Source organism: Gorilla gorilla, chromosome X, assembly GCF_029281585.2.
Source record: "Gorilla gorilla gorilla isolate KB3781 chromosome X, NHGRI_mGorGor1-v2.1_pri, whole genome shotgun sequence".
Lineage (NCBI taxonomy): Eukaryota > Metazoa > Chordata > Mammalia > Primates > Hominidae > Gorilla > Gorilla gorilla.
In genome coordinates this window covers 34,941,457-35,085,635 of record NC_073247.2, presented here as the reverse complement: position 1 = coordinate 35,085,635, position 144,179 = coordinate 34,941,457, and the positions used below count along the sequence as shown (strand labels likewise).

General features: G+C 42.4%; 2 protein-coding genes and 1 pseudogene across 4 annotated transcripts in view; 1 reads left to right on the top strand and 2 right to left on the bottom strand.

Moving 5' to 3' along the window:
• Positions 1-21,357, top strand: part of PCYT1B (phosphate cytidylyltransferase 1B, choline) — a 112,886-nt gene extending 91,529 nt beyond the window's left edge. For 2 of the 3 annotated variants that reach the window (XM_004063925.4, XM_004063924.4), the window contains exons 6-8: positions 3,631-3,773; positions 7,770-7,958; positions 20,655-21,357. In XM_004063925.4, the coding sequence (XP_004063973.1) occupies positions 3,631-3,773; positions 7,770-7,958; positions 20,655-20,867 (545 nt within the window). In that variant the 3' untranslated portion in view covers positions 20,868-21,357. The remainder of the gene's footprint in view (positions 1-3,630; positions 3,774-7,769; positions 7,959-20,654) is intronic. The other variant, XM_019019509.3, reaches the window with a different exon arrangement.
• Positions 21,358-32,711: 11,354 nt separating this feature from the next.
• On the bottom strand, positions 32,712-120,960 carry PDK3 (pyruvate dehydrogenase kinase 3). Its single transcript, XM_019019508.4, has 12 exons — positions 120,543-120,960; positions 91,301-91,442; positions 87,297-87,368; positions 82,680-82,864; positions 80,896-80,985; positions 67,166-67,243; positions 56,876-56,952; positions 55,481-55,582; positions 54,970-55,080; positions 51,400-51,513; positions 49,102-49,241; positions 32,712-44,044 (listed from the first exon to the last, which is right to left on the bottom strand). Exons 1-12 carry the CDS (start codon positions 120,646-120,648, stop codon positions 44,014-44,016), a joined length of 1,248 nt encoding a protein of 415 aa, XP_018875053.1. The 5' UTR covers positions 120,649-120,960; the 3' UTR covers positions 32,712-44,013.
• Positions 72,477-72,761, bottom strand: LOC109024632 (small nuclear ribonucleoprotein E-like; annotated as a pseudogene).
• Positions 120,961-144,179: the final 23,219 nt, after the last annotated feature.

The following is a 144,179-nucleotide window of genomic DNA, read 5'->3' as shown; positions in this document are numbered from 1 at the left end:
AAGGGAATTGGGCCATCTTTAATCCACCACAATGCCCTTTCCAAATTGAATAGTCAGGTAGCATTTTACTTGCCCTAGTAGCACAGGCTAAGACTCGATGTAACTTTTCCTATGTGCAAGGACCCTTCCTTGTGCTCCATCAAATCTGCTCTGCTGATTCCTTAGCAGGAGGGAGAATCACAGTAATGATCTATTTGGGACCCAGGTAGAGAAGGCCAGAATTCGTCATGGGAGAAAGATGCTCAGAAATGGCCTCAGCATCCATATTTGGCTTTCATACTCAAATCATGGCTTATTTTGAAAGTCAAAAGTCTCTTTAAATGAAACCAGAGATATCAAGGGCATGACTTAAGCTTTACAACACTCTGCTCTGCTTGTCAGAACTATGTGTCAAAATCCTCTAGCAAAGCTGGATGAAAAGATGGAGCTTAAATTAAATAGACTGTAAGGTCCACATTACTCATCACCATTCTAATATTGCCTACTACTGTTGAAAGTTTCCTTCATTAACATGTGCTTTGCTGCTTCTTAAAATAGCTCCATAACCAAATGCCGCAATTCTGAAAAGCATGATAAAAAAGGTTCTCTGATCATGCTCATTACCGAATATTTTTAGCAGAGCAATAATTAGGATTTGAAGGAAGCCGGGTATCTCATTATGTCAACAGAGGACTTGGCTTCTTTCAGAGACCTACCTCCCAACCAGCCAAAGCAAATCTCTCCCTAAGCCAAATCTACTTTCAGTTACTCAAACACAGAGACTTCACCTTCTGGCTTCAAAGAAAGGGTAAGCTCATGGCATCAATGTCTTACATGACTTGCTAAAATCCATTAGTCACTAGAGAATCGTCTTATTATTTCAGCAGGAGGGGTGTGGGTAAAATATCTGCCTGCTGAAAGATGGGATGGATTTCTCACCAGAATGTTCCCCACTGTTCCCACAAAGGTGGGGATGTTGTCTGAGTGTTCCCCCACCCACCAGAGCCTCCTGCACAGCTGGGTCAATTTGGGTGCTATTTATGTTCGTGTGTTTAGATGGTTACATCTTCTGCCTTCCATTTGGTTTTCCGTGTTAGATTCTTCCCTCCTAGAAAGTGATAAAAGAAGTGTTTGGCCTAGTGGCAAACCCCAACTGTCCTCTGACCATGGAACATAAGAAACTGGATGTTTTGTCTCTAACATCAGCAGTGCCACTCTGCTACTGATACTATAAATGTGCAAATGACATCAAAAGAAAGCTCCAAAGAGACACCCTCATTGGGGCTGCAAGATGGAAACATTCAGAGAGAACTGGGTTTGGAAGGGCACTTAGAGATCAATATTCATCTAGTCATTCATTCAAGAAATATTCCTATGGTGCCTGTTTGTCACCCAGTGCTGAGAATGTAGAAGAGGACGAGAAAGGCGTGATCCCTTCCCTAGTGTAGCTTATAGTCAACAAGACAGTTGTTGAACAAGTTATTTTATAAAGATCTTGCTGTATTTGGAGGGAAGGGGAGTGGTCCATGGGAAGGAACAACACACCAGAAGACCTAGTCTGAGGGTTGAGATATTTGCTTGAGGAAGTGACACTAAAGCTGAAGCCCAGTGGATGCCCAGGAGTTAACCAGGTAAAGATTGTGTCTGTGGCAGAGTGAGGGGAGGGGAACCAACCCTTTCAGGACACTGAAGAAACCCAGCATGGCTGGGCTGAGGCAGGGTCAGCCTACTGCACAGCTCCACAGAATACAACAGCAGTCCCCGCCTGCAGTTGTATAGCAGGGGGGCCTTGGTTTAGGGAGTGAAAGGGAGAGGGTCTGAGATAAAATTGGAGAGAAGCACAGGGAAGAGACATGCAAGCTACTGCACAGCCAAGTTAAGGATTTGACTCTGAATCCAGAGAAGAGCAGAAAGCCAGTGGAGGGTTTTGAGCAGACCTCTGACTTGCATTTAGTAAGAATGCTCTGTAGAACTTGCTCTCTGGGTTGAGGCAGACAAAAATGACATTGCTGGAGACTGGTTTTGAGGTTCTTGCTGTGATCTTTGACCAAGATGGTGTTGAATTGGTTTAGGATGGAGGAAAGTGAGTGAATTAGGGAAACATTTAAGAAGTAGATTGGGAACTTGGTTGGATGTGGGAAGTGAGAGAGAAAGAAATGGCACAGATGAGTCCCAGGTCATCATGTCCAATCACCTTTTTCTCAGCTGAGGAGACTACAGTTAAGTAACTTGCCTTCAGAGGGTTTGAGTGATTTGCCCACGTCTACAAACCAAGAACCCAGTGCCCTTGTCCCCAGGCTTTGTCCATCATACTGTCCCATGCCTGATGCCTCTGACTGAGTTGCTGTAATGATATGGGATAGAAAGATCTCAGTTGCCAACAACATGTCATTTCAGTTCACAACAGAAGTGTAAGCATAAACCTGATTCTTGCCTTTGTTAATATTTGTGACCTCTTTATAGCTCTATATCTGTTGATATACCCACATTTATCTTTGAAGACTTTAAGGAAGTTCTATTAGAACTTGGCATCCTCTGTGCTTGTTTATTTTTACTCAGCCCCACATATTCTAGATGAAAGGGCCTTTGAGTGGTGAAACTACCATGTACAGTAGACTGTTCTTAGGAAGATAAATCATCTAACCATCCCTACAGGCATGCCTTTAGATCAGAGATGACACAAATAGTACACTTTTTCTTCTTTTCCTTTAATATAATGTGAGCAGACTTCCTTGGAGATGAAGCAGAGTTGCTGTGATCTAATTCATTGACTCAGTTGTTAGTCTTCATTTACTTTCTCACTCAATTTGCATTTATTGAGCACCTTCCATGTGCTAGACACAGGGGCTGAGGTGGGTGCTGGGGATGCAAAGACAGTTAAGGCACTATCAGTGCTTTCAAAATGATCATTTTCTACATGGAGACAAATATTTAATTTTTTTTGTTTGTTTGAGACAAGGTCAGGCTGGAGTGCAGTGGCGCAGTCACTGCTCACAGCAGCCTTGATCTTGGACTCAAGTGATCCTCTCACTTTAGTCTCTGAAGTAGCTGGGACCACAGGCGTGCACCACCACACCCAGCTAACTTTTGTATTTTTTGTAAAGACAGGGTTTTGCCATGTTGCCCAGGCTGGTCTCGAACTCCTGGACTCAAATGGTCTGCCTGCCTCGGCCTTCGAAAGTACTGGGATTATAGGCATGAGCCACCATGGCTGGCCCAATATTTTTGTTAATGAAAGATAAGTTAGGTTCTGAATGTTGTGGATTCTACCTGATGATGTCAGAAAAGACTTCCCAGAGGCATAACCTTGAAGCTGGACTTTGCAGGATGAGGAAGAGCTTTGCAGTTAATATGAGCAGGGAGGGGGTATCCAGGGCAGAAAGGAAAGGCTCAGCATGGATAAACAGCAGGGGCCAGGCAAGTACATGGTACGTCCTGGAAACAGGTCTGGGATGATGAACATGTAGCATTTAAGGTAGGGAGGAATTCCACGGAACTGAGGCTGGAAGAGTCACTTGGGACCAGACGTAAAGTCTTCATTGGCATACCCAGGAGCTCCAACTTTGTCCTGTAAAGGGGGACCATTAAAGGAGATGGGTCAACTGAGGTGATCTTAATTTTTCCTCTGTCCGCTCTTTTCTACTTGAACAGGGATGTTCGTTCCAACGCAGAGAACAGAAGGCATCTCAACATCGGACATCATTACCAGAATTGTTCGTGACTATGATGTTTATGCCCGACGTAACCTCCAGAGAGGGTATACAGCCAAGGAACTGAATGTCAGCTTTATAAATGTAAGCATGCCACCTCAAACCCTCTGAAGACCACCATGCCATACCACCACCACCACTGCTGCTGTTTATTGAGCACTTACTAAGTGCTATGCAGTGTTCTCCCTCTCTCTCTCTCTTTTTTTTTTTTTTTTGTAGAGATGGGGTCTCACTATGTATAATATTTTAAGTTTGATTTAACTTTTTTTTTTTTTGAGACAGGGTCTCACTATGTTGTCCAGACTGGTCTTGAACTCCTGGGCTCAAGCGATCCTCCTGCCTCAGCCTCCTGAGTAGCTGGGATTACAGGCATTTGCCGCCATGCCTGTGCAGTGTCCTTAACGCTTTGTATTTATTTTCTCTTTTAACCCACAAAATAACCCATGATGTATTATTATCCCCATTTTACAGATGACAAAACCAGTATCTACAGGGGTAACATAAATTAACCAAAGAACACAGGTAGTGAGCTTCACATTTTATAAAGGTGCTTCCTTGCTTCCCTCCTCTTACCCCAAACTCTCTCTTTAGAGTTTTTAGACTTGATTGAAGGGTTTCTGGGAGATCTGCCCCTTGTAAAAGGCAAGAGTTATCTTCTGCTGAAAGGAAAGGGAGGAGGGAAGAGGCAATGAAAGCTAAACCCAGAGAAACTTTTTTATTCTAACGTTTTAAAATTTTCATTTGATTAAGGCCTTACAGATGCTCATTAGAAACCTTAATGGCCATTTTTCATTGTCCAAAGAAATTACAGCTGCTTAAATAAAGCCTAAAGTCTTTGGCTTCCTTTTGTAGTTCTACCATATTGTTCCCACAGGACTGCTGTTAGTTTAATAATAGAGCAACTGTTAAAACAATATTTAAGTTCTGGCATACATGTGCAGAACATGCAGGTTTGTTACATAGGTATACACGTGCCATGGTGGTTTGCTGCACCCATCAACCCGTCATCTACATTAGGTATTTCTCCTGATGCTATCCCTCCCCTAGCCCCCCACCCCCTGACAGGCCCTGGTGTGTGATGTTCCCCTCCCTATGTCCATGTGTTCTCATTGTTCAGCTCCCACTTATGAGTGAGAACACGCGGTGTTTGGTTTTCTGTTCCTGTGTTAGTTTGCTGAGAATGATGGTTTCCAGCTTCATCCACGTCCCTGCAAAGGACATGAACTCATCCTTTTTTATGTATGTATAGTATTCCATGGTGTATATGTGCCACATTTTCTTTATCCAGTCTATCATTGATGGGCGTTTGGGTTGGTTCCAAGTCTTTGCTATTGTGAATAGTGCTGCAACAAACATACATGTGCATGTGTCTTTATACTAGACAAAGAACATTAACAGTGACTTAGATTCCCTCAGGATGCCATTTTTATATAATAATAATAATAAAAACAATCTTTAAAATAAGCAAAACAAGCTGTTAAAAAGCAAAGAGGGCAGCCCAGTTGCTGGAGATGATGTTAGTGATTCTGAGCAACTGTATTTGCCTGGGCTGTAAGGTGCCGATATCTTTGATTAAAATAAGAACCCTCCGTACATACAGAATTCTAACCCCCCAAAATAGACGCTGTATTTTCAAAGGATGATTCATCTTCAAAGCTAGATACTTAAAATTACATGCAGCTATAATTATCCAATAGCTCACACAATTGATCATTGGTACCTTCAAAATAGGAGGGGCTCATTAATTGTGAATCGTTGATCGTGAGTTGTCCTCACAAGGCAGGGAGTGTTGAGAGTCTAGGCTCTGTAACTTCATGTAAGCCGGGCAACAAAATGTCAGGAAATGTCGGAAAATGTCGGGTTTGAGTGGCACCAGAACAAGTGGCTGAACATAATTCAGTCAAAGTGATTATTTAGTATCTGATAGAGAATAAAGCCCTGGTTATTTCAATAAATTAAACTGTCTGTTCTTTCAAATTGAATTCAGTCAACCATCCAAGCATGTCAAGCCATTTTCAAAAGTTATTGCTCACTCTCTTTAAACGGCATTTAGATAAGCCACTTAGCTCAAGGAACCGTGCAGGCAGTTCGGATGCACTCACTGCCTTCCTGTGACGACAAACCTGGCTGCAGTTCAGAGATGAAATCTAATGTGTTGCATGGGCGTGTAGACAAATCACAGAACCTCAGAGGTGACAGGGACCTGATGCCAGTCAGTCACCCAGTCCAAGTCCCTCAATTTAGAGATGAGGAACGCTGAGCCCAGAAAGGGAGCCTGGCCAAGGTCCTTCAGGTCAGGGAGAGGTAGAGGCAGCAGCAAATTCCCAGTCTCATGACTCCCAGCCCAGTGCTCATTCAGCTATTCTGTGCTGCCCTGAGAGCCATATATAGTAACTATTTCCAGTGCAGAATGAACTGTGGAAAAGAGTGATATAAAGGCAACAGCTAACATTTGCCAAGAACTCATCATATGCTCATCTAAGTGTTTTACTTGGATTATCTCATTTAATCCTCATGATGAGCCTACAAGGGTGGGTAGGATGACTATGTCCAACATAGAGACGAGGAAACAGAGGCCCAGAGAGGTTGAACAACTCACCTAAGGTCACCTAGTAAGTAACGGAAGACAGAGTGACCTCCCATAGCACATATATGTATATATATAGCTCTCAGTAGCAACACACATACCTCATGCCCCACCCTGAGGCTGCAGGAAGGTTTGGAAGGTCGAAATCAAGGACTGTTGACCCAGTTTTGCAATATTCCAGGTGTTTCAAAAACTTCCGAAACACAGGCCAGGCACAGTGGCTCATGCATGTAATCCCAGCACTTTGGAAGGCTGAGGTGAGTGGATCACTTCAGGTCAGGAGTTCAAGACCAGCCTGGCCAACATGGTGAAACCCCGTCCCTACTAAAAATACAAAAAATTAGCCGGATGTGGTGGTGTGTGCCTGTTATTCCAGCTACTCAGGAGGCTGAGGCATGAGAATCGCTTGAACCCGGGAGGCAGAGGTTGCAGTGAGCTGAGATCATGCCATTGCACTCCAGCCTGGGCAACAGAGCGAGACTCCATTTCAGAAAAATAAAATTCTGAAACACAAAATGAACTTTAGTCCCACATAGTAAAGAAAAATGATAAGCCTTACCCCTTTAGGAGAAACATCATGATTTCATGGGGGAAGAGCCTCATGTTATTTTCATGGTTTTAATACTGCTCTCATCAGGTAACACAGACAAATGCCTCTGCCACTTAATACTAATGAAACAGCCAACACACACTGAGCATTTACTAAATGCTGGCCTTTGTGCCAAGCACTTTGCATGCATTGTCACAGCAACCCTAAGGTAGGGATGATTATTATCCCCAATTTACAGATGAGAAGACTGAGGTTTAGAGGTGACATGTGACTTGCCCAGCATACGATGGTTTCCAAGCACATAAGTAGACATTGCTGCAGAAAGACTATAAGAAGAACAAAATCTGAGTCTAGAGAAACTATCAGCACAAAAGCTTTCATCACCACCAAGGAAATCAATACAGTTAAATTAGCATAGTTGAAAATATCATTACAGTGGAAATTTTAGTATAACACATAGGTTCTAAGGCCCAGTCAATGGCCCACTTATTTCAAGCAATATTGTTTTAACCATATCCCAGTAAAACAGCAAACTCAGGCAGCTTCTGAATAGTCATTGTGTGCACAATTCATACTTTTGTCTAAGTCCCAGCAGAATTGAATGGGGTTATTTGCCGAATATCTATGCACAACAAAAGACAACTGTGTGTTTTTTATTCTCCTCTTATATAAGTGAATCCAACTCAAAGACATTTAAAAGAAAGAAGATATTAAAACCACTTGTAGTTCCCTTTACATATCCAAATGGATTAATGGCAGATGACTTTTCTTACAAGAGATGTGCCTTTACATCAACCTAGCCCTTGGGAAATGGCAACATCTTGACTCTTCAGGTTAGGAACAAATACAAATTGGAATAAAATATGACTTTTAATGTGAATGATTGATCTCTCTCATGTCCTCTTGGATAAATCTGTTTTTTTTTCCTGTAAACTTTCACCAGGAGAAGAGGTACCGTTTCCAGAACCAAGTGGACAAAATGAAGGAAAAAGTCAAGAATGTAGAGGAAAGATCAAAGGAATTTGTGAACAGAGTGGAAGAAAAGAGCCATGATCTAATTCAAAAGTGGGAAGAGAAGTCAAGGGAATTCATTGGCAACTTCCTAGAACTGTTTGGACCTGATGGAGCATGGGTATGTAATTATTTCACTTTACCCCACAATGATGAGTGTTTTCAGTTTATCCTCCTTTTTATGGAGCCACTCAAGGGTGCCCCTTATCTCAGATCCACTGCATGCCCTCTACTTTAGGCATCAGCCTGAATGACTTCAAGTTCATGTCACTTCCTTACTGAGTTTCTGCTTTGCTCGTCAATATGGCACCCAGTAGCACACAAAGCCAGGTCTGGTTTCAGTTTCTAGTTCTTATCCAGAGCTTGGAAGCCATCTGGTGATCACTTGAGTGTCTCTTACTTCAGGGGTTGATGCTGTCGCTCATCTCAGTCTCCCAGTTGGGGATGATAAAACTTTGGGAGTACAGATGAAGTGGGCTAGTGGCAGCACAGAGCTTGTGTTACAAGACATGGATGATGGGATCTTGGATCAACTACTGGCATTTATGTTTTGGGGAGGAGAATCCAAAGAAATGTGCTCTGTCAGTCAGTTTTTGTTGTGAGGAGCCCTCCTCTTTTACTGGTTGGAAGACAGAGAGAGAAGAAGTAGGAGTTTGCCCTGCATCTGTGCCCATCGTGCCCTGATTTTCCCCTGGTTTTTCATGACATGCAAGTGTTGGGATAAGGCACAACAGTCTTTGGGGACTGAGGACATGATCTGAATCTTAAAACTGAGAGGAAATGTAGAGGGTCTCCTTGCCTAAAATCTGAACAACTTTGAATGATAACTATGGAAAGGGAAAAGAAAATTCTGGAAACCTCCACTGGTACTTTATTGGTATTTCTATTGTGCATGCCCTTCCCAAGTAAATACCAGTATTGTCAGGAGAGTTGATGAGGGGTCTGTAAAAGAGATTTGAAAAGTTTACTTTAGAGACACTAAAGGGTTGACGAGGGTTGTATGAAAGAGATACTAAAAACGAAATTTCCTCCTACAACAAAAAGAAAAAATTCCATTTGATTTCTCTGATTTTAAGTAGCCTGGATTTCCTATTATAATATGAGAAGTCTCTACCAAAATCCACTTTGACTTAATTATTTTATTGATGGGTTGTCACTGCTACCTCTGCTTGTTTGAGCTCATTCATTATAGGATTATCTAAAAGTGAAACACTCAATTAGTAATAGAAAAAGAACAATGTTTGGGAAGTTGGGAAAGATGCTTTGCTTAACACCTGGCAGCCTCTAAGTGATTATAGAGGTGGGTGTTATAGGCCAACCATGTCCTATCGGCTGAGTCTGAGAGGGGTGAAAGGTTTACAAGGACTGCATGAGCCTTCAAAGACTCCTAGAAAGAGCTGGCAAGAGTGGAGGAGCCAAGGGCTGGGCTCCTTTTCATTTTCCCCAGGCCTGTTAAAAATTTCAGCTCAGATAAGTTAATTCCTGGTACATTTCTTAATGTTTTTGTCTGTGCATGGCACTATGCATAAAGAAGAACATAAAAACAGACAAAGTACAGACCCTGTTCTCTCGTCTCCATGACATATGGTATGAAATTTTCTATTTAATCTAGTGTGTATTTTAATAGTTCACATTTTCACAACTAATTTCCAGGCTCTGAAGAAACAACTAGTGGTTTTTAATGAAACCATGTAGGTGTTCATTCGTTTACAGGGATTCAGAAACCTGTCTCTGCTGATAAGAGCTGGTATAGTAACTCAAGAGGGTGGATGTTTTCTCCACTTGGAGTGAGTAAAGGCAGGGAAAAAGTATAATTTCCCACTTTGGGAGGCCCAAGTGGATGGATTACCTGAGGTCAGGAGTTTGAGGCTAGCCTGGCCAACATGGTGAAACCCCGTATCTACTAAAAATACAAAAAAATTAGCCAGGTGTGGTGGCGCGTATCTGTAGTCCCAGCTACTCAGGAGGCTGAGGCAGGAGAATTGCTTGAGCCCAGGAGGCGGAGGTTGCAGTGAGCCCAGATCATGCCACCACACTCCAGCCTGGGTGACAGAGAGAGACTCTGTCTCAAAAAAAAAAATATATGTATATATATATATATATATATATGTGTGTGTGTGTGTGTGTGTGTGTGTGTGTATGTGTGTGTATATGTGTGGGTATATATGTGTGTGTATATATGTGTACATGTGTGTAAACATATGTGTATATATGTGTGTGTAAACGTGTGTGTATGTGTGTGTATATGTGTGTATATCTATGTGTGTGTATATCTGTGTGTGAATATATGTGTGTGTATGTGTATATATGTGTGTATGTGTGTGTATATGTGTGTATATATGTGTGTTTTTGTATATATGTGTATATATGTGTGTGTATGTGTGTATATGTGTGTGTGTGTATATATATATATATATATAATTTCATAAAAACTTTATAGACCTTAGTCATTTCAGGCTCCCAGTGAAGGTGAAATAGTAGCTGGAATTGTTCTTGGGAGTCTGATGACAGCAAGCCAAGGTGATTTTTAAGAAATGAAACCCAGTTTAGAGACTGGAGGTTTTTCTTTTTAAAACTTGCTATTAGTGTCAAAACTGTTATTACCATTAATTTACCATATCAGCCAGACTAAGACATTACTTTTTTTCTGTTGACGTTAAAAATACAGGAATAGTTACAAGGATGTTAAACGCCAAGATAAGTAATTTGCTTTTCATGAATATGCTATTATTATAATAATTCCTTATTTGTGAATTTGGGACTGGAACTCATTTCTTAAAATAGAAGATCTGTATTACCGGCAAATACAGTACTGTTACAAACAACCCAAACTTGGAAAGGCACAAAATAGAAGGATTTAAGATACCAGTTCTGGTACAATGAGATTGGTATGCAGCATAGTATGTAACTTATAGTGGGTATTCCACAAATGTTTCTGGGTTAAATGAATGTATGAATGAATGGATGTATGAGGAAGACCTATTCACAGAACCTTCCAGCATCTGCAAAGGATTTGTATGCTAAGGCCTAAATCCCCCACCCCATATACATGTGTGTGTGTGTGTGTGTGTGTGTGCATGTGTGTATGTAGACAGATAGATAGATGATAAGCAGATAGATAGCCTTAGCCTTTTATTGCTTATGGTGCTAGGTACAGGACTTTATTACAACTTGGTGTTTGGTGGATCAAATTCAGTACGCAGACGTAGTGTGCTTTGCCCTTAACAATGTTTTAAAATTTATTTTAGGGAAGGCATGAGCTCTTGTTTGCCATAGTCACACCTTGCTCCGCTGCTCCTTTCCCCTTCCCTAACCTGACTCACACATTTATGCAGCCCATCTGGCCCCAGGAAATATTTGAATTTGCTCCTTGTGGTATAGTCTTTTTTAAAGCAGGGTCTCACTCTGTTGCCCAGGCTGGAGTGCAGTGGCATGATCATGACTCACTGTAACCTCAAATTTCTGGGCTCAAGCAATCCTCCCACCTCAGCCTCCCAGATAGATGGGACTACAGGTGTGTGCCACCATGCCCAGCTAATTTTTTAATTTTTGGTAGAGATACAGCCTTACTCTGTTGCCCAGACTGGAGTGAAGTGGTGTGATCATGACTCACTGTAACCTCGAACTCCTGGGCTCAAGAGACCCTGTTGCCTTGGCCCACCAAGGTGCTGGGATTACAGGCATGAGCCACTGGGATTACAGTGCCTGGCCATAGTCTTTTAAGTCTCCCCAAGTGACCTCATATTTGACATTAAGGATGTCAATATAAAATTGAAGCCCTTACATGCTATCTCTGAGTAGAAAGTAGTGATGATGATGATGATGATGATGATGATGATGATGATGATGATAGTAAATAAGAAGGTGATGATGATGATATTGTCTAAAAGTTGTACGGCAGGTTGAATTCTTTTTTCAATGTCCTTGCACATTTATTCTACCCATTTTATTTACTTATTTATTTTTATTTATTTATTTTTGAGATGGAGTCTCACTCACTCTGTCACCCCAGGTGGAATGCAATGGCGCGATCTCGGTTCACTGCAATCTCTGCCTCCCGGGCTCAAGTGATTCTCCTGCCTCAGCCTCCCGAGTAGCTAGGACTACAGGCATGTGCTACCACGCCCGGCTAATTTTTGTATTTTTAGTAGAGACGGGGTTTCACCATGTTGGCCAGGCTGGTCTCAAACTCCTGACCTCAAGTGATCCACCCGCCTCGGCCTCCCACCACCCATTTTAATCACACAGGAAGGTACATTTTATAGATAAATATATAGATATAGACAAAGGCCTACAAAATTATATGATGAAACTTTCCCGTGGTCTCACAGGAGTTGGTAGGCGGTAGGATAGAGCCTGGGGCTAGCCTCTTTCTCCTGGTCATGTCTGTATCCTTCACCATAGGAATGTCCACATGATGCAGTCATTTTGCTTCATTTTCCTTTGGTCGGGGTGTGTCACTGTAGAGAAACTGAGGTCTACCAACATCCCTCTAAGGCCTTTGACAATGCCAGTTGCCAGAATTGTGCTTGAGACCAGGCCATCTAGATTTATGATAGGCACTCTCAGCCCTCTACTGTACTGCTGTCTCTAGGCTTTCTCAGCAAACAGAAAGTGTGGTATCCATGCCTATTAGTTAGCTTTTGGTGGCAACAAATTACCTCAAAACTTGGTGGCTTAAAACGACAAACATTTATTATCTCACAGTCTCTGAGGGTCAGGAACCAGGAAGCAGCCCAGCTGGATGGTTCTGACTCGGTCTTTCATGAAGTTGCAGTTAAGACGTCAGCTGGTGGCCAGGCACAGTAGTTCACGCCTGTAATCCCAGTACTTTGGGAGGCCGAAGCAGGTGAATCACCTGAGGTCAAGAGTTCAAGACCAGCCTGGCCAACATGGTGAAACCCCATCTTTACTAAAAATATAAAAATTAGCCAGGCATGGTGGTACACGGCTGTAATCCCAGCTACTCGGGAGGCTGAGGCAGGAGAATTACTTGAACCCGGGAGGCGGAGGTTGCAATGAGTCGAGATTGCACCACTGCACTCCAGCCTGGGGAACAAGAGTGAAACTCCACCTCAAAAAACAAATTTGTGACAAATATATTCATATATTCATAAACATAAAATGTACCATTTTAACCTTTTTTTTTTTTTTCTGAGACTGAGCCTTGCTCTTGTCTCCCAGGCTGGAGTGCAATGGCGTGATCTCAGCTCACTGCAACCTCCACCTCCCAGGTTGAACCGATTCTCCTGTCTCAGCCTCCCGAGTAGCTGGAATTACAGGCATGCGCCACCACCATGCCCAGCTAATTTTTATATTTTTAGTAGAGGTGGGGTTTTGCCATGTTGGCCAGGCTGGTCTTGAACTCCTGACCTCAGGTGATCTGCCTGCCTCAGCCTCCCGAAGTGCTGGGATTACAGGCTTGAGCCACTGTGCCCGGCCCATTTTAACCATTTTAAGTGCACAGTTTAGTGGGATTAAATGGTTGCATTCACATTGTCCTGCAACCATCACCACCATCCATCTCCAGAACTTCTTCATCATCCCAAACAGAAACTGTAACCATTAAACAAGAACTCCCTATCCCCTTCTGCCCCTAGCCCCTGGCAGCCAGCCTTCTACCTCCTGCCTCTATAAATTTGACCACTCTGTGAACCTCATATGAGTGGAATCATACAGCATTTGTCCTTTTGTGGCTGGCATATTTCACTTAGCATGATGTCTTCAGGGTTCATCCATGTTGTAGCACGTGTCAGAATTTTCTTTCTTTTGAAGGCTGAATGATATTCCATTTTATGTGTACATCACATCTTTTTTATCCATTGTTCCATTGATGGATGTTTGGGTTGATGTGAACATTGGTGTTTGAGTTCTGCTTTCAATTCTTTTGGGTATATACTGAGAAATAGAATTGCTGGACAACATGGTAATTCTATGTTTAATTTTTTTGAGGAGCCGCCTTACTGTTTTCCATAGTGGCCGCACAGTTTTACGTTTCCACGAGCAATGCACAGGGTTCTAATTTCTCCACATCCTCACCAACACTTGTTATTTTCTGTTTGTTTTTTTTTTTAAATAATCATCCTAATTTTAGGCACTGCTAATTTTTAAGATTTTTGATTTTGAGAAAAGAGCTACAAAATATAGTTTGTGGATCTGAATTAGATTTCCCACCTGAGACTTTGACAGTTTTAAAAATTTTATCTTTTTTTAAAAAAAGATTGTTGTTGTTGTTTTTAAGACAGAGTCTTGCTCTGTCGCCCAGGCTGGAGTGCAATGGTGCAATCTCAGCTCACTGCAACTTTGCCTCCTGGGTTCAAGTGATTCTTCTGCTTCAGCCTCCTGAGTAGCTGGGACTACAGGCATATGCCACCATGCCCGACTAATTTTTGTATTTTTAGTAGAGATGGGGTTTTACCATGTTGGCCAGGCTGGTCTCGAACTCCTGACCTGACCTCAAGTGATCCACCCACCTCGGCCTCCCATAGTGCTGGGATTATAGGCATGAGCCACTGCGCCCAGCCCAAAATTTTTATCCTTAAACAAAGGTACAAGTAAAATGTGAATAAACATGAAAAGTTTCTTATGCAACTGGCTAATTACAAGAGAGGTGGTCATGAGCAGGGGGTCACTCTCTGGGTAGGTGGCTTAAGGCAAGTTCATTTGCCTCTCTGGGACTTAGTCATAGCATCAGTAAATGGGGAAAGTAAGCATAGCTGCCACATAGGGCTGTTGCGAGGATTACATTGGTTCATACTTCATTTTTAAAATCTATATTTTTTGAGACAGGGTCTTCCTTTGTTGCCCAGGCTAGAGTGTAGTGGCACAATCATGGGTCACTGCAACCTTGAACTCCCAGGCTCAAGCGATCTTCCCACCTAGGCCCTCTCCCCACTCAACCTGAGTACCTGGGACTACAGGTGCATACCACCATGCCCAGCTAAGTTTTTCAAAATTGTTTGTAGAGATGGGGGTCTCACACTATGTTGCCCAGGCTGATCTCGAACTCCTGGACTCAAGCGGTCCTCCCACTTCAGCCTCCCAAAGTGTTGGGATTATAGGCATGAGCCACCGCACCCAGCCTGGCTCACACTTCAACGCTCTTAGAGCAGTGCCTGGCACCTGTGTCGGGCACCGTGTAAGGGTTAGTTGTTATTGATTTGGCCAGAACTGAAGCATAGGCCCTTTTCTCTCCTTGAGTTTCATCTTGCTTACCCAAGGGCCAAACCAAACCAGATCGTACTAGGAACTTTTTCATTTCTTTTCGGCAGATAAACGAGAATATATCTGAAATACTGAAACCTTTAAAGGCATTTGTCAAGACATTTATTGCCCCACTAGATGTTAAGTACTTCTGGTTTTTGTTTGTTTGTTTTTGTTTTTTTGAGATGGAGTCTCGCTCTGTTGCCCAGGCTGGAGTGCAATGGCATGATCTCGCCTCACTGCAACCTCCGCCTCCTGGGTTCAAGCGATTCTCCTGCCTCAGCCTCCTGAGTAGCTAGGATTACAGACACCCGCCACCATGCCCAGGTAATTTTTGTATTTTTAGTAGAGACGGGATTTCACCATGTTAGCCAGGTTGCTCTCGAACTCTTGAACTCATGATCCGCCCGCCTCAGCCTCCTAAAGTGCTGGAATAACAGGCATGAGCCACCGCACCCGGCAGATGTTAAGTACTTCTTAAAAGAGAAAACTTCATAGGAGAGAAATAGAAAACTACTTTCGTATGGACAGGACTATAAATGGGATTATTTTCTTGGGGGAAAACATTATAAATGGAAACCTCTTAATACAGTGAGAGACTGAATTTAAATACCTTTACTCTTGGAAAATGCCATGCGTACTCTTCCTTATTTGTTATATTTCTAAAGTGCTTTTCTTCCCAGGAAGCTCATTACAAACTGTCTCCTGACTGTATTGAATTTCGCTCCTTTGCAAGGGAACCACCCTTCAAAATGCACCAGAAACAGATCAGAGAGCTGGCAAATTGAGGCTGGGAGTTATTTTGCATGGATATTGCATTTTATGAAGTGCGACACCGTTGTTTATCATTAAAGATTCAAGTTCTTTCATCCCCTCAGGCAGAATGTTCTCAGCTATGAGCTTGATTCAAACTATAGTAGACAAGTCGTAGATTTCTTAGAAAGTGAACTTCTAATGGAAATCCTGACAATCCATTAACAGCAGGAGGGCTAATGGCTGCCACAGAAAATATACTTAAAGATTACAGTAATAAAAACACATATTTTAAAGTGCCTGCTAGAAGTTCAAGAATGTTTTTAAATGTTGCTGTTAATAATAGACCACCCAGTCCTTATAGCATTTGAATTTGCCTCATAAATGGGTTTAATCTAAGGGAGTGCTGTTGTACTGCACCTTTTTTTTCTGTTTGACTTTGAAGGGGGCTTGATATCTTTTGGCAGAATTATCAATGCCTTAATGGAAGGTAAATAATTGGTATATTAGCAGATGTGTGGAATTTTAAATCTGGAAAAGACCTGAGCAATCAGCCATCATCTGTTATTATATCTGCTAGAGGAAACTTGGGACTCTACAAAGTAACGGGCTAGAGCTTAGAAAGGAAAAATGAGTGTTGGGGGCAGGCAGTGCTATTGGTGATGTGCCTGTGGCCTTAATAGTTCCTTACCAATGTCATTATTGTAACACCTGCCCTTCCGCCTGATCTCCTTGCATGGGTTACATGAGTTCTTTCTTCCTACTGTGATGCTTTTTTATGATAAAAGTAATATATATTCATTATATAACCATTAGAAAGTAAAGAAGAGACTGAAAATCACTCGCAGTCTCATCATCCAGAGCAGTCTCTCTGTTAGCATTTCGGGTTATCACTCCCATCTGTTTCCCATCTCCGTATATGTACATTCCTTCTACAAACTTGAGATCATGCAGAACATAGTGTTCTAAAATCATTTTGGCTTTGCAGTTGCTCATGAGTGTTTTCTCACATGATGAAATATTATTTAAGAACCTGATTCTCCTCATCTGCTTATTATATCATCTTGGAGTTGTACAGGTTTTTCTAACCTAGTTAGAGAATTTGCAGGGTTGTGTGTTATACATTGCATTGAATATCCATCATACACAATAAAGATTTACTTACATCTCTGATTATCTCCTCAGAAAATAGAAGTTTTTGCAACTATTGCCAAATTACCCATCAGAAAGGCGTTGCTGTTTTATCCTCTTCCCAGCAGTAACATGAAGGTAGCCCTTTTCCTGAGCCCTCACTAGCTGTAACAAATTTTTAAAACTTTAGCAATCTGATACATAAAATGTATCTTATTTCAGCCATTTGCATTTGTTCGACTACTAGTGATGCTGAACAGTTTTTCTAGCTCATTTACAAATTTCTCTTGTGACTTGTCTATACAGGCCATATGCTCATTTTTCTGCTAAGCTTTTCACCTTCTTCTTTTTGATTTATAAGCTCTGTCTATATACTGAGATCTATCATTTGTAGGTAAACGTTGTAAAAAATTCCACTATTTTTTGCCTTTTATCTTATTTCATGGTGTTTTTTTTTTTTGAGGTACAGAAGTTTTAAAATTTTGTGTAGTCAAATGTCAATGTTTTCCTTTATGGTTTCTTTCTTTGCTTTTATGCTAACACCCAAAGGTATTTCTAAAACACAGATCTGATCAGACTCCGCCCTTGATTAAAATCTTTCTGGGTTTCTTGAGTAGGAAATCCAGTCTCCTTGTGGTGCTCTAGGTCCAGACCATTGCCACCCCATGGGCATTTGTGGTTCTGGCCACACTAAGCAACTTAGACTTAGTACTCCTTACTTAGCGTGCTCTGCTTAGAAAGGCCATCCTCTCCTAGCCCCCATGGACCCACTCCCCATCTCCACCCACCTCTTCCTGGGCATTATCAAAGACCCAGCTGAGACATGACCACCTCTTCTACCCTCTTCTTCCCCCCATTCCTCCTGTGTAGCACCTGGTCCCCAGAAGATCTCTGTAACGGTTTGTAAAATGAATAACCCAAAGGACAAGCAAAGCATAAGATGGTAAATAGGAGAATTGGCTTTCAGGGCCAGTTTTGTATCAAAGGATTGAACTGAGTGGCTGGGGGCTAAGGCTTGAATGTGAGCAATTGAAAGACCCCAGGCAGCACAGGCAGGATGCTCAGGAGTTGGTGGGATGCAGCGTCTGGGAGGCTGAGCAGCAGGCAGCAGGCACAGTAGGCTGGGAGCACTGGGGGCCCAGTGGGGAGCGTCAGGGAAGGGCTCAATTCTGAAAGCACCCAGCAACCATCACATGAGGTCCCAAACTGGTAAACTGATCTTAACCACCGAAACCTCCTCCCACCCCACAGTCTTCCCCAAACTGGGAAATGGCATCACTGCTTTCCAATTTCTTGGACCCGAGACTGCAGTCACTTGATTCCCGTTCCTCCCACACCCCATGTCCCATCTGTCAGTGAGTCCTGTTGGCTCTACCATGAAAACATAGCCAGACCACATACTGTAGGATTCCATTTTGATGACATTCTAGAAAAGGCACAACTGTAGGGACAGAAAACACATCTGTTGCCAGTGGCTGGGGGAGGGGAGACTCCAAAGGGTCATGAGCGAATTTGGGAGCTGATGGGACCCTCCTATGCCTTGATTGCAGTGGTGGTCACTCAACTGTATGCATTGTCAAAACTCACAGAACTGGCTGGGCGCGGTGGCTCACACCTGTAATCCCAGCACTTTGGGAGGCCGAAGTGGGTGGATCACGAGGTCAGGAGATTGAGACCAGCCTGGCTAACACGGTGAAACCCCATCTCTACTAAAAATACAAAAATTAGCCAGGCCGGGTGGCGGGCACCTGTAGTCCCAGCTACTCGGGAGGCTGAGGCAGGAGAATGGCGTGAACCCGGGAGGTGGAGCTTGCAGTGAACCGAGATCGCGCCACTGCACTCCAGCAAGACTCTGTCAAAAAAAAAAAACAAAAAAAAAAACAAAAAAACCAAACAAAAAAACCTAACAGAACTGTACACTAAAAAGGGTGAGGTTATTATACCTCAGTAAAAATATGGGGGAAAATATACTAGGAATCCTGCCATTTTTCACCACACTGCCATCATCCTGGGCCGGGCCAGGCTCCATCACCATCTTGGATTTTTTTTTTTTTTTCTCTTGAGACGGAGTCTCACTCTGTTGCCCAGGCTGGAGTACAGTGGCGCCATCTCGGCTCACTGCAACCTCCGCCTTCTGGGTTCAAGTGATTCTCCTGTGTCAGCCTCCCCAGAAGCTGGGATTACAGGTGCCCACCACCCTGCCCAGCTAATTTTTTGTATTTTAGTAGAGAAAGGGTTTCACCATGTTGGCCAGGATGGTCTCGATCTCCTGACCTCAAATGATCTGCCCGACTTGGCCTTCAAAAGTGCTGGGATTGCAGGCATAAGCCACCGCGCCTGGCCTTGGATTCTTATTGCAACGGGCTCATAACTGGGCTCCCTGTTCCTGCCCCCGCCTCACTGCCATCTGTTCCCAACACAGCAGTCAGAATGGTCTTTTGAAAACAAGCAGCAGATTGTTAATCCTTTGCTCAGAATTCTCCAGAGGTTTCTCTTCTCAGAGGAGACTGTACGTGAAACTGCCGCCTGATATGTCTCTGGCCTGATCTCCGGCAGTGCCTCCCCCTCTCCCTTCCCCACCAGCTCGCTCCATACTGCCACGATGGCCTCCTCCTCTCCTGGGACCTGTTGCATGGGTCCCCTCAGACTGAAAGGCAGAGTTCTCACAATGGCTGCCAAGGCCCTCCATGGCACAGCCCTCTGTGCCTTCTCTGGCAACCTCTTCCCAACCGCCTCCCTCAGCTCCTCCCCACCCATTAGCCCTCAAGGCAGCCGCGGTGCCCTGCCTGCGCTTCCTTGGTGTGCGTTCCATGCTCCTTTCTTGGGGTGCTCTGTCTGGAGTGCGCTGCCCTCTGATTTCCATTCACCTGGTCCCTCCCCTTATCTCTTCCAGGTTCTTCACTCAAGAAGCGTTTTCTCAGTGGGGCCTTCCCCGAGCACCCTGTTTGCAATCGCAGCTGCCCTGCTCCCAGCCCCACTTGCTATCCTCTCGCCCTCTTTTTCTCACAGACCACAGATCCATCTGACATACCATATTTTGTTTATTGTGTGATTCCTCCTCATATCTGTGAGAGTATGAGGTCAGGGGTTTTGTTTTCTGCCACCCCTCCAGTCCGTAGGTCATGACTACTTGCCTGGCTAATCAGAGACACTCAGTTACATTTTGTAGATGGAAGAAAAAAAAGGAAGAAGGAAAGAGTGTTAAGAACCAGCCAGGCATGGTGGCTCACGCCTGTAATCCCAGCACTTTAGGAGGCTGAGGTGGGTGGATCACCTGAGGTCAGGAGTTCAAGACCAGCCTGACCAACATGGTGAAACCCCGTTTCTACTAAAAATACAAAATTAGCCGGGCATGGTGGCGGGCACCTGTAATCCCAGCTACTTGGGAGGCTGAGGCAGGAGAATTGCTTGAACCTGGGAGGCTGAGGTTGCAGTGAGCCAAGATCATGCCACTGCACTCCAGCTTGGGTGACAGAGCGAGACTCTGTCTCAAAAAAAAAAAAAAGAGAAAAAAAGAACCAGTGGTGACTGTAATCTTCTGTCACTACCCCTGAATGTCACTCGGTTCCTTACTATACATAGTCTTGGACAACATGGGATGTGGTACGAGTGTAGGTTTGTGGGCTCAGGAGTTTTGGGGTAGTGGCTCTCCTGCCTGCCTTACCTTTTTGTTTTGCTGCTGCCTCAGATTACAAAGTTAACAGATGCCTTCTCTCCAATTTATCTTTAGAAGCAGATGTTCCAGGAGAGGAGCAGCCGGATGCTGCAGGCCTTATCCCCGAAGCAGAGCCCTGTGAGCAGCCCAACCCGGAGCCGGTCCCCTTCCCGCTCCCCATCGCCCACCTTCTCATGGCTTCCACTCAAAACCTCACCCCCTTCCTCACCCAAAGCAGCCTCAGCCTCTATCAGCAGCATGAGCGAGGGGGATGAGGATGAAAAGTAGAGGCTGCTGGGAGGCAAGAGCCGCACCACGCAGGATGGGGAGGAGGGCGAGAGTCACAGGGTTGCCTGGGTGGTGTTTGAAGGGTAATAGTCACAGGAGCTGCAGCTCAGCAGAGAGACCCTGGACTCTGCTAAGGGAAGGTCTTGGGACCAGTTCTCTCTCACTCTCCACACAGCTCAAGAGTTGGGGGAGGTGCAGAGACTTCCAGCTGGACAACCTACACAAACCTTAGCGTCATCTAGAGTCACTCTAACCTTGCTAAGGAAGGATGCAGAGTTCCCTAGAGAGACTTGCACTGATGGGGTGACTTCTGCTTTGGTCCTTCCACCACCCCCACCAAGTAAACCACCTGTGGAAGCGGCTGTTCCCTCAACCTGCTACTTCTGCGTCCATAAGGGTCCTGCACATTGCCTCCCACCACCCCAGCTCTGCCAGAATAAAATTGTTTCCAATAGAGGTGGCAAAGTGCTTCTGAAATAGTCGAGATAAAGACAGATTCCAACCTCCTCAGTCCAGCCACTGAGACCTGATGTTGGAACGCATCAGCTCCTTCCAGTTCCATGAATGTGGCTCATAGACAAAGCCTTGCTTTAGGCTGGTTATAAAAGGTCATCTAGTGTGAACCTTAACTTTTTATTCAAAGGACAGTTTTGTCAAGAACTCCACGTAAGGCCTGATGTGCTCCTGGTTGTACTTTCTCATCACTGGTTTGACTTCATTGTTTTGCAGAAATTACCTTAATCCGTGGGAATTGCAACAAAGAAAAACTTCCTAATATATAAAAAAGAGGAGCTGCTTTGCTTTGCCTCCAGGTTTAGCGGACAAGAAATGTCTCCTGAAGCTTCTCCTTAAAGGATGCTATTATGGAATGGCTTTTCCCATTTCTGACCAGTTAACAGTTTCATAGACCTCAACAGTTTGAGGTATCAAACATAGTATACCAATAGGGGGTGCTACCTGCACGTATCTGTTCTATATATGCTCCAATATGCCATCCCCGGGTGTATCCCATGTGCAATATGAGTATATAGTGGTGGCATTTTATAATAGACCCCACTCCTGCGCTCTACCATAATACTCCTCTGAAATCCTTGGTCTCAAGAAACATCTGTTCTCTTGTGACTTGGGCACTTTGTCAAGCTTATTCCAGATTCCTGTGGAAACGTTTTATCCCAACCAGGAAATTAGTATTTTGTTCTCGTGGCCTCCTATAACATTTTTGGGTGAAGGAGAACTCAAGACTTTTTACAGAGAACTGTGGGCTCAGTTATGATCTCAGCATCTGAATGGTCTAGGTAGTATCACCATTATCTCTGGCCCTAGGTTTGCCAAGTAGGATGAAGACTCTAAGTGTTCCTGCTGAGTTGTCCAAAGGTCCTGCTCCTTAGCCACCTGTGCGAAATGAGCAGGGAGAGTTAAGGCATAGAACCAAACTCTTTGGGTTATTGTATGGGTATGCCAGTAAAGTCAGACACAGAGCTGGGGTCTGACTGAATAGAGGCCCAAACCAGCAACTTGTAGGCAGAGCCCAGAATCTCTTGTGATAGAAATACCCCTTTTCAGAGGCCTTGGGAACCAGCCTTCTAGGTGACAAGGGGACAACCAATGAATGAAGGCGGCATGTCTTTCCCCTTCGTGTTGGGGTTGAACTACCTCCCTATCCACTTGGAGATGAGTGCTGTCTGCTGGGAAGCAAAACTATGAGGCTGAGCTGGCTTGGAACCTCTTTGTTCTTGGCACTTTCCTTCTCCAGGACTCTGGGAAGCACTCATATGGGACAGAGGGCTGGCAGGAACGTGGCATGTGAAGAAGAAAACTTCTTTTTGCAGTCAAGGGCCACCCAGAATATTGCTCTTCAGAGAGGGACAAGGGCCTCATTCTTCCATTTGGTCTCTGTCTTCCATCATGCACTCAGGTCAAACCATGCAAGTCTGCCTACCATTTGAGTTAGTTGGCACTTGTAGCAGTGAAGGATGAGGCCAGCCAGGCAAGGGAAGGTGGTGGGAACAAGGGAAGAGAAAAGGAGGAAAGAAGTTCCTGGAGGGAGGAAAGGAGGATAAAGAAAATCTGCTCTCATAAAACCATTTCAGGACCTCACTTTATAGGTGAGACTCTCTTGGGAAGGCCTTTGTGCCCCTACTCCATGGCCCAGGGCAGACAGATTCATTTTCACCTGAATCTTATACTCTGGAGCAAATAGTGTATCAGGCTGACTATACATTTGCAGGCCTTACACGCCATACTGACAGGTGCCACTTACGTGACTCATCAGATAATGTCACCATTGCTGCCAATTATGGGAAATAACTAATGCCTATTCCAGGGATGAGCCCAAACCACACATAAATGGGTTCTAAATCTCACCCTCCTAACCTGCAGTGAGCCCCCCCATTCCACCCTCTTGAGGCTGCAAATCTACTGAGAAGGAATGGGAAGGATTCTGCAACCCAACTTTTGATACTTTTTTGCCATCTCTCAGTCTCTCCCAGCCCCTACCCCCACACCACCTCCCTGCTCCCAGGCGGAGACCGGGTTGCACTTTGTTAGGGCCAGCTGGTCAACTGTAATGGCCAAGAGTGAGTTAAGGCTGTAATGAGAAATATGCCCCAAGCTTGGAGGGGTAAGCAGGAAGGACACAAAGCAAGGAAAGAGATTCTTTTTGCCCTAGTGAGGAAAGGAAGCTTCAGACTGAGGGCTGGAGGATAGCAACTTAGGACTGCAGAAGGGGGCAGCTTATGAAGATGGGAGAAAGTGGGACTGAAGTTGTAGGGGAGCGGGAGGGTAGTGATTTTCCGCTTTTCTTTCTTTCTTCTTTCTTTCTTTCTTTCTTTCTTTCTTTCTTTCTTTCTTTCTTTCTTTCTTTCTTTTTCTTCTTTCTTTCTCTCTCTCTTTCTTCTTTCTTCTTTCTCTTTTTCTTTCTTTCCTCTTTTTCTTTCTTTCTTCTTTCTTTTTCTTTCTCTTTCTTCCTTTCTTTAGTTCTTCTTTGTTCTTTCTTCTTTCTTTTTTTTTTTTTTGAGACGGAGTTTTTCTCTTGTTGCTCAGGCTGGAGTGCAATGGCACAATCTCGGCTCACTGCAGCCTCCACCTCCCAGGTTCAAGGGATTCTTCTGCCTCAGCCTCCCAAGTAGCTGGGATTACAGGTGCCTGCCACAACACCCAGCTAATTTTTGTATGTTTAGTAGAGACGGGGTTTCACCATGTTAGCCAGGCTGGTCTCAGATTCCTGACCTCAGGTGATTCAACCGCCTCGGCCTCCCAAAGTGCTGGGATTATGAGCACGAGCCACGGCGTCCAGCCGATTTTCCGCTCCCTTTCAAGTGTTAACTCACCCCCTGACAGGTGAAGAGGGAAGGGTTCCTTTTACGCACAACCAAGGTTAGCAAATGCCCATGCAGGATATGGGGTCCCTGCCTCTCTGGTTGCTTCATTATTATTTCAGCACTTCTACATTAGCTGCTTATGGGGACCCTAAAATGAACTGGTCACCCCTCCACCAGCTAAGAAACAAGGGTGGGATTGCTGTGCCATAAGTCACACTGAACGACTTGCTTCTGGCAAGCATGCTCCTGTGTGTCAGGACCTTACCAAGGCAAAGAAATGCCAGGCTCAAAAGGAGCAGGACACGAGACATTGGCCTGGCTTCTAACCTGGTCTGAGTGGAAGAGACACAGCTTAGGGATTTCAGTTTTGCTCTTAGGCTACTAGATACTGTTATTTCACCCCGAGGGAGGGACAGGAAGAGCAAGGATTTATTTTCTCTCCGTCTTCAGTACTTATTTTAGCATCTAGTCATACCCCAGGGAGAGATGCGAGACGGTGTCACTGGCTCAGCTGAAGCAGATGAGCCCGTCTCTAGCAGAGATGTGCCTGTTTCTTAGGCATCCGTTCAGCACTAGTCTTGGCCATCAGATTTTTAAAAAAGAAATAGCTCATGAGGCATTTGCAACTTCTCCTCTCTAGACTTCTTTCTAGTTTTCCTCTGTTGTGTCACTGCGATGTATCCAGGGACAAAGCCATAAGTAGAGCATACATACTTAAGACTATGCTGTACATATAAGACAAGACCTGTCTGGGTTAAAGCACGACCTTATGCCCAAGCATTTGCTCTGGTGCTGAATAACGCGAACTACTGGAATCAGCCTCCCCCAACTCTGCGCGCCCCGTGCCCCCCTGCTCCTGTCCCATTCTTGCTCTCAAATGGACCACACCATTCTCAACTCGTTTATAAATAAAGGGATGCAGAATTGCACTTTCGTGTGTCATTGTCATGTTTCTTAAAAGTGTGCTGCTGTGTGTTCCTATTTATGAACTCTAGCTCAATGGGGAAAAATACAGGCATTGTAGCAGCTGTCCTGGCCCACCGGCTGGCTCTGCCCAGCTGTGGCCCCAGCGCTTCAGAAGGATGTGACTGTGCACCGTGCAGAGCAGGGCAAAGCCTTGGAGTTGCCAAAGGCCCCACATTTGACTTGAAAGCTAGTTACGAACAGCACCACGTGGAGGGAAGCTCACATGGTGAACCCAGTCAGGACCCTGCATTGTAGGCTCCACTACTAACTGACTTTGTGACCTTGGCCTAACCTTTTCACTTCTTTGGCCTCAAGGAAATTATTTCTAAGGTCTCCTTTGCCTGTAAAGGTCTCTGAATGTATGAGGCAGCCTGCATTGCCCCAAGCTTCTACCAGCTGTGATGCTGTCACTGAACGACCATGAGAAAGTACTGAACTCTCACCGGAGAGGTGGTCTTCCAGTCCCCTGGGGCCTCCACAGCCGCATTGGTGACTGGTTTCATGCCTTCAGCCTCCACACTTCTAGCATCAAGATAAAAGGCTCTAGAGTTCCATCCACTTTTCTTATCTTGTCACTTGACGGAATGCTTCCCAAGTGTACCTAAACTTTGGGAAGTGGCCATTTCAACCACTTTTCCATCTTTGGAGAAAAAACCTTCTTTGATCAGCTAGACACAGATAGATGGGGGTGGACGCACTAAATCTGGATCCCAAATGTCAACAGCAAAGGCAGATGTCAATATTCTGAGAACTGTGCTGGTGCCCTCCACTCGCCAAATTAAGGAGATTCCATTAACTCCATCTGGAGAGGTTGCGCTTTTTGAAATGACCACAGTTCTGACATTAGCCTCGGGTCCAGAATAAATAAAGCCAGGCTGGTAGTCAGCAAGGGAATGAATTTAAAAATGGAATACCTATTATTCGTACATCATACTATTTGGTTTCACCACATAGATCAAATGCATTCTTGACAGGTTGTATTTCAAGCAACAGTTACAAGTTTCTTCTTGACTTCCATGATGCCTCAGACATGTTCTCAAGGGGAAAACAATCAGTTACAAGGTGTACTAAAACCCATATTTAAGAACCTTGATATTTGCCCCCAAGAGAATTAGCCTTTGTTAATGAACATAATTCCTGGGGGAAAAGGTACACTATCAAAAATGTTCCCACACATATCACACAGTCCTCTTGTCTTGGAGTCTTCATTGGTAACTGGAGTTGAATGTTTAGGCAACTTCTCCAGGTATTCAGCAGGAACTATTAGATTAAAAGGACTCCCATAGAGATGATTTTGAGACAGGGTGTGACAGTTCATAAGCATCAAAGTATACTTGGTGATCAACTTCTTTAAGAAACCATCAAGTAAAAACCAATCAAGAGTAAAATCTGAAGATCTCATTAAGAACCCAAATATCTGTAGCTGATAGAAGCCTTACGTTAGTCTTCGACACTACTATAATGTGTATTCTAGAAAAGGCACCATATTGACTAAATATCAGCTGCAGTTGACCAAAATGTGAGAAACTTGGAGAAATGGTCAGAGCAGGGTTGACATGTACTATTCCTAGAAACAATTTTTTTTTTATTTTTTTGACACAGAGTCTCGCTCTGTCACCCAGGCTGGAGTGCAGTGGTGGGATCTCTGCTCACTGCAACCTCCGCCTCCCGGGTTCAAGCGATTCTCCTGCCTCAGCCTCCTGAGTAGCTGGGATTACAGGCACACGCCACCATGCCTGGCTAATTTTTTTTTTTTTTTGTATCTTTAGTAGAGATGGGGTTTTATCACGTTGGCCAGACCAGTCTCGAACTTTTGACCTCAAGTGATCTGCCTGTCTCAGCCTCCCAAAGTGCTGGGATTTACAGGTGTGAGCCGCCGCACCCGGCTTCACCTATAAACAATTTCTATTCTCCTTAACTTTATAATCTTTCTTGAGTGGAGGTGAAATAAGCTACAAGCTTCCTATACTCTATTCATAAAGAGTTCTGATGGAGGGATTAGCTACAAGTAAAATATTTGATCTGTAACCTTCGATTTAAAAAGAATTGATGATTCTCTACTTGAAAGAATTGGAGTACTTTACCCTTTCCACAGGGACCTTTTCAACGGACTATACTTGCAAATATCCCTGTCACTCTAAAATGTCCAAGTCCAAAGAAAACTTGTCATCATCTGCCATGTGCATAGCAGGACATGACCCATTACATAGCTTGAGAAGATAACCAGTCTTTTTAATCTGTTTGGTAGTCATGTTCCACTGGGAGTATGTCGGCAAAATGCCATTTACCAGCCTGATCACAGACCCACCTTAACACCACTGAGTCACTGATTCTTTTTCTATTTGTTTCTATATCTGGTACCCAGGGATTAATGATAGATGAAAGAAGTGGAAGAGGTGCATATTCGTTTCCTACTGCTGTAACAAATTACAACAAACACAGAGGCTTAAGACAACACGAATTTATTAAATTACAGTCCTGAAGGTCAGAAGTCCAAAATGAGTCTTACTGGGCTAAAATTAAGGCGTTGGCAGGTGGCAGCTGTTCCTGTCTGGAGGCTCTAGGGGAGGATCTATTTTCTTGCCCTTTCCAGCTTCTAGAGGTTACCTGCATTTCTTGGCTCATGGCCCCCTAACATCTTCAAAGCCAGCAGTAGCCAGTCCAGTCTTTTTCATGTCACATCACTCTGACACTGACTCTTCTTCTGCCTCCTCCTCTTATAAGAGCCCTTGTAATCACATTGGGCCTATCCAGATAACACCAGGAGCATTTCCCTATTTTCAGGTCATCAGCAACTTTAATTCCTTCTTCGTATGTAATACAACGTATTCCTAGGTTCTGAGGATTAGGATATGGACACTTTTGGGGAACCATTATTTTCTCTAACCCAAGGTGACTGAGGACAGTGGTCACAAATCCTTGAATCTTTTCCCAAGTCCTGACAGAGTTGAGGAGCAGTAACTCTCATACAGACAGAGATAATTTCTTCTTTTTACCATTCCTATTTAACAGCTACCAGTGATGACCTTGCTAAAATGTCTGAGTTTTGATGTCCACAAGACAAGCATGGGCCGGGCATGGTGGCTCACGGCTGTAATCCCAGCACTTTGAGAGGCTGAGGTGGGCGGATCAGGTTAGGAGTTCGAGACCAGCCTGGCCAACATGGGGAAACCCCATCTCTACTAAAAATACAAAAATTAGTCAGGTATGGTGGCACGTGCCTGTAGTCCCAGCTACTTGGGAGGCTGAGGCAGGAGAGTCGCTTGAACCTGGGAGGTGGAGGTTGCAGTGAGCCGAGATCGTGCCACTGTACTGCAGCCTGACAGAGCGAGATTCTGTCTAAAACATATGCACACACACACACACACACACACACACACACACACACACACACACACGAAGCATGGAATAGATATAACGGGGATATCTGACCCAAAGGAACATGCTCCCTGGTCCATGAGGAGAGGAAGTGTTGAAACCTCAACTCATGAACATGGAGCCATGGCCAATAGGGAAGGAAGTTAAAGGACCCCACCCCCCATTTCCTTGTACATATCCTCCAATCCATACTTGGCTATAACAAGAAGTGAAAATGGTAACTAACCAAAGTCTTTGACCATTGGACATGTTCCCACTGAAACAAACCCAGGGGTACAGATTCTGGCTGTCAGGCACAATCTGTTTCCTGCCTATTCGCCCTCTGTTTTTTTGTTTTTCTTTTTGTTTTTGTTTTCTGGTTCTTTGGATGCTGATCACAGCCAGTTTAAGCTAGGAATCACTTTCAGCCACAACACACTTTCAAGCTACTCCATGCTCCTTTCTAGAGTAACTTATTTTCCTTTGAAAGTCGTGGCCTTTGATCCACATTTTAACTTAAGGTCTGGCATACATTTCCATCCGAAGTACTCAACAAACATTTGAGTGGGCCACTAGGTGCTGCGGACACAAAGATAGAGGGGACACAATCCCTGCCCCTTTGCCCTCAATTTCAGTTTACTAGTCTGTCTCTCAGTCTCCTGACTGGCCCTATCTTTGACTTTACTGAGCTGTTAAGGAAAACTCCATGTTTCTGGCCACTGAAGCTTCTGATTCTACCAATAGAATCTTACAATTATTTTACTTACTAATTTTACATGATTTTACTCATCTCTTTGGGGGTGATGTGCTCTAACTGTCCCTGAGTACAAAGATTACCAACTCTGAGAGTGAGGGAAAATAGGAAAAACAGATTTTTAAAAGATTTTCTATTCATTTGAAACTATTTTCTGAGTATGCTGAAAAGAGGAGACTGACAATGATATCCCTTAGCTAGGCCCATGAATGGCAGTAAGGTTCTGTTTTGTGAGGGCCTTGCATGAAATAGTTTAAATGATCCTAATTGGACAGGGCTGCTTGATGGATGAGATGGTCATTCTCAGTCTCCCCTACATTCTTTGATTGCAGAGTGCCTGATGGGCCTCCCTCACCTGAATAATGGGGCATTTATTTGCCCTTATAAACTGTTATTTCATGACCAGTTGAAGCCCTAGGAGAAGAGCAATTTTCATATAGGAAGCTCCATTCCAATTATTGTGCTAAGGTGACAATAATTATCTCTAACTTTAGAAATAATTACACTATTATATTAAGCTGTCACTAAGGAACTGTTGGAAGCTTCCGCATCCATCACTGTTGTTGAAATCATTAACATGTTTATTTTGTTTGAGGACTTGCAAATACTGTTTGGACAAGAATGCCAGAGAATGTAAGAGTAGCATTAGCCTAACTTGGAGTTTCTTGCAGAGAAGGAAACGGCAAGACTGCTTAGTTGGCCCAAATCCAAACTGACAAGCCTTTTCTCCTTTTTAAGTATTTCCCAATTGCCGTTAGGCAGATTATCAAGAAAGTCGCAAAGCTCGTAGGCCTGCTCTGTGCCAGGGAGACATGATTTGGTGCAGCCAGCATTCTAGCTTTTCCCAACGATTGGTCTATAGTTTGAACTTTATCGGTGGTTTTCAACCCTGTTGCATGTTGGAATCTCCCAGGGAACTCAAAAAAAGACTCCCCAGCACCCCTCTAATGGATCTGAAGTGGAGCCAGATTGAGACCCTCTGGGCTATGGTAATACGTCAGTTCAGGGAACAAAATAAGCCCGAAAGTAAATGGATTCAAAGAGGTAGATGGTCAATGGCTTGTGTAGCAAAGATGAGAACTGGTCTGCCATGTGGCCACACTAGGAAATGGTCTAAATATCATTTTATCTTTTTTAACCAAGGAGAGAGAGAGATGATTATGTTGATGAAAGTGTCATCAGTGGGCAGAGGACAAAGGATTCATTGACAAAGGATTCATTTTAACACCAACGTTTAAAAATGACACAATTGCTGTAAAGCACCCAGCCTGGTGACTGGTGAAAACGGGTGCTCAATGCTAATTTTAAATAATTCAACAGATGAAATGGCTGTCCAATATGGTTGCCACTAGCCACATGTGGCTATTTAAATTCAGAAAATTAAATAAAATGTAAAATTCAGTTCCTCAGCTGCACTAGCCACATTTTAACTGTTGAGGTGGCTAGTGGTGGCCATATTGGACAGCACAGATGTAGCACATTTCCAGCACTGCAGAGAGTCCTAGTGGTGGATGGTGGTCTACAGAAACCCTTCCCAGAGGCAACCCCTTCTACACGATGCCTTATGATTTATTCATGTGATCAAAGTGTAAGTACGTTATTATGAAGCAAATATCTGAAAATATCAGCAGATAATCACTTGTAAGCAAGCATTATTAAGTCATTTGGAAAGGATTTTGAAATCAATGACAAAGAAGTAAAAATGTACACTCAAGTGTGATGCTCTGTGGCAGCTACATGGAACTGTGCAGTCTTGAGTTAAAGAGTCTCTTTGTGAACCTAAAACTGCACATACTTTATGGATTTCAAACCAGGGCAGGAGTGGCTGCTACGAAAACACGATTCCCAAGTCATCAATGATGTCTTAACACAGCAGCTGACCTTTGGTAAAATACAGATGGATAATACTAAAATTCTGAGTAAAACCACTGTCAATTTCAAGAGTCACTGCTTTTGTATTCCATATACATAGATATATAAAAACAACATGAAAGTAGATTAGTAATTGCTTCCCATTTTAGGTTTTTAAAGAGTGCCACAAAACATCAAACCTGGAGTCTGGAATCCACGTAGTCCAATTCCCTAATTTGATTCATTCATTCATTCATTCATTCATTTTTGAGACAGGGTCTCACTCTGTCACCCAGGCTGGAGTGCAGTGACGTGATCATGGCTCACTGTAGCCTCGACCTCCCAGGCTCAAGCAATCCTCCCGCTTCAGCTTCCTGAGTAGCTGGGCCTACAGGTGTGCATCACCACACCCGGCTAATTTTCGTATTTTTTTCTAGAAATGGGGGTTTCGCTATGTTGCCCAGGCTGTTCTCAAACTCCTGGGCTCAAGTGATCTTCCCGCCTTGACCTCCCAAAATGTTGGGATTACAGGCATAAGCCACCCTGCCCAGAAACTCCCTAATTTTATAGATGAGGAAACTAAGTTACAGTTAACAGAGATAATTGGTAGCTGAACAAAGACAAACGTGATTTCCTGATATGAACACTCCCCAAGGACCATTCAAACCCAAGGCATTTGCCTCAAATTTTTGAGAACTTTTGTTTTTTAGCATTAAACATGGAAGATAGCAGTTATGTGGCTCTCCAACTAAAAAATGAAAAGGCACCTCTTCACGAAATGTTTAGTAAAAGAATCACACACTGCTAAAGAGCATGAGGACTACATCTGTTAATTATTCAGGAAGCACTTAACTGTAGCCAAATGTCTTTGGAGGCACTGGGTTCTGGTGTCGGTGCTGCCCAGTTCATTATAAAAGACCATGGAACCAATAGCACTTTCACTGAAAAACTCAAGTTGTTTGTCTTCTGAAGATGCCATGTGGCAGCAGTTTGCAATGTTAGTTTTTAAAACAATTCCCCTGGAGCATTTGTCAATATAGATTCCTGGGCCTCCCACTACCCCCTAGAGAATCAATCAGTAGAAGAGCTGAGGTAGGGCCCAGGAATCTGCATAAGCCAGCATTTCAGGTCGTTCTGGTGTGGGTGGGCCATGGCCAGGCCATCTCAGTTTGCCCAGGACCGTGCCAGTGTACACCTGCTTACACGGTTTACAGAAACAATTGTTAATAGTGCTCTTTTTCATTCTCAAAAGTGTCCTGACTTAGTACAGTGTATGGCCCTCTTTCTTCTATCCATGGACCATATTTTGAAAAATACCAACTTTAACAGTTTACTATTATACAGCTACTATATTTCACCCATAGGATGCTCCCCAAAAAAGGTGAGCTCCATGTTCCCTGCTAGGGACTCCAAATAACCTATTTTCCTTCGCTCAATCATAAGACTTTAAGCAAGCATCCTTGTCTATTCCCAGCAATTTGCAAAGGTGCTTGGTGCCGTTAATGTACTGAATTTCAGAAACCAAGAGAGAGAAGTTTATAGGTGGGAGTGATGAGAAATAGACAAGGGCTCACAAAACACCACAGTGACGCACAGTGAATCACAACTACCATTTTATTGTTCTGATTATTGGGGTACAGAATTGTCCATGTGCTCCAGGACTAGTTGGGCTATGACAGACACCACAGATTGCTCTGCAACTTCCGGGGAACGTTATCTGAGTCACACACTTCTCTGGTCATGTTTTTCCAACATCAAAATGAAACACTTTTCTCCATGGAATGTGGAGTGACAAATTATCTCAAACCAAAGTCATCCTTCATCATGACGGCATGTACCAACCAGGCCACACAACAGCATAGAACTGAGGGGACCAAGCTACTTTCTATAAACAAAGCTCCTTGGGAACACTGGACTTGTGTGTACATTTATCACTGTAAGTAGGCTGACAGAGGCACAAAGCGAACCAGGTCAGATTTTGACTTATGAGTACAAATATTGTAATGAACTTTTATTTCATGTATAATACTTTTACCCTATTAGTAGCTGTTCCCAGTTTAGACACCGCTTTTATGAGTCAAGGAGTTATGATGAAAAATCAGCAAAGTAAGGAACTTTACATTTCATTGCAGCATCAGATATGTTCACAATGGTATATTTTATTCCACAGTGCTGTTTCTTATTTGGTTCAAGCATTTCTTAGGTAGTCACAAGTTGTTTTAGATCTGGGAAATATTTAAATTTCAAGCACTTGCATACTTTTGAGAGGATGTGAACTTAGAGCAGCAGATGGTGTGTATATAAACCATAAGCAGCAATTATGACCTCAAATGATTTTAACACCAAGGAACTCTGCAGAAATTAGGGTCAGCCAGAATGCCAAAGTGGTATGTTCCGTTCTTCTTAAAAATGGGTCCTGTTTTCCAGGACTGACTCAAGCACAACTCCAGTTTCTAATCAGAGTGTAGCACTCAGTTCTACACGAGAACTAAGCATCACAATGAGAACAGAGCATCACAATTGTAACAATGAACATAATGGAAATGAGGGAGGCAATAGAATTCAATTCCTCCAACAGTGAATAAACTCAATTTGAATTTTTTAAAACACTCCATACTTCACATTTCCTAAGTAAACTTTGCCTTGACTGTCCACTCAAGAGTCAAGATACACTTGGTAATTTTTAAATAGATGCACAATTCATTGGTCAAAATCACATATCAGCTCAATTCATTGGTCAAAATCACACACCTTGCTTGAAAAGCATGATACCAAAGGACTTAATATGATGCTTTCCCCAGGAGTTACCCAGGCACCTAGGAGAAAAGGAGCAGATCTAGGATCTCATCAAGCCCCTTATATTTTTTTAACGCTGGTTACAAGGCTGAGAAGATTCTGCCTGGTCCCTCTTCAGTGGCAGGCAGTCTCAAGTTTTGTCAAATCCCTAAAGTGACAGACTTTAGCTGTAAATATTCTAAAACATGATCATTAAACATTTGGGATATTAACTTCAACATTTTTTCAATGAAGGCATAAGTCGGTTTTTCCTGTAAGTATATAGTGCTTTTAAAAATATGGACTGAGGTTTCCCATGGTTGTAACAGTTCAGATGACAAAAAGCAAATGGAATTTATAAGAAAGCGGTGCCACGATAGAAACAACAGTATAACATTTTCTACTCATCCTCTTTTCACAAACTCCTTTTGTGACACAACATTTAGCACGGCTCAATGGCGGACACCACTGACTTCCAATCGGATTTCACTTTTGTAACTGCCTTTTTCATGTCTAGCATATGTGAAAAGCCAAAACAACTAGAATTGGATGTTAAGATTTCTTTTTTCTCTCAAAAAGAATCTCAAGGTATGAATATTTTAAAACATTAAGTGGTTCTGTTATTAATATGCATTCCATTCTAAGCTTGCCATTTTCATCCAATTTGGAAGGCAAAGATGAACTAAAGAGTAGTTAAAACCAGTGCTGTGTGCCAGAGTTAGACATTTCTTGACTTTGCTAACTGGAGGGCAAATATTACTCAGTACATATGTGATTGTTGATACTTGTGCTGTTTTGACCCATTTGCAAAAGTTATCCAGATTATTCAAATTAAGAAGCCACTTTTAGGTTCACTGAAGTTAGAACTATCTAATAGAATGTTCTTTTAAGTGAAAGCTTATTATCCCCAAAGGAGTCAGTTCCAATGGAAAATAGAGTCCTCACTGAAAAGCCAAAAAGCAAAATTATCAAACAAAATCAAATTGCAGGGTTTTTCTGCGAAAATCTCAGAGAAGCATGATAAAAGGGATCTATGCTTATCTCCTAGACAAAGGAAATTTGGATGTCATTTATCATGAAAAGAGCAAGGTTCAGGCTTCTTGGATAATCTTATGTTCCTGAGATTACAATACTCTAGTTTTGAAGCTCTAGCTCTGAAATTTACATATGAACTAACAAATCTGAACACACTGTAATAGAGTTCCAGAGATTTCCATGGGATTCTTATCAAAGGCTATTCCCTGAGACAGGTGGGGGTAGTGAAAATGTAATTCTCTGAGTACAAAAAAAAAAACATATAAAATCATTTTGATCTCTTTACTTTTCCCTTTAAAGAAATTACTAAAATAAAAAGATTTATCGCTATAGTCTAAACTCTTATGTTTTACCTTTGTAAATGTCTTTCTTTTAAATGAACACTTATTGCAAAGCCAGGCGTGGACGCGATGCTTTCATATACATTCTCTCTCCTGATACTTCTCTTAAAATCATCATTTGTATAGAAATAAAAATATGGTCTTACAATATACACAAAGTTAGTGAAACATTAAAATAATTAGCTAGAATACAATTGTAATTCTTTGCTTTTGGAAATTATAACATGAAAAAAGTTAAGCAAACTTAATGGAATCCTAAAATGAGTAGAACTTTTCAAGAATGCAATTGCAATCCTGTACTAGAAAATATAATGTGAAAAACAAATCCAAAATACCTCTCTATGTAAATTAAAGCTCAAGCCATGGTATTCAAAATTAAAATGATTTACATAATCTATATACTTTGTGATTTTTTTAGTAATTAACCTTCCTGAGGTTGATTTTGTTCTCCTTAGTGTTTGCTTAACTAAAGTGCTTAATAAAATTTCTACATAATATATTACCCTCTCCATAGATGAATATTATTTTGAACTACAATCTGACAAAAATCTAACTACATTTAATTATGCTTGATTAATCCAAATGTCACTGAGAGATTTATAGAACAGAGAAATACTTTTCAGGTTAAGTTCATACTCTTCACTGTAAGCTTCCTGGATCCGGTATTACCACAAATTTACTATCTCATATCTCTAATATTGTTTTTAACATCCCATAAAAAATATTCCCAATAGTCCAAACTGGACCATGGGACTCCAGAGATCAATCTCTGCTTCTTTTCATTTTCAAGAGACAGGCAAACCTCTATCAAAGAGGAAGTCACCACTTCCAATGGGAGGCACGTTGCCCCTGCAGCGCCACCAACACTTAAGGGGAAAGGATGGAGAGAACTGAAGTCAATTCTCCATCTTTCGGTGTTTTATGCCAAAAAATGCACATACAGGATGCATTATGAACTTATTAAAACACTGTAAGGATATTAAGGCAAGATAAGGGGGCTGCTTTCTTTTAATGCAGGCACGTAACTGTATCAGACATTTGCTTAGACACTTTCGGTAATGATGCCCTAAGGTGCTTTAGTTTATATGCAAATAAGTCTATTTAAAGGGTGACAAATTGGCCCTACCTCTGGGGATAATTAAACACATCCCATCTTCTTCTCCAGTCATTAAATCTCCCACTGCTGGGTCACTCAGCTCTGCCCCCAGGGATGACCAGACAGACAATATGTTCTAAGGCATGGAGGAACTGTCATGAGGAGCCACCTGTGTCACACACAAAGTAACAGTGTCCTGGCCACCCTAACCCTATCACCCAGATCATGGGGAATTCATGCCCCTATCTTAAAGACATAAAGGTAGAAACAGAGGTTTCTCAGGAATTCTGTGACCAAAATATTGTTGTCATTTTATTTTCCTTTTGGGGGATGAACACAGCTGATACCAACCTGTGGACTTGAGAGGGAGGCCTTCCCAGATTATCCTTTCCTCCACCTCTGAAAAAAGTTTAGAAGTGTTAAATAGGGTCTCTTCTGACAAGCAGCTGTTTTAGCTACAGCAGCATCATCCAGATGCTTTAAACTTCTATTCAAATAATAAGTTCTGAAGTCCTAAAAAGACACATCCGGAAACTGCCATCATTATGGGATTTTGTTACAAGGAAACAGCAGCCCACACTATTCAATGAAGTCTGATTGTAAAAGCTGCCTCCTCTCACCTGACCACAGTTCCCCGTTGGTCAGCAAGACAATGAACTGAAATGGGCTCCCGTCTGCTCTGTCTACCTGAAGCCACAGTGTGGGGACCTCGACAGGGTCCCCTGCAGAGTTGAGTGCAGAGCCAGACACAGAAAACAGACTCTCCAAATTCAGATCAATCGATGTGAAGGTGAGAAAAACTCAGGAATCACTAACACTTCATCTTCTAAGGAACGCACCTGTCCATGATGAAAACAACATTGAGAAGATCTGGTGCTATCTTCTGCATCTCCCTTTCTGGCTGCATTTTTCTCCATAGCACTCATCTCTCAATCGTACTATTCAATGTCCTTTTTGTGTTTCTAGTCTGTCTCCCCTAATAGAAAGTGGGTTCATGAGGCAGGGATTTCTATATGCTTTGACCCCTGCCATGTGCCCAGCATTCAGCACAGTTTCTAGCACACTGGAGACACTGGACAGTATTGCGATGGAGGACTAAAGGTAGCTTTCCTTCACATGACTCCTCTCTCTGCCACCCTCCCTTCATTAACCTCTCTTACATGTGGGTACCGGTCTTCAAGTCTCCATTTCACACCAGGACAGACATTAGGGAAAGGCACTGCCCAGGGTGGAGCTTGGTGCATACAGCAAGGCTGTCACTAGTGCTCCTTGATCATTATGCTAGAGCTCTAAAGGTGACGAAAGCTTGCTGCCGGATGTCTGGTGGGATGTGCTGACCACTGAGGCAAGGAGGCTTCAATTCTACAAACAGGCCAAATAAAACCCCAGCCCCAGGATTTACCTACAAATGCACTTTCAAAACATTAACTCAGTGTGCTTTGGTGGTGGGCTCCAGGTCTCCAAACCATGTGAATACGTATTCATGAGAAACCAAAAGGAATCCTGATGAAGACCTAACACCTTTCTCTTTCTTGATGAACTAAATTTTAAAATGGGTTGATTGAAAAGACAGGTAAGAAAACCTGTGGCACAGTTAAGGTGTCAGAGATGTTAACCCCCTCAGTGGCACAGCTCCACCAACAACCCGTTCATAAAGAGCTTAGGCGTCTCTTGGTAACTCTGGTGATGTGCTAGTTTGGAGTATTCTATCATATTTAATCAGCTAACTAATAATTGTCAATGGCTGATAACTTAAGTTCATTAAAATGTCATATGTCCTCTATTTTCAAACCAGAAGGTACTGATATCTCTAATCAATGAGACAGGAACTTGACTTAAAAGTTATCTTTCCACACAGAACAGTAAACAAAAATCCTGTATTAAGTTGTTAATCGTCCTTTCTTGCTGGCAATATTGCTTCCTTCTGTTTGCTCAAATGTAGATGATGAAGGACATTAGCTTCAAAGTCAATGTTTAAGCATCTAGACTGCTGAAAAGATGGCAGAATAAATGCATGTTTATATAAGTGCTCCTGCCCTCTGACCCACACATCCAAAAGTTGAACAACAAGCTGTCTATAATGAAACTAGTAAAAGCCACAACTCCATACCATGGACTCCAGGGCAATGTCTGACAGATACAACCAAGTTGGGGATGAATCGAAGAAGAGTTCTTGCATTTGCCAGGCATTTCTCCGAGTCTCCAGCAGCCACAATTGCTGGGCAGTTAATGAGAAGATTCCCAAGACTCTACTGATCATTTGTTAACTTGGCAAAACAGGACTGGCAACAGTCGGGAGAAGCTGGGCACACTCTGCGCGTGCATGTTTCCAGAAAAACGAGGACAGGAGGTTGAGATCTCAGATGAACCATGTGTGTTCATCCCCTCCGGTATCCAAAAGAGGAAGAGCGGCGAGAAGCAGGACCAGAGGAGAGAAACCAACTCTGGAGCCGATCTCACAAATGTGTGCTACATGGAATCCAGGAGGGCAGAAGTATAAACCCACCATGTTCCTGCTAGGATGACGACTAGTGGGAATGGGGAAATGCAAAGAGGATCTGTCTCCCAATGGGACCTGGCCACCCCCAGGGCAGAGGATTCAACAGTGTCTATGGAAGGCACTCACAGACAACATGTTCCAAGGAGGCTTCGTGTCACTCCTTATTCCCCCAAATCCAAACAGAATGAAAACCAAAAACACCCTCCACCACTACAACCCATCAAGAGCTAGCCTTAGGGTTCAAGTGCTAAGGTTATCCTTCAAACATGTCTCGCTCAAAAGAGGAGGAGTCAAGGAGGATTTACCCACACTCTTCTTGGACAGGTAAAACTGGTACCATGCAAAGATAAATAATAAGCAGAAGGGGTCATCATGATACTTGTGCATCAAGATAAAAGCAAAACAATACAAGAAAAGGAATGAAAGATGCAAAGGATAGATAAATACACTCTAGAAAAAGAATGAGCTCATAAACCACTAAAACTGTAGACAAAATTGTTCAGCCCTGGAAGAAATAAGAAATCAAAGAGGACAACATAATGAGCTAAGGAAAGAAAGAGATAAAAAATGAAACTAGGCTGGGCGCGGTGGCTCACACCTATAATCCAAGAACTTTGGGAGGCTGAGACTGGTGGATCACTTGAGGTCGGGAGTTTGAGACCAGCCTGGGCAACAGTGTGAAACCCTGTCTCTACTAAAATACAAAAATTAGCCAGGCATGGTGGCATAAGCCTGTAGTCCCAGCTACTTAGGAGGCTGAGGCAGAAGAATTGCTTGAACCCGGGAGGCGGAGGTTGCAGTGAGCAGAGATCACACCACTGCACTCCAGCCTGGGTGACAGAGTGAGACACTATCTCGGAAAAAATAAAATAAAATAAAACAAATAAAACTGTAACAGAGGTGGAAGCCACATTACAAGGAACAAGCCCTAGAATCAACAGTACAGAAAACTGAGTCAGTCAGTGAAATGGAGGATAAGACTTGAGAAAAAAATCATACAGTGTGAATGAAGAAAGATGAGATGAGTGCCATCTAAGGAAAGATAACTGTGAAGGACAGATGACAGAGAGCCAATATAAAAATGAAGTTTTCAAGAAGAGAACAGACTAAACTGATACAAAACGCAGTGAGGCTTGAAATGACCATATCTAATGCTCACTGCATTCCAGAAAAAGGCAACAGACAACAGTCAATCCTGAGATATACTCCAACGAAGTTACTAAATTTCAAGGATAAACAAAGAATTCAAGTATCCAGGGCAAACAATCAGGTCATCTACAAAAGGGGAAGAAAAATCCATCAGGACTCAGACCTGTCAGCACCACCAGATATGGACAACCATAAAGTAGCAATAACATCCTGTCTCCAGAGAATTCAAGGAAAAAGGCTGTGATCCAAGAATCCGATAGCCAGCCAAGTTATTGTTCGTAAGTAACAGCAACAGGAATACATTTGTAAATATGCAAGAAAACCCAACCGAAGCTGTAATCCAGTCTGCAAAAAAGATAAAAACATCAGCTCTCAAATGTGGAGTCTTTGTATGAAAGGGCTGGCAGTAAGCACTGAATTCATTCAGACACAGAATTAAGTCTAAATAACTCTAGTAATTACCTACAGCTATCCACTTTAAGTTGCCTGTCATTTTTGGTAAAAGCTGCCAAATCCATCTGATTATCTCCTCTAACTATGCCAAAATGGAAACACACAAAAGAAACCCTCTCCTGAACGGAATTAACTTGCTCTACAGATAATTTGGGGTTTAGAGCTTACCCTTTGAGGAATAGTATACTGAAGAAATTCCTCAAAAGAGATAATACAAATCACCTAGCGTACTGTTCCAAGCACCCAATTGCTCGCTTTGGCCCTTCCATTGACTTACCATGCCACCTTGGCAAACTCCTTAATTGCTTTGGGATTCATACAAAAAAACCGATATACCTGCGTAGTCCAGCTCATGGCATTGTAAGGATCAAATGACATGCTGTATGCAAAAGGTCTTTGGAATCTATACACAAGGCTGTAAAACTATGTCACACTGTTTGGATGGAAAGAATTCTGTATTCAGGAGCCAAAATCAGATATTCAGAGACAAAAAAAGGAAGAGATGGCTCCTGCGGATCTATCCCTCCAGTTCCTTGCATTTCTCTACATTTTAAAGGCATCTCTTAGCCCTATAAAAATGAAATTCAGCACTTTCACAGCTCCTGACTTGAACTTCCATATTTTTAATTCAGAGACAAGGATGGTTTAAGAACTTAGAAAGATGTTGCCCTACCACCCAAGGAAAATGTCTGACAGTTTTCTATCTTTGATTCACCTACTATTTATGAATATTATTATTTTAATATTACTTATTAACATTGTTTATTAAGCACCTACTATGTGTCAGGCACTATTTTAAATAGACACAGTCCCCACTTAAAATAAAATAGAGTAAATGAAAGAGCAATACAGAGGAATGGGAAAGAATTTAGCTGAAAAAGGGTCCATGTCTATTTGTGTTACAACCTATATGGGGGAAATCTGACCATTTGCTTATAGGCAAACCCAGTAAACAGCCAGATTCTCTGCCTAAATTATAAAAGAATCGTGTACAGTTGACAAACAGGATAAATGAATACTTGGGTAAAGAGGCTAGTAAGCCAGGAGAACACAGATGTTCCTGAAACTCTTCTTGCAGTTGCTTTAGGGTTAAAGATAAATTCTTAATGAAGAAAACAAAGACAGGAGAAGCAAGGTTGTACTGGGGTCAGACGGATGTGAGTAAGCCAAAAAGCGTGCTAGTAAAGAACTACCGATTAAGTCATGAAGACACTGAAGTCAATCTTTACTTTTGAAAAACACTTGTAAAGGGAAGAATGTGATGAGATTTTTCTACACCATATTATCCATATTCGGCCCCTTACATGGTACTGCTTGTGAGGATGTGGTGATCGATGGGCCTTCCTCAAACAAGAGAAACGCTGTCAGAGCCAGGCAGTAGGCAGCACCCCCTAAACTGCTGCCTCCTCTCTCCTACAGTGTATCACACTTGAAAGCATAAAGGAGTATCGTTGGAAATTGAGGCCTAGGAAGATATTATCTCATGTTTATAAGGAAGCTAGGGTCGGCTGGGCGCAGTGGCTCGAACCTGTAATCCCAGCACTATGGGAGGCTGAGGTGGGCAGGTCACTTGAGGTCAGGAGTTCGAGACCAGCCTGGCCAACATGGTGAAACCCCATCTCTACAAAAAAATACAAAAACTAGCTGGGCGTGGTGGTGCATGCCTGTAATCCCAGCTATTTGGGAGGCTGAGGCACAAGAATTGCTTGAACCTGGGAGGCGGAGGTTGCAGTGAGCCGAGATGGTGCCACTGCACTCCAGCCTAGGGGACAGAGTGAAACTGTGTCTCAAAAAAAAAAAAAAAAAAAAGGAAGCTAGGGTCTTTGCATGTAAAGGACCATTTTTTTCTTTCTTTTTTTTTTTTTTTTTTACATCTTTTACGCCACACAAAAATAATCATATGGAACAGCCCCATCCCCAAGACACTGACTCGGTCCTCAGACCTATGGGCTTCCTATGACCCACCTCTCACCAGTCTCTCGGAAGTACATCAGTATTTCTTTTACCTGATTGATTACATATGAGTTCTCTGATGAGATCCTTCTAAGGATGGAAGAGATGAGCTCTTTCTAAAGATGAATGGAACTACCCTGAGCTCAGGTAATATAACGAAATAAAAGAAAACAAGATCCAGTGGAACTAAGAGAAACAGGAATGCAATCAAGCCACATGCAGCTGGTCAAAGCACACCTCATCTCAGGGAGAAATCCCCCACGGTGGTGGGAGAGGAGCTAATTGCATTGGTACTATCATATGACTAAAGCAGGATGAATGGTTTACAAGTCAGAACTTCTACATCAGTGGACTCAACACTTACAAATTGGACTGAAACATTTATATGGACATTAAAACAGGGCAGAAATCAAAGTAGATGATATATATGGAAAATTACCATGAAGAGAAGCACATCCTGTGGAGCTGTATATAGGATGCTGGTTTCAATCCGGATTCTTCGGTCACTTCTATTCCTAAGGGTAAATATAACATCATTCCTCTTTCCTTATCGCAAATCATCTGCTAATTCCCACTTCCAACTTTTAGCAAAAAGGATTGTGAAAATCAGACTGAGCTGACAATTCTAAAACTAAGATGAATGAAAATGAAAATTATTAAGACCTGGAGCATTTTTCAAAAATAAACTAGAGAGGCCTTTTCCCTCTGCTAGTCTATTTTACAACTAGTAAAGCGCATCATACAGAAACTTCCAATTCCTTAGAAGACTACAAAGGAATAAAATATGACACAGGTACAGTATTAGATGGATGGAAGTTTGACAGAAGCATAAAAACTCCACTTCACACTCTGTACAAATTTGGTATTGACCAGGAGGCAGTTTTTCACTTAAGATCTTTGAAACCAAGCAGTTGGGTGAAAAATTCTAAGATAACATTTCGAATGCTTTAATCAACAGAAGTATACAAATGAATTTTAAAATAAAACCAAGGCATCAATGAAGAAGATCTAACATGGAAGTCACCACATCTCACAATGAGAATCCGATCAGATGGAAGAAGGCAAAAGTCTAAATCACAGAGTGGCGGAGGGAGGCACGGGAGAGACGGAGGGCTCTGGGACTAAATCATCAGGGCATGGCCAGCTGATGTCTTCCACTTCCAGGGTCCCAGGGCCCTAGGTGGAGGTTTGGGACAAACATGGTATTTGGTCACAAGGAGCAACAGTACGATCTGCTGTATCTGGAATGGGAAAGGCGCACAGAATCCTGGAAGGACTGAAGACATCAGACGCTGTGATAACAAGATGGAGAGTACGAGGGCACAAGAGCTGTAAGGAGGCTCCGTGCTCTTCGGTGACAGGCATCAATCACACCACAGCAAGATGTCATTAAAAAGTTACTACTTTAGTGGAAGATCTGGAGTAGCTACAGGAAAAACTCTTTGGGAAAGTCCAGGTGGTAGAGAGAAAATACACATTCAAGCACTAGAAATAACTGTGATGCCACGCTCAGAGCAGGTGGGAGAAAGCAGTTCTCTCTGGTTGACTTGCAGAAGGCAATCTTTCTTCACAGAGAGGACCGCAGCATTCAGTCCTCTAGAAAGTTCTATTAGTCTTGATCTTGTCTCTACAAAGAAAATAATGAGAATATCCATAGTGAGTTTGTGAGTACGACCTCCTCTGTATTGACCAGGACTTAGAGTATTTCATTATAGTGATAATTCAAAAACCCTTGCCATATGTCAGAATTATTTTCTACAATTACTACAGAAATAGAATGACCATTTAATTACTTATATATACTTTAAAACGGTTCTTTACTGTCAGTGAAAACTCTGGTTAGAAATATAGAGTGACTGCTAAAAACTATGAGGTTTCTTTTTGGGGTGATGAAAATATGCTAAAGTTAGATAGTGGGAAGGGCTGCGCAACTCTGTGAATATACTAAAAATATGGAATTGTATACTTTTATTTATTTATTTATTATTGAGACGGAGTCTCGCTCTGTCGCCCAGGCTGGAGTGCACTGGCGTGATCTTGGCTCACTGCTGCCTATGCCTCCTGGGTTTGTCTCGTGCCTCAGCCTCCCAAGTAGCTGGGATTACAGGCACCCGCCACCACCGCCCGGCTAATTTTTGTATTTTTAATAGAGACGGGGTTTTGCCATGTTGTCCAGGCTGGTCTTGAACTTCTGACCTCAAGTGATCCACCCGCCATGGCCTCCCAAAGTGCTGGGATTACAGGCGTGAGCTACTGTGCCCGGCCAGAATTACATATTTGTAAAGGGTGAATTTTATGTTGTGTGAATTAATCTCAATAAAACTCTCACTTAGAAACTGTTTTGAAAATAAATTTTCTTAGAACCTCTCATGTATAAATACCTAGTGAATTTACCATACTTACTAAAGTCTTTCCCCAAATCTCTACCGATTATTTGTATGGTTTAACAATTTTAACTGTCAGGCTAAGCGTTTTAAAATTGTAAGAACTGCTTTCTGCTTAAATTTGTTCACCTAATAATATATTAGAAGTTAAGACTAATACTTAATCAGCATACAACCTTCAGTTTAAAATTTAAACCTTAGTTTAAACCTCAGTTTAAAAATTGCCTTTAAAATAATATTCAATTAAAGCCACCTTTTTACAACCAAACCTTTTTCTAAAGATGGCTTCTGCACTACTCAAATTACTCCACATATCAGAGCAATAGTTTGAGCAGTTTGAATCAACTGGTCACAACGATGCTCAACATTCTATTTGACTTACATACAGACTGAAAATGGAATCGACAGAAATTGATATGATCCAGGTATTTCAAGCTGATTTAGCTTAAACTTGGCCGGGAATGGTGAGAGTAAGTATGTTTGTTTCCACAAACCAAACTTCTCTAAACTTCATCACTTGAGATGAGTGGCCAGTCCAGCAATATTGCGTAGCAGTCCACCATGACACTTCCATAGAAAAAAATAAACATCCATATGGATATCATTTATAACACTTGTCAGAGAAGACCAATGCTACTAAATGGTACAATACTGCAAAGCTATATAAACTGTATTTGTGTACAAATATCTTTCTGTTGCATTGTGTTAAAGATGTTAAAAATCAAGGTTTTCAGGATAATAAGAAATATATACAATTAAAATATATTGGGGAGAAACATTACAATGTTAAAATAGAATAAAATATCAATATGAACTTATGATTTAAAATATATTTTAAATATAGCTATATTTTATAGCTCTGTCTGTCAAGGAAAAGGGCCTAAAAAAGGTATAACAAGCATCCCCAATTATCAGATTAGCATCTCTAATACTGATTAAAAAGAAACAGGGCTGGGTGCAGTGGCTTATGCCTGTAATCCCAGCACTTTGGGAGGCCGAGGCAGGCAGATCACCTGAGGTCAGGAGTTCAAGACCAGCCTGGCCAACATGGCGAAACCCCAACTCTACTAAAAATACAAAAAAAAAAAAAAATAGCCAGGCGTGGTGGCTCATGCCTGTAGTCCCAGCTACTTGGGAGGCTGAGACATGAGAATCGCTTGAACCCAGGAGGTGGAGCTGCAGTGAGCTGAGATTGCGCCATTGCACTCCAACCTGGGTGACAGAGTGAGACTCTGTCTCAAAAAAAAAAAAAAAAAAAGAAAAGAAAGGAAACAAGACTCCTTGAGGGAAACAGTTGATTCTAGGACACAGGCACAGAAGGTATAAGATGAATCTAGGATATCATCTTGGGCAAGAAAAGCTTTCAAAGATTAATGAGTTTTGGCAATAGAACACTAAGGATCCAGCTGGAAATAGCTCTCATTGGCCAAAGGTATGTCAATTCAAGCATCAAAAAGGAAAATGACTGTTACATGCAATAACATGGATGAATCTCACATAAAGCCAGACACAAAAAGGGTATAGACTATGTGTTCCTTGTAAATTCAAGAAGAGAACCTATGGTGATAGAGTTAGAAAAGCAATTATATGGTGGAGGAGGGAGGGAGAAGTGTTTGACTAGAAAGGAGTCTTTGGGGGTAGAGGAAATACAGATGTAAAAAAAAAAGCTGTAAACTTAAGATGTGTGCACTTTACTATTACTATATGTTATGCTTCAATAAAATAAGTGCCAATTAAAACATATCAAAGTAACAAAATCTACTATAACACTAAAAAAGACAAAGCCATAAACTCATTTGTTAACCATTTAAGGTGGCTTTTAACATATTTCTTACCTGGAAAATTGGTAACTTGAAGGGAATTTAATTGTCCCTTTAAATTTAAAAGGAAGGAGTTAAACAGTTACCAGAGGAACTGTACTTCAAAATACCTAAATGGCCTTATTTGATGAGGAAGAGCTTTACTTTATAGGAGAATAATTGACAAAGGAATGATTTAAAAAAAAAAACATTCTTTTATAAACCCAAATAAAATTACTGTGTTAATTTTAACACAGGCTGAAATGATCAATTGGGGTAAAAACCATTAGGTGAACAGCTGATGGGTAAGTATACATTTGCATAGTGCCAAAATAACACCACACAGATTATTTTCTAGTGAAAAAGGGAAAAATAACTATAACTCAGAGGGATCAGCCAGCCATCACCTAAACTATGCTCAATCATAACATCACTAATGGTGGGTCAATGAGATGTCATGGGTCTCATAGTGTAATTCTGCAACAGTGCTTATGGATATTCTAGCAAAAAATGCTCCATTAGCTCTTTCCTTTCCTTTCCTTCCCTTCCCTCCCCTCCCCTCCCCTCCCTTCCCCTTCCCTTTCCTTCCTTCCTTTCCTTCTTTTCCTTCCTTTCCTTCCTTCTTTTCCTTCCTTTCCTTCCTTCTTTTCTTTCTTTCTTTTTTTTTTTTTGACCAGCATGGACAACATGGCAAAACCCTGTCTCTACTAAAAATATAAAAATTAGCCAGGCATGGTGGCCCACGCCTGTAATCCCAGCTACTCAGGTGGCTGAGGAATGAGAATCACTTGAAGCCAGGAGGCAGAGGTTGCAGTGAATGATCATTGACATGGAAAGATGGGATGGTTAAATGAAACAAAAGCAGGTTGTAAAATAGTATGAATAGTGTAATCTCATTTGCAAAAAAAATACATATATACACAAATGGCAAAATATCTGGAAGAATATACACGAAGCTATAGCAGTGGCAATCTCTGGGTTTTGGGAACACAGAGGTGTCTCCTTCTTTTTTGGCTTACTTATGTTTTCTTTCTTCTTCTTCTTCTTCTTTTTTTTTTTTTTTTGAGATGGAGTCTAGCTCTATCGCCCAGGCTGGAGTGCAGTGGTACTATCTTGGCTCACTGCAACCTCTGTCTCCTGGGTTCAAGCAATTCTCCTGCTTCAGCCTCTCAAGTAGCTGGAATTACAGGCGTGTGCCACCACACCCGGCTAATTTTTGTATTTTTAGTAGAGACAGAGTTTCACCATATTGGCCTGGCTGGTCTCCAACTCCTGACTTCAAGTGATCCACCCACCTCGGCCTCTCAAAGTGCTGGGGTTACTGGCGTGAGCCACTGCGCCCAGCCAATGTTTTCTTATTTTTTATAATGCACATATACTGCTTTTTTGTTAATACAGGATTATTTTAAGTTAAATGAAGCAGAACCCCACTGTTGCTAGTAGAGTTGAAGCTTAAGGGTACATAGTCAGAAGAAAACTACAGATTATTTTCCTTATTACCATAAAACAGTGAAACTTGTTCTGTGATTGATAACTTTTCCTTTATAATGTTTACATTTTTTATTGTGATAAGCTATACATAACATAGAACTTACCACCTTTTTCTTATTTGAGACACGGTCTTATTCTGTCCCCCACGCACCCCCAGCAGTGGTGCGAATCATAGCTCACTACAGCCTGGAAGTCCTGGGCTCAAGTGATCCTCCCGCCTCAGCTTCCTGAGTAGCTAGGACTACAGACACAAACCACCACACACGGCTAATTTTACCTTTTTAAATTTTTTGCTGAGACGGAGGTCTCACTATGTTGCCTAGGCTGGTCTTGAACTCCTGGCTTCAAGAGATCATCCAGCCTCAGCCTCCCAAAGTGTTGGGATTACAGGCGTGAGCCACCACACCCAGCCCAGAACTTACCATCTTAACCATTGCTACATGTACAGTTCAGTGGCATTGAGTACATTCACGCTGTTGTGCAAGCATCGCCACCATCCATCTCCAGAAGTTTTTCATCTTTCCACCTGAAACTTTGTACCCATGAAACAATGACTCCCCATTCCATCTTCGTCGCTAGCCCCTGGCAACCTCCCTTCCACTTTGTGTCTCTGCATTTGACTACTCTAGGTACTTCACGTAAGTGGAATCATAGTATTTGTCCTTTTATGTCTGGCTTATTTCACTTAGCATAATGACTTCAAGATTCACCCATGTTGTAGCACATATCAGAATGTCCTTCCTTTTTAAGGCCAAATAATATTCCATTGGATGGATAGATCACCTTTTATCTTGATTGATCATTTTAACTTATTTTTCAGTTTCAACCTACAACGTTTATGATGACAAACTGCAAACTTAATTGCTTTTCAAATAAAATTGATGGCAGGCCAAATCCCTGCTCGCTGTTGTGAATACCTCTACACTGCAAGAATTCCTGGAACAGTGAGTGGGACACCTTTATTCAGACAAATCAGATACTTTGTAATGGAAATCAAGGTGGTATATTACTGTTTCGCTTTGTATTTTGAAGCATCCCTGGGTTCACTGCTGGGATTGCTCCAATCATCGGCTTCAGGCGTGGTCTTGTAATGGCGCCATGCGGACTTATTAAAAACTGGAAGTCTCTCAAATGACTCACTTGAAAGAGCCTATTGGAGAAACAAAAATATACACCAAAGGTCCACAGTGTCATTTTTCTCAAGTGAAATAGTAACCCAAATTTTATTATTTAAAACATCAGAAACCTTAATACATAGTTTCAAAATGATATTAAAATTACACCTTAGTAGTTTACTTAGACTGGCCAGGAAAACATTAAAGCTTTTTTAAAGGAATGAAAACATTTGCTCATTCAAAATCAGAACTGAAATACACATGACCAGAACAAAACATATTTTAATTCAGCTCATACTGCTTTGAGATGCTCAACTGTTTTGACTATACCTGGTGACTGGTCTCACAAAGGGCCCAGGAAGAGATACAGTCTCATGCATCCCAGGTTTATAAACACACACCATCAAGTATATTAAATATCACATTACTTAGATGCATGGGCATCTAAGATAAGTACTCCCAATAACTGGTTAAATTCTGGTATCACATACATAGGTTGAGTATCCCTTTGAAATGCCTGGGAACAGGCCGGGCACAGTGGCTCACACCTGTAATCCCAGCACTTTGGGAGGCTGAGGCAGGTGGATCACCTGAGGTCAGGAGTTCGAGACCAGCCTGGCCAACATGGTGAAACCCTGTCTCTACTAAAAATACAAAAAATTAGCCGGGTGTGGTGGCTCACACCTGTAATCCCAGCTACTCAGGAGGCTGAGGCAGGAGGATGGCTTGAACCCAGGAGGCAGAGGTTGCAGTGAGCCGAGATGGCAGTACTGCACTCCAGCCTGGGTGACAGAGCGAGACTCTATCTCAAAAAAAAAAAAAAAAAGAAAAAGAAAGAAAGAAAAAAAAAGAAAAGAAAGAAAGAAATGCTTGGGACCAGAAGTAGTTCTGATTTTTTCCGATTTTGGAATATTTGCATTGTGCTTACCTGTTAAGCATCCCTAATCTGAAAATCTGAAATCTGGGGTGCTCCAATAAGCATTTCCTTTAAGCTTGACCTTTGAGCAAGCATCACGTTGGCGCTCAAAAAGTTCCAGATTTTCAAGCATTTTGGATTGCAGATTCTTGGGTTAGGGATGCTTGACCCACAGTGGCATGTTATGCCACTGTTTAAAAGAATGAGCCAGTTCTACATAAATGGATCTGGAAAGATCTCTAAGACAGATCGGAAAGTAAAAAAAATAAGAAGGTGCTGAAATTTCATTTATGTGGGAAAAATTCTATTTTTCCCATATTTATAAATGTAGAATCAAGTCTAGGAGGATCCGTAAGACACTGAGACCGGTGGTGACCTTCGCTGAACAGAACTGGCGGTTTAGGGCCAGTGAGAGGAGAGACTTCATTTTTCCTTTTGTAGCTTTTAAATTTTTATTATGTGCCTATATTACCTATTCAAAAAAATGTTACAAATATTCTAGAGTTTAGAAATAAAAGTCCAATTATCACCAATGAATAAGAAAAACTGTGTTACAGAGAAGTTTGTTATTAAATGAATCTTTTACATAACCATATTATGATTACTGAATTCTTGTAGCTTTGGGAAAGCCAGTGAGTTTTTAAAACAAAAGACCAAAATACTTCAGTTTATGAAAATCTGCCTTCTTTTAGATCAGACCTTTCAATAGGCATGTAGTTTTTTAAGTCACAATTTAAAATTACGGTTTTAAAAATCAGTATTTTAATTTTTTTTTCTCTTTTGAGACGGAGTCTCATTCTGGCGCCCAGGCTGGAGTGCAGTGGCACCATCTTGGCTCACTGCAACCTCTGCCTCCCGGGTTCAAATGACTCTCCTGCCTCAGCCTCCTGAGTAGCTGGGACTACAGGCGTGCACCACCACATCAGCTAATTTTTTGTACTTTTAGTAGACATGGGGTTTCACCATGTTGGCCAGGCTGGTCTCGAACTCCTGACCTCAGGTGATCCACCCACCTCAGCCTCCCAAAGTCCTGAGATTACAGGCATGTGCCACCACGCCCGGCCAAAATCAGTATTTTAATTTCTATACCTCCACGTTTCATATTTTGCTTTATCTGAGCATAGAATCAAGCATGAGGCATAACATGGTTTTCATGGGAAAGTGAAGTAAATCTGAGATGAATCTAAGAGATGATACAGTGCTGTTCTCAATCAGCGATTAGAACTTACAGCTTTAAAAAGCAAAGATGCCTCATACTAACAAATAAAATGCAGTACCTTCAAATAAATGACAGCATCAGTACCCACTCCTTCCATGGAATACAGTTTCAGATCTCCTTGAAAATATCTAGCATACAGACGGGAAATTGGCAAACCATAACCAAATCCAGCCTATTGAGAAAGGAAAATTAATACAGTGAGACAGGCACAAATGCTAACACATTTTATATGATGACCATTCAGAGGAGGTTAAAATAAATTCTTGATTCAGATTTAAATCAAATAAATTACTGACTCAACCTTTACAATGATGTATATCCTCTATGGCAAACAACCTCTTTATTTTCACCCTGCAAAAACATGTCTTATATGTTTGGATAATAATAGAAATATTCTAATTTTTGACTAATGCTTTTTTGGCATTTTAAAGCAAAATTTTATCATTTTTTTAAAAGCACATTCCAAGGCCGGGCACAGTGGCTCACGCCTGTAATCCCAGCACTTTGGGAGGCTGAGGCAGGTGGATCACTTGAGGTCAGGAATTCATGATCAGCCTGGCCAACATGGCGAAACCCCATCCCTACTACAAAAATTAGCTGGGCGAGGTAGTGGGAGACTGTAGTCCCAGCTACTCAGGAGGCTGAGGCAGGAGAATCGCCTGAACCCAGGAGGTGGAGGTTGCAGTGAGCTGAGATGGCGCCACTGCACTCCAGCCTGGGCGACAGAGCAAGACTCCACCCCTACAAAAAAAAAAAAAAAAAAAAAAGCACATTCCAAATCAAGTGGAATGTGACCTGATGACAAAACTAAACCACATCATTTCAAAGTCCCATGATCAGATTTCCTTGCTTTTGCGAGTGAAAATCAATAGCGCAGTGCTGAGTACAAATCTACCAGTAACAAGACGAGAACATGGAAAGGAAAACAATTTTCTGAGAGGCAACTACTAAGGTTCCGGGAATGTGAGAATATTTTGGTATATTGTAGTTCAGGTATTTTTAGAGATTAAAAAAATTTTCAGTACCCTCCTATATCTCTATGTCAAGGAATCCTGACTGTCAATAACAGGTGTTCTATGGGCAAGTACAGTAAGAATCGAAACTAAATGTAATACCATTTGTGGTGGTAGTGGCAGGGTGGGGAATGAGATGTAACACCAAGCTTCCTCACTTCTGGTTAAATCTATGAACAAGGTTAAGGAAGGAGGGCAGGGGACCACGTGCACAGAGTCACATGGGCCTTAGACTCAGATAGACCCAGTTGAAATCCACTTTCTGTGCGACTCTGAGCAGTTTACTCAACCTCTTTGAGACCATGTTTTCATCTGAACATATGATAAAAAACTGACCTCAGAGCTGCTACAAGGATTAAATAATATAACAAGTATAAAATCTTGGCACAGTGCCTAACACAGTAAAACTAAATAAATCGAAGCTGGTACTATGGCTACTAGGAGCAGCAATTTTATGAAGTTACACAGATTTCTGCCATTTTCTAACATCTCTCCTTGATACCTTCCCTCAGGGTAGGGTCTAACTGAAAGGGCAGGGGGTAAAAGAACGTACCCCATTATTTAAGGGCTTTGGGACTTGCTGAATATGTCCAGTAGTGAAGATGAGATATTTATAGTAGTGACTCAGGTAACCACAGCAAAGAAACTAGCTCACTCTAGGAAGAGATGTGAGCAAATCTGCCTCCTATGTTCAAGCAAGGCCCAGAGCCTGCCCTCATGTTCAACACAGAAGAGCCGAGAACTCCGAGGCCAATGCAGATGTGAGTATAAGCCCAGACTCCCAAAGAATGCAGAGGAGGGGTCTGGACCTCGGATTTGCTGAGGTTCAGGAAAGGTTTCCCAGAGTGTCAAAGGATCAGCAGGAGTTCGCTGGGTGGATATTCTCAAACAGAAATGCACATGTAAAGGCACAGAGGTGTAAAAGGTGTAAAAGTGTAAGTTGCTCAATGAGGAAATTATGTTTTCTAGTAGTACATATCCATGTGCCCACTTTAAAGCTGAAGACAGTTTCTTTTTCTTTTTTTTTTTTTTTTGAGGCAGAGTCTCGCTCTTTCGCCCAGGCTGGAGTGCAGTGGCATGATATAGGCTCACTGCAATCTCCACCTCCCAGATTCAAGCCATTCTTGTGCCTCAGCCTCCTGAATAGCTGGGATTACAAGCATGCGCCACTGCTCCCGGCTATTTTCATGTATTTTTAGTAGAGACAGGGTTTCACCATGTTGGCCAGGCTGGTCTCGAACTCCTGACCTTCAGTGATCCACCTGCCTTGGCCTCCCAAAGTGCTAGAATTACAGGCCAGTTTCCTAACTGGGAGAGCCACTAGCAGAAGCATTTCTTCAAAAGGAGAGGCCACGTAGTACACTGGAAAGAACACAGACATGGCCAGCACCAGCTCTGCAGTTAATTAGTTCAATGACTTTGGACAAGGTCATTTCCTCATTTCCTCATCTATACAATGGGAGTGCGCATGCGTAATTGTTAAAGGTCTCTTACAAGTCCTCAGTTTCAATAAGAAAAAAAACCTATGACATAACAGCTATCCTTAAGATGCTATTTTAAGACCTGGAAGAGACAATCTATATTTCTTTTAAACAACTGGGGAAGGTGCTAGATTTGTTTGTGGTGCCTTTTTTCCTTTTGATGTGTATTTAAGTGCATGCCAGAGCCTAGTCAAGGCAACGCCTCTCAAATGTGATCTTTCATGAATTTTCTCGACTCCTATATAAATGATTTCCTATTTCCAACATGCTGAGTTAACAAACTCTGTCTCAAATAAATGATGCAAAGTGTTTTATTTTATTCATACAAATAAAATATAATCTTATGTGCTTATCAGTCAGGTAGGACTTTAAAATGAAACTTAATTTATACCCTGAACCATTTTGCAGACTGATAGATATGTTGCTGTGTTTAATGACAAAGGGTTCAATTGTTGTTTGTCAATTAGAAACACTCAGCAGGGGAAGCAAGTGTGGCCCTACCAGGATCTAAATGCTACCATGGTAACCAGTGGCTTTTCTCACTGCCTTAACAGGGCTGAAGGTTATTTCCAGAGTGAGACAGAAAGGGCTCTGAAAATGCATACACCACCTATATGTTTCATGCTAATGTTATTTAATATAAAAATTTAATGTTTTCATAATTTAACATTTTAATTATGTAAACAAATTTGACAGTGGAGATTCCAAGGCACTAGGTGATTCGCGCCTCTGTGGTACGCATGCCAGAGTGTGCAGGACCAAGCGGCAGCTATGCATTCAGTACTGTCCCTTTGCTCACCCACTGGCAACTTCCACCCCTTCCAAGGGTAGCACAAAGTGGAAAATGGTGCTCCAGTAGCAGTCTTACCACAATGAGGTACTTTTTCTCTGTATATGGGAATGAGGCACTCAGCTAGGAGTGTTTCTTAGACACAAATCAGAGAGGAAATTGAAGTCCAAAGGATTCACAAAGAAAGTAGCCAAGGCAAAAAAATTCTCCCTCCTCCAAACCATAATACAGGCAACCTTCTAAATCAACTACACTAATGTGACAACCTGGGGAGAGAGGCAGCTCCCTCTGAGCCCCTTCCTGTGTTTATGATCTTTCCTTCAGCAGCAGTTTCAGATGCTTACCAAAGGGGCAGCTCTGGTAGGCTCCAGGCTGGGTCTAGGAGCAGTCGAATACATGTAGTTAAAAAGACGATCTATTTTTCGAAGTGGGACACCACCACCCAGGTCACTGATCTGCAATGTTCAAAATGTTAACAATCAAAACAAAGAAGTTGATCTATACTTAGTAGGAGGCAATGGGTTCATTAAATAAAGTACATAGCAGATTACTCTACAATGTACAAGGACTTTGAATCCCCCAGTGACATAAGGTTCCTTTGTGAACAGTGTAAAATAAAGGAGGCCGAATGGTACAGTGGGATCCAACAGGCTTGGTGTTGAGGTCTTGTTCAACTCCCTGAATAACAAGGTTCTAATGAAGTTTAAATAAGGTAACTTAAGCCAAGGATCTAGCATAGAACTTACAAATAGGACACTCGATAAATGTCAATTTCCTTCCCTCTGATTTTTCAATGTCTAGATACTATTAAATCACAACTGATAATTAAAGTATACATGCACATAAAACAGTTACCTTAATGGATAAGTCTTCTTTACCCAAAGTAACGAGGGTTTTAACAGCAGGGTAGCCCTCTTTTCTGTCTTCATAGAGTTCAACTGTCGCTCTCATTGAGTTCTAAAATAATAAGATCTTTTTATTAATCATACTGCCGAATCACAAACCACAATTTTTAAAGAGAAAGAAGCGCAAGATGACTTACACCCAACAACCCTTTTTTGGGGCAAATATTAGTTGGATTTTTATGGCATTTTTCCCTCTAAAGAGCTTAGCTAAACGTGCTCAAATCAAGGAAAAATTTCCTGACACTTTGTTTTTCACCTAGTTTTAGCCTCATCCAACATGCTAAATATTTATTTTTCTTTCCTTCTTCTTCTTCCTCTTTTTTTTTTCGCTTTACGGTATTTAAATTATTCAACTCAACCCAGAGGAATGTTTTTATCGCATGTAATGAGGCTATGCAGAGGCTGATTTGTGCACTTTAAATCCTATTTATCAGTCTGCATTTATAGAGCACCTTTTCTCTAAAGAAGGCAGAAAAACTGAAAGGATGCATGCTTCCCACAAAAATTAATCATTTGGCTGAAAAAAGTAGAAGAAATATTGGTTAAAAAGAAATTCTGAAAAAGCCACAGCTGCTGAAGAGAAAGTTCACAACTGAATGCCCATTTCAACCTTAAAGCGTTACATCAGTAACATTCTAATTTTTGGAAGCAAATCAGCATAACTGATTTTTCAGGTGTTCAATTTAGTGTTTCACGCATTGGAAGAAATGAAATTTTAGCTCAAATGCCTTGTGCCTGTAATACTGCTACTGTAAATGTCATTAGCTACTGATTAACAAAAGCAACAGCTTAAGTTGCAGACTCTAAAGAATTTGGTGGGGGGGAGGGGTGGTTCTTTTGGTCCAGCTCATCTACATCTTTCTCCTCTGCCTCTCTTGGATCTTCTGAATTGATTCAAATATTTTATAAAAGGGTTGCAGGATCTCTCAGGACTGGAACAACCACTAATGTACCAGTGTGGTTAATTTTCAGAAGCATAAATATGTATAAACATGTTTTTATTTTGATCTGGCTATCACCAATAAAGCCTTTGCCAGGTTTGAAACTAAAAAGCATCTCTAATCTCATAACTAAAGAAAAAACAGTATGGATTTTACATAAAATCACTAAAGTGCAATTAGGCTTCAAAATCAATATGTACTAATATTCACAAAAACTATAGTGTACACAGCAATTTCTCATCTCACAGTGTACAAATTATAAAACCCACAGGATATCAGAAATAGAATTTTTAAAATGGTTATGCAAAACCTTTTTCTTATGCTAATCTAATGAATCCATTATGCCCTGAATCAAAGTAATTTAAAATGAAGACTTCTTTCCACGTTTTTAAAATTCCACTTACCTTGAACAACTCAAATAGCATATGAAACAGATGTGAGGGCACATAAACCACCTGAATAGGTTTGTCTGGCGCTTTGGCTGAAAACAGAGACAAAACCATCAATCAATAAGGACCCAAAGTAGGAGAAATTCAAGAATGATGTTTGCATTCTATTTTCCAAGTGTGTAAAACAGAGTTCTATAAAAGGCTAATTTGAGTTTCCACCTCTAAAGGCAGGGCTGAGCAAAAGCATATGCTTTAGAATCAAACAAACCTGGGGTGACACCCAGTTCCTTCACTTACCAGCTATGTGACCTTGGATAAATCACTCAATCTCTTTGAAACTTTGTTGAGCAGAATTGGAATATTATCACCTATGCCATAACATCCTGAGTATTACAGAAGGCCAGTCAGATATCACTTGGTGTTTTTCAAACTGGGGGCTACCTTCTGCCACTGACCCCAGGGGGAATTCCACGGGGGAATGTGGAGCAACAGGAAAAAAAGGGGCTGGTGAACTGGACTAAATGGCAGTGTTCAATTTTGTTAAATTATGACAAACAAGGCATCTTATAGCATAGAATGTAAGGTTCACATAACTTTTTCTCAAGCAGCTAGCACATAAACCCCTAGAGACCTATGATCTTTTCCCCTTGCACCATGGATCGTCTGAAGACAATCTGAGAAACACCAAAACCCAGGTCAAGCAATAAGAACAGTGTGTGGTACAGAGCAGATGCTCAAAAACATAGTCCTTCCTCCTCCTCATGACCCAAAATCACTTAAGAGATTGAAACTACATGAACTCTCTCAGGTAGAATGCTGTAATTTCAACCAGCTACTTCCTCTAATAAAGTAATTAACAATAATACAAATTAGAGTTCACATTTGCTTGATTCTTAGCAGTCTACACAGAGCTTTCACATACATTATTCAATTGACTCCTCCTGACAACACTTCCTGGCTCCTAGAGGGGTGGTGGTGTTTAGAGGTGTGGAAACAGGCTTTGGGAAGCCTGTGTGACTTGCCCGTGGTCCCAGAAGTGGCACCGAAACCAGACACCTGAACAAAGAGCTTTTGATTCTAAATCCCGAACTCTTCAAAGAGCAATTATTTTTATTTGTATTTATTTATTTTTTGAGACAGAGTCTCACTCTGTTGCCCAGGCTGGAGTGCAGTGGTGCCATCTCGGCTCACTGCAACCTCCACCTCCCGGGTTCAAGCGATTCTCCTGCCTCAGCCTCCTGAGTGTCTGGGATTACAGGTGTGCGCCGCCACTCCTGGCTAATTTTTGTATTTTTAGTAGAGACGGGGTTTTGCCATGTTGGACAGGCTGGTCTCGAACTCCCGACCTCAGGTGTTTGCCCTCCTCGGCCTCCCAAAGTGCTGGGATTGCAGGCGTGAGCCACCGTGCCTGGCCTGAGCAGTTATTTTTAAAATCACTTAGTAATACATGTAAACGGCTTAAAAATTTAACAAAAGAAGAAAAACAAAAGTCCTTCCCCCTTTCCTATCTCATCCTTCAGTCTGAACCCAGAGGCAGCCACTCTTTACTACTTCTGCTGTAGTCTCTGGGTTGGTAATATTTACATTCTGTTCTGTAACCCGCATTAGGGATGCTGTAAATTGCCTATAGGTTCTTTTAAGAAAGTAGAAAATCAAGTGTTGGTGACATTATAACTATGTAAATATTGATCACTGTAGAACAATCACAACAGTGTACCTAGACATTTTCTTCCCTATTAATGCAATGACAATGATTCATGTGTCCCTTGGAGGAGAATGTTCCCAGCCTTAACATGAAATGGAGTTTCTTTTTTTTTTTTTTATTTTTTTTATTTTTTTTTATTTTTATTTTTTTTATTGATCATTCTTGGGTGTTTCTCCCAGAGGGGGATTTGGTAGGGTTACAGGACAATAGTGGAGGGAAGGTCAGCAGATAAGCAAGTGAACAAAGTTCTCTGGTTTCCCTAGGCAGAGGACCCTGCGGCCTTCCGCAGTGTTTGTGTCCCTGGGTACTTGAGATTAGGGAGTGGTGATGGCTCTTAACGAGCATGCTGCCTTCAAGCAACTGTTTAACAAAGCACATCTTGCACTGCCCTTAATCCATTCAACCCTGAGTGGATACAGCACATGTTTCAGAGAGCACAGGGTTGGGGGTAGGGTCACAGATCAACAGGATCCCAAGGCAGAAGAATTTTTTCTTAGTACAGAACAAAATGAAAAGTCTCCCATGTCTACCTCTTTCTACACAGACACGGCAACCATCCGATTTCTCAATCTTTTCCCCACCTTTCCCCCCTTTCCATTCCACAAAACCGCCATTGTCATCATGACCCGTCCTCAATGAGCTGTTGGGTACACCCCCAAGCCGGGGTGGTGGCCGGGCAGAGGGGCTCCCCACCTCCCAGTAGGGGCGGCCGGGCAGAGGTGCCCCTCACCTCCCGGACGGGGTGGCTGGCCGGGCAGGGGGCTGACCCCCCCCACCTCCCTCCTGGTCGGGGCGGCTGGCCGGGCAGAGGGGCTCCTCACTTCCCAGTAGGGGCGGCCGGGCAGAGGCGCCCCTCACCTCCCGGATGGGGCGGCTGGCCAGGCGGGGGGCTGAACCCTCACCTCCCTCCTGGACAGGGCGGCAGGCTGGGCAGTGGGCTGACCCCCCCCACCTCCCTCCCGGACGGGGCGGCTGGCCAGGCGGGGGGCTGACCCCCCACCTCCCTCCCGGACAGGGTGGCAGGCTGGGCGGTGGGCTGACCCCCCCACCTCCCTCCCGGACGGGGCGGCTGGCCGGGCTGAGGGGCTCCTCACTTCCCAGTAGGGGCGGCCGGGCAGAGGCGCCCCTCACCTCCCGGACGGGGCGGCTTGCTTGGCGGGGGGCTGACCCCCCCACCTCCCTCCCGGACGGGGCGGCTGGCCGGGCGGGGGGGGCTCCTCACTTCCCAGTAGGGGCGGCCGGGCAGAGGTGCCCCTCACCTCCCGGACGGGGCGGCTGGCCAGGCGGGGGGTTGACCCCCCCACCTCCCTCCCGGACAGAGCGGCTGGCCGGGCAGAGGCGCCCCTCACCTCTCGGACCGGGTGGCCAGCCAGGCGGGGGGCCGAACCCCCACCTCCCTCCTGGACAGGGCGGCAGGCTGGGCGGTGGGCTAACCCCCCCACCTCCCTTCCGGACGGGGCGGCTCGCCAGGCGGGGGGCTGGCTCCCCCACCTCCCTCCCGGACGGGGCGGCTGGCCGGGCGGGGGGGGCTCCTCACTTCCCAGTAGGGGCGGCCGGGCAGAGGTGCCCCTCACCTCCCGGACGCGGCGGCTGGCCAGGCGGGGGGTTGACCCCCCCACCTCCCTTCCGGACGGGGTGGCTGGCCGGGCGGGGGGCTGACCCCCCCACCTCCCTTCCGGACGGGGCGGCTGGCCGGGCAGAGGGGCTCCTCACTTCCCAGTAGGGGCGGCCGGGCAGAGGCGCCCCTCACCTCTCGGACCGGGTGGCCGGCCAGGCGGGGGGCCGAACCCCCACCTCCCTCCTGGACAGGGCGGCAGGCTGGGCGGTGGGCTAACCCCCCCACCTCCCTTCCGGACGGGGCGGCTCGCCGGGCGGGGGGCTGGCCCCCCCACCTCCCTCCCGGACGGGGCGGCTGGCCGGGCGGGGGACTGACCCCCCCCCACCTCCCTCCTGGACGGGTTGGCTGGCCGGGCGGGGGGCTGACCCCCCCACCTCCCTCCCGGACGGAGCGGCTGGCCGCGCAGAGGGGCTCCTCACTTCCCAGTAGGGGTGGCCGGGCAGAGGCGCCCCTCACCTCCCGGACAGGGTGGCTGGCCGGGCGGGGGGCTGATCCCTCCACCTCCCTCCCGGACGAGGTGGCTGCCAGGCGGAGACGCTCCTCACTTCCCAGACGGGGTGGCTGCTGGGCGGAGGGGCTCCTCACTTCTTGGGCGGGGTGGCTGCCGGGCGGAGGGGCTCCTCACTTCTCAGACGGGGCGGTTGCCAGGCAGCGGGTCTCCTCACTTCTCAGACGGGGCGGCCGGGCAGAGACGTTCCTCACATCCTGGACTGGGCGGCAGGGCAGAGGTGCTCCCCACATCTCAGACGATGGGCGGCCGGGCAGAGAGGCTCCTCACTTCCCAGATGTGATGGCGGCTGGGAAGAGGCGCTCCTTGTTTCCTAGATGGGATGGCGGCCGGGCAGAGACGCTCCTCACTTTCCAGACTGGGCAGCCAGGCAGAGGGGCTCCTCACATCCCGGACGATGGGCGGCCAGGCGGAGACGCTCCTCACTTCCCAGACGGGGCGGCAGCCGGGCAGAGGCTGCAATCTCGGCACTTTGGGAGGCCAAGGCAGGCGGCTGGGAGGTGGTTGTAGTGGGCCAAGATCACGCCACTGCACTCCAGCCTGGGCACCATTGAGCACTGAGTTAACCAGACTCTGTCTGCAATCCCGGCACCTCGGGAGGCCGAGGCTGGCTGATCACTCGCGGTTAGGAGCTGGAGACCAGCCCAGCCAACACAGCGAAACCGCGTCTCCACCAAAAAAATACGAAAACCAGTCAGGCGGGGCGGTGCGCGCCTGCAATCGCAGGCACTCGGCAGGCAGAGGCAGGAGAATCAGGCAGGGAGGTTGCAGTGAGCTGAGATGGCAGCAGTACCGTCCAGCTTCGGCTCGGCATCAGAGGGAGACCGTGGAAAGAGGGGAGAGGGGAGAGGGGAGAGGGGAGAGGGGAGAGGGGAGAGGGAGAGGGAGAGGGAGAGGGAGAGGGAGCGGGAGCGGGAGAGGGAGAGGGAGAGGGAGAGGGAGAGGGAGAGGGAGAGGGAGAGGGAGAGCGCTGGAGAGTCTTAATGAATTCGAAATGGAGTTTCTTTATACTCCTCCAACTGGTCAACATCATGCTACCCTTTTTGGGTTGCTTCATAGTTGGTCCATGCCATTTCGCTAAGATCTTCCAGCTTACTGGAAGCTTCCATACCTACTTCCAGTTTCCATACCTACTTCCAGCTTCCATACCTACTTCCAACTTCCATACCTACTGCATGGTATCCAGTCCATTCTTCAAGATTTTTCAAATTAGAATCAATTGCTTTGCAAACATGCTGCATAGCCATCATCCTAAAGTTGTTTTCGATTGAAGTTCTAGAATGTTTTCCCCTTTCTTAGATGCATATTATACATAACATCAAGTCAGTCAGGTAACCTACCTCAGAAAGGGATGCATGGGAGACACATCTGTCAATCTTTACACCTCTGATCTATTTGATTAAAGGTTTGGCTAGATAGAGAATTCTAGGTTTGAAATGATTTTCTCTCAGAATTTCAAAAGGGGGGTTTCTGGCAGTAACAGTAGAGCTGATAAGTTTAATGCCAGTTAGGTTTGGTTCTTGCTGCTGGCTTTTGCTGAAGGTCTGATATATCTTGGTTGCAATATTCCTGTTTGAGAATGAAGAACCGGATTCATTGTATGAGGCAGCTGGCGTTCATATCCCCCCGGGGCTCTCCATTAAGTGGGAAGCCTGACTTAGAGCTCTCTGGACCTGGTCAAGACTTTTCAACTGGGCTTGAGGATGAGCAGGTAGTAAACGGGCCTCTGAGCAGAGAGGCCCCCAAATGCTTAAACGAACAGGGCTTTGCTGTAGGGTAACAACACTCACATGAAAAGCCCTAGTTCTTCCTAGGTTGTTCTCGAACAAAATACTTAGTTGCCTGTTGGCAGGCTGAACCCGGCCAGAGTACAGCTGCCTCCCGTCATCCCTCCATGCTCTTTCTTAGACCAGCTTTCAGTTAACCCTACCCTCTGCCTTCCCTTCCCATTCCAGTCCATTGCACCACCTGGCCCTGCCCCCAGAGTCCCTCCAGGACAATCTTCGGCAAACCGGGTTGCCACCTCTGCTGCAGCCTCCTCCTCTGTGGCTGCTTCTGCTCTGTCCCACCAATCAGCATACTTCCATCTAGTGACCCTCTTTCAAAAGTTGGGATTCATGGCTCTTATGGACGGAATGTTTGTGTGTGTCTCCCCCAAATTCTATGTTGAAATGTAACCCTTGATATGATGGTATTAGGAGATGGGGCCTGTGAGAGGTGATTAGGTTTTGAGGGCAGAGCCCTTATGGATGGGATTAATGCCCATTTAAAGAAACTCCGGAGAGCTCCCTCGCTCCTTCCCCCATGGAAGGAAACAGTGAGAAGCCAGGTATGAATCAGAAGGTGGGTCCTCACTAGACACCAAATCTCCAGGAACCGTGATCTTGGATGTCCCAGCCTCCAGAACCATGAGAAATGGTTGCTGAAGCCACTTGGTCTCTGGTATTTTTGTTATAGCAGCCTAAATGGACTAAGGCACTGGTCCACTAATGAGCTCCTCTGCTTTCCTTTGCTGCTTTTCTTTGGATTCCTTTATCGTCATTTTATTTTTATTTCTTTTTTTCCTCTTTTTTTTTTTTTTTTTTGAGATGGAGTCTTGCTCTGTCGCCCAGGCTGGAGTGCAGTGGCACAATTTCAGCTCACTGCAACCTCCGCCTCCCAGGTTCAAGCAATTATCTTGCCTCAGCCTCCCTAGTAGCTGGGACTAAAGAAACATGCCATCATGCCCAGCTAATTTTTGTATTTTTAGTAGAGACAGGGTTTCACCATGTTGGCCAGGCTGGTCTCAAACTCCTGACCTCAAGTGATCCGCCCACATCGGCCTCCCAAAGTGCTGGGATTACAGGCGTGAGCCATTGCGCCTGGCTCCTTTATTGTCATTTTAATGGGGCTCGAGGAACTAGCCGGGTGCTCAGTTTATCTTGTACAAAATGGCATGATTAGTTATATAAACAGCCTTATGAATTCAACCTTTTCACCCCAAATCTCAAGAAAAGGCAAACACCTTTTATATAGTGGGTATTTTTATTTTTTTTTTTCAGTTTAAACAACATTCTCTAGGAGCCATCTAAAGGCTTGCTCAATTACCTGCACTTTTCTTTGGGAACATTACAGTTTAGATTTCTTTCCTTCCTTTTAAAACCATGTCAAATGCTTTTGTCCATGACTCCTAGTTCTGGGTCTCGAGGCTGGCTGTTAAGTAGCAGATGCTTAATAGATGTTTGCTGACTTATAAAATAAGTAGAATATGAATTTTCCATCTAAGGGTACATTTTTAAAAGTCAATTAAAAATGGCCTAGGTTTGTCATGCTCAAGACTCCAGAAATAATAAAGTCTCTGTTTTGTACAATCATTGCTCCAAATGCCATTAGTTGAAACGGCATTTAAGAAATACCATTAGATATAAGGAATTTTATTTCCAGACAGTTCTCCTTCCAGAATAAAAAAGCATCCACTTAAGGTGTTCAGGATCAACCTCCAACCTGCATCTCCAACATAGAACTTGTTAAGGCGAAAGCACATTCCTTAATCATGCTCAAAGAGAGCTCTAGCGTTAAGAACTTATACATAAAAATAATCACTACACTACCCAAAGCAACATAAAGCTAGAGGCTACCTAGAAACACCAGCATTCATTTATCTTAGTGATAGGACAAGGGGCTTCAAAACATGATCGAAAGGGGGCTTCTGTAATTCGTGAGACAATGCCAAAAAGAGTCGGAAAGTTCCTCTCCTGGTGGGTGAGCTGCCCAGCATGACAGCCTCAGCGGGGATAGAATGTGCTGACATGGCTGGCACTTGGGAATCAGCAAGAACAGGCCTGCTGCTTTGGCCTTTAGAATGAGGGAGGCTGCCACTCACGCAAAAGAGCAATTTGTTACTACCTGCAGATGTGAGATCAGCTCCTGCCTAGTCCATAGGAAGAGAGAGAAAGAATATTAAGATGGTTCTCATCAGGAACACTCCAGACAAGCCCACTCGGTCCTGGTAGTATATTTATTCAATGGGGACATGACTCTTCTCAGAGAACCCAAGAGACCTTGAAAGCAGCTTTGACTCCACACCTTCTAGTCAAATGGAGGGGCCATGTCCTTCAACAGCAGCCTGAACTCCTTTCATAGTTTTATCTCATTATAAGAGAAATACATTTTTAGTGTACTTCTGAGGGGGAATTTGGTTTATCTTTTTTTTTTTTTTTTTTTTTTGAGACAGAGTCTTGCTCTGTCACCCAGGCTGGAGTGCAGTCATGTGATCTCGGCTCACTGCAGCCTCTACCTCCTGGGCTCAAGCGATCCTCCCACTTCAGCCTCCTGAGTAGCTGAGATTACAGGCACATGCCACTATGTCCAGCTAATTTTTCTATTTTGTGTAGAAACAAGGTTTTGCTATCTTGCCCAGGCTGGTCTCGAACTCCTGGGCTCAAGAGATTCTCCTGCCTCAGCCTCCCAAAGTGCTGGGATTACAGGTGTGAGCCACCATGCCTGGCCTGGTTTATCTTTAATTGTAAATGCTCACACCCTGCTCAGTCATTCCACATCTAGGAATCCAACCTGCAGAAATACTTTCACATGTTCACAAATTTTTCCACCCTCCCCACCTCTCACACTCTTTCATAGCTCATTATATGGAATATAGGAAAACAGGAAATCCTAAATGTATACCCATAGGAAAACAGTTAAATAAATTATGGTAAGCTACAATATGGATAATCTCTAAATGAGATTAATACTTGCAAAGGTCTTCAAGGTGAAGTGAAAAACACGTTATAAATAGGGTTAAAGCTATACATGCTTTATGCAAAAACCAAAGCTCTATATGGGACTGAGAAAGCCGTGGGGGATTTCCCTTTTCAGTCACATTTCTGTATCTGTATTTTTGTGATAAGCATGTCTCTTCCATAATTTGCAAATAAAAAAAGGAATGTGCAAATAAATATGCAATCATATGATGAACATAAAAATCATCTGTATAACCCCATTACCCAGAGAGCTGCTATTTGTATTTTGGTAGTATAAATCCTTCAAAATATTTTCCAATGAACTCCACTATTATAAACTTTTATAGCCTGTATTTTTTTAAAAATCTCAATTTTTCCCATACATTATTCGTTTAAAGCATTATTTCAAAGGGCTGCATAGTATTCTATCTAACGGGTGTACCACAATTCAGTTAAACAATGCTCTATTGTGGAAAATTTGGGTTGTTTTCTAACTTTATAAGAAAACTACTGTGATCATCAATCTTGTACATAAATCTGTGCATCTCTATTTTCATAGATTTTTGTTTTTTGAGATGGGGTTTCAAACTATTGCCCAGGGTGGAGTGCAGTGGCACTATCTCGGCTCACTGCAACCTCCGCCTCTCGGGTTCAAGTGATTCTCCTGCCTCAGTCTCCCAAGTAGCTGAGAATACAAGCAAGTGCCACCACGCCTGGCTAATTTTTGTATTTTTTGTAGAGATGGGGTTTCGCCATGTCATTCGGGTTGGTCTTAAACTCCTGGACTCAAGAGATCCACCCACTTTGGCCTCCCAAAGTATTGGGATTACAGGTGTGAACCACTGTGTCCAGCCTCTATTTTCTTATAATAAGTGTTCTGAAGTTTAATTTACTGGACCAAAGAATATGACCATTATTAACTTATTTACTGGGCCAAACAGAAAGAACATTGCTGGCATTTTTTAGAAAGGGAATACCACTTTTAGCTTATACAAGAAATGTATGTGCTGGTGAGAAAGTATTTTTATGGGCACAAATTCAAAGCATTAAAATGTTTTAATCACTGTCAAAAAGAAAGACAAAAATGGCATTTCTGGCTGGGCACGGTGGCTCACGACTGTAATCCCAGCACTTTGGGAGGCAGAGGTGGGTGGATCACCTGAGGTCATGAGTTCGAGACCAGCCTGGCCAACATGGTGAAACCTCGTCTCTACTAAAAATACAAAAATTAGCTGGGCATGGTGTAGGGCACCTGTAATCCCAGCTACTCAGGAAGCTGAGGCAGGAGAATCACTTGAACCTGGAAGGCAAAGGCTGCAGTGAGCTGGGATCACACCACTGTACTCCAGCCCGGGCAACAGAACGAGACTCCTTCTCAAAAAAAAAAAAAAAAAAAAAAAGGCATTTGTCTGTGTTTTTGTTTGCACTTCCTTGATTAGTGAAGTTAAACACTTTTCCATATGTTGATCGACTGCTTGCATTTGTTACTTTGAGAAGGGCCTATTTATACCTTTCTACATACTCTACCTTGATTACTTCTGTTCCAAGAATTCTGGGGTCTAACACATTACACATTCCTGTACAAAAACTCCTTACAATAATATATCTGGTTGACCAAAAGCGTAGAAAGTTTTAAAAAGATATAAGAAAATGAAAAATCAGTATAATTTTTGGATCTCACTGAAATATGGCTTAGGTATAAACAGCTTCTTAGTCAGCTTTTTTGAATGTAAGGTTAAAATTAGTTTTCTTTTACCATTGAATTCTTCAACTTCCAGCTCTGGAGCTACCAGGTAATACTGTTCACACAGCATCTTGGCTGTTTCATATGCATCTGCAAGAAAAGGAAAAAGTTTAGCTGCTGCACTAATAACATAGGCACAAGCATGTGTGTGTGTGTGTGTGCACATGTGCATGTATATATCTATAGGTATATAAGGTAAACAAACTGTCTAAACGGATGGATGTAGAATTAATCAACTACAACCTTTTACAAAATACCCTTTTGTGGCTTTAATAGAATTACCATGACTAAAGCAAAATTTCTCTTTTCTATTTTTTCCAAGACAGCGTCTCACTCTATCGCCTAGGCTAGATAGAGTACAGTGGTGTGATCATAGCTCATTGCAGCCTCGAACTCCTGGGCTCAAGCAGTCCTCCCGCCTCAGCCTTCCAAGTAGCTGGCCTTACAGGCATATGCCACCATGCCCAGCCAATCTCTCTTTTCTTAAAGGATTTTTTGTTTGTTTGTTTGTTCGTTTGTTTGTTTTTTGAGACACAGTCTCACTCTGTCACCCAGGCTGGAGTGCAGTGGTGTCATTTCGGCTCACTGCAACCTCCGCCTCCCAGGTTCAAGCGATTCTCCTGCCTCAGCCTCCCGAGTAGCTGGGATTACAGGTGTGTGCCACCACGCCTGGCTAATTTTTGTATTTTTAGTAGAGATGAGGTTTCATTATGTTGGCCAGGCTGGTCTCAAACTCCTGACCTCAGGTGATCCACCCTCTTTGGCCTCCCAAAAGTGCTTGGATTACAGGCATGAGCCACCGTGCCTGACTTTCTTTTCTTAAAGTTTTAATGACCATAACAATGTCAACATACTAGAATACTTGCAATTCAGCTAGCTCTATACCAAACACGTACTTGTTTAACTTATACTATTACCAAAATATATTTTTCATGAAAATTTAGGAACTCAAGACTATACGTTCTAAGCACCATGCAACCTGACTAAATTGTAGCAAAAGAATATTTGTCATGATCTTAAAAATAATAATGCCAACAGTCTTGTGATTTGCCAGAGTTATTTGTAAGTGAAACCTCAGTTAAGTATTTGCTGAATGAATAGATTTCCATGAGCCACACAATTTAAGTTACTGGAGATGCCACTATCACTTTAAAAGGTCCTTTAAGTTAGTTAAAGGTAACAGGCTGGGGCTGATATTTATCAAAGTCTGAGGAGCAACAGTCCGCTTTTTAAAGGATAAAATAAAAGACATATGGTAAGAAGATAAGAGCCATTACAGAAACAGCCGGAAGACAGAATTCAGGAGATTCAAAGATGGGGAGCAGATTCAGAAAGCAAAGGTGCATTACAAGACATTGGACATTGCATATATGCCTTTTCTCTCGAACTGTAAACAATCTGAAGTCAGCGTTTGTGTCTTAACACTTGTTTCATAACTTGCATAGAACTTCGTATAGTGCCTGTGTAGATGGTCAACAAACAGTCCTTGAGCCAGGTGCAGTGGCTCATGCCTGTAAACCCAGGACTTTGGGAGGCCGAGGTGGGCTGATCACTTGAGGCCAGGAGTTCAAGACCAGCCAGGCCAACATGGTGAAACTCCATCTCTACTAAAAATACAAAAATTAGCCAGGCATGGTGGTGAGCGTCTGTAATCCCAGCTAGTTGGGAGGCTGAGGCAGGAGAATTGCTTGAACTCAGGAGATGGAGGTTGCAGTGAGCTGAGATCGTGCCACTGCACTCCAGCCTGGGGGACAGAGTGAGACTCCGTCTCAAAAAACAAAAACAAAAACAAACAAAAAAAACCCACCTTAGTTTGATAAATTTTAAACCTTTTGGTAATTTACTTTTTAAAAATCTTTATTGGAGATAATTCTTATGCCATACAATTCACTCATTGAAAGTAAAGTGTACACACAGCCGGGCACAGTGGCTCACACCTGTAATCCCAGCACTTTGGGAGGCCGAGGCAGGGGGATCACTTGAGGTCAGGAGTTCAAGACCAGCCTAGCCAACATGGTGACACCCCTTCTCTACTAAAAATACAAAAATTAGCCAGGCATGGTGGCGGATGCCTGTAGTCCCAGCTACTCGGGAGGTTGAGGCAGGAGAATCACTTGGACCCAGGAGGCAGAGGTTGCAGTGAGCTGAGATCACACCACTGCACTGCAGCCTGGGCAAAAGAGCAAGACTCCATCTCAAAAAAAAAAAAAAAAAAAGTACATACAACTCAGTGGTTTTTCGTATATAGTCAGAGCTGTGCATTAATCACTATAATCAAGTTTACATATTCATCACTACAAAAAGAAGTTCCGAACCCATTAGCAGTTACTCCCCTCCACTCAGCCCTAGGCAACCATGGATCTACTTTATCTCTATAGATTTGCTATTCTGGACTTTTTACATAAACGGAATAATATGCGGTCTTCTGTGACTGGCTTCTTTCACCAGCATGTTTTCAAGCATCATCTACATCACAGCATGTATCAGGACCTCATTTCTTTTTATTGCTATATCACATTCCATTGTACAAGTATACCATATTTTCTTTATCCGTTCATCAGCTGGTAGACATCTGGGTTGTTTCCACTTTTTGGCTATTATGAATAGTGCTGCTATGAACCTTCATGTCCAAATGTTTGTGTGAACATATGCCTTCATTTATCTTGGGTATATACCTAGGAGTAGAAAACTGCTGCTTCGTGGGCGCATTTGGAATGTTCTCAACAGGATTATCAGCTCTTTGAAGACAGGCTCTTATTTCCTTTATATTCCCCACATCAACACCGTGCAAAGTAAATACTGTGCTTGTTTAATATTCAAGAGGTGAGAGAAAGAAGGAAGGAAGGAAAGGGGGAAAAGTAAGCCCTACAGAATATTAATGTTAAAAATTGACATTATTAACCTAAAATAATACAAAGATAAGATTAGGGTATGTTCAGACTATAAATTTTAGTTCATTGACTTCATATTGCTACCAAATTAATTATCTATTATTTGACCTCAGAGTAAGAATTCTGATTCCTTTACTAAACTTTTAGAATTAAATCTCTATAAAGAACCAAAGATAGAGACATTAAAATAACTCAGACAAGGTGAAATAATGAGGGACAGCAAAAAGGAAACAGCAGTAAGAGGAGAAAAAAATGTTTAAAAGAGTTGATCAGTATGAAAATAGACACTTAAGTAGGATTGAACTTCAATCCTGAAAAAAAGTTAAAAATTTTGAATTGTACTAAATTTACAAGTGTTTTCCTAGGCTATAATAAACCTTATCAAATATCTGTAAAGTACTTTTGTCAAAAGAAGAGAAATCAAGACTCACTCCTCTTGCTTAGCCTATGCCGCCAAACAATGCTACATCTCCACCTAGTGACGTGAAAGCACAAAGCTGAACACAAACTTCCAAGATCACAAGCACCGAAACCTAAAAACGATCATTCATTATCGATACACAAAGCCAACACATCTTCACAAAACAACTCCTCCAGGTATGTAATAAAGATGTTTAAACAGTGCTCTTCCATTCACTACAAAACAAAAATAACCTAAACCCACTAAATGTGCTAATTCCTCATGGAATTCGCTTGCCCAGTAGCATGATTATGACAGCGTTGTTAAGAAAATGTGCTACACAAATTTAACATGTGAAAGACCAAGCCCAGACAGAAGCAGCCAACTCGAAACACAAAGACCCAGTACAGCTCCTAAAACCACGTGTGAATAAGAATTTTTAAAGCATCACTACAACTTACAGTGTATCAACGCTATAATTAAGAATTGCATGATGATCCTTGAAGAACTCAAGTCATCACAATGTAGACTCACATACACCAGCTAGCCAAAAGTATTTTGAGGGCATTAATGGTATTATATATATACTATGCATCTTTGTAAATTCCTTGGACACAATGCATGTTGCAATGCCTTGGACACAATACACACTTAGTGAGCATTTGTTAAATGGAACGATCCTCTGGCCCATGATTAAGTTCTCAACATGCAGTAAATTACACTGACGGGAGGTGTTCCTTTTGGTGAGACTGGGAACTAGAGGCCTAGACTCATTCCCCAATCTAGCTGTGTGTGGGATTCGTTACCAAATTTAAAAGAAAGAGTACAGATTATGAAAGGAACCCCTGGAAATTCCGAGGCAGTAGCTCTATGTTGAGGCCTGAGAGTCCACATTCTTAAAACTTAGCAGGTAATTCGGAAGAGAAGCTAGGCCACTTCCCTGGAAAATCAAGTCTGAGTCACGCTAATTCTGCCACTCATCTCTCCCAGGATATGAATGATTATGAGGTTCTGGGGTAACAGCACTTACATACTCAAACAGGACATTTCTGTTTAAGTAAAATAATTTAACATAAAAATGAAAAAGCTTTAAAAAATCGCCATCAAAACCAAAATTCAACTCATGGCTTGTAATTTACATTTAGAGTAAAATGCAAATTCTACTTATAATAAGCTTTCTAATCAAACTTTTCTATTTTTTAAATTAGAAATCAAAATTTCAAAAAAGATAACTGCCAAATTACTTTTATGTGCATACTGGGGCCAATATTTACCATCAATCTTTAGAAGAAAATATTAGAGAATTATTATTGCCACTGGAATATAAGTGACATGGCTTATTTTAGGAATCTGTTTTCAAGGGTTTTAAGGTACTGATTATAAAGTAATTAACAAAACTGTAGGTGTGGCTCATACATACTTCCCCAGGTTAAAATATCTAAACTGTAAATGCATTAGACTAAAATTTTAAAAGGCTGAGAACAGGGTGAAGGTTCACACAGCAATCAGCCCAACAGAACCAAACTAGCCATGAATCCGTTTTAAGAAACAGCACACAGGAAAATTGAATAGATAATGGAGGTTGTTTCATCAGATTTTCCTATTCAAAATTCACCACAGAACTCTGCTATCAAATATTAGCCTCTATCTTGAATACATGCAATCATTTGAGACAAAAAATATGAGAGGCTGGACTAGGATGAATTTGAGTGAGTGCTGAAAAAATTAAAAGGAAGGTGCCAAGGTCCCTAACTTTGAGTCTAACAGAATACAGAAAATCATAAAGCTGAAGTTTAAGAAGCCACTGTCAGAAAAAGGTAAATGTAAATGACCAGAAAACATTAGAAAAGTGCTGATGGGCTGTTTTTGTTTTTATTTTTATTTTTTAATAAAAACAATCCCACAGCATTTACTGTCATCTGGTAATAATATATACGGATAACGGAAACAATCTGAACAGGCATTTTAGAACTATACTCCCAACAAAGGACACCTAAAAAAACAAGATCTCAATAGTTTCTCACTTCCTTGATCATTTCTGGTTAGAGACATTTTGTGGCAGAATATGATCTCCTTTAGCACGATCTGGCCCAGGGGTTTTCTTGGCTTTGTTTCACAATGAATCGCTTCTGCATCATCTGATACGAAGTTCACAGACTCGTCAAAACCAATGACACGGCCCTCTATCAGCATATTCACTTGCTCATAGAGCCATACCTGAATCCGAGATCTATTTTGCAAGTGTCTGAAGATGAAGGTAAGGTTGATGGGCTACATTCACCTTCTGCACTTTTTGGCCCTGGCCACAGTGCACCATGGTGGAACCCACAGAGACAACACTGACCTGCACCCCACCTTCTGGAATTGATATGCTGCCTTTTAGGAACCCTTTCAAGTCTCAAAGCAATTCTAATAAGGCATGTCTATCATCATCCTGTCTATCATCATCCTTCCTACCCCAAACCCATCCCAAGTGGGATCCAATGGAGATTTTTTAAAGGAGTAGGCCCCCACACCTCACGCTCCAAACCACAGCAGACTGGGCAAGTGGGAGTGGGAGCAGAACATCCAATGTAAGGGCAACCAATCTCCAGATTGATCAGAATCCTAAAACTTGTGATCGTAGGGGGAAAGAAAAAAAAAGATAAGCTGAGTTAATTAAATTCATCTTTTGGGAATTCAGAATCAAGATCGTGGGCAAAAAAAGATAAGCTGAGTTAATTAAATGCATCTTTTGAGAATTTAGGATCAAGACAGTTGGGGTGATCAGGCAGGGCAGAAGCCAAAATGGTACACTGAGAATTATCATGATCTGTGAAGGACTAGAGTGCCCAACAAGCTGCCACTGAGTCGTCCAGTATACAGACAAAAACAGGTAAAGGAGCAGGCACAGAGAAAGGCGGAAAGGCCATGACTTGGCAACTCCAGTTGCAAAGACACACAGAAAACAACCTTGTTTTCTGTTTCCTAATTCCAATTTCTTTTTTTTTTTTCTGATGGAGTCTCACTCTGTCACCAAGGCTGGAGTGCAGTGGTGCAATCACAGCTCACTGCAGCCTCTGCCTCCCATGTTGAAGTGATTCTCCTGCCTCAGCCTCCCGAGTTGCTGGGATTACAGGCACACGCCATCACACCTGGCTGATTTTTGCATTTTTAGCAGAGATGGGGTTTCACCATGTTGGCCAGGCTGATAATTCCAATTTCTATAGCTCCAACTATAAAGTGCTTCCTGTCCTTGGATTATCATGGGACCTACCAGGTTCTTTTGATAAATCTTTCTTGAGCTAGCGTGAGTGGGTCTCTGTTACTTGTAACCTGAAGAGCCCAAAGTGAGAGCACAAGACATTATTTCTGAACCAGAATAATGCCACGCGCTCTGAGGATACCACTTGTGTGCTATTATATTAAGCAGTAATAGCATGTAGGAACAACACAGGCAACTTAGCATCACTGCGAGAATCGATTTTTACACCAAGTATTTAAGTTTATACTTTCAAAATGATCTTACAGCAGGATTTTCCATTTTATTTCCTAGCTTCTTACAAAGAAAGGAGGGAAAAGGGTCACAGTGGAAGGCACCTCCCAAAGGATAATAGGACCTGCTTTACAACACTAATTCTAGCATTCACTACCTGGAGTCTATAATTTGTAGATGTGTAAAGGTAGATACTAAGGTGCTAAATAAGCAGCAAGGAGGCATGCTTCAGTGTTCTGCACATTCAATTAATGCCATGCAAGATGCACCCCACTTTTATATGTTGATACAACTGTCTAGTCAAAAATAAAAATATTGTCTCTACTCTTCTACATAGGAGTTTTCTGTAATCTGTCTCAAGAGATCTAAGGATGGGAGTGGGCTTAACACTTGTTTTGTTGTTGTTGTTTGTGTGTGTTTTGTTTTTTTTTTTGAGACGGAGTTTCACTCTTGTTGCCCAGGCTGGAGTGTAATGGCACAATCTCAGCTCACTGCAACCTCCGTCTCCTGGGTTCAAGCGATTCTCCTGCCTCAGCCTCCTGAGTAGCTGGGATTACAGGTGCCTGCCACCATGCCCATCTAACTTTTGTATTTTTAGTAGAGATGGGGTTTCACCATGTTGGCCAGGCTGGTCTCGAACTCCTGACCTCAGGTGATCCACCCGCCTTGGCCTCCCAAAGTGTTGGGATTACAGGTGTGCGCCACTGCACCTAGCCAACACTTATTAAACCTATAAAACACACATGTGTGCACACAAAGAGGCTCACACACAGACGCCCACACAGGGTCATTTGGGCTGGACATCTGACTATGCTTAAACCATGTAGGATCTTCACAGCTAAGAAAATCATTAGTAGGGCTGTCATTAAAACCTAGAGCCCTTACTCTCGTAACATCCAACTGCTTAAAACAAAAGGAAGGAAATAAAAGATTAGCTATAGAGATTCTGAGTTAGAAGATTAACTAAGAAATCTCAGAGGATAGTGGAAGAAGGTAAAAAGCCAGGGTGAAAATACCAACTACTCTAAAAAGAGGAAGGCAACAGTAAGACTTCACTAAGAGTCAAAAGAGGCTGACATCCATTTCTTCCTTTCCTTGGCAACACTTGGCAGGGATTGGTAAGAAGAGCTGGTGAGGCCTGGGCCTCTTGAGACCTTCTGATGGTTGCTCCTGGGGCATTTGGGGATGGAGACTCCAGTGCCTTTTAGCTAGAAGACACAGAAGAAATTTCAGGCCTTCCAACCTTTGGCGCTCTGTGCCTTCTTTATTCTCTCTCAGTCTTACTTGGAGGTAGAAAGAGCTTCTGCATAAGCATTTGATGCTCAAAAAATTAAGAGGAGGGTCCATAGGAAATGAAGCAGACAGTCGACTGGAGACATCTGCTTTGGTCTACAAGGAAAAGAGAGGCCTGCAGGTTTCCTTCTAGGTTGCCTAGCCCATTTGCCAGGGTAGAAAAAGTAACTGATGTAAGGCCAATCCCCCACTGCAGAATAAAGGTTATGCACACTTGGCTGAAAAGACCATTTGAATATACAGATAATGAGTATCACAGATTAGACACTAGGAAGAACTCCAACAATACTGATGCAGACAGCAGGATAGAGGCTTCTACCATGGGGTATCGAATTCAGCCAGGAAGGGTGTGTGTGATGGGCATTAGTGCTGGAGATAGAGAAATACAAAAATACTATGGAGATTTCACGGAGACAAAGATTAGACACAATATTTGCAGCTACACACCTATCTATAAATCTGATATGAGTTCAAATGTATAAAACAACGTTCTCACTAAATTATGAAAACAGGTAATTTTTATTCTCTTCTCTCTTTTCCCATATTTTCTAAACTTTCTTCGATGAGCACTTTTATTATTTTGGGAAAATGGCATTAGTCTTCTTAACTATCCCAACTGGGAAAAGGAGTTGGATGATTAACAAAAATGTTGGGTAAAGTGGGAAACCATAAAATGTGATTACTATCGTAAACATTAACTTAAAATGCACATTTGAACATACAATTTATTTCTCTGTCAGTATATTCATATAAGGCCTTTCCTTTGAATGTGGATCAGTTTGGGGTTCCAGTTCGTCTTTCTTGGATGAACAATATAACTTACATCTATGAATTCCAATTCCTATTTCTTTAAAGTATAATAAACTTAAAGATACTTGTGAAGCAACCTGGGTATAAATTCCAGGTAAGATTTTTACTCTGTGCTGCCCTGTAATCTAATCGTTTTCTTACTCACACTAATTTCATAACATTTTTAAGAGTCCTTCCAAAGCATTCAACTTCGTTTTAACAGAAATAAGTCTCTTTCTTGTATGCATATTTCTTCAGTTTACATAACATTTAAATAAATTATATAGTCACAACAGTCAGTATAACTTACACCAAGGGCTTGGGTACAAATAAGTGACCCTTAGTAAGCATGCACCTCACCAGGTGGAAGCAGAAGTACAAAAGCATTCCAGAAAATACACATAAGCCAAGAGTATTTAGTGTGCTGTGGGTATCGGTATGCATCATTTATGAAGGGAATGAAGGATGTCAGAAAGTTGATTATGTGGCTGCTGCTTTAGAGGGTTATACACTTTCGGAATCTGAAACCACCTCCACTGTTTTTTTCCTTAAGGGAGGATGCTGTTGAGAGATGAAAAACCATGGTTTGAGAGAGGCGTGGGGAATGGGGAGCATGCCAGTCCTTCCTGCTTACCCCATGAGTGTGGGGGTGGGATTTGTATGTGTGTACATGTCCATGCGTGTGTGTGTGCACGTGTATGTGTATGTGTGTGTTGGGGGAAGAGGGATTTTGAGTCACAAAAGGGCACAAGAAGTGACTGTTATTGTATAGGGCTTCACCAGGAACTCCAAGCTTTAATTATGCTAAGTGAGTGGCAGGAATGATTAAATAAGAGGAAGCAGTAAACTTTGTTCACAGTGCAATAATGAGTATAATATAGTTAACAAGCGCAGGAGAAAGACTGAAGATAAAGCTGTGAGTACAAGAAGAGGGAAGAAAAAGGAAGGGACTGTGACTCAGGGTCAAAATTGTGTCTAAAAGGGACAAAGCAAAGAGGAAGCTATGAGGTAGACATTGGCATAAACTTCCAGGGTTTTTTCTTTCAATTATGTATTGAACTATTCTTCATATAACCTTCAGCTACTTTTTGGTACAAAACTTCTGACCCTAAGAGGAGTGATGCAAAAGCGTATAAGAATAATTCCAGACCTTTAGAAATTGACACCCTAGATAGAGACAGACAAATAGGCTGGGCATGGTGGCTCATGCCTGTAATCCCAGCACTTTGGGAGGCCAAGGTGGGCGGATCACCTGAGGTCAGGAGTTCAAGACCAGCATGGCCAACATCTGGTCGAATGGCCTCATCTCTACAAAAATACAAAAATTAGCCGGGCATGATGGTGGGTGCCTGTAATCCCAGCTACTTGGGAGGCTGAGGCAGGAGAATTGCTTGAACCCAGGAGGCAGAGGTTGCAGTGAGCCGAGATCGCGCCATTGCACTCCAGCCTGGACGACAGAGCGAGACTCCATCTCCAAAAAAAAAAGAAACTACAAATAATGACAAGGCCAGGTAATATGTACTAAATATGAGAGAAGAGTAACACAGAGAGTAAGTGCCATAAAACGATCGATTCTGTTCACATTAAGAGTCAAGTCACAGTCGATTCCTCCTCACACTCTGACACTTCTGACTCACTTTAGCACCACTTAATCGCTCTGTTCTATAGAAGTGGTAACAGTTTCATAAAACTCCCTGCTACTTATCTAGTTGTATTGGTTCTTGGTTAAAAGCTCCCTAAAAATTAGTGAAAGACTTTATTTGTGGAGAAACAATAAGATGATGAAAACAAGTGTTTTTAAAACTTCATTGATACTGTTTGGCTCTGCACCCTCACCCAAATCTCATGTTGAATAGTGATCCCGAGTGTTGGCGGTGGGGCCTTGTGGGAGGTGATTGGATCATGGGGGCAGATTTTCCCCTTGCTGTTCTCATGATAGTGAGTTCCCACAAGATCTGGTTGTTTAAAAGTCTGTAGCACGTTCCCCTTCGCTCTCTCTCTCCTGCCATCAAGTGAAGACGTGCTTACTTCCCCTTCACCCTTCTGCCATGATTGTAAGTTTCCTGAGGACTCCCAAGCCATGCCTCCTGTACAGCCTGCAGAACTGTGAGTCAATCAAACCTCTTTTCTTCATAAATTAGCCAGTTTCAGGTAGTTCTTTATAGCAACATGAGAACAGACTAATACACTTACCGTGAAGAATTCCAAACACATACCCAAGTACAGAGCATAGTATAATGAGCCCATGTGCCCATCAACAGCCTCAAGAATTTTCAACAAATGCCCAGTCCTTTTCACTCCCCTCCCTGTGTATAATTTTGAAGCAAATCTCACATCATTTCATATCATGTGTAAATATTTTTAAATACCTCTCTCAAAGCTAGCACTCCTTTATAAAAACAAGACCAGATACCAATATCACACCTAAAAAGTTAACATATTTTTAATGTCAAATATCCAGTGTTCAAATTTCCAATTGTCTTATAAAAGCCTGAAATGACTTTAAAAAATATTTTATAATTTATGCCAGAAACAAAATAAAGGCACCAACCTATTATATAATCAATGGCGTACATGGGAAGCCAAATGACATGTCTGACACCCAAGGACTGTCTGCTGCTAGTAAACCTGTCTACAGCCTGTACTATGTACTAGCATTGCTTTAGGGGTTCTACAAATATGAACTCATTTAACTCTACAATATAGGTGAATTACCAAGAGCATCATTTTACAGATGAAGAATCTGAGCCCCAAAGAGGTTACTTAACCAAGTCTGAGATCATCCAACTAACATGAAGAGAAAAATAAAATGTGTTATATTCATACAATGGAATATTTTTCAGCCATAAAAAGGAATAAAGTACTGAAAGATGCTATGACATCAATGACCCTTGAAAATGTTATGCTGAGTGAAAGAAGCCAGTTACCAAAGACCACATATTGTATTGTTTTGTTTATATGAAATGTCTATAATAGAAAAATCTATACAGAGTCAGAAAGTAGATTAGTGGTTGTCTAGGGCTAAAGAGAAGGGTAGAAGGGAGTGACTGCTAACAGGTCCAGGGTTTCTTTCTGGGGTGATGAAAATGTTCTACAGGCCAGGTGTGGTAGCTCATGCCTGTAATCCCAGCACTTTGGGAGGCCAAGGCAGGTGGATCACAAGGTCAGGAGTTCGAGACCATCCTGGCCAACATGGTGAAACCCCGTCTCTATTAAAAATACAAAAATTAGCTGGGCGTGGTGGCATGCGCCTGTAGTCCCAGCTACTCAGGAGGCTGAGGCAGGAGAATCACTTGAACCCGAAGGACAGAGCTTGTGGTGAGCTGAGATCGTACCACTGCACTCCAGCCTGGGCGACAGAGCGAGACTCTGCCTCAAAAAAAAAAAAAAAAAAGAAAGTAAAAAAGAAAATGTTCTACAATTGGATTGTGGTGATGGTTGCACAACTCTGTGAATACACTAAAAACCACTGAATTGAGCATTTTAAATGGTTGAAGTTTATCATATGAGACTGTATCTCAATAAAGCTGTTTTTAAAAGTATATTCTCAAAAGATTTAAAATGTATCAAACCAAGGAATATTTATTAATCACCTACACAAGCACTACAGTTGGTTTTATGCAAGTTATAAAACAAATATAAGACACAAACCCTGACCTCAAATTGGTTACAGTTCAAGAGAAAATGCACACATACCATATATCACAATGCACTTTTGCTTTCTAAATTGTGCCTTTTTCTCAAAGGGGTAATCAACTGTCTGAACCAAGTTTTCTGTTTCATAAAAGGCACTGAGCTAAGGCCTAATGAACATGTAAGCTATGATAAGACTGACCCTTTCCTCCTTGCCCCCGGAGGCCTTTGGAGGTTCTGATCAACCACAAAGTTATCTTGTGAGAGAGCAACCAATAGGATTCCTAGAGCTGAGGCTGGGCTGATTCACCTTACAACTGAAATAATGTGAGTAAATCTGTTGTGACTCAACAGAGGCCAGGGCAGCCTGACAATCCCAGGCTAAGCTAAAACCAACAGGTCTGGTCCTCCTCCCTGGGTTTACCCTCCAGGGTAAACAAATTGCAGAGGTTTTCCTTTGCTATGGCTGCTGAAGAGCAACGAAGATCCTTGATGAAGATCAGAGAGAATTGCGGCCATGAAACTTGGGAGGTGAGCGTTTAAAGAAGGGAGATAAAGGCCAACACAGGAGATACAATTTGCAGAAAGGGACAATTTGGGGATCTGAGGTTGCACAAAGTAACCATAACACTGAAGAAAACTGAAGAGGTACCTGGTGGATCGCTCACAACCAGGAAGGTTTCTTGGAGATAGCATTGATCTTAAATGAATAAATAATGAGGAAACTGCTGTTCAAATTCAAAGTGCCTGGGTACCAGGGACTTACGGATATAGGGCTTGGTTCTTCCCGGAGGATACTGGAACAATGTCTAGCTTAATGTCCAATGAACCCATGAAGCTTACATGCCACATAAATTCTAAAGCCAGATGTGAACAACAGAAATATGTTTAAATTTTATAGACACGTGAATTCAACCTAATTTTATGATAAGAATTTGGATTCTCTGAAATTTTCAGATAACAGTGGCAATCAGAATCTTACTTAAATGTTTACTGTTTGAGACAGAACTACAAATGAAACTCTAATCAATAAAGTAGAAACTCACATTTTGAGCCTTACCAATTATGCTGAACTGCCTAGAAAGAACTGCCTACCTGAACTGCCTAGAAAGAACATTTCATCTGGATCCAGTGGCTTGGGCCCAGAGTGACCTGATGAATCAGCAGACTGCACTGCAAAATAACCCTATAGCCAAGCTGCCTCCAATAAACCACAATCCAATTTGAACTACGATCGATACCATTACAACGGTCTCCTTACCTTTCACCACATCCGCCACGTTACAGGTGGGATCGATACTTCCTATGTGTTTAGGATGAACAGGATTAGTGTCACCCCCAAACAGAAGTGCTAGACGAACACAAAAGGAAAGGGAGGGGATTAAAACACAGCAGGCTGGGATGGTCACGCAGGGAAATATAGGGGCTTATGTTTAGAAAGGATCTCTTATTTGTAAAAATCATTTTAGCATCCACAGCAACTTAGAGCAATGGAATACACACAATTGATGGGTGAACAACTCTTATTGGTCAATGAAGGAGGAGGATGTGGTTTAAGGTCTGTCAGTTGCAGTCAGCAGGTTCTAAAGCAGCGACACGTGCCAGGTGCCCAACCCGTTCTTCCTCTCCCAATGTGACATGGATGAAGAAACTTACTTTCATCCTTAGTCAAGTATACCCACTTTCTTAGTACTACTCCAGACACATACTCCAACTTTCATTAAATATTTAGAACATGTGGTCTATACCATTTGGACAAGCCTGCAAAGTGTCTTCGCTGGCAGCATTTCAGATGCCTCCCCCACGGAGATTATGTTTCAATGTTGTGTACACAAACAATACTTGTTCAAGTATTTTTAAAAATACACTCAGATAATTTCACAATATACAAGATTTGCAAAATTTTGTTTCTGAATAAAAGCCAAAAGAAGCCCCAAAGAAAAAAGCAATCTGCATCCAAATATTTATAGGTGTTCTTATTTTTAAATCAAGCAAAAATTGCGACTAACAAAAGGATGCCTAAATAAAATAGGGGAGATTTTAAACTATGAAAAATGATAAATACAGGCATTAGGCCAATTAATAAAGTTCGAACTGATTAAGGGGAAGAAAAACAGAGGTGTGTAGGCTTAACTAATGATCTAAAAGCATGCACGTATATATGTGTACATGTGTATTTAGATCAGAAAGCAACTGGAGTTATCTAAGTAGTTTAGTTGAATAGTATTTAGGCTCTTTTATTCCTGTAAATTGTCATACATTTCCATTTTGAAGATATACATTTAATATAAGGCCACATTTAATAGTTCTATAACATTCAGTTATCCAAATAAATCAAATTAGTAAAATAAAGATGGTTTGTCCACTTTGTGATGCAGCAAACAGGGTGAATTATGCTCTAGACATGTGGATGCTTTTCCTTAAAGATTATAAAATCAGCCAAAGAGACAGTGTTGAAGATGAGCTAAAAAGTTTTTTGTGTGGAGGGAATTTTAGGTGTTTTTTTCATATCTGCTTAGTACCCTCAAGAGCAGACTAAAACTCTCAATACAGGATTATGGACTGACAGTCTGGCTTAATCTGACTTCACTGATCACTGTGAAATAAAGAACTGATGGCTCCTATCACCAACATCCAATTCAATATTCCCAGTGTCAATGTTTTTAAAACTAAAAAGGAAAACACATGACATCCTGGATAAAGAAAATAATACAATCTGAGATACATAAAAGTATTCAGAGATGAAGGCCGGCTGCCATTAAAGGCGGTCCCTCATCCCCATCAGGACTGTATCAGCAGAGACTTAAAAGGTAGGCAGTGGTCCTGTCTCTAATGTGAGCCTCATAAAAGCCTTTCAAACATTTCTTTTAACCAAGAATACAAATTAATAGCTTTGTAATGGCTAGGATTCACTTAGGAAAAACCAAACTAGAAATGAAATGTCTACAACCAAAAATGCAGGTCAGTAAATTAACAACAGGAAAACATTTGGGAGAAATCACTATGGTTACCTTTTCAAAACTGGACCAACAAACCCCAACTTACTGTGCTGATTAATAAGCATGCGGAAAGAGATGCGGTTGGTATAAAACCGATCCAGAAAATATTGGATGTTAGTGCTAATGAAAGGATCAAACCCAAACTTCTCCTTGTATTCAATCACTCCTTGTGCCATTGTAGGAACCACATCATTGTGTCTATTTCTGACTTTAATCAGAACTTGTAGAAAGCTGTGTGAGAGGGAAACAAAACGTGGTCAGTCTTAATATCTCATGGGCTGATGCACAGACTTCCCAGCTCTGTCCCCAGACTAGTTGTCTGCTGGTATTTTTATAAGTAGAGACATTATTCTTACTACATAGAACAAGGAACCACCCACAAGAAACTAAAGTATGAGCCAAGTTTTTCTTGAAACTTTATTTCTACAGAAACCCTTCTTTCAGAAGTGCAAAAAGTAAAAGGTTCTAGCACAGAAAAAAAATGCTCAAATACCCTTTTAGGAATCCACTGACTTTTTGGATAAGTGATTGCATATAACACAGGTTCTATAAAAGTTGAATAAAGAATTGCAGAACATATCAGTACTTCTTCTGAGAACATAAGGACAATCCCCACAAAATCTCCAAGGACTGATTAAAGGAATCTCAAAGCAATAGCTTCCATGAATAAAGAAATAATGTCACACTGTTTTTTTGGGTTCTGTTTGTTTGTTTTTTTGACGGAGTCTCACTCTGTCACCCAGGCTGGAGGGCAGTGGTGCGATCTCGGCTCACTGCAACCTCCACCTCGCGGGTTCAAGCAATTCTTCTGCCTCAGCCTCCCGAGTAGCTGAGACTACAGGTGTACGCCACCACGCCTGGCTAATTTTTGTATTTAGTAGAGATGGGATTTCACCATATTGGCCAGGCTGGTCTTGAACTCCTGACCTCATGATCCGCCCACCTCAGCCTCCTAAAGTGTCTCATATAGTTTAAGAGTAAAATTTGGAAATAAATATCTCGCAGCAGTAAAATACAGTGATGAAATGCAGACAGAACACAGGCAATTAAACTATTCAAGTATCTGGCATCTTATTGTAAATATGCATACGGGAAAATACATTAAGAATGGTATAAGACAAATCAGTCAATGGAACTAAATAAAAAGTTTAGGACCAGGCCCATGAGTGAGTATGTATATATAAAAATCGAGCATATTGAGAAAGTGACATTGCAAATCAGTAGGTAAACAATCAAACTAATAATCAAGTTAACTGGAACAGCGGGCTAACAATTTCAGTCACAACCTAATTTCAAGACTTAAAACCAAATACTGGATTAAAAATGTAAAAGGGTGAAATCATAGAAATGATAACAGAAAAATCAGGTGAATAAGTACATAATCTTGGGATAAGGAGGGCTGTTCTAAGCTTAATATCAAAGGTAGAAACAAATAATGTGAAGAAACAAATGATATGACTATGTAGAATTTTAGCAATCCTATAGGGACACACATTAATAAATGAAGTAGAAAAAAAACAAAAAACTTAAAAAAAGGAAAAAACTAGCACCCCATCAGAAAACTAGGCAAAGGATCTGCTATCAATGCAAAATTTACCAAAGAAGAAGCACAAATGCCAATAACGTCACCCTTACAAATAAGAAAAGCAAATCAAAACAATGTGATACTTATTATTCTCCACGTATCAGCATCAGCTAGAGTTTGGGGCTTAACTGAGGCACTTCTCAGGACAATCAGCAACATATAGCAAAAGCCCAAAGAAAATAATTCCACTTGGAGGAATTGATCCTAGGAAAATAACTGGACAAGGTGAACAGCTGTTTGTTTGTTTATTTATTTATGAGGCAGAGTCGTGCTCTGTTGCCCAGGCTAGAGTGCAGTGGCACAATCTTGACTCACTGCAACCTCTGCCTCCCGGGTTCAGGCAATTCTCCTGCAGCCTCCCAAGTACCTGGGATTACAGGTGCCCACCACCACGCCTGGCTAATTTTCATATTTTTAGTAGAGACAGGGTTTCACCATGTTGCCCAGGCTGGTCTCGAACTCCTGGCCTCAGGTGATCCGCCCGCCTTGGCCTCCCAAAGTGCTGGGATTACAGGCGTCAGCCACCGTGCCTGGCCAACAGATGTATTTAAAAGCTGTTCTTTAAAGCATTGTTTATAGTAGCATGAAAACTACAAACCAGTCTAAAATCCAGTGATAGAAGATCAAATTGCATGAACTATCTGAAGATGGACTATTAACATGAATATTATGAAACTATTAATAATGGTGTAGATCTATAATGTTGACACTTGTTATGTTTGTAAAAATATTTTACGCATATAAATATATGCATGCCTAGGGAAAAGCACGGAAGAAAGGAAAATAGTAATAGTGGTTGTCCCCTGGTAGTAGAAATTTGGGGTGACTTTCTTTTTACTTATCTCAATAGTCTTATTTTTCTGAGATATTTGATGAAATATTTGACAAAATATTTCTGTAACAAATACATATGTACAATGACAATAAAGATGTAAAACTCTGAAATTAGGCCATCGTCATTCACAAAAAATTTTATAATAGACAATTTGTCCTTTATGTAATACTCGTTGCAATGTATTTGTAAGTTAAATATTACTAAAGTGAAACGATTCATTATAGTAGAGAAGTGCCTCAACTTATCTGAAGTGGGGAGACTTACCTCAATGGCTCAATGCTGAGAATTCTCCTCCAATCTTCCAGGCTCTTCTAAACTCTACCATAAATGATCAACAGGCTTGTCCTCTAAGCTACTTTTGCTTTACTAAAATGATTTCCCTGCTGGTGATCCCATACAGCCTCTTGGTAAACAGAAAAGGCTGCTACCATGATACTCGCTCACCTTTCACTCCTTCCTTCACCAAGAACATCAGCCTTCTCAAATGCCAACTATCGTAACTAACCACATGAACCTAGGCAAACTACAAAACTCACGGAGTGAGAGCTCAGCTATTATTGCGATGGTCAAGCACACACTGGATTCAGCACTGACAGTCTGCAAAGCAGGCTCGTGGCCATAAATCACATCGGATAACCTGTTCCAGAAACTGAGACGGGACTCCGGGAAAAACACAGCAGAAATTTAACATCGTGTATAGTCGTCTCTCAGTATCCGCAGGGGACTGGTTCCAGGATCCCCGCAGATACCCAAATCCTCAGATGCTCAAGTCCCTTATCTAAAATAGTGCATACAGCCTACTCACATCCTCTCAGATACTTTAAATCATCTCTAGACTAGTTATAATACCTGATATAATGTAAATGCTATGTAAACAGTTGACAGACTGTATTTTAAAATTTTGTATTATTTCTTATTGTTGCATTGTTATTTTTTATTGCTTTTTTTTTTCCTGAATATCTTTTCGATCTGTGGCTGGTTGAATCCAAGGATGTGGAACCTGCCAGTACAAAGGACCAACTATACTTCTACAAATCTGTTCTAAAATTTGGAGCTACAGTGGTCAGCCCTAGGTTTTAGGATTTCTGCCAAACGGTTACCAGCTAATGACTTTTGAGAAAACAAAGCTCCTGGATTGAATTCATTTAATAATTGTTTAAATGACAGCAGTGGCTTATATCAAGGAAAACGCTACATCTGGGGCTCTAACCCAATGCTTCCCTGCCTTCCACACTTCACAGATCCATCAGACAAAACACCCAACAAAGTATAAAATAGGTGAGGGCTTTTGTTTTTCCTTTGAATTTTAGTTTACAACTAGACTAGAACTAGCTACTCATGGCTCAGACGTAAACATAACTTATAGGTCCAGCTTTGCTATGAACGGTCACAATCTTGGGCAAGTCACTTCACATCTCTGAACTCAGTTTCCTTATCTGTGGATTGAGAGGACTGGGTTAAATACCTCCTAAGGTTGCTTGTATAACATGGTGTTTCCCTAGTTCTTCTTATGGAACATCTATTAAGTCAGGTGTTCAGTCTCATAACTATGTGGACTAGTTTATACTTAGAAATTTCTCAGCACAACAGGCCTACCATATGCATCCACTTACATATACATGAAACAGGAAGAAATTAATGTGAAAGGGATATTTAATTTCTCTTGGAGGGGAAAACATACTCACAGCTAGAGTTAGTGTTCCTGGGATAAATAAAAATGAAAAACAGAAATATCTCATCAGCATGATAATTTGCCAGTCTGTGCATAAAGGGAGCAATAGAATTCAGGTTGCTATATAAAAAAACATACTCTTTTATGCCTCCCCAAAATAAAACCACTACAGTTTTTGAGCTCAAATGTAATATCCTATTGAAATTTTTTTTTAATTGTAAAGGATTGAGTAGATAAATTCATGTATATACAAAGGCCACTGCATTCTTAAAACTACCACTAGATGGAACATTTACTGCAGTGTTTATAGTGACTGCCCAGTTCACCTTGGGTAAAGGTATTAAGTATTAGATCATAAAAGCAAAACTGAAAGTGTCATTATTACTTTTGTATTGTGTTACATTCTTAGCTCGAATTAAAAAAAAAACTCAATGTTGAGTCACTACTCATTAAGAAAATGAACGCTTTTGTCCACATTCATACTCCTTGAGTCTTAATGACTTGAATCACATTTACCAAAATCTTTCTTACCTAGATATTTTTACTTTCAGCTAAGTGGTACCATACTTACTTATCCAAGACCTGTGGATCCTCAGGGCTCTTATTTTCATATTCTAAAAGTTCAAGAAAACTCTGCATATACCTAAAAGGAAAAAAAAAAGAAAAGAAGAGTTACCATGTTAGTTGCCTGCCCAGTATCCACCCCTCCTCTCCCTCTTCCTAAGAACACTCCAAAATTTCACTCAGGTCTCCATCCCATCCGCATCCCCCATGTGGCTTCAGTGCATCAGGGAAGCCAGTGCCTCCAAAGATCCTGGGTGGTCCCATTTTTCTCTGGGCAATTCTATTTCTCTTGTCACTAATTATTCATTAGCCCAATAGTTTAGGTCTAAGCCTATCACTGTGTGCATTCCCCTGAACACAGGGAATGGCTCAGGAATGGACATACTGTCTCAATTCAGGCCAGTAAAATGACAGAAAAGACTCGCTAGAGGACTTTGGCAGAGAAATCAACCTGCTCTGCTTTTGTGCAGTGCTGTGTGGATTGGAAGCCTGGAACTGCTGCAGCTATTCTGCCACCAGCGGGGAATCCAGTCTGAAAATGAAGCCAGCACCATCGAAAGCAGGGCCTCGATAGCTTCATGAATCTCTGAATCAAACCAACACCAAAAGCTCACCCTACGGCTAGACCTTCTAGTGACATGAGCCAGGTTCGGTTGCATTTTCTCTACTTACAAACAGACATATCCTAACTTATATACCAAGTCTACAGTTTGATTACCAAAAATGTACTTATACATTTTAAGAAACACATGTGTGACACTGAAGTGCCTGCCAAGAACTTAGAAACTAGAAGTGAAGAAGGGTCCTTCTGAGTTAAATTAATTTCATCAATACTTAATGGGGGAGAAAGAAGGCCAATTAAACCCTCAGAAACAGCTTCTGGATTAAGAATAGCTCCATATCTCAATCAGGGCCAGTACAAGAAACAGTCTGTCCAACATTAAAATCTGGAGGACACAGAAAAATGAGATCCAGAGAGGCCCATTAGTGCAGCAGCTATATCCAGCCAGGATCTGTTGGATCTGGTGGGGATTCAGATATTCCAATTAGAGATATGTGATCTCTATTTGGGGTTTTAACATGTCCTGAAAGAATTATCCCTTTATTCTAATTATTTCTAACCTTTAATTGCCACTAATCCTATTATCTACACCTTTGGATAGAGGATGAGGACACTCTAGTAACTAAAAATGACTGTTACACATATAAATACTCCAATGAGAATGCCACTTGATTCATCAGCCTCATGTGAACTTTGGACAATGCATTTGATACTAATGAATGTTCACTGATGGACATACTTTTTAAAAGTCTCTGGGGGCTGGGCATGTTAGCTCACGCCTGTAATCCCAGCACTTTGGGAGGCTGAGGCGAGTGGATCACTTGAGGCCAGGAGTTCGAGACCAGCCTGGCCAACATGGCGAAACCCCGTCTCTACTAAAAATACAAAAAATTAGCTGGGCGTGGTGGCACATGCCTGTAGTCCTAGCTACTCGGGAGGCTGAGGCAGGAGAATCGCTTGAACCCAGGAGGCAGAAGTTGCAGTGAGCCAAGGTTGTGCCACTGCATTCCAGCCTGGGCGACTGAGCAAGACTCCATCTCAAAAAAATAAAATAAATAAATAAATAAAAGTCTCTGGGCACATAAGGCTATGGATTAGATATTGTTAAAATCATTGGGTCAAAACACCAAGAGGTCAAAGCCAGCCAGCCCCAGGGATGCCCTCCGCCCTGCCACATGCAAGCAAGCTAGGTAGGCATCCTGTCCTTTCCAAAGGGGACAGTTGGAGAAAGTCATAAATAGCAGGGAGCCAAAGATTATTCTGGGCCGGGTGCGGTGGCTCACACCTGTAATCCCAGCACTTTGAGAGGCCGAGGCAGGCGGATCACAAGGTCAGGAGATCGAGACCAACCTGGCTAACACAGTGAAACCCCGTCTTTACTAAAAATACAAAAATTAGCAGGGCATGGTGGCGGGCGCCTGAAGTCCCAGCTACTTGGGAGGTTGAGACAGGAGAATGGCGTGAACCCAGGAGGCGGAGCTTGCAGTGAGCTGAGATCCCGCCACTGCACTCCAGCCTCGGCAACAGAGAGAGACTCTGTCTCAAAAAAAAAAAAAAAAAAAAGATTATTTTGAGGTTCCCAGCCTGACAGTCAAGAGAGCAAGGAGGACACACTGTGACCAAGGGGATGGTGGTGGGGTTCACAGCCCATTATGCATAAGATTCGCTTTTAAAAGGAAAAAATGGCAGTGAAACACAATGCATGATCCTGAAGTGGATTCCTAAATCAGGAGGAGAAACCGCAAAAAAAAAAAAAAAAAAAAAAAAAAAAGATGGGGGTAGTATCAGGACAATTAGTAGTAAAGTGAGAACAAGTTCTACATATTACAAGATATTACTGTATCAATGTTAAATTTCACAAATTTGATGATCACATTGTGGTTTTCTGAGACCTGTTCCAATGAAATACATGCTAAAGTATTTAGGGCAAAGGGGCATGATGTAGACATCGTGTATGTGTACCATATATGGGTGTGTGTACCATATATAGACATAGATATATATATGTGTGCACGCACGTGTGTGTGTGTGTGTGTGTGTATGCAGAGAGACAGAGAGAGAGAATATGAATGACAATGGTAGAACGTTGCCAAATGTTAACAATGTTAACAATTAGTGAATCTACGTGAAGGTATACTGGAATTCTTTCTACCAGTTTTACAACCCTTCTGTTAAGTAGGAAAGTATTTCAAAATAGAATGTTTAAGAAACAAGAAGGAAGAAATGGCATGCATTTGTTTGGAATGGATATGGAAAAGGAACAGTTAAAAGACAAAAACCAAACAATAGAGTTGACATAGCAATTTGTTCAAGCCTATACTTTGCCGGAATAATATAACACATTTAAGTACATTTGGTCTTTGTCCCTGCTTCCTGGACAGAGCTCCCAAAACCCTTGGAACTACCTGAATGATAGGATTGTCTTCTGCTATCCATAAGGAGCCGCCTTTGACCACACCTGAGTTTATGCTAATGTGGTGACTTAGGACGGGACCTCTAGATAGCCTCAGGATGGGGCTGGTCACCAGAAAGGCCAAGTGATTCGAGGACTGCAACTTTCAGCTCTACCCTCAACCTCTGGGGAGGGGAGAGGGCTGGAGATTGAGCTCTATCAAAACCCTTGAACGACCATCAGAGAGTCTCCAGGTTGGTGAACATATGGGGGTACTGGGAGGGTGGTGTGCCCAGAGTGGGCATGGAAGCTCCATGTGGCCCCCCATACCTTGCCCTATGCATCTCTCCCATGTGGCTGTTCCTGAATTGTACCCTTTCTAATAAACCTATAAACATAGGTAAAGTATCTTCCTGAGTTCTGTGAGCCGTTCTAGCAAATTATCAAATCTGAGAAAAGGGGCATGGAAACTCAATGTCTAGCCACTCAGTCAGAAGCACGGGTGGCCCAGGACTTTGTGTCACAAATTCAACTTCTTCAGTTAAATGACATATGCTTTAAGCATCAGAGCTATAACTGATTTAAGTTTATGCTATACTCTGTCAAAATTTTTCCTACTTTTCATGGAGCAAATGAAGCAAAGCAGGGAACTGATATTTTTCCAATCTGAGGTTCCCCTTTAAATGACTTAATTTGTTCTACAAGAAGTACTGACTTCAAGGAATGTCTTTACAAGGAAAACGAAAGGAGTAAGGTTAAGACTTGATAAAAGCAGCAAATATCCTGTCAGAAGAACTGCAATCCCACCACACACAAGAAAAACTCAGGAAAGTGTCTAGTATAACTTACAAGCATTTTCATTAAAACAACTTTAAAACGAACAGCTCTAAAAGAAAAAAAACAAAACAAAACAACTTTTAATTGCATGGAAAACCCAGCTATCCCAAATGACTCATTCCTAGACAGGCAGTATGTGCACTTTTACACAGAATGGTCTCGCTGCCAAATGTTCACAGCATTGTGGGAAGATCCATTTTAAGCCACACTGTTTACTTACCAACTCTGAACCAATCCCACTGAAGGGCGGTTAAGTAAATTATCCGGCAGAAGATTAACTTCTCTCATTGTGTTAGCCAGCCGCACAGGAAGTTCCTTTCGTAGAAACATATATGAAGTTTTCTCACATGCATTATCTCTCCCTATTAAGACATGAAAAATGTTCCATGATTTTATAGTCTAACAGATGGAGAAATAAAGTGCTCCCATGGTAGCACGGTTACTACTGGTTGGAAAGAGAAAATTAAATAATCCTGCAGTCTCTAGTTGAATTTTTATCCTTTGAAATAGCAAGTTCAAGAAAATAAGTTAATTAGCAGAGAAAAAGAACATTCATTACAAGAGGCAACTTTGAAAGCAGTTTTTTTTTCTTAACACAAAAACGTTCCTAGTGTTACCAGTGGCAATACAAAAGTGACCTGGGATATAATCTGAACTTGTTTTCAAATAAACACCATGGGAAAACTGCCAAGTACAAAGGTAACAGAACGTGTAAATCCACTCCCATTCATAGGGCTTTCCAGGAGGCAACGGATCCATTCATTTCACAATTATTTACCTACTGTGTGTGCCAACTGTTTCCTAAGATTTTCCTCCAGTGTGTTTCTTCAGGGACCATAGCTCTGCCCCTCTGGGAAGTAGCCACAGACCCCAGAGATCCTGTGCTTCCAGAGGAGGGGCTCTGACTGAGACACAGGGTTGGCATGTGCCAGAGAAACATGCCAGAGAAACTATCTCCTGGGTATACTCAGAGGCAGAGTGATCTACCATGCCACATCGGAGAGGGTAAGATGTGGGTTGACCATAAGGAAGGAGGTCAGTGCCTTCTGGAGGCTTCCCTGAGCTAGCTGTGCATAAAATTTACATAAACAAGACGCCATGAGAGGAAACATACCTGGCCACATAAAAGAGGAAACCTGAGCTCTTTCACCTGCTGTCATGTGGCAGGAAGAGTTCTAGCATCAGCCTGGCCTGCAACCCCCAGCCCTGCTGGAAACTCCATGGTGGCTGGGAGTGGAGGGCCTGATAGAAAAGGCATGAGCTTTGGAGACAGAAATGTTCTCCAGCCCCAACTCCTCCATTTGCAGGTTGTGAAACCTTTGGTAAGCTTCTTCACTTCTGAGTCTCAGCTGCCTTAATCTGTAAAATGGGGATAAAACTAGTTTGTGTAAGGACTAAATGTGATACTGTGCACGGAGGCTGACACGGAGCAAGTGTTGGACAAACACTGGTCCTTCCAGTCTCCGTGGTATTGAGGGGTCCATCCCATCTCCCTCGCCCTGCCTAGGCCTCTTTGCTGCTCCATATTCCCTGGAGCCTGCACAGAAATGGGCAACATCATGGCCAGGCCCAGACAGAGACGAGCAGAGCCATTTAACAATTTTCTCTTCCAAACTCTCCTTATTCTTCTGTACGTCATGAAGGCAGCAAGTCAGAGATTCAGAAGTGAATCCAATTTTCTAACACTTCCAGTCATATTCTGGTTTATTCATTTGCTCTCCCTACCAAATAAAACTTGAAAAAAAGAACCTAATCTAGAAAGCAGTCTGCAGAACCTTTCTTCCCCACTCATCCCTGACCCCCTTCTCCATTCTCAAAAAAGTTACAATAAAAGATGAAAGTCTGAAATAATCCATCCCTCATTTCCCTCATCCTAAGTGAGTATATTGAAGGCCTTTGGTAAATCTTTTAACTAAATGATGATTCACTTTTCTCCTTCATACTTTCACTGTGGTAAGTACCTCAATCCCCAAATACCCACTTCAAGTAAGAGGAGAAGGGGTGTAATGCCCCCACAATGACCTTCCAACATCTATTCTATACACATTCATTTGGCCTTAGGCAATTAACATTTAAAATGACTCTGGTCATTTTTTTTTTTTTTTTAGACGGAGTGTTGCTCTGTCGCCCAGGCTGGAGTGCAATGGCATGATCTCGACTCACTGCAACCTCCGCCTCCTGGGTTCAAGCGATTCTCCTGCCTCGGCCTCCCAAGTAGCTGGGACTACAGGCACCCACCAACACGCCTGGCTAATTTTTCGTATTTTTAGTAGAGACGGGGTTTCACTGTGTTAGCCAGGATGGTCTCCATCTCCTGACTCATGATCCACCCGCCTCGGCCTCCCAAAGTGCTGGGATTACAGGCATGAGCCACCGCGCCCAGCCAGCTCTGGTCATTTTGCTTCAAATAATATAGAGACAGTCCCCAACTTAAAACAGTTCAACTTATGATTTTTTGATTGTTTAATCTTCTCACTTTATGATGGGTTTATCTAATTATTAAGTGCTTTTTTGTTTTGAGACAGAATCTCACTGTCACCCAGGCTGGAGTGCAGTGGCATGATCTCCGCTTACTGCAACCTCCACCCCCCAGGTTCAAGCGACTCTCGTGCCTCAGCCTCCAGAGTAGCTGGGATTACAGGCGCCTGTCACAATGCTTGGCTAATTTTTGTGTTTTCAGTAGAGATAGGGTTTCATCATGTTGGCCAGGCTGGTCTCAAACTCCTGACCTCAAGTGATCCACCCACCTTGGCCTCCCAAAGTGCTGACATTACAGGCATGAGCCACTGTGCCTGGCCAAGTGCATTTTTGAGTTACAATATTTTTGACTTATGATGGATTCATCAGGATGTAACCCCACTGTAAGTCAAGGAGCATCTGTATATTATTCCTGAAAGGTTCTGGATGAATATAATTTTAATTTTAAATGCAATAAAATTGCTGATATTTATCACAGTGAATCTCATTATAAAATGAATTCCCTATTATCTAAGTTAAAATAAAAGTCTAGCTTTTCACATGCCAGGAAAAATACTTTGCATCCTGGCTAAACAGAAAGGAAATTATCTTTAAATCACAAAAGAAACATTGATGTTCTCACTGTGGGATGACAAAGACTCTCTCCTTTGACCAAACTTGAAACAGGTTCTTCTGGGTTTGTTTGTTTTTGGAGACAGGGTCTCACTCTGTCACCCAGGCTGCAGTGCAGTGGTACAATCACGGTTTACTACAGCCTCAACCTCCTGGGCTCAAGTGATCCTGCCACCTCAGCCTCCCAGGTAGCTGGGACAGCTGGCTAATTTTTGTATTTTTAGTAAAGAGGGGGTTTCGCCATGTTGCCCAGGCTGGTCTTGAACTCCTGGGCTCAAGTGATCCTCCTGTCTCAGCCTCCCAAAGTGCTGGGATTACAGGCATGAGCCACCGTGCCCGGCTCTGAGTCCTCTTTCTGACTAGGCCTTGACTTTGGGTTCTATCTTGACCTGCTTAGTCCAGTCTCAGCAAAAATCCTGCTGAGTCATTTTAGTGAAAATCCCCTACCCTTGGTGTCTGATCCCCCTACCCTCGATATCTTATCATCCTGGCCTGCCTTCAACAAGAATCCCCTCCAACCTGGATTTTTCCTCTTAGTAACTTTCCACCCATTGACCCACACCCTGCTCCTTGGCTATAAATTTCCACTTGTCCTTGTTGCATTAGGAGTTCAACCTGATCTCTCCCCACTATTGCAAAACTCCCACTGTAGTGGTCCCTCTTGAATAAAGCCTTCCCTACCATCTTTATCAAGTATCAGATAATTTTTTTTTCTTTTCTTTTTCTTTTTTTTTTTTTTTTTTTGAGACAGGGTCTCGCTCTGTCACCCAACCTCCACCTCCCGAGTTCAAGCAATTCTCCCTGCCTCAGCCTCTGGAGTAGCTGGGATTAAAGGCATCTGCCACCATGCCCAGCTAATTTTTGTATTTTTACAAAGAGATAGGGTTTCACCATGTTGGCCAGGCTGGTCTTGAACTCCGGACCTCAGGTGATCCGCCCACCTCGGCCTCCCAAACTGTTGGGATTACAGGCGTGAGCCACCATGTCTACCCAGTTTTTTTTTTTCTTTAAGAGGAAAAAGGAAGTTCTGGAATAGGGAAGAAGTAGAAGAATTCTGGTGTTAAACTGAAACTGGGAGTATCAGTATGAATAATTTTTTCACAATTATGAGTTTTTGAGGGTAATGAAAGTATACATGTTTAAATTTCCAAGTTGGCAGCCTGTCAGGAGCCACAGGATACGAGCATGTTGTGAGCAGTGAGAGCTGGCTGGCAGCTGTGAGGTGGCCATAGTCAGCTTCTCATCTCTTCTCTAGAAGTTGCAGATCTAGATGGTTTCAGAATTTAAAGGTTTTTCAATTTTAGGAAGGTAAAAAGGAGTCTATACCATACATTGTACAATACAGAGTATTAGAGAGCCACAACATAGCTGCAGTGAAATACGTGAACATTTCCAGTAAGTAGGATAAAGACTATGGAATCAAGTCAGTTCAGGTCTGGTTTTGCCACAAAATGAGTTGTGGCAGCAAATATATGAAAAAGAAATTCAATTTTCAGAGTTTTTTGAGTTCAGGATTCAGAGAAAAGCCTACGGTCCTGCGGGGCATTGATGACAAAGGTCAGGTGCTGAAGTTCGATTGGGGTTTGAATCTTGACTAGAGCATTCACAAGCTTCATGAGCAGGGGTAAGTTTCTTTACACTTCTAAACTTCATTGTAACCACCTATAAAATAAGAGCAGTATCTACTTCACAGAGATTTGGTGAGGGTTAACATGTGCTTAACATTTAAACCAGAGGCAGTGGCTCACGCCAGTAATCCTAGCTACTTGGGAGGCTGAGATGGGAAGATCATGTGAGGCCAGGAGTTCGAGACCAGCCTGGGCAATGTGGCAAGACCCCCATCTCTATAAATAAAAATTTAATAAACCACAATATTTAACAGTCACATATTCTTAAAACTTAGAAGAGGGGCTAATTAAATAGCAATCACTAATGACGCTGATGATGCTCAAACAGAATAGTCTGAGGCCATGGGATACACAATCGAATTGTCAGTTACTGCTTGGTCAGCCCTGAGAACCTGTTCCCTGGGCTCATCTGATGATTCTGCAATAGTTAAAACTCAACTACTAGGCATGGTCTAAGAGAACCAAATTTCAGGAAGCATTTTCTTCAAGCTTCCTTGGATTATCAGCCTGTTATAAAACTCACGTGGAAAGAAACTTTTATTTGTCTCTGTATCCCCCATAGCACATATTATAGTGCCTCGCCTATGGTAGCTTCTCAATGATTTTTTCAAATAATAGATAATGCTTTCAGAAGTTTGTTTTTTTCTTTGTTTGTTGTTGATTTCTTTTTTTTTTTTTTTTTTTTTTTGAGACAGAGTCCTGCTCTGTTGCCCAGGCTGAAGTGCAGTGGTGTGATCTCGGCTCACTGCAACCTACGCCTCCTGGGTTCAAACGATTCTCCTGCCTCAGCCTCCTGAGTAGCTGGGATTACAGGTGCCCATCACCACGCCCAGCTAATTTTTGTATTTTTAGTAGAGATGAGGTTTCACCATGTTGGACTAGCTGGTCTCCAACTCCTGACCTTAAGTGACCTGCCCGCCTCAGCCTCCCAAAGTGCTGGGATGACAGGCATGAGCCACCACACCCAGTCCAGAAGTTCGTATTTTTTAAAAAGAGTAGTTGGAAAATTTCAGGTTTTGTCTCTTACATTCTACATTAGGTTTAGGGACAAATTCTTTGTACTCAGACACATTAATTATATATCAGCTTAAATAGGAGGATAAGTCTTTTTTAGTTAATTAGTTAGCCTAAAAATAAGTATGAAATGCCTGATTTTTATAATCTTTCTGTGCTTTCTTCATGTACATTGAAAGTATCTTTCCTATGTATTAATGCCAGATACTCAGTTTAAATGAAAAGGTTCTAACAACCATTTTTTTTTAAATAATAAACTTACCAAGAAAAACATTTTGGTTTTAAATGAATGTCCTCGCCAGAGGGTTCTGTTTTGATAAGTCTTCTGGTATATTGTGTATTTTCCAGTTCTGCTTTCCAATTATTTGACTTCATTTTTTCCCTACTTACTTGGCTTCTCTACATTCCTTAATTTTGACTTTCTATTTTTATTCTGCATTTCTCAATATACTTCATCTTATTCAAATTTACCAATTAAGTTTTTCCCTGGTATCAGTTCAAAGATGACAAAGGGAGCAGGTGAGGGGGCTTGGAAAACTCTGACTTAGTGGATGCAAACAGGTCATTAGACTCAAATACACTCATGTGCATTTCTTCTGTTTTTCTCCTAAGTTTGACGATCCTTTCATTCTCTTTTGTTTCTGGTTTGTTTGTTTTTGAGACAGAGTCTCTCTTTGTTGCCCAGGCTGGAGTGCAGTGGCGCAATCTTGGCTCACCAAGTGGCGGCAACCTCCACCTCCTGAGTTCAAGCGATTCTCCTGTCTCAGCCTCCTAAGTAGCTGGGATTACAGGCATGCACCACCACACCCGGCTAATTTTTGTATTTTTAGTAGAGACGGGGTTTCACCATGTTGGCCAGGTTGGTCTCGAACTCCTGACCTCAGGTGATCCACCTGCCTCAGCTTCCCAAAGTTCTAGGATTACAGGCGTGAGCCACTGCACCTGGCCTCTGTTTGTTTTTTATACTTTGTCCTTTTATTGGGAAGCTGGAGACAATTACTATATTTGCAAAAGGTATGATTTGCTTTGTCTAGAAAGGTTCTATATAGCTTCACATTCACCAAGACCTAGGGTGAATAGACACAGAAATACAAATGACTTTCAAAGTAATGCAGGGAGCCTTCCCTATGGTGGGACCAGGAGGTAGCCAAGAGCGTTTAGCTAGCCACCTGAGAGCAGGAGCTCACAGACATATTTCTTTATACCTGGTTTCCATAGTGGCTGATAACCCTGGCTTCGTTTTAATCCTCTTTTCGACTAATTTACAGGCGGCAGAAAAAATAATTATTTCTCCAATTAATCAAGTCACCTGATAATAAGTGTCTTTTTTTTTTTTTTTTTTTTTTTGAGATGGAGTTTTGCTCTTGTTGCCCAGGCTGGAGTGCAATGGCACAATCTTGGCTCACTGCCACTTCCGCCTCCTAGGTTCAAGTGATTGATAGTAAGTACCTTTTAATTAAAGCAGAGGCTGAGGACATATTTTGTACTGTCTTCAATCAACAGAGACCATGCCTCCTAAAATGTAGAGTCTCCTCTGTCTGGATTACTTGAAGGCTTTCTTTGTCCATTGTTCAGCTTTAGCAGTTGGTGGGGGTTGGGGGGTGGTTTGGGAGCGGCAATAATGAGATAAAGAGCAATACATGGAAAAATTACCCGCAAGGCACCAAAAAACCCCAACAGAATGATCCAGCTCATTCTGATAATTTTTATTAATATCATCAACTACATGCTTTCGATTAATATCACCAACTAAATGTCTGAGTTGGCAATGTACTTTTCCCATCAGCCATGTTTAAATTGGTAAAATATAACTGAGAACATATTATTTTAAGCTTTTTAAAAAAAATTTTCAACTTTTATTTCAGATACAGGGGGTACATGCGCAGGTTTGTTCCATGTGTATGTTGCACCTAGGCAGTGTGCACAGTACCCAATAGGTAGTTTTTCAACCCGCGCCCACTTCCCCCCCCCGTCTAGTAGTTCACAGTGTCTGTTGTCCCCATGTTTATGTCCATGTGTGCAGGTGAGCTCTTCAACTTCTTTTCTCTAGTTGTAGTTATAAGATTTCAATCTGCTGAAAACACTGAATTTTAGAATAAGTCATTAATTTTTGGATTTACTAGGGTTAAACAATGATTAATTGAATAGTCCTTCAGAAGAAACAATCTGACATGTGAATAGAGACCTACCAAATGATTGTGAATGTCCTTCAAAGAACCACTGTTTTAAAAACTTAGTTTCTACTTTTAAAATGTTTGTTTTGTTTCATGAGCAGTTTCTCACTGCCTTAAGAGCTTAAGAGTTTTCCTTTGTTCAAGAACATTTACTTCTGAATTTAAGAAGGATCAAAATAGGCTTCAGATTTGGAATCTGCCAAACTTGGGGCTGCCTCCACTCTAGGCCAGACCATGTTTTGGTTACTAATAACAGTGAGCCAGTTATGCCTGTAATCCCAGCACTTTGGGAGGCTGAGGCAAGAGGACTGCTTGAGTCCAAGAGTTCAAGACCAGCCCAGGCAACATAGGGAGACCCAGTCTCCACAAAAAAATAAAAAATCAGCTGGGCATGGTGGTGCGTGACTATAGTTCCAGCTACTTGGGAGACTGAGGCAGGAGGATCACTTGAGCTGGGAGGTCGAGGCTGCAGTGAGCTGTGATTGTGCCACTGCACTCCAGCCCAGGTGACAGAGTGACACCCCATTTCAAAAAAACAAAAACAAAAAGAGTGAGTCAGAACTTCAGAGACAAAGAGCCAAATACTGGAGATTTCACGCACACTTTATTCCCTATCAAATTCAGTGCCCCAAAACATCTAGATATTACACGACTTCTTTCAGTCCAAAGTCCATATTATGATACTCACAGATGCTGTGAGTCAGGAATTTAGACAGCACGCAGAAGGGATGGCTTATCTGGGCTTCAGCTGGGAAAACCCGAAGGCTGCAGGGTGACTAGATCTTGGGTCTGGAAACTTCCGAGGGCCCCTTCACTCCTAAGTCTGATGCTTGGGACAGACAACTGCACAACTAGGACTGCCCATCTGAGCAGCTTGGGGTGGCCTCTTCCTGGGCTCCCTCACCTCATGGCAGCTTCGGGCTAGTTGGATCCTTCCACCACTTCAGTGAAAAGACAGCAGCCGCATGGCCTTTTATGACCCAGGCTCAGAAGTCACACAGCTGGCCTAGTCTGCCACAATCAATTAGGCTAAGTAGCCAGGGCCTGCCCAGACTCCAGAAGGAAATTTCGACTCCTGCTCCTGACAGAGGGGTGCCAAGGTCACACTGTAGAAAAGTATCCTCATGGCCATCTTTGGAAAATGCGATCTTCTCTGGGATGTTAATGGGGGGGTTGTAGATGATTTATTGCTAAATTATATTTTAAAGCACTCTTTTATGGCCAGTCAGATTTTGTCTCTTTTGGGGGTTAATGTCCATTTTTCTGTCTTTGTTAGTCTCTTTCTCACTGTAGGCTTCCCTCAGACGTGTGGTGATCTTTGGTTGTTCAGTCAGGTTTGGAAAGGAAGCAGGCTAAAGACTGGGAGCCCTGTGGGGCTCTTGGCGGAGAGAGCTCCCTGAATTCCTGATTACACTGGGGCTTTTCAGGGGGCGCTAATACCACACCAGCTTCCCTGATTCTCCTGAAATAGTTCCATCAGTGTCTTTAGAGAAGAACCCCCTTTTGTCCTTTACCTTGCCGATAGGGATAACTGCCTGCTGTTAATGTTCTAGAGGTCAGAACAGAGGGTGGCCCTTCTGTCTGCAGACTTTTAGTTCATTCTCCTGTTGGCACCCAGCCAGCCTTCCTGCCACTCCTGCCCGCTACTGGTCTGCTGTGTTGCTGAGGTAGGAGTCCCCTATCCCCCACCCCGGGCTCTGCTGCACTATGCTCAGCACCCTCCCCTGCTACAGTGCCTTCTGAGAGTGTTCTAGACCTGAGAACTGTCCAATATAGGAACTGGCAGCCATTACAAGAAATTTATTTATTTATTTTTTTGTTTTACTTTTTTGAGATGGAGTCTTGCTCTGTTGCCCAGGCTGGAGTGCAGAGGCACGATCCCAGCTCACTGCAACCTCCGCCTCCCAGGTTCAAGAGATTCTCCTATTTCAGCCTCCCGAGTAGCTGGGATTACAGATGTGCACCACCACGCCTGGCTAATTTTTGTATTTTTAGTAGACACAGGGTTTCACCATGTTGGCCAGGCTGGTCTCGAACTGCTGACCTCAGGTGATCCACCAGCCTGAGCCTCTCAAAGTGCTGGGATTACAGGTGTGAGCCACAGCGCCTGGCCCCATTAAGGGAAATTTAGATGTTCCATTTTATTTTTATATCAATGATAAATTCCCCAAGAGTAATAACTGTATCATGGTTATTAGGAGAATACCCTTAAGCTGAGGACATACATACTTAAGTATCTAGGGGTAAAGAGGCATGATGTCTGCAATTTATTCTCAAATGGTTCAGTAAAAAAGCATAAAGCATGTGTATGTGAGACAGAAAGAGAGAGAGAGGAATAGGGATGGATGGAGAGGGAAAAATAAAGCAAATACGGCAAAGTAACTCATAAAAATCTTCCTATAACTAGAACTATTCTATTCTTTAAAAAAATACAAAAATCTCATACAAAATATGCTACTATATGCAGAGCTTCCTAATGGGGTCTGACACCCGTGGTACCCTTCATGTAATGATTTTTGTTCTTCTGATAGGAAAAGGGGGTACCAAGGTGATTGGGATAGAGTTCTTAATTAAGGTAGTAGTCCCTTGATCCTCTCTCTTTAGAAATCCTGTTTGTTTGCTCTTTTGAAACATATATCTGCACAGACTAGTGAGAAAACTGCTGCTCTGTATAACAAAGCCAAAGCAAGCTGTGAATGGATTTCTCTGTGGGCCCAGAAGTTGTGCCCTGTGCTTGGGCAATGCCCTCTGCCACTGCCTCAGTCACTGAGTTCTATGAGTTCTATGTCCTGTATCATGATTCCTCAAAAGATTGAAGAGTCCATTAGTACAATACCTGGTACATTGTAGGTATTCAATAAATATTTCCTGGCTGGGCATGGTGGCTCACACCTGTAATCCCAGTGGGAAGCCAAGGTGGGAGGATCACTTGAGCTCAGATGTTCGAGACCAGCCTGGGCAACATGGCGAAACCCCATCTCTACTAAAAATACAAACAAATTAGCCAGGTATGGTGGCACGTGCCTGTAGTCCCAGCTACTTGGGAGGCTGAGGCATGAAAATCGCTTGAACCTGGGAGGTGGAGGTTGCAGTGAGCCGAGATCGTGCCACCACACTCCAGCCTGGGCGACACAGTGAGACTCTGCCTCAACAACAACAAAAAATTTCCTGGCTGGGCACGGTGGCTCACACCTGTAATCCCAGTGGTAGGCCAGGGCGGGAGGATCACTTGAGCTCAGGAGTTCGAGACCAGCCTGGGCCATATGGTGAAACCCCGTCTCTACAAAAAATATACAAATTAGCCGGATGTGGCAGTGTGCACCTGTAGTCCCAGGTACTCGGAGGCTGAGGTGCAAGGATCGCTTGAGCCCAGGAGGTCAAGGCTGCAGGGAGCCAAGATTGCGCCACTGCACTCCAGCCTAGGTGACAGAGTGAGAGCCTGTGTCACATACACACACAAAAAAAAACCTCGGATCGCAACTGAAAATTAAAACACCCAGTAAGTTTAGTTACAAACTTAACATAGCAAATAAAATTCAGGGGTTCAAGATAACATTTGCAGGTAATGGTAAATCCCTCTTACAGGCCAACTTCATTCTATATATTTGTTTAAGGGTATTCAATCCTTAAAATCATGAGAAGAGCCAAAAGGGAGGTAGGAAGACAATACAGTGGCAGTAACAGTCAATATGGTGTGTCAGGCCAGAGAGTGGAAGAGACATGATGTATTCAGAACAGATGTCACAAATAAAGCTGTGACGAGCTACAGCATGTGAGTAACAAGCACTATGCAGCCAAAGCCGCCATGCATCCATATCAACCTAATTCCAGAAGGGAGTTTAGAATCTAGTCCTAACGGTAAATTGGTGAGTTACAGGATGCCCTGTTGTCATGGAAGCAGGAATAGCTAATGGTCACACTGTACTCATATTTGAGGTTAACTGAGGCAAATCATTCAGTTAGCCATCACAGTGATCAAAGGGAATCCAAAGCAAGTCACTCTCAAAGCACAAAAGAGCTGAAAGTGCTATGTTTCTTGGAAAATGATCAGTTTTGTACAGCTGAGACCTTCAGCCAATAAACTTGAAGATAATTAACATTCAAGGTTAAGAGCTCCCTACCCAGCTTTTATTCTTAGCAGAAAGCTGACTTCATCCAGGAAATGCTGTGTCACTAACTTCTTATAGTAAATTCATAACCAACATCTACCAAGCACCTACCATGTGTTATGCACTATGCCATACGTTCTCAATCTCATCAATGCAACCATCCTATGATTAGCCACTAGCATTTCTATTTTGTAGATAAGGACACTGAAGTGTAGTGGGATTGAGTGATTTGCCCAGGCTCACACTGCTGGTAGGCATCAGAAATTAAGACTGGAGTACAAGTCTGTATATACTGCTTCTCATATTCCCAGAGATGATAATGCAGACTAACAAGTAGTGGTTTTCAGAAGTAGAATTATTTCATTGTAAGTAAGTGGAGTAGGTATCAATCTGATAGTTCTGAAATAATAAAACTAGATAAGCATTAGATTATACCATTTCCTGATTGTGTAACAGAATAAATTTAGACAAAACCTCAGCATTGCTAATAGAGACTATATTTGCTATAAAGAATTGCACTGGGGACAATGGTATACTATGTTAAACTGAAAAGAGCATAGGTTTAAAAGCTCAATCTTGCTTGTAATCCCAGCACTTTGAGAGGCCAAGGCGGGCAGATTACTTGAGGTCAGGAGTTCGAGACCAGCTTGGACAACATGGTGAAACCCCATTTCTACTAAAAATACAAAAAACTAGCCAGGCGTGGTGATGGGTGCCTGTTATCCCAGATACTTGGGAGGCTAAGGCAGGAGAATCACTTGAACCTGGAGGTGGAGGTTGCAGTGAGCCAAGATCACACCACGCACTCCAGCCTGGACGACAGAGGAACACTCTGTCTCCAAAAAATAAACAAACAAACAAACAAACAAACCTCACTCTACCTGAATTTTAACCATGGCTTTGCCCCTAACTTTGCTTAGGTAAGAGACTTAAACTATCTAAGCTTTAGACTCTTCATCCAAGAAATGGAAACACTTAATGTGGATGCTGTGAGAATTACAGCTAACCACTATTGTGTTTAGCAGAGAGTGGCACACAAATGTAAGTTCCCTTGGCCCCATAAAAAGAATAATTTCTGGTTCCCTTTGGAAGAGGTGGCCAAGATGTTATACCAAAAACTAGCTGATGACTGGCATAGTCTCTTCCTTACTTGGGGCTTCTACTTTCTCATGTGTAAAATTGGGAAGATTACAGATGATCTCTGTATTAGTTTGTTCTCATGTGGCTAGAAAGAACTACCTGAGACTGAGTAATTTATGAAGGAAAGAGGTTTAATTGACTCACAGTCCACATGGCTCGGGAGGCCTCAGGAAACTTACAATCATGGCAGAGGCGAAGGGGAAGCAAGCACATCTTCACATGGTGGCAGGAGAGAGAGAGAGCGAAGGGAGAAATGCTACTTAAACAACCAGATCTCATGAGAACTCACTCGCTATCATGAGAACAGCAAGGGGGAAATCTGCCCCCATGATCCAATCACCTCCCACCAGGCCCCACCACCAACACTGAAGAGCATAACTCAACATGAGATTTGGGTGGAGACACAGAGCCAAACCACATCAGTCTCTAAGCTCAAGTTCCCACTGAATTAGTCTAAGAGGATAAGATTTTTGTTTGTCTCTCTATACAGTTATTTATCATACACTAATCTTGCCTACTAATATAAATTCTAAGAAAACTCTGGAGAGCAGTGCTAGGAGTAAACAGCCAAGGAAAAAAGGTGGAAGTCAAGAAAAAGGGGCCAGGCGCGGTGGCTCACGCCTGTAATCCCAGCACTTTGGGAGGCCGAGGCGGGCAGATCACGAGGTCAGGAGATCGAGACCATGGTGAAACCCTGTCTCTACTAAAAATACAAAAATTAGCCGGGTGCAGTGGCGGGCACCTGTAGTCCCAGCTACTCGGGAGGCTGAGGCAGGAGAATGGCGTGAACCCGGAAGGCGGAGCTTGCAGTGAGCCGAGATCGCGCCACTCCATTCCAGCCTGGGCGACAGAGCAAGACTTTGTCAACAAAAAAAAGAAAGAAAAAGAAAAAGGGTATGCACATTTACATTTTGTTCTTCTCTTTGTGATCTCCATCCAGAAAGCCTCCAACAACATTTTGGATAAAGGACAATTGGGTTAACACCTTACCTGTTCCCAGAAACCACCCTTATTTCAAAAACCTTTAAGGGCAAGGTAGGGACAGCAGAAAAGATACCACAAAATTATATGATTCATCCTTCTGGCTAGCATACGTAAATTTATGTATTTGTCCCAGCTTCTCATTTATCTATGAGCTCCTCAAAGGCAATGAATATGCCTTGGCAATTTCCCAATGCTTCTTAGTTTCCATTTCATTCCAAATCCAGAACTTTCAACTAATGCTGATGGACTCCAGAATGACTTCGGTGTTAACCTTTGGCATCTCACTCACAGACTCTATCCCCTAAAGTGGTTCATAGCTCTTGGGCAAAAATTTCACCAGCTCTAACACTGTGGTTTTAACTCTGGAAGAATATTATTACACAATCGCCTGGGTAACCCAAAAGCACCAGCACCTAGACTCCTACCCGCAGCAACTGATTTAATTGGTTTATGTAGAGAGCAGGTGTCACTCATTTTAGGCGCTCCCCAGACAATTCTCATGAGCAGCCAGGACTGAGAACCATGGACTAGCATCTAATCATAGAAAATTCAATGAGGGTAAACAAATCAAAGAACTCCTCAAGCCCAGACAATGGCTATTAAGCATCCCCAATTTTTTATTTACCCATGTACTGTTGTCTTTATTTTCACCTTTGAGTTTTATTTCAGCCTCTTGGGAAACTGATCACAAACATCTTTGTACTCTGTAAGAGATTTTTCAGTGTCAGCTCTTTTTTTCCCTTTCACTTTTAGATGATCTTAAATGGGGAAGATAAAAACTAAACAAACTCGAGAAGGAAACGGCTGTGCTTCAGGATGTGGTAATGCTTGGGAGGCGGTGACAATGCACTCGATGGTCCTTTCCTCCAGTTTGTTTTGCTCACACACTGCGCCCAATCCCTCACCTACTTTCTCTGCTATAAAGAGGTGGTAAGACGATCAGGCGGGCAGACATGTGGCTCTACTACCTATTATACGTGTGAGTCATCTTCTTACCCGCTCAGAACTTCAGTTTCCTAATTGGTAAAATGGGCATGGCTGTTGTGAGAATTAGATGATATCCTGTTTTAGTTGGTAAGTACTCAGTAAGTGCTAGTCAAATCTATTGAATCTTTTTCAGGTGCCATATAAAGTCCTTTTTTTTTTTTGTTTTTTTTGAGACGGAGTCTCACTCCATCGCCCAAGCTGGAGTGCAGTGGCGCGACCTCGGTTCACTGCAACCTCTGCCTCCCGGGTTCAAGCAATTCTTCTGCCTCAGCCTCCTAAGTTGCTGGGATTACAGGCACGTGCCACCGCCTGGCTAATTTTTTTTTGTATTTTATTAGAGACGGGGTTTCACCATGTTTGCCAGACTGGTCTCAAACTGCTGATCTCAGGTGATCTGCCTGCCTCGGCCTCCCAAAGTGTTGGGATTATAGGTGTGAGTCACCGTGCCCAGCCAAGAGTCCATTTTAATTTCCTTCTCCAATAGCTTCACTGAAGTCAAGCTCAGGTCAAAGAAACAGGAATAGGAGTATGTAGGCCAGAGATAACACGGTAGAGAATATGTAAGGAGCTCTAACAAAAGAAGCAGTACCCTGGCCATGAAGGGCAATTTCTAGAGAACAGGAGACTCCCTGAGACAAGCAGCTTCCTCCCAGAAGAGTCTATTACAAATAAAGTGCTCACATGAGCACATCACATGACCAATGCAGGAATAGTAATACAGCAATAACCACTTTGCTTTCTATTTAACAGCAGAATCAGGAGGAGAAATTAACCAAAGTTATACAAAATCCACAGGCTGGTATTAAGAAATATCTGCTAGCAAGCTTAAGGAAACATTATACCCTACTAGGACAGATCCAAGAAAAGGTTCAGATAGAAGCCTGAGTGTTCTCTGGTCTATGAAAATGTAACAATTGTGGGAAAATATATGTAAGTTACAAATTTCAAAAGGCCCTACTGTTTTCTGGCCAGCAACACACGGCAAAATATTTAACTTCATGGTGTGGGAAAATGTTAGAGAGATGATAATTTCTTCCCAACAGTGAGACTATTATGTACTGACCTCCATGCCCTGGTAAGAGAGAAAGCAACACTGGTACAACTCAAATGGTTAAGCAGAATCATAGATCAAGTCCAAGAATGAAAATAAAATCACAACTGTTTAGGTGACCCTTAGGGAAATAACATACCACTGAGTTAGAACCCTAAGTATTCAATTAGAGGGAATATAAATGCTGACCTGTGCAAATGTAATAGTTTACTATAATTTTTCTGCCATTCATTATGGCAAAAGGTTTAATCTCAGAGTTAAGATGAGACAATGACCAGGAACGGGGTTCTCCTTGAGGGATATGAAGGACATCCACCATGGGTCACAATCAAACCCAGCTCTCCCATGAAGGCAAGTATAGCGTAAACTAGCCTTCCTGCCATAAAAGCGAAATAGGCTAACTGAAGATACTTCAGTGCTAGTTTTTCCTTTGTTTGTTTGTTTGTGACAGAGTCTCATTCCATCACCCAGGCTGGAGTGCAGTGGCACGATCTCGGCTCACTGCAACCTCCACCTCCCAGGTTCAAACGATTCTCCTGCCTCAGCCTCCTGAGTAGCTGGGACTACAGATATGAGCCACCACTCCCAGCTGATTTTTTGTTTTGTATTGTATTTTTTTTTAGTAGATATGGGGTTTCACCATGTTGGCCAGGCTGGTCTCGAACTCCTGACTTCAAGTGATTCACCCACCTTGGCCTCCCAAAGTGCTGAGATTACAGGCGTGAGCCACCATGCCCGGCCTCAATGCCAGTTTCAATGCCAAGTACATGGCAAAGATGTAAACCCTAGAACACCACGTAACCCACCCACAGTTCCCTTAGCACACTTTTGATGATATGCTATTCAAGGTGCACAATGACTAATTTATCAAGAAGAATTAGTATACAAGAAAAGCAAGAATTATTTAAAATGTAAAGTAATAAATAAGGAACTGCCCTCACCAAATTTCAACATAAATTACAAAGTTAAAATGTGATATTTAGTTAAAATCAGAAAAGTTGCCATGTTGACTAGAATCCACAAATACAAACTACTCTGAGAGCTTAGCATATGATCAAAGAGAAACGGCCGAGATAAAAGAGAAACAGCCAAGTTTCAAGAGAAAAACTTGAGGTCTTAATAATTGTTGGGCAACTTGACAGTAGAACAGGGTAAAAATGAGTTAGCTACAAAGGCTCATCAGAAAATGGCAATAGATTCCAGAGAGATTTAATAACTACTTACAAACTCTGCTATAGGTGACAAATCTGACCATGATAAAAGCACCGTAAATGATATAGGTAACACTGAGCATATGAAAACTCAGACTGTGCACTAGATAAAAAGGAAACCAACATACAGTGTTAACACATGTAAATATACGGGCAAAAGCAGGAAGGGCTATCACAAAAAAACAGATGAATTACCCATATTACAGGTAATATAGCAATTCTTTCCAAATGTCTTCAATTTTATACTTTGATAATTACTTTGCCAAAGGAAACGATATTTACACAGCACAAGAGCTTACTATGCCAAATATACACAGGAATTTATGCAAATGATAAAAACTTCAGATTCTGGTTACAAAATGGCCAATGGCACTTTACACAGAACAAAAAGCAGACCAAAAACCCAAGCAGAGGAAAAAGCACTTTTCATTCCTATGTTACCTATGATGCGATTAAAATCATAAAACCTCATTTTGGCAGGGCTACGGAGAAACTGATACAGATAAACTTTGCTGACAGCCCTGGATAAATTAAACCTATAAAATGTCAACAGCTTTCATATGGTAATTCCACTCTGAGGCAGATATCCTATAGGTAAACCACCCGATTACCTGGAAAAGCCTTCACTACCCCAAAAGTCACACTCCAGATAGTCAAAGTTTATTGTTACTAGCATACAGGAGAAACAGAGTTTTACCACTTAAATGGAAATTAAGACCAATCACTGCTCAGTTCTTTAAAGAGGGAACTGATTTGTCTTAGAACAGGGATCAACAAACTTTCTGTACAGGACCAGATAGTAAACATTTTTGGCTTTGTGGGCCATATAGTCTCTGTCAATACTCAATTCTGCTGTTGTGGATGGACAAAAGCCACAAACAATATGTGATGAATGAGCATGGCTGTGTTCCAGTAAAACTTTATTTACAAAAACAGGAGTTGTCAAAACCCGCAGTGTGCAACACAAAGAATGAGCTCTAATGTAAACTATGGACTTTAGGTGATAATGATGGGTCAATGCTGGTTCATCAATTATAACAAATGTCCCACACTGGTGCAGGATACTGATGGCAGCAGAGACTGTGTTTGGGGGTGGGGAGGGGTTCTGTGGGCACTCTGTACTTCCGCTCAATTTTGCTGTAAACCTAAAACTGCCTCTCAGTATCTGTGGGGGATTGGTTCCTGGACACCCTTGGATATCAAAATCCATGGATACTCAAGTCTCTTACATAAAATGGCCTAGAGTATTTGCATATGACCTATGCACATCCTTCCATATACTTTAAATTATCTCTAGACTAGTTACAAGGCCTACACATCATTTCATTTACATGGATTCAACATAGTATTCAAGGTGAGGCAAACTCAAATTTTGCTTTTTGGAACTTTGTGGAATTTTTTTCTGAATATTTTCTATCTGAGGTTGATTGAATCCATGGATGTGGAACCCACAGATATGGAGGACGAACTGTACTCTTTTTAAAAAACAGTCTATTAATTACAAAAAAAAAAACAGGTGGCCAGCCCTCAGGCTATAGGTTGACATTCTTAGACCAGGGTATTCCTAAAATAAAAGGATTTGCCCAACTCTAAAATCAGATTACCATGGAAGTAAAATAATGGAATGCCTATACATATACAGGAAAAGAAAAAGCAGTGATATTTTCAGATTCCATCCAGTAACAAAACCAAGGTTTCCCAAACCTTGCCAACAGTCTGATCAATTTTCCAAAAGCTTAATGGGAGGAAACCACCCAACCATCAATAGATCAGTAACTGCAGCTGTCTCCACTTTCAAAAGCACACAAAACATAAGTGCTACAAAGACAGTGAGGCCAAAGCTATGACTTTGGTGCCTGAGAGCTGCCCCAGAGCCAGATAAACCACACCATGTTAAAATGCAGCCTTATCAGATCTTAAAGGCCCAAAAAGCCCTCCCTTCCTCCCTTCTTTCCTTCCTTTCCTCCTTCCGTCTCCTACCTTTCCTCCCTTCTTTCCTTCCCTTTCTACTTCCCTCCCTCCTTCTTTTTTTGAGACATGGTCTTGCTCTATTGTCCAGGCTGGAGTGCAGTGACGCGATCCCAGCTCACTGCAGCCTCAACTTCCCAGGCTCAAGCGATCCTCCCATCTCAGCTTCCCATGTAGCCGGGACCATAGGGGTGCACCACTATGCCTGCATAATTTTTTTATTTTTTGTAGAGACAGGGGTCTCACTGTGTTGCCCGAGCTGGTCTCAAACTCCTGGACCCAAGCGATCCTCCTGCCTCAGCCTCTCAAAATGCTGGGATTACAGGCATTAGCCACAGTGCCTGGACCAATTCTTTCTTTAAATTTAAAAACTGGTCAAGATGCAATAAGCCAAGTTAGATATCTTTACCCTCAACTAAATTTTTCTCTTCCCCTTTAATTCTGAATAGTTGATCCCTTTCTCCAAACAGGTTGGTCTAATTCTTGGTGACACCTTGTAGCAGAAAAACTACTGCTTACAGGGAAAAAAAAAAAAATCTGTCATTTACATATGTAAAGGTACAAAATAAACACACTCGGAAGCAGAACGAGATTGTTTTTCCCTTTTCCTAACATAATTTTTTTAAAAACCTTTTCATTTTCTCCAAGAACGCAATCACTGTTGTCCCCAGTGGTGATCAGGCTTCGAGGAGCAAAATGACTTAAAAAGCCAAGACTTTGCGAAAGGGAGTCATTTGGAACCAAAGTATCTCCAAAGTATCTTAAAATACGTTCTAAAGGAAAAGAAGATGGCTGGGCCCTTAAACTTTAAGAATAGTAAGAATGCGGAAACTGGCCGCTCCCTTCTAAGAGCTAAAGGCTCTGAGGTTCACAGAGCCGGTGTGATTATGACAGAAATCAAAATATTTAGTTTTGTGAAAAGACGGCAGGGCTATCAGCAATCTGCTTTCTGGTGGTTTTGAGAGATGCTATATTTACACATGGGGACACTATGGAAGTTTAAACTTGGCTGGGCACAGTGGCTCACGTCTGTAATCCCAACACTTTGGGAGGCAGAGGCAGGTGGATCACCTGAAGTCAGGAGCTCGAGATCAGCCTGGCCAAGACGGTGAAACCCCGTCTCTGCTAAAAATACAAAAATTAGCCGGGCGTGGTGGCGCATGCCTGTAGTCCCAGGTACTCAGGAGGCTGAGGCACGAGAACTGCTTGAACCTGGGAGGCGGAGGTTGCAGTGAGCCGAGATGGTGCCACTGCACTCTAGCCTGGGCGACAGAGTGAGACTCCGTCTCAAAATAAATAAATAAATAAAATAAATAAATAAACTTATATAACTGACTAAATGAAAGTGGCATAATGTTTAATAACCTCGATATGGAGTCAGGCATGCCATCAGTAATTGCCATTTATGGAGCACCTGCTCTGTGCAGAGCAAGCTGAGCTGAGGAAGCTGTAAGAGGTTACAAAAAAGAGGTGAGCGCCTGCCCTTTGGAAAGAGACAATTGAGGATAAAATCTAAGAAAAGGAGGCAGGAGCAAAATCTATTTAATGCAAGTGTGGCTGTGCAAAAGTAACTGGAAAATCAAACAAATGGGAGGTCAGTCTGCAGGGAGGGGAAAAAAGTGGTTAATATGGGAACCAGAAGCCGACAGGGCGAGACTGAAAGATGAAAAGCAAGTCCAAAAGAAAATGTGAATCATTTCCTACCAACTCATTCAACATTCAGAAGGTTCTATCTTTATGCCATAATAGTCCAAGTTCTCCTTTTCTTATATAATTAAGAGAATTTTTAATTTATCACAACTGCTTAAGGGAAAGAGAACTCAAATTTGTGCAAATATAACAAGGAGCCACCATAACATTAACTGCCAGTCAAAAACAATACATTGATCCAAAAATCCAGAGAGGTTTATATAAAAAAATATGGAACAAGACATGTGAAAGTTATATTTAAGGAAATAAATTCAGGCCAGGCACGGTGACTCATGCCTGTAATCCCAGCACTTTGGGAGGCAGAGGCGGGTAGATCACCTAAGGTCAGGAGTTCGAGACCAGCCTGGGCAATAGGGCAAAACCCCGTCTCTACTAAAAATACAAAAATAAGCCAAGCGTGGTGGCAGACACCTGTAATCCCAGCTACTCGGGAGGCTGAGGCAGGAGAATCACCTGAACCCGGGAGGCAGAGGTTGCAGTGAGCCAAGACCAAGCCGTTGCACTCTGAGCTAGGCAACAGAGTGAGACTCTGTCTCAAATAAGTAAATAAATAAATAAATAAATAAATTCAACAAATGTGTGGTTGGTTTTTTTGTTTTTTGTTTTTGTTTTTTTTTTTTGTTTTTTTTTTGAGACGCAATCTTGGCCCACTGCAACCTCCACCTCCCAGGTTCAAGTAATTCTCCTGCCTCAGCCTCCCGAGTACCTGGGACTATAGGCGCCCACCACCATGCCTGGCTAATTTTTGTATTTTTAGTAGAGACGGGGTTTCACCATGTTGGCCAGGATGGTCTCAATCTCTTGACCTCGTGATCCACCCACCTCGGCCTCCCAAAGTGCTGGGATTACAGGCGTGAGCCACTGCGCCCAGCCAATAAATGTTTATTCTGAACATTAAAATGTGATGTTTTCATTGCTCCCAATAAGGAATTAACATATATTATCTGAAGCCACACTGTCCAATATAAATATGTGAGCCAGGCCAGGGGCTGTGGCTCATGCCTGTAATCCTAGCACTTTGGGAGGCTGTGGTGGGCGGATCACCTGAGGTCGAGAGTTCAAGACCAGCCTGACCAACATGGAGAAACCCCATCTCTACTAAAAATACAAAATTAGCTGGGCATGTAGGTGCATGCCTGTAATCCCAGCTACTTGGGAGGCTGAGGCAGGAGAATCAATTGAACCTGGGAGGCGGAGGTTGCGGTGAGCCCAGATCGCACCATTGCACTCCAGCCTGGGCAACATGAGCAAAAACTCCGTCTCACAAAAAAAAAAAAAAAAAAAAGACAGAAAGAAATATGTAAGCCATATATATAATTTAAAATTTCCTAATAGCCACATTAACATAAAAAAGAAATAAAGTTTTTGATAATATTCCATTTAATCCAACATATCTAAAATATTACCATTTCAACATGCAATCAATGTAAGATGTACTGATATTTTACTATTTTTATATTAAGTCTTTGAAATCCAGTGTGTATTTTATACTGAAAGCACATCTCAATTCAGAGGCTAAATTTCTATCAGAAATAACTGACCTATAAAGAGATTTCATAAAATTTACAGGTGATAAAGTGGATTCCATATCCAAGTTATTCTACACAGATGTAAAAATTAACTGCATCAAGTATCCATTTTAAATTTAAATTAAGTCAATTCAGTTTTTCGGCCACACTAGCCACATTTCAAGTGCTCAAAGGTCTCGTGGCTGACAAGTGGTGACACATATGGGACAAAGGTCTATAGAAATAAAGTAATAACTATAAAGATAACCACTAGAACCAAAAATTCAAGCCTAGTTATTTATTAAAATAAATATGGCAAAACAAAGCAAATATATAACATAGGAAAACTGAGGTATTAAAAACAGAAAGCAATAGAAAATTACAAATGCTTATCATTACAGATGACAGATCTATCATATCAGTAAGTATAAATAGGTTAAACTTACCACATGAAAAAGATTGATTCACAAAGCAAAACCCAACTTTACACTACATTTAGAGACATATTTAGAGCAAAATAATTCAGAAAAACTGAAAATAAAAGGATGGCAATGCTATCCCAGGAAATGTAAATAAGAAAATAGGGAACTAGATCTCAATGTCAAATAACGACGAATCCAGGCCAAAAAGCCTTCAACTAGTAAAAGGGCAGCACTCTAATGCTAACGGGTATATCTCACAATGAGGACGTGAGTTGATAAGCATCAAACATAACACTGATAGTCATAAAACAAAAACAATAGGAGCTATATGGAGAAAGAGAATCATTATTAGGAGACTTTAACTTCTCTTGTGTTTGATCCATGACAAATCAGGTGGATAAAAAGAGTAAAGTTACACAAAACCTAAATAACATAATATTGCAGAGCTGACATATCACACTCTGCAACCTGAGAAGAGAGTATAACCTTCTTTTTGCTGCCCAAGGAACATTCACAGAAAACAACCATATAATGAGCTTCAAAGTTAACATCAATAAATTAGAGAATAATTCAGACAACATTCTGTAATCACAGTGCAACAAAACTAGACATAAATAAAATTAAAATGCAGAATGCACCTTCACTGGAAATTTTTAACTCCTCCAAACAACTCTTCATTCATAGGAAAATAAAAACCTGAAGACGCAGAAGAGCTAAGAGAAAAAAGACCAAATACACACATCAGCTGCTAAAGCAGTGCTCAGAGGAATAACTAATCTTAAATACTGAAATAAACAAGACAAAGAAGAAAGCATTTAATTTTTTTTATTATACTTTAAGTTCTGGGGTACATGTGCAGAACGTGCAGGTCTGTTACATAGGTATACACGTGCCATGGTGGTTTGCTGCACCCATCAACTTGTCATCTACATTAGGTATTTCTCCTAATGCTATCTCTCCCCCAGCCCCCCCACCTCCCGACAGGCCCTGGTGTGTGATGTTCCCCTTCCCGTGTCCATGTGTTCTCATTGTTCAACTCCCACTTATGAGTGAGAACAGAAAGCACCTAATTTTTAAAAGAACAAAATAAACCTGAGACCAGAGGGAATTATTAAAGTCAAATCAGACAATAAACTAGATAACAAAAGTCATAAAACTAATAAATCCAACCCAATAAATCATCAACTAACCTACTCAAGAAGAAGGGGGGGGACAAATGTCACAGGGAAAATTAAGACTGTTCAGTGACAACTATCTCAGCTATCCAAACTGACTTAAAAACCTCAATGAGTAGGATAATTTTCTTTTTTTCTTTTCTTTTTTTTTTTTTTTTTTTTGAGATGCAGTTTCACTCTTGTCACCCAGGCTGGAGTACAAGGGCATGATCTTGGCTCACTGCAACCTCCACCTCCTGGGTTCAAGCAATTCTCCTGCCTCAGCCTCCCCAGTAGCTGGGATTACAGACACCCACCACTATGCCCAGCTAATTTTTGTATTTTTAGTAGAGACGAGGTTTCACCATGTTGGCCAGGCTGGTCTCAAACTCCCGACCCCATGTGATCCACCTGCCTTGGCCTCCCAAAGTGCTGGGATTACAGGCATGAGCCACCGTGCCTAGCCAAGTAGGATAATTTTCAAGAAAAATATATCAAAATGGACTCTAGAAGAGACAGAAAATCTACACAGATCAATAACACAGAATAGAGAAAGCTATCAGAGAGCAAAACTCCCCAAAACATACAGGCTTAAACACTTTCATATGAAGTTCTACCAAATCTTTAAAAAACAGATAATTCAAAAGATAAATTAGTCTTAGCACAGGAAAAGAAAAAAAATTTATCTTTTTGAAAACAAAAATTTATCTTTTTGAAACAAGCATGACTTTGATCAGAAAATCTAACAGACCACACATACAACATCTACAGACAAATAGCAAATGGATATCAATAAAACAAACCCAGGAGTTCATCATTCTATTCTCTCTACTTCTGTAAATGTTTAAGGTCTAGAGATCTAATGCACAACATGAAGAATATATAATAGATAATAAAATTGTACTGTATATGGGATTCACGCTAAATGAGTAGATTTTAGCTGACCTTGCCACAAAAATAAAAAAGGGTAACTATGTGAGATGATAGATATGTTAATTTGTTTCACTGTAGTAACCTTTTAACTATATGTATCCCATAACATCATGTTGTATACCTTAATTATACACAATAAAATTTATATATGTATTTACCTATACATGTACATCCCCCAGGCTGGAGTGCAGTGGCAGAAACACAGCTCACTGCAGCTTCAATCTGGGCTCAAGCCATCCTCCTGTCTCAGCCTCCTGAGTAGCTAAGACCCCAGGTGTGCGATACCACCACTCCTGGCTAATCTTATTTATTTATTATTTTTTTTTTTTTAGAGACAGGATCTCACTATGTTGCCCAGGGCTGGCCTCAAACTCCTGGTCTCAAGCCATCCTCTGTCTTGGCCTCTCAAAGCACTGGAATTACAGGCACCCACCTAAGTTTTTTTAAAAAAATTTCCATAATAAAAAACTAAAGACATCTTTACTCAAGGAGAAAAAAATTCTATCTAGATATATCATTTTTTTTTACCTATCAAAAGTTTGACAATAATGTGGTGAAGGCATAGGAAAATAGGTACTCTCAGAAACTTCTAGCGAGGGGGAAAACAAACAACCTTTATGGAAAGCAATTTGACAATGTTCGTCAAAATTACAAATGCACATACCTGCTGATGTAGCAATCTCACGTTTAGGAATCTGTCCTACAGATACACGCGGACATGCATGAAATGACAATGCATATAATAATTCACTGGAGGGCAGGTTGCCATAGCAAAGTCTAGAAACAACCTATTAATTGTAGCCATCAATAGGGAAAGTTGCTAATAAATTCTGGTACATTCATATAACCAAATTCTCAGAAGCCATAAAAAAGAAAAACAAAGTTCTGCAGGTACAGATATACAAAAGTCTGTCTCTAAGGTATTAAGCTCAAAAAACAAGGAACAGACAAAGCTATAAACTGCCATTTATGTGAAAAAAGGGGAGGCCAGTGGGCACAAGTGGGAAGCAGGCTTTTCTGTGTCCTTTTGAACCCTCTGAATTTGGAACCATGTGACTGTAATCTTAGGCCCAAAAGAAAAATCTCATTTTAAAAAATGCCACCCTTTGGAATGTACTATTGCCATAATAAATTAAAAATCCATTTAGAACACTTGTTATTTTTGCTATATTTGCTAACTGTGTGGCAGGCTATATTTCAAGTCAAGATGGAGTTCAAGAAACTTTCATTATTTTAAAAAGCATAGAGAAAAATACTGCACATAGATGAAAGGGGGCCAGCAGATCAGACAGAAGATCATCTGATTAATGGTGCTTAACCCTGGATATGCTTTAGAATGACAGGGGGATCTCCTAAAAATACCAGTGCTCCGCTCTCCACCCCCAGCACCCCCAGACCATTTACAACAAAAATTCAGAGTATGAGGCCCTGGCCTGAAAACCACTCAAGTAAACACTTCCAAACAGTGATTCAACAGAAGTCCAGGGGACATTTTGCTCCCCCAGGGGACATTTGGCAATGACTGGAGACATGTTTGGTTGTCACGACTTGGAGTGGGAGGTGCTCATGGCATCTAGTGGGTAGAGGCCAGGGATGTAGCTCAACTTCCCACAGTACACAAGACAGGTCCTACCAAAATTACCTGGCCTGAAATGGCAAGAGTGCTGAGGCTCAGGAACCCCTGCTTTAAAATAAAAGCACATCTTCTGAAGTAACAACCAGTTTTAGCCTCCACTTTTGAACATAGCAAATAATCTCCTTATTTACTGATGTGCAGTACATCCACATAAGAAAGCCTATTTACCAAGGTTGTAACAAATTGTGTATATCCTGTGTATCTCCTTTCTCTGGTCCCTGTCTAGTTACTCTAGTCAAAATGTACGTCCCATTTGTAAAGTACCCATGGAGAAAGGCATAAAGTTCATAAACTAGCAGCCTGTGGGCCAACTTGATCCATCCATCTATTTTGTTTATGCCAAAGTTCTCTTGAAATATACTGAATTGGTGCCAATCAGCTGCCCCTTTGGAGCTAGCTATATACCAGGAATTTATCACGATCCTCAACTCGTTGGCTTCATTCACTTATCCACTGCCCACTACCTGGTGCTTTAAGTGTCTGAGTTGGCCCTCTCCTGCAGTTTTCTCTAATCATACAGGGGCATGAAGCCTCTTCACTCCTCCTCTCTCCTCACCTTAAAAATATCCCACACCCATTCTGAATTCTCCAACTCCCACATCAATTGCCAAAATAGAACTGCTATCAAGAGACAGAACTAAGAGAAAAGTAGAAGTAGAGATGGCCTTTTTGTAACAACTCCCGTTTTTTAGTTGTCCTGTCATTAAAGATAGGCTGATTAGCACCTGATTCATCTCTGGGTGTTACAAACTAGCCTTGTCACTTCTAGCAAATTCCACTACAACTATATCTAGCACTTCTGTGCTCTTCCTTATAAGGAAAACCTTAAATTATTATGCTTCTCTCATGACCTTAGTGAATCCCTCCACCCCTCCCAAAATAGGTCAGAAGACTTTTATAGGAAATATCTATCAAAAGATTTGGTAGTTTTCTTTTAGAAAGTTCATGCCTCTTCCTTTGAAATCACAATGGTATAGTGGTGAGCTGTGCTTTTAAAGATCGCCTGATACAATCTACTCATTTTATTAATGAGGAAAATGAACCCCAAGTGAGGTTTGGTCACTTAGTCAAGGCCACATTCTGAGCTAGTGGCAGAGCCAGAATTAGAACATTTGTTTCCAGATACTGGCCTCACAGGTTTTCCATGATAACACTATCCTCCACTGTGGTTTTCCTACTCACATAACATCCTTACCAAAATACCTATTAACACGGGTAGACACTAGCTGCTATGGAAATCAACTAACCAAAATTTTGGCTGGCTATTGGAGCTATCACTTAAACTTTGAGGGTGGAAAGAACTGGGAGTTTCTAGATTCCTTTTGTTCCTTTTATTGTGAATTATCCCGTTTCAGTTTACACTAATGAAAGGCTGATCCCTTCAGAATCTTCCCTAAACCATAAAGATGGAAAACTTGCCTATATTTATAGCAACAGCAACATTTTCTAAACTCTAAAGTCAGAAACTGCCTGAAACCTCTACAATTCTCGAGATAGTAAGTAAAACTACCAATAGCTTTTGGGAGTGAAGTTTTAAGATGCAGAGATCAACGTGTCATTGAACTTTGACTTTTATCATCATTCTCTGGCAAATTGGCTTCTAAAATTTTAATTTGGTCTCAACTTTAACCTATTCCTCTCTTCCTATCCTAGCTTTTTAAAAAAAAAAAAAAAGTATGGACATCACTTTTTGCATATCAGGTCTTCCTCAAATGTTCTACCTACTCTGGGCTTTAGTTTTTATGCCCAACTGACACTATCACTGACACCCTTGACATTTACATAAAATTCATTAAATGAACAGACACCCTACGATTTCCCCTGGAGAGCTTAGAGCATCTTTGCTGCTGGATTTGATTTTCCTCCAGGGATGCTGAGTTCCATTCTGATACCTCAATGCATGCGTTTTACTTTTAGGTGTTTCACAACCAGCTCCTTCGTTTTCTGGGGAAACATGATTCAGTTAACAGAAGGTGGTGGAATCTATTCCCATCTCAGCTAGGCCTGAGGCAGGCTGGGAACCCGAATCTTCTTTGGTCCCACCTCAATCCGTGAAAGCCGCCCACCAGCCCACCGGACAGGGAGAATGTGGGTGGGACACCAATGGAGAAGAGAAACGAAAGGTGCTGGCACTAAAGCCAGAGTTGTATTAGACCCTGCTCTGATGCTAGGAACCCAGGCGTCCGCTCTTCCCAAGCATCTGAGGCGTCTGCAGGCCAGGCCTCTAACTGATTTAACATAACCTGATGAAGACAACAGTTCGAGTCCTGCCACTCCAGCCACACAGCAACACCTTAGAGCAGAAAAGGAACAAAATGCCGTTGCATAATTTATTCAACCTCAAGGTATTTCTAAACAGTTCTTAACGAACCAAAAAAAAAAAATTCTAAAAATAAAAACATTAAAAAGCCACCCACATCTAGTTCTGAAGTTTTAAGGGCTGTGAGGTTTGTGTCAAGCAGATTTGAAGCTAACGATGGCAGGTTTGGGGAGTCTCGCCTGCGATGAGGGTCCTGCAATGAGACGCCGTTTCTGTGTCTCCGGGTAAGTCCCAGGCTGGGTGCGAGGGGGCCAGGCCCTGCCCCTCCGCGCCCCGAAATCCAAGCCCCAGGAGAGCCCCCCGGATATCCCCTAGCCCCGCCTGCGGTTCCCACAGACTTTACCCCGAAGCTGCGGAGATCCGGGGTGGCAGCCCGAATGGCGGCGGCCCCGGGCCCATGGGGACCCTTGGCCCCGTACTCACCGAAGTCCAGGAACTGTTTGATGGAGAGCGGCGACGGCGAAAAGCGCGAGTAGCGCTCGATCTGCTTGGGCACCGGCTGCTTCAGCAGCCACCGGAACAGCCGCATCCTCGCCGGGGCGGCGCACAGACCCGCCTAGACGCCCGGGTGGCCGCAAGGGCTGGCGCAGCCAAGCCGCACGGATAGGGCACGTTTGCGAAGCGCGCAACCCGGCCTCGATCTCGGCCTCGGCGCCGCCGGTGCAGCCGCCGCAGCAGCAGCAGCAGCTCCAGGACCGCGGCGGGCCGCCCGCGGCTTCCCTAGGCTCCGCCTCGCTGGGCGGAGTCGGTTGCTGCACGTACGCGGCGCGCGAGGGGAGGCGAGGAGCGCGAGGGGCACGCGGCCGCGCGCGCCCTCCACTGATTGGCGGCCGCTGCCTCTGTGACGTTTGTGTTTTGTCCGGGCGCGGCGCCAGAGACTCCCTCCCTGGCTCGTGGGACTCAGCCCAGCCCAGCAAGTGCAGCAGCTCTCAGCTCCGCCTCTGGCTGGGTTCTCCGCTGCCGAAAGGTAGCCGAGGTGCCCGCGGACCGGGAAGAGGCCAGGAGCCCGGAATCCGATCCTCCGCGCTGCTCAAGACCCTTCTCAACCGCAGGCGCCTTTTCTGGGAGGAGGACTTGCAGTTCGCTGCATCTTGACACTTAGATTTTACAGCCTAACTAGACTGACTCTGTTTCGTGGCCCAACCCCACCCCGACCTCCCTGCCTGACTCCCAAGAGAACACCTTTGGAACACCTTTGGACTGGATTGTTAGGTCGCTGATTCTCTTTTTCGTGGTTCCTTTCCCCTCCTTCCCGCACAAGATTAAGTCACTGATTGCATTTCATGTCCCCCCACCACCACCGTTGGACGGGATCCATTGTGAGGTCAAGGGTCAATAACACCCCCTACCTCCCCAATGCCAGTGGACAGGATAATTGCAAGGTCACTGACTCTGTTTCATACCCCCCCACCCCCACCCCACTACTACCATTGGAAAGGATCAAATGTAAGGTCACTGGCACTTTCTTTCATACCCCTTCTCTACACCACCACCATAGGACAGCTCCCTTCACGCTTCACCACCACTTTTGGACAGGAGTCTATGCTTACACAGTGTTGGGTATTCTTTATCTCAAGTGAACTTGAGAGCCTGGCATGGTGACATGCACCTATAGTCCCAACGACCCTGCAGGCGGAGGTGGGAGGATCACGTGAGCCCAAAAGTTCAAGATCTGCCTAGGCAACATACCCAGACCCCCCTCTCAAAAAAAAAAAAGTGAACTTGAACTCAGGGCTCAGTATATGAAATTGTTATTTCCTATTATGAGTGAATAAAGTACAGCTTGCTTTAGCCATTTCCACCAAACCTTGGCTTTTTTTTTTTTTGGCAATATGTAAACATAAACATATGTAACTAAAAGGACAGGAAGAATGTTCTTTAAGGAAAGGTACAAATGTGACTGGAAGCCACTCCTTGGGTCTCTGATTGGACTAGTTTTCTCACTGAATGAGATTATTGGTGGGTAGCTATTTAGCTTTTGTGCCCTCAGTGGACGTTTATGCAGCCAATTCTTTGCTTAATAAAATAGTTGCATCTCTACTCTGAATGTAAAGAAAAGTAACATACACAGTAAAAGACATCGGCCAGGTGCGGTGGCTCACGCCTGTAATCCCAGCACTTTGGGAGGCCGAGGCGGGCGGATCACGAGGTCAGGAAATCGAGACCATCCTGGCTAACATGGTGAAACCCCAGCTCTACTAAAAGTACGAAAAATTAGCCGGGCGTGGTGGCGGGCCCCTGTAGCCCCAGCTACTCAGGAGGCTGGGGCAGGAGAATGGCATGAACCTGGGAGGCGGAGCTTGCAGTGAGCCGAGATCGTGCCACTGCACTCCAGCCTGGGCGACAGAGCAAGACTCAGTCTCAAAAAAAAAAAAAAAAAAGACATCCAGTGGTCTTCTAGACTTTTGGATTTTCAAGAACATCTTGGTCATCTTCATCTTAGTAGAAGTATGTAGACTACCATGTCTTTTCCATTCAAATTAAATCAAAGCATTAAAAAAGACATACTAACAACTTCTTTAACCAGGAGCTTTACCAGAAGAGCTAAGTAATCCAGTTGGTGTGCCTGGGCAGACAAAGAGAAGACCAGTGGCCTGTGGTTCCTAAAGTGACTTTCAGGTGCTACCTGGAAGTGGAGCGATAATTGGTGGCAGTTGTCAGTGAGCAGGAAGAAGCTGGATGTTTGTGGAGAGGGAGATTTTCTCAGCCTAAGCAACAAAGGGCTGATCTTTCTGAGCTTGCAAATCGCTTGTTTCACTTCTTCCTTTTCCACCGCACAAAATGCTACTTAAAATCCATTCTGTTGATTTGATTATTTAAACTTTCATGTGCCTAATTTTATTTCTGCTTTTCCAAAAGGTGACAAAGTCCTAGAAGTTGGGAACAATATGAAAGAGCCCGATATAATGTAAAATGTGCTTAGACAAGGCTAAGGTCACCTAGCCTGTCTGCATCACGCTTATTTTTATGTCAGATTAAGATACCTGATTTATCTCCCTGGCATTTGTGACAGTCAAATGAAATAAACCATATGTAATATAAATACAAGCTACTGTACCTCTTGTGTACAGCAATGCATATATTTTTACCTAATACTTTCATGATAACTTGCAGAGGCCAGAAGTGACACCAGTGTGTTGATAAATAGATCTTGATGAACTTTTTTCAACTCCTTGTACACACCAAGGTCTAGTGCAGACCCCACTCCCAGTGGCTTTCAAAAGTGAAATCCCTGGACCTGCGGCAGCAGCATCACCTGAGAACTTGTTAGAAATGCAAACTCCTGGGGCGTCTAATCCTAGCACTTTGGGAGGCAGAGTCGGGCAGGTTGCTTGAGCTCAGGAGTTGGAGACCAGCCTGGGCAACATGGCAAAACTCCGTCTCTACTAAAAATACAAAAATATTAGCAGGGCAAGGTGGTGCGCTCCTATAGTCCCAGTTACTTGGGGGGCTGAGATGGGCGGATAGCTTGAGCTCAGGAAGTGGAGGCTGCAGTGAGCCAAGATTGCACCACTGCACACCAGCCTGGGTGACAAAGTGAGACCCAGTCTCAAAAAAAAAAAAAAAAAAGAGGCCGGGCACGGTGGCTCACGCGTGTAATCCCAGCACTTTGGGAGTCTGAGGTGGGTGGATCACGAGGTCAGGAGATCGAGACCAGCCTGGCTAACATGGTGAAACCCCGTCTCTACTAAAAATACAAAAATTAGCTGGGCGTAGTGGTGCACACCTGTAATTCCAGCTACTCGGGAGGCTGAGGCAGGAGAATCACTTGAACCCGGGAGTCGGGGGTTGCAGTGAGCTGAGATTGCGCCATTGCACTCCAGCCTGGGCCACAGAGCAAGACTCTGTCTCAAAAAAAAAAAAAAGAGATTAGGCCAGGTGTGGTAGCTCTTGCCTGTAATCCCAGCACTTTGGGAGGCTGAGGCGGGTGGATCACCTGAGGTCGGGAGTTGGAGACCAGCCTGACCAAAATGGAGAAACCCCATCTCTACTAAAAATACAAAATTAGCAGGGCATAGTGACACATGCCTGTAATCCCAGCTACTCGGGAGGCTGAGGCAGGAGAATTGCTTGAACCTAGGAGGTGGAGGTTGCAGTGAGCCGAGATTGCACCATTGCACTCCAGGCTGGGCAACAAGAGCGAAACTCCGTCTTAAAAAAAGAAAAAGAAAAAGAAAAGAAATGCAAACTCTTGGGCCCCACTGCAGCCCTACTGAAGCAGATCTGCGTTTTAGCAAGCAATAAAGGTCTTAAAGATATGGCCACAAATTCTTTGATATTCCTCAAGAGATGGAGCTTAATTCCTTTCCACTTGAATGTGGGTTAGACTTAGCTCATGCTTCTAACAAAGAAGAGTGTGGCCAGAAGTGATGAGATCTCACTTCAGAGACTGGGGTCCTACAAAATGCCTGACCAGTACTCCTCAAAACTATCAAGGGCATTCAAAACAAGGAAAGCCTGAGAAACTGTCACTTAGCCAAGAAGAGCCTAAGGAGATATTACAACTAAATATAATGTACTATCCTGGTTGGGATTCTGGAACAGAAAAAAAGGATATTAGTAATGATAAATGTTTGAGGTGATGGATATGCTAATCATCCTGATTTGACCACTCTACATTGTATGTATCAAAATGTCACTATATACCCCATAAATAAGTACAATTATTATGTGTCAATTAAAAAATTTTTAAGGGATATTAGGATAGGGAGAGATTTGTTAAAGGATACAAAATTATAGCTATACAAGAGGAATAAGTTCTAGTGTTCTATAGCGCTGTAGGGTGACTATAGTTAAAAACAATGTATTATATAGTTTCAAATAGTTAGAAGGAGAATATTGAAGTTCCCAACACAAGGAAATGGTAAATGTTTGAGATGATGAATATGCTAATTACCCTGATCTGATCACTGTATAACCTCATGGATATGTACAATTATTATTTCTCATTTAAAAATATAACAAGAAATTTAAAAAATAGGCCAGGCGCGATGGCTCATGCCTGTAATCCCAACACTTTGGGACGCTGAGGCAGGCGGATCACCTGAGGTCAGGAGTTCAAGACCAGCCTGGCCAACATGGTGAAACCCCGTCTGTACTAAAAATAAAAAAATTAGCCAGGCATGATGGTGGGTGCCTGTAATCCCAGGTGCTTGGGAGGCTGAGGCAGAAGAATCACTTGAGCCCTGGAGGCGGAGGTTGCAGTGAGCCAAGATCGCACTATTGCACTCCAGCCTGGGCGACAGAGTGAGACTCTGTCTCAAAAAAATAAAAAAAGGAATTTAAAAAATAAAGTCAATATAGGCAATCGTTCTAGCTAAAAGGAATAAAATATTCTAAAACAAATGGACAAAGGGATATTAGGTAAAACTAAGAAATTCTGAATAAAGTATAGACTTTGGCCCAAATTTGTTTAATAATAATGTATCAATATTGGTTCCTGAATTATAGCAAATGTACTATACTAATGCTCCCTGCCTCCCTACCTCTCTCCCTCCCCCCACCTCTCTCTCTCTCTGTCTCTGTCTCTCTCCCTCTCCTATGATACTCCCCTTGTGGAGCCTTGAGATGACAAAGCTCTAGCCAACACCTTGATTGACACCTCATTGTAACCTTGAGAGACACCTCATTGTAACCTTGAGAGAGACCCTGAGTCAGAACCACTCAACTAAGCAGCTCCTGGACTCCTCACCCCCAGAAATCCTCAGTTTGTTGTAATAAGTGTTTGTGGTTTCCAGCTGCTAAGTTTCTGGATAATTCGTTACACAGCAACAGTTAACTAATATGCAAGCCCTCCAGGTAATTCTTTTTTTTTTTTTTTTTTTTTTTTGAGACAGACTCACTCTGTCACCCAGGCTGGAGTGCAGTGGCATGATCTCAGCTCATTGCAACCTCTGCCTCCCAGGTTCAAGCAATTCTCGTGCCTCAGCCTCCTGAGTAGCTGGGATTACAGGTGTGCACCACCACGCCTAGCTAATTTTTTGTATTTTTAGTAGACACAGGGTTTCGCCGTGTTGCCCAGGCTGGTCTCGAACTCCTGAGCTCGGGCAATCTGCCCACCTCCACCTCCCAAAATGCTAGGATTACAGGCATGAGGCACCACGCCCGGCCACCTGAGGGTAATTCTGATGCACCTCAGTGTGAAAATCACTGTCCTCCCCTAACCCACTCTAACCTAACTATTCCTTCCAGCTAATGCCTCAGATCTCAGTGTAATCATCACTTAAACATAAAGGGAGGCCCTCCCTGACCAAAAAGTCAATTCCTTCTCCTTGCCATATGTTTTCTCAATTCTCTCTACTTCCCACTGTAACTCTCCAAACGCTTTGTTATAGTTTGATCAATGCCTGTCTTCTACACTAGACTTAAGCCTTGGCAGGGCTGGGACCAAGTCTGGTGTACTCACTGCTGCATCCCCAGTGCCCAGCATAACTAACAGTCACTGTTCAGGTTCACAACAAACATGTATTAAATACATAAAAATCAACAAAAATAACAACCAAACCTATCCCAAATCGCATTCCTTCTAAAAGCTGCTATAGAACTCTAGAACTAGGCGAAGGTAGTTTTCTGAGTAATTTAAATAATAATGGACACTTTATTAAATCATAATATGATACAGCCAAAATCCAAAGTAGAGTGGAATAGATGAGAAAAAAAGATCTATCTCCCTAACTAGTGGATCTTGTTACAAAATACCTCTGTCACCATTTGACAGGGGTATAATATCCTGCTCTCCTTGTATTTTCTTCCTCCTTCTCTCTTCTCAGTTAATGTTTTTTTGAGCACCTATTGTGTGCTATGTGAAAGCACTTATGTTGTCTCTTCACAGTGAATATGATGGATGAATATTATCCTCATTTTACAGGTGAGTGAGCTAAGACACAGAAAGGTTAAAATAATTTAAGTTTATACAACTTGTAAATGGCAGTCTGGGTTTGAATCCAGGTCTCCTGGCTCTCAATTCGATGTTCTTTCATAATACCAGCCTGCCTTTTTAAAACAAAATAGACTTTATTTTTAAAGAATTTTTAGGTTCACAGCAAAATTCAATGGAAAACACAGGGAATTCCCACATATCCCCCTGAGACACACATCCTCTTCCACCATCAACATCCCCTACCAGACTGGTACATTTATTACAATCAAGGGACCCATATTAACACATCATTATCATCCAAAGTCCATAGTTTACATTAGGATTCACTCTTACTGTTGTACATTTTGTGGGTTTGGACAAATGTATAATGACAGGTATCCACCACTATAGTATCAAACAGAATAGTTTCGCTGTCCTAAAACTCCTCTCTGCTCTGCCTATTCAACCCTCCCTTTCTTCTGACCCCTGGAAACCACTGATCTTTTCACTGTCTCTAATTTCGCCTTTTCCAGAATGTCATATAGTTGGAATCCTGCAGGATGTGGCTTTTTCAGACTGGCTTCTTTCACATCACCATATGCATTTAAAGTTTCTCAGTGTCTTTTCATGGCTTGATAGTTCATTTCTTTTTAGGGCTAAATAATATTTCACCATGTTGGTTTTATCACAGTTTATTATTAATTCACCCACTGAAGGATGTCTTGGTTGATTCCAAGATTTGCCAGGCACCTTTCGATTTTAAGAGTGGGAAGTGAGATGGTGAAAATAAGTGAACGGGTGGATCAAGGGTTACTTAATAAAGCTTTACTAAATGTACATCTTTAATCAAATATGTGTATGACTTGAAGGAGTAGCTCTTTTCTCCCGTGTCTAGATTCTAGATTTTTGAATTTTTTAATTCTTATTTTTAATTCTTATGGATGTATAATAGCTGTATGTACTTATGGGGTGGGCTTTTTTCAGCAAACTCTTTTAGATGGCACAAATCCTCTTGAAGCCCTGTTTATCCTGGTCCTTTTGTTTCTAATTAAGGGGTTTCAGCCTTTATATTCCTCCAAAAGCGGTCAGAAAAGAATTTTTTGTTTGTTTGTTTGTTTGTTTGTTTGAGACGGAGTCTCGCTCTGTCGCCCAGGCTGGAGTGCAGTGGTGCGATCTCGGTTCACCGCAACCTCCACCTCCCAGGTTCAAGCGATTCTCCTGCCTCAGCCTCCCAAATAGCTGGGATTACAGGCGCATGCCACTGTGCCTGGCTAATTTTTTTCTTTTTTTCTTTTTTTTTTTTTTTTTGTATTTTTAGTAGAGACGGGGTTTCACCATGTTGGCCAGGCTGGTCTTGAACTCCTGATCTCAGGTGATCCATCCGCCTCGGCCTCCTAAAGTGCTGAGATTACAGGCATGAGCCACCACGCCTGGCCAGAAAAGATTTTAAGTACAGGGATGATGTGACAGGATAATTTATTGAGAAATTAAATCTATGTTTTGATTTTGCTGCTCTTGGAGGTGCAGAAGAAAGGAGTCGCTTATCTTCCCCAGCCTAAAAGACAGTGGAGTCTTTGGCTCTGGGTTTTGGGCTGCTATGCCTTGACGATATCATTAGCTGCTTATGTGCAATGGGGTGCTTTGGTTTCTAGGACTGAAAACAGAAGTTGGAAAATATAGGAGATATTTTGGTTACCTCTATAAAATCCATTCCTTCTTCTATTGGTAACTACTCCCACTTTTGTTCACTCCCCCAGGCAGTTCATTTGTGCCTTGGGAAGAAAATAGCCCACCTCAGCTGTAGGCATGATATATATGGGTCAATCTACAAACTAATGAGCTTAATTCTGATTGCTGGCCATGGCTCCTGGTTCAAGGATAGATACTTGACCCAATTTAGGCCAATGATATAGGAGGAGACATTTCCTGGGAGCTTCTGTGAAAGAAACTTGCTGCTATTCTGAGGAAGCTTCTAGAAGCATCTCTCTCAACCTCTCACTTTTCTTCTTCTCTCTTCCTACCTCATTCCCATCTCTGGGTGCAATCAAGGAAGCATGTAGTACCTGGAGTGCAGTAGACAACCATTTTGTGGCCAGAGTGAAGCTGACTTTTCAGAAAGCAGAGCAGAAATGGGAAGAAACTGGGTCCTCAATAACGTTGTCAGGGCACTAAATCAATCCAACCTGAAACCTTCTCTGAACTTCCAGTTACATGGGCCAGTACATTTTTATGGTTTAGGCCACCTTAAGCAGATTGATATTACTAGAGTCAAAACTATCACAGGGCTGGGAGCAGTGGCTCACGCCTGTAATCCCAACACTTTGGGAGGCCAAGGCAAGTGGATCGCTTGAGCCCAGGAGTTCGAGACCAGCCTGGGCAACATGGCAAAACCCCATCTCTACTAAAAATACAAAAATTAGCTGGGCATGGTGGCACCCACCTACTACTGAGGAGGCCGAGTGGGGAGGATCATCTGAGCCGGAGAGGTTGAGGCTGCAGTGAGCCGTGATCTCGCCACTGTACTCCAGCCTAAGAGACAGAGCAAGACCCCATCTCAAAATAAAAACTAAAAAAGTATCCTAACTTTCATGCCAAGCATACTTCAGGTATCCTGTATATACACATGGGGACAAGCTCCCCAGTAATGGCTGCTGTTGGGCATCTTGCCAGCTCTGCACGTGGGAATGCAAACCCAGATTTAATTTGATTTTTTAAAATAAAGAAAGATAATGTTGCTTGTGCCCAAGGGTTATGAACAAAATCAGATCCTATAATACCCAGAAGGGAAACAATAACAGAAGATGGTTAAATAAATCATGGCACACATACAATGAACAATGGTCTTTAAAGGTTCTTTGCATGAAGTCTATATGAGAACACGGAAAATACAAACATTATAATAAGAGGGGAAAAAGGAAGATACTAAATTATGTATTAAATCTGAGCTTCAGGCAGGGCTCAGTGGCTCATGCCTGTAATCCCAGCACTTTGGAAGGCGGAGGCGAGCGGATCACTTGAGCCCAGGAGTTCGTGACCAGCCTAGGCAACGTGACAAAACCCCATCCCTACAAAAAACAAAAACAAAAAAAATCAGCCAGGCCTGGCGACTTACACCTGTAGTCCCAGCTACTTGGGAAGCTGAGGTAGGAGGATGGATTGAGCTCAGGAGATCGAGGCTACAGTGAAACAAGATCACGCCACTGCACCCCAGTCTGGGTGACAGAGTGAGACCCTGTCTCTAAATAAATAAATAAATAAATAAATAAATAAATAAATAAATAAATAAATAAACTGAGCTTAGCTAGGAAGAGATCACCTAAACCTTTTTTATCGAAAGGTACAGAAGGAAATACAGCAAAATGCCAACAAAACAACCACCACTAATGAATGCCTTGAGTGATATCATGGTTTGATTTGACATTGAGAAAATCCTTAGAATCCCTGGGTGGCAATGTGTTCTAAAAATCTGAACCAAGAATAGGTAACATGAATGACTTTATTCAGTTCTCCTTCACCCCAAAAGATGAAGGTTAGTTATACAGAGACTTGTCAGAATCCACTGCTCTTCTGTTTTTATCCAAAACATGATCTTATCTGTTTCTATTAATATTTACTTAGTCCCATAATTAACAGAGCATGAACCATTATTTGCAGAGGACTCTGACATCTGAGGTGCCACCTATTATCTAGAAAACTTGGCATTTCTTCCATCAGCATTTAGTAAAGCCTTCTTTCATCCAAGCTGTTTGCCAAAGTACAGCCCTTACCCCCACCCCCAACCATCACAACCACCACCAGCCTCCAAATTGCTGTGATTTCCATCAGAGAGGGTTGTGTAGCTACCAGGAGGACCTCTTCCCTAGGCCACCAGGGTCTTATTGTCAGCCCCAGCTGTTTTCACCTTGGCCCATCCACTTGATCTCATTTTTCTGGAAGTATTAAAGTTTTGAGAAAAAGAAACACAGGCCAGGCACGGTGGCTCATGCCTGTAATCCCAGCACTTCGGGAGGTCGAGGCGAGAGGATCACTTGAAGCTAGGCCAGCCTGGCCAACATGGTGAAACCTCATTTCTACTAAAAATACAAAAACTAGCCAGGCGCAGTGTTGCGTGCCTGTAATCCCAGGTACTCGGGAGGCTGAGCCAGGAGAATCGCTTGAACCCAGGAGATGGAGGTTGCAGTGAGCCGAGATCATGCCACAGCACTCCAGCCTGGGCAACAGAGCAAGACTTCGTCTCAAAAAAAAAAAGAAAGAAAGAAAGAAAGAGAAAAACAGCCATTCTTCACAAGGAATTTAGGGATTCCTATTCAAGAATAATTTGTACCTTGTATCATCTGATGCATAAAATGACTACAGTATTAGTGATATTAAAGGAACAGAACTGGGGCCAAATGCTTCCCACAATTTGAAGTGTGCCATAGAATAGAATAGGCCAGATTTCAAATCTGTAGAGATTCATCCTCATGAGAAGTGCTAGAATTGCTCTGCCCAACAGAGTACCACTAGCTACATGGCGTTGAAATGTGGCTAGTCCAAATTGAGACATGTCATATGTATAAAATTCACACCAGATTTCAGACTTGGTATGAAAAAGGATGTAAACTATCTCATCAATAATTTTTTAGAGATGAGGGTCTTGCTATGTTACCCAGGCCTGCCTCAAATTCCTGGGCTCAAGCTATTCTCCAGCATCAGCCTCCCAAGTAGCTGGGATTACAGGCATGAGCCATTGTGTCTGGCTACATTACTAATTTTTATAATGATTACTTGTTGAAATGATAACTGATATGGTTTGGCTGTGTCCCCATCCAAATCTTATCTTAAATTGTAGCTCCCAGCCGGGCGCAGTGGCTCACGCCTATAATCCCAGTACTTTGGGAGGCCAAGGCGGGTGAATCACGAGGTCAGGAATTCGAGACAAGCCTGACCAACATGAAACCCTGTCTCTACTAAAAATACAAAAAAAATTAGCCAGGTGTAGTGGTGCGTGCCTGTAATCCCAGCTACTCAGGAGGCTGAGGCAGGAGAATTGCTTGAACCTAAGAGGCAGAGATTGCAGTGAGCCGAGATCACGGCATCGCACTCCAGCCTGGGTGACAGAGTGAGACTCTGTCTCAAAAAAAAAAAAAAAAAAAATGTAGCTCCCTTAATTCCCACATGTTGTGGGAGGGACCCCATGGGAGACAATTGAATCATGGAGGCGGTTTCTCCCGTACCATACTGTTCTTGTGGTAATAAATAAGTCTCATGAGATCTGATGATTTTATAAGGGATTTCCCCTTTCACTTGACTCATTTTTCTCTTTGTCTGCTGCCATGTAAGATGTGCCTTTCACCTTCTGCCATGATTGTGAGGCTGCCCCAGCCATGTGGAACTGTGAGTCCATTAAACTTCTTTTTCTTTATAAATTACCCAGTCTCAGGTCTTTATCAGCAGTGTGAGAATGGACTAATACAATAACCTTTTGGATATATTGATTAAATATAACATATTATTAAAATTGATTTTATCTATTTATCAATTTCTTTTTACCCTTTTAAAAGTGTGCCTTCTAGAAAATGTAAAATTACCTCAGTGGCTCACATTTGTGGCTCATATTAGATTTCTACTGGACAGTGCTGTGCTAGGTATATTGCAGAGTGCCCTTTATACTTCTGTTTATTTGGGAAGGTAACTAGCATTAGCTTCTGGACTTCTTTGTGCCAGGGCTGTGTTAGGTGCGGTTACCTCTTTTAATCCTCATATCATTTACAGATGAAGAAAACTGAGGCCTAAAAAGTTAAGTAAGCTGCCTAAGGTCAGCCACTGAAGTGTGGTAGAGCCAATAAATTCAATACTGGATTCTTGTTCAGGGCGTTATTCAGTTGGCAAGTGCTATAGTTTGGATGTTTGTCCCCTCCAAATCTCATGTTGAAATTTGATACACAGTGTTGGAGATGGGATCTGGTGGGACATGTTTGGGTTATAGGGGTGTGTATTAGTCCATTTTCATGCTGCTAATAAAGATATACCTGAGACTGGGAAATTTACAAAAGAAAGGGGTTTAATGGACTTACAGTTCCACATGGCTGGGGTGGCCTTGCAATCATGGCAGAAGGCAAGGAGGAGCAAGTCACGTCTTACATGGTTGGTGGCAGGCAGAGGGAGCTGTGCAGGGAAACTCCCATTTTTAAAACCATCAGATCTCTTGAGACTTATTCACTATCACGAGAACAGCACAGGAAAGACCCACCCTCATGATTCAATTATCTCCCACCGGGTCCCTCCCACAACACATGGGAATTATGGGAGCTACAAGATAAGATTTGGGTGGGGACATAGAGCCAAACCATATCAGGGTGGATCCCTCATGATTAGATTAATGTCCTCCCTGGTTCGGGGGTGTGGGAGGGTGAGTGAGTTCTCACTCTATTAATTCCCGCCAGAGCTCGTTGTGAAAAAGACTCTGGCATCTCCCTCCCCTCTCTATTGCTTCCTCTCTCGCCATGTGATTTCTGCATACCCTGGCTCCCCTTCCCCTTCTGACATAAGTGGAAGCAGCCTGAGGCTCTCACCAGGAGCAGATGCTGGCACCATGCTTCTTGTACAGCCTGCAGAGCCAAATAAACCTGTTTTCTTCATAAATCACCCAGCCTCGGGTATTCCTTAATAGCAACACTAAATGGACTAAAACACCAAGGCTTTTTTCTCGGCCATGATTTGAAGATCTATACAAGCAGAGGAAGTGATGACAAAAAAGAATGGGAGGAGACGTGTTCTCGAAAAATGAAATTGCTTCACACAGATAAGCTTCACTGAAAAAATAAAACTACACTTCCTTAGTCCTTGAGGCCAAGTTAACAAACACATGACTGGTGATGAGTGATGTAGCCTTTTTATATAACCATAACTTAGAGTTTTTGAGTGGGTACTGTTGAAGATCTAGACTTTTCCCATTCAAGAAAGAAAGATTCCTGTATTTGTCTATAGTTTTAGATATAGCAGGAAGAAAACTTTGCTAGCTAGTCCTGTAATTTTTTTTTGAGATAGGGTCTTGCTGTTTCGCCCAGGCTGGAGTGCAGTGGTGCAAACATGGCTTGCTGCAGCCTCAAACTCCCGAGCTCAAGCCATCTACCCACCTCAGCCTCCCAAGTAGCTGAGACTACAGATGTGTGCCACCATGTCTGGCTAATTTTTGTATTTTTTGTAGACATGGGGTTTCACCATGTTGCCCAGGCTGGTCTCAAACTCCTGTGCTCAAGCAACCTGCCTGCCTCAGCCTCCCAAAATGCTGGGATTACAGGCATCAGCTACCATGCCCAGCCTAGTCCTATAATTTCTTTTTCTCAAAGAGTATCTTGATGGATTTGGATATATAAGTTTGGGATTGGAGTTGTGGAAAGAAGAATTTGGAGCCTGGCATGATCCTGGAAGGGAGAGGGGAGAAGTAAAGACTGGAGGAAAAAGAGTGGGGAGGGTGCTCTAAGAAGAGCCCAGGAGCTATGTGAAACAAACAGCCAGGTAGCAGAGGTGTCTAAGAGAACACACTGTTGATTTGAGGGTAGGGTGGGGGAAAGGCAGATGAATGAATGAGGGCAGGATGGGACACTTTCACCTCGGTCCCTCAGGGCATGAGGGACCCCAGCCAACATCTGGATGACATATAATACTGAATTATCGGTGAAAGAACCTAGGTGAGCATCTATGTTAAAGGCTTTAAACTGGCTCTTCCATTAATATTTATAAAGTTCCGTGTGTCAAGCTGACAGTATCACCATTATGATCTGAGATCTAAGATTAGTTTGGTTTTTTTCCCCCAAAGCAGACCATGTGCAAGTTGCTTATTTGAGAGATTATGCCAGAAAGTACCTCCAGGGGAGTAGGGGAGCCAGCCAGTCAAGGCTTGCATGTAATCATGCAAGTTGTGATTGGTAGCTTGAGCTTCATTCCACTGGGATCTCATGGAGACAGCATAGACACATATCTCAGACTTATTTCACCCGAGAGGCAAGGGACCTGGGATATTCATACACCAATTCCCATTGGTCAGTGGCTGAGGGTTGCTCCTGGGGAGGGAAAGCAATTCCCTAGCACCTCTGGCCTGCTGAGGGCACTGCCCTAAATTTGGTCATTCTCTGGCTTTTATGAAAAATAATTTTATCATACACATATGTATGTATGCTTATATGATTTCATTTCAGTGGTTTAAAATTTCCTAAGAAGAATACTGTGCTATAAGAAGACTTCTGGAACCAGCTTTTGCCCTAAGTATTAGATTGCAAAGATTCATTTTCTGTTACATTTGTAGCCATCGAGGCATTTAGGTTGTTTCTAGTTTCTTTTCCCGTTGGGTTGCTTCTTCCCCTCCTCTCCCCTCCCCCTTTCCCTTCCTCCCTCCCTCCCTCCCTTCCTTTCTTTCTTCCTTCTTCTTTCCTTTCCTCCTTCCTTCCTTTCTTGTCTATGTATCTATCTATTTTTTGCTACTATAAACAGTAAACAGTGCTGCTGTGAACATTATTTGGGGACAAGTTTGTAGACCTAGAAGTGGAATGGTTTCAGATCAAAAGGTATGAGACTGTCTAACTCTATTAAGAGAATGCAAACTGATTAAACCAACTCCTACTTCCACGGGTAAATAAGAGCTTTTGTTAATCCATATCCTCTTCCTCCAAACTTGTTATTGTCAGACAGCTTCATCAAATGCGCTAACTCTTGGACTGGGTGTTGGGATCATGGCTGCACATATTTATGTATGCCTGTATTCATTTAAAAACAGGGCCAAGCATGTACCTATGTATCCTCAGCCCAGGATTATTATTAATTCAATTTTATGGAACTATGGACCCCTTTCCCAAATAGTACAGTCAGAGTATACTGATCATGTTCTATAAACGCATGCTATCCACTTCCATAAACACCAAAGCCCAATTAGGGTCTCAAAGATCCAGGCTCATTCTATAGACAATTCTGAGCTGGGCAGTGTCTGCTTTTGTTTTAGCACATCTTTCTCCAGAGACCACTTACCTTCACGCTGCCTCCACCTGACCAGTATCATCCTACTGTACCTGAAGAGTTCTCTTTTCTTCTGTTTCCCTTCCCATAACTCTTCAGTGTCCCATTCCCTCAATATTTTGGTCTTTTCTAGCAGTGAATTGAAGTGCAATCTTTCACCACCATAGCAAAGAAATCGGGTCGATCATTTTGGTTGGGTAGGCCTTTGGGCATTCCTCCCACAACTAGGCAGGGCATCACCTGTGTTCTGTCAGTCCTAGATACTGGTACACCCTACTTGGTCATCTCACAAGATTAGGCAGTTCTGCTATTTACTGACTGTGTGATCTTAGGTGAGTTATCTAACCTCTCTGAGCTTTGGTTTTCTCATCCGAAAAGTGGGATATTAGAATAATGAAGCCTCCTTTATAGGTTTGTTGTAAGGACTGAAAACATTACCCTCCTGGCGTCCACCAGCTTTCAATTATGGGGGCTGCTGCTGTTTCCATACATTTGAGCACGGCAGCATAATGTAGGCAGACACCTGACCTTGAAGTTCCAGGCCTAGATCTGCCACTAACTAGCTCTATGGGTTTGGGAAAATTGCTTTATCTTTCAACACCCTGTTCCTCAGATGTAAAGTGAGAGGGCTTGACTTCAGCTGATCTCTAAAAAGGAGACCATGAGTCTATGAGAAACGCTCTGACTACAATACTAAATTATTTATTGATGCCAATGTAGTCACCCAAAGCTATTGTTCCTCAAGTACTAATTTATTCAATAGATCCTGAGAGAAGGGTTAGGACAAGTACTTTCACAGGAAAATAAGAGGAAATCATTTATTTTACTATAGGGAGTAATTTCCAAAGCTGAAGGACAAAAGAAATAATGAAGAGAGGGGGAAAAGAACTACCTCCAAATTTATGCATAAAAGCTATGTTTGTGTTCAAAGCATTATTCAAAACCAAGTTCAGTACTCTGATATTCCTCTCTAATTACATCAATTATTTTTTCACCAGCTTACAAAGCAAGTTTACTGCATGAGTCAGAGCAGTATTCTGTTTTTCCTAGTGTAATTCCTTGTATAACCCTTTTTTTCTTGTATTCCTTTCCCTCAAAATGGCTTCGTTCTTTCACTGCATTTTTTTTTTTTTCTTCTCAGCATTCCTGTTGTTGCCCTGGTTTCAGTGAGAAAGTCACTTTGGTCTTGGATAAGTTTTATTTGGCAGTATAACTCAAGAAATATCTCATTCTTATGCTATGTTGTCTCATAGAGTGGAGAAGGCTGGACTCATATATACCTCATAGTCATGGTCAAGGAACTCCATCTGAATTGGGTATAAGCTGAATTTCAGTAGTCAATAAAAAAGTAAAGATACATTTTCTCTTCCGCTTATTTAAACCTTCAATCTGGGGCAACTGTTGCCTTTTCCAATAGCCTTTCTGGCTTCTCCTAGGTAGAAGACTCACCTGTAACCTTCCCTTATACTTATTCATGCCTCACCTGCCTAACTAAGATCCTATTGTCCTTTGTCTTCTCACAGGACTGGCCATGTTCCCAGTGAAGAACCGCTGCATACTCATTGGATGAGAAGCAGTTGCAATGAGATTTTGATTAACTCAGACTCCCTGGAGACATAAAATCTCTCCAACATTAGGAGAGTGAAAGGAAGAAAGTGAAGGAGAAAGTGAGTTCATGGTTCAAGTTGCAGAAGAACCAAGAGAGAGATGGCAGCAAGCAAGGACTCAAGAGCTAAGAAGAACAACTGATAGAATGATTCTGGCCAAAGCATCCATGGAAGTGTGGTGCTATGATCTGAATGCTTGTGCCCCTCAAAATTCATATGCAAAAACCCTAATCCCGAAGGTGAAGGTGTTAGGAGGAGGGGCCTTTGGGAGGTGATTAGGTCATCATGAATGGGGTCGATGCCCTTATAAAAGAGGCCCCAGAGAGCTAGCTTGCCCCTTCCACCATGTGAGGATTCAGTGAGAAGGCACCATCTTTGAGAAAGCAGGCCCTCACCAGATACTGAATCTGCTGGTGCCTTGACCTTGGAATTCCCAGCCTCTAGAACTGGAAGACGTGAACTTCTGTTGTTTATAAGTTACCCAGTAGGTGAGTGGCAGCCTAAAGACTAATACATGTGGTTAAAACCCAGGAGTCTGGAGTCCTTTCCACCACCTACATTTGTCTTTCTGGGAGGGCAAAGTACATGTGTGTGCTATTGGTGGGGGAAGGGGAACTTTTCTAGCGGTGATTCGAAGTGCAATCATATTTCGGCCCCATCCCCAACAGCATTGGATTTCTCACCACCATGCAGCTTTTCCTGCCAGAAACACTCCGAGGAGGTGACAATTCCTGGTTCTGCTCCCTACTCCCCCACCATACCAAATTCATGCTAAGGTCATTAATGATCTTCATGACCAAGGGATACTTTTTAGTCCTGTTTTTCTTGATCTTGTGGTCACTCCCTCCTTGTTGGAAAACTCTCTTTCTTTGAATTCAGTGACTCCATGCTCTCCTTGTTTTCCTCCTGCTCTCTGGACACTGCTGGGTCTCTCTTCGTGACTTCTGCTTCTCTGCTTTATCTTAGAGTTTCTTAGAGCTCTGTCCTCACCCTTTTCTTACTTGCCCCTCTCTTCTAGGCAATTTCCATTATCCCTGTGGCTTCACTTACCATCTCAATCCTGACTCCCAAATTTAAATCTCCTGCCCCTACATATCCAAATGCCTACTAGCCATTTCGTCTTGAGTGTCTTAGTGATCTCCTCAAACTATACATGTCCAAAATGGTACTCTTCTATTCTTGTCAAAATCCTTATCTTCCAGCATTGCTCTCTTCCTTAGAAAATGGTGGCTTCATTGACCAGTTTGCTTAAGATAAGAACCTGGGAATCACTCTTAACACCTCCCTCTCTATCACCTCTTACATCCCCTCAGGCAACAAGTCTTTGCATTCTGTGTCCTCTATATCTCTTGAATCCTCTGCTTTCTTCCATCCCAACTACCACTATCCTGGCCAGGGCTACGGTTACTTTTCATCAGGCTATGGCAATGTTCTTATAACTGGCCTCCCTACATTTTCTCTTGCCTCCCACCCTATTCTTTCATCCACTGCAGCTTACATGATCTTTAAAAATGTACATATAGTCAGGCCACTCTCCTTCAATGGCCTATCCCTGCCTGGTCTAGACCCTAGCATCTCTCCATCTCCTCTTGTACAACTCTAGCTCTTATTTTGTCTGCTTCGGCAATACTGGATATATTTTAATTCTTTAAAATTCAGTGTTTTGCCTGCCTACAGCTTTTGGCTATGCTCTTCCTTCTGTCTAAAACGCTCTTTCCACTCCCATTGACCTGAAATAGCTAACCCCTACCCATCCTTAGAGTCTGCCTTAAACACCACGTCCTCAGGAAAACCTTTCCTGATCCTCCCAATGGACTCAGTCTCCTTTTAATCACTCCCATCACACCAGGCAGGCGGTACTCCTCCATAACACACTGCACACTTGAAGTTGATTAATAGCAAGTTTTGGTTTGCTGCCAGTGTTCCTCTCACAGCTGTAAGTTCCATATTGACAGAGCCCATGCCAGTTTGTCCACCACTGAGGTCTCAGTTCCTAGCATAGTGTCCAGCTGATCGCTGGCTCTCTGAACAGTGCCCCCAGTCATTACTCCCAATGCTGTCACCAAGCCACCCTTGTTGAATTGAAAACATCCTGTGGAGTCTTCCTATGTTAGTTTTCAATTGCTGCTGTATCAAATTACCACAAACTTAGTGGCTTAAAGCAACACAAATTTATTATCTTACAGTTCTAAAGGTCAGAAGTCCTAAAATCAAGGAGTAGGCAGGGCTGAATTCCTTCTGGAAGCTCTAGGTGAGAACTGACTTCTTTGCCTTTCTGGTTTTTTGAGGTTGCCTGTGTTCCTTGGCTCCTGGCCCTGTATCCCTCCAACCTCTGTTTCCATTGTCTCATCTCCTTCTCTGACTCCCCTTATCTCACTCTTACCTTCCTGTCTCCCTCTTATAAGAACCTTCATGATTACATTGGACCCATCCAGATAATCCAGGTTAATCTCCGTATCTCAAGATCTTTAATTTAATCATATTTGCAATATCCCTTTTGTCATGTTAAGGTAACACATTCACAGATTCCAGGGATAGGAGGTAGACAGGAGGTAGACATCTTTGGGGGGGTAGGGTGCTATGGTGTGAATGTGTCCCCCAAAACCCATATGTTGGAAACTTAATCCACAATGCTACAGCATTGGGAGGTGTGGCCTTTTGGGAGGTATTTAGATTATGAGGGCTCCGTCCTCATGAATGGATTAATGTCATTATAAAAAGGGCTTTCCGGAGTGGGTTTGCTCTCTTCTGCTCTTCTGCCGTGTGAGGACATAGGCTTAGTCTTTTTTTTTTTTTTTTTTTTTTTTTTTTGTCCTTGTACTTTTCACTATGTGTGGGCACAGCAAGAAGTTCCTCACAAGACACCAGATTCTGGCACCTTGATCTTCACTTCTTAGCTCCAGAACTGTGAAAAAATCAATTTCTGTCCTTTATAAATTACCCAGTCTCAGATATTTTGCCATAGCAGCAGAAAACAGACAAAGACAGAGGAGGAGGAGACATTATTCAGCCTCCTGTGCCCCAGCCTCCCATGCCCCAGAAGATATTTTGCAAAGTTTGTGGGAACAAGTTCTGAACTTACCTACAAAATATCACACACCAGACACACTCATATACATAACAGTACTGACCACTATTATAACTTGCTCCTAGATTCTCTTGTAAATTTGTTTTCATTAGTCTTCCTTCAAGTGTGTACATATACTCCATAGTGTTCATATATACATAGTCCTCAATATGCTTGGAATATTCTTCCAGATTCCTGTCCCATTGATGAGGAAGGCAGAGCCACAGGAAGGGAGTGAGGTTCAGCCAAGCAGCTGAAGTGACCTCCTTGTCTACGCTCCCAACTCCAAGTCCGCTATCCAAACTGTCACTTTCTCAAGAAGCTGGCTGAGAGGATGGTCACAAGTTGTCTCAGGTGGAAGAATTTTAGCAAGAAGCTGTGGTTGAACATTTTTAGATGCGTTTATAATTTATAGGACAATGTTCAGAAAATGCACACCACCTTATTTGGCAAAAAGGGTTTCATGATACAAAAATTTGCGTTTTAAATACCTGATTTAGTTGGCATCAATACTCTTAAGACTGTGGTACCCTGATCCTCAAGATGCTACCTACGGACCACTGTGCATCCACCTCAGAGTTGGGGTGGGTAGAAACACCAAGCCCTAGGAATGGCCTCATCTTGCGTTACAGCTGTGATCTCATGCTTTTCTGATAGTTACAGAAATCAAACACAAAATGCTACTTCTGGCAGCACTAAATGTACTAACTGGGAACGAATCTTGTTCCCAACAGGCATGATCTAGATATTTGTGGAAGCAAAGACAAATGTGTTTTTCTCTCATGGCATCTACTTTCCTTGCAGTAACCAACTCTCAATTATTTAACCCTTGCTCCCATCTAGGGATTATTGCTTTGTGAGCATTCTATTTTTTTCCTAAGTCCTGATTATTTGACCCATGAAAGATTTCCAAGGAGGCAAGAAGGAATTGAAAACATTTTTCTCCTTCCTTAGCCTCCCGAGTAGCTGGGACTACAGGTGTGCACTACCAGATCTGGCTAATTTTTGTATTTTTAGTAGAGAGAGGTTTCACCACGTTGGCCAGGCTGGTCTTGAACTCCTGACCTCAGGTGACCCACCGCCTCAGCCTCCCAAAGTGCTGAGATTACAGGCATGAGCCCCCATGCCCGGCCCATTTTTCCACATTCTTCATACTTTTATGTATTAAAAGGAAAACATCACTTCTAAGGAAAGCTCTGGGTAGGTTGCTCTGAGTCCTCTGACCCTAAGAGATGGACATCCCTATAGTGTAATCTAGTCATGATGTTTCAGAGCGTGGAGGGAACTCAGTGATCAGCTGGTCTATCTTTTTGTTTTGTAGATGAGGAAGCAGCAGCCTAGACAGTTGACTGAATCGCCCAGGGACATACAGGTCAGGGCTGTTGACAGTTTCATAAGGCCATAAAAAAATATCAATCACGAGTCTACATATCTGGCTGATAACAGTTATAGATACAGCTTCCATATAATAAATTTAGTCTTCAGTGTTTTAAGATTTCATTATAATTCAACCTGAGCTAGGCCAAAGTTTACTTGAAGCCCTCTTTGAAAGAAAAGCTTGCTAAGCAATTAAAGGTGTAAAAAGATCATAGGATATCTAGTTTACCTGTTTCTAGGATCAAACTGTTCAAAGGACATTTGCCTTTAACTATATGCAACTATGCTTCTGATTTTAAAATAAACCATTAAACTAGGCCTTGCAAAACATCAATTTGGAACCATCTTGTTAATTATTTACTCCTCATTATACACTTGCAATTAAAATTGTTTTAAGTCATGAGCATCAGACTTTTCATTGATCTGGTCTAAGTATGCCTTCTACTGACTCAGAATTAACTGCAGGGCATCAAAAGGGAATCAGAAATTGTATGGCAAGCCTGACTCTGCCAGGGCAACTGCCCTCATTCACCTTAAGTGAATCTTGGACACTTTTGCTTTGATGAATGGGAAGGGCGGAGTTTTTAGTAATTTGTTTTCCCCACCAGTACTGATGTGGTTCTTTTAATGGCAACCCCTATTTATACACATCAAGGATTTCTTCAGATGAAAACTGACAACAAGGTAAGTCATTCCAAGGCCTTTCGGAAGTCCTTTGTCCTTCCTTCCTACACCCCACACACCATTATCCTAGGCAGCTTCTGCCACCCAGCTCTCTAGGGAACAGTTAATCTGACAGGATTTGGTTTAAACTCTGGGCCCCTACCAAGACATTCAAGGAAAAGTCTCCTAACTTTTTTGTCAATTGCAAAATAGAACTGATTCCTCATGGAAAGCTCTTTCCCTCCTTTAAGGCAGGGACTGTTATTCAAGGCTATGTACTTTTCAAAGAATCTTGCTTTGGGGTGGTTCTCTGTATTGAAAGGACACTTTTGATATTGCCTATGATTTCATCCTCCTCTTCCTTCCCTTGTATCTAGGGTTACCAGATGAAATGCAGGACATCCAGTGAAATTTGAATTTCAGACAAACAACAAAATTTTTTACTACAAGTATGCCTCATGTACTATATGGAACATACTTATACTAAAAAAATTATTTGCTGATTGTGTAAAATTCAAATTTCACTAGGTATCCTGGATTGATTGATGGTTTTGCTTTTTGTTTTTTGCTAGATCTGGCAACCCCACATGATTCCCTTCTTTTAACTTTGTTTTGTTCTTGATATGGTTTGACCATGTCCCCACCCAAATCTCATCTTGAATTGTAGCTCCCACAATTCCCACGTGTTGTGGGAGGGACCCAGTGGAAGGTAATTGAATCTTGGGGGCGGGTCTTTCCCATGCTGTTCTCATGATAGTGAATAAGTCTCCCGAGATCTGATGGTTTTATAAGGGGGAGTTTCCCTGCACAAGTTATCTCTCTTGCCTACTGCCATGTGAGACATGCCTTTCACCTTCTGCCATGATTGTGAGGCCTCCCCAGCCATGTGGAACTGTGAGTCCATTAAACATATTTTTCTTTATAAATTTCCCAGTCTCTGGCATGTTTTTAGTAGCAGTGTGAAAACATACTAATACAGTTCTTTCTCCTAAAATTTTATTTTAATAGGCTCTCTTCTCAATTTCGTTCTCCTCTTTAAGGACAGTTTTTTCTTCACCTTCTGCTTTTATTTGAGGGTATAATTTTTTTGTGATTTGGGATTGTGATGAGCAGCACCAGACTTCTGTAGAGAGGGGCTCAGAGCCACAGCTCGGGTGAGATTTGAGGAGGGCCTGTCTGAGACCATGTCTTTTGAAGTTCTTCCCTCAGCAAATGCTGCATGTTAAGCACTGCCTTCTCTAACTGGTACTTCCAAAACGCCACTGGAAAACCTTAACATGGTAAGTTACTAATACTGCGTTAGGCCGTTCTGGTGTTGCTATAAAGAAATACCTGAGACTGGGTACTTTATAAAGAAAAGAGAGCTCACGGTTCTGCAGGTGTACAAGCATGGTGCTAGCATCTGCTTGGCTTCTGGGGAGGCCTCAGGGAGCTTTTACTCGTGGAGGAAGGCAAAGCGGAGCAGGCAAGTCCCACGGTGAGAGCTAGAGCAAGAG

Excerpts from the sequence above, each read along its gene's own strand:
- PDK3 (XM_019019508.4), bottom strand. The coding sequence starts at position 120,648 with ATGCGGCTGTTCCGGTGGCTGCTGAAGCAGCCGGTGCCCAAGCAGATC. Across the intron at positions 67,244-80,895 it reads CGTGGCGGATGTGGTGAAAG|ATGCATATGAAACAGCCAAG; the intron begins GTAAGGAGACCG and ends CTTTTCTTGCAG. Across the intron at positions 55,081-55,480 it reads AAGAAGACTTATCCATTAAG|ATCAGTGACCTGGGTGGTGG; the intron begins GTAACTGTTTTA and ends TGAACATTGCAG.